Below are 110905 nucleotides of genomic sequence, written 5' to 3'. Positions count from 1 at the left end.
GCTGTGGTGGGCTCCACCCAGTTTGAGCTTCCCGGCTGCTTTGTTTACCTAAGCAAGCCTGGGCAATGGCGGGCGCCCCTCCCCCAGCCTCGCAGTCGCCTTGCAGTTTGATCTCAGACTGCTGTGCTAGCAATCAGCGAGACTCCGTGGGCGTAGGACCCTCCGAGCCAGGTGCGGGATATAATCTCCTGGTGTGCCGTTTTTTAAACCCGTCGGAAAGCGCAGTATTACGGTGGGAGTGACCTGATTTTCCAGGTGCCGTCTGTCACCCCTTTGTTTGACTAGGAGAGGGAACTCCCTGACCCCTTGCGCTTCCTGAGTGAGGCAATGCCTTGCCCTGCTTCAGCTCGCGCACGGTGTGCTGCACCCGCTGTCCTGCGCCCACTGTCTGGCACTCCCTAGTGAGATGAACCCGGTACCACAGATGGAAATGCAGGAATCACCCATCTTCTGTGTCGCTCACGCTGGGAGCTGTAGATTGGAGCTGTTCCTATTCGGCCATCTTGGCTCCTCCCTCGCCTCTTACAGTCTTAACATGACTTTCAGTCATTACTGTGAACAAAAGTTCTGTCATAAGGAATTTGGAAGAAGAGACTTTATTCCAGTGAATAAACTGGCGGGGGGCAGAGGGTGGAGAGGAAACACAGCCTTCTAATAAATGGAGGGTCCAGGTTTTATAGCAAAACTTCCTGTTCAGGTTCTCAATGAGGTTCCTTTTATGCAAATGAAGGATTCAAATTTGATTAGTTCTCATTTGTCAACACAGCTGAGATCTGATTAGTTGATACAGATGAGCCCTGACTGGTTGCTACAGGTGAGCTCTGATTGGTTGCTTCAGGGGAGCTCTGAAAGTCCCAAAGTTAAACAGAAGTGTGGGTTTTCTGACCTCTAGTCAGCAGATGGCTACTTGATTCTATTAAAAATTTAGTCACTTGGGATCCATCTTGAGGGATTGGCTTTATATTTGTTGACAGTACTTTCTGATGTTGTTGCAATGGGCAATAGAGTGTCCAGTATAGCTCTCCTAACCACAAAAGAATGCTGGGGAGTTGGGGGCCAGTTCAAATGATCTCATGGATCAATAAGTATAGATATCATTCAGATAACACATTCATAATCAGCCTGGGAATGAAACTCCACACATGAATCACGTTTATTTGAAGGGTGCCTACTGCTAGAGGCCAGGCTATTTAGTCTGTAATTAGGAGGGGATTTCTGGAATTTTCTGTGAGCCTTCCAGGCTTCCTGAACCTCATCCCTCTCGTTAGGTAAAAGGAATAGAAAAAGTAAATGCTTGTTTGGGACAGAACAGTGTGTAATGGGGAAATCAGCACGTGAGAAGGCATTTTGTAGTAGTTACTCTAAAGGTAAGCATTTCGCTAATTATGGAATGGGTTTATGGAAGGAAACAATGTCCTTGCTCTAAATGTTTATATCAAATTCTTCATTACTCCTAAAATCCCAGAGGAGGTTCTGGTTTGCACGTGGTAGGGTCTGGATGGACACCTGGCAGGGATATTGTGGAGGGAATTTGGGTATGAGACACAAGTCTGGGCTGGAGAAGCCACTTCTTCAAGCCTGAGATTCTGTGAAAACTAGAGGTGCCAATCTATTTTCTTAAAGAAACTGTACCTTTTAAAGTACAAAATCATAGAGTTAGAGAACAAATCAATGGTTATCAGAGGTTAGGGATGGTGGGGGGCAGGGGTGTGACTATAAAGGGGTACATGGAAGAGATCTTTGTGGTGATGGAAGTGTTTTGCATCTTGAGTGCAATAGTGGTGCCACGAATACATACATGTAATAAAATGGCATATAGAAGGAAGAGTTAGTACAAAACAAAAACCAAACAAACAAAAATGGCATAGAACCCCCCCACACACATTGTACCTATGTCAAATTTTCTGGCCTTTATATTGTACTATAATTATGTGAGATGTAATCATTGGGGGATACTAGCTGAAGGGCAACTTCCTATGAATCTAAAGAGTTAAACCTTCAAGCACAATCCTGCATTTCTTTCTTTCTTTTTTTTTTTTTTTTTTTTTTTAGATGGAGTTTCACTCTTATTGCCCAGACTGGAGTCCAGTGGTGCCATCTCGGCTCACTGCAACCTCCACCTCCCGGGTTTAAGTGATTCTCCCACCTTAGCCTCCCAAGTAGCTGGGATTACAGGCATGTGCCACCACGCCCAGCTAATTTTGTATTTTTAGTAGAGATGGGGTTTTACTATGTTGGTCACGCTGGTCTCAAACTCCTCACCTCAGGTGATCCACCACCTCGGCCTCCCAAAGTGCTGGGATTACAAGCATGAGCCACCATGCCTGAGCAATCCGGCATTTCTTTTAAGGGCCCTACAAAATCCTTCATTTATCCAATTTTTCTTTCAAGAGAAGCCCATCCCACCCCTACCCCATATACCATAACTCTTTGACTCTTGAGAACTAGGACTACAGACTTAGAAACAAACTTTTCCATCTTAATTTCTCCACTGGGAGAAAAAAAAAGTCAGAGAACATATGTGCACTTCTTTTATTTTATCTATGGATCCGATATTTCCGATGGAGCTATTCCACTAGTAATGGCTTGAGCAGACTGGAAAGCTTCTATAGCCAGCTAAGCCAGCTCTTCTTACTGCCACGGAATAAAAGCAGAAACATGTTAAATTCCTTTCATCCCTTCGATGTGAATAGAAGCATAAGGGTAGGCAGGAAGGAGGGGTAGGCCAGGAAACTGAGGGGTCTTGTGGTTCTGAAATGAGAAGCACCAGGCCACCACACAAAGCAGAGGGGCTTCTCTCAGCTCAGGAGGAGCTGTGTTTTTGGGGTTGAGACACACAGAGAAATTGGCCCAGGACATCAGGCAATTGAAAGCTAGCCTCAGAGAGGGTAGCAGTTTGAGTTGAATGTAGAAATCTGAACCAGCTTTCCCTCCCAGCCTCCCTAACTACACCAGAAGAGGAGATGAACAAAGCCTGAGCCCTTCGATGGGAACAGGTGGTTGTAACGGGCACAGGTCATAAAGGGATTTGGGATGGGAGCATCTGCTGCAGGCTGCCCCATTCCTGACACACCCTATCTCCCAGAGGCCCCATCTTGGCCTTCCTACATTTATTCCATTGCATCTTCTCTGGCCCATGCAACCTAGCACTTGACAATAAGTCATCTCACAGTATTCTCTTATTTTGAGTTAGAGGAGCGTAGGGTCAAATCCCAGTTCTACCACTTACTAGCTATTTGATCTTGGGCAAGTTGTCTAAATGTTTTTGCCCCTTAGTTTGCTTACCTGTTAAATGGGGGCAAAACTTGCTTTAGAGGGTTCGTAAGGTGGCGCCTAACAGGTGCTCAGCAGATACTAGCTTTCTCCTTTCTCTGCTCATTGTTTCCTATGTGAATGGCACATTACTCACTAGATTGTAAGCTCCTTCATGGAGCTTCCCTCCCTTCTTTCTCCCCCAGTACCTAGCCTAGGGTTGGGCACACAAGAACTTGTTAATGACTCCTCATTGGCTAGGCTAAATGGACTTTTCCTGGCTGCCTCAGTAATGCTGATGGGGACCTCAAATGAACATAAGGGAATGCCAACATTCCATTTTAGTGATATGAGGGTAACATGCTGAATTTTTTTTTTTTGAGATGGAGTCTCGCTCTGTTGCCCAGGCTGGAGTGCAATGGCGCGATCTTGGCTTACTGCAACCTCTGCCTCCCAGGTTCAAGCGATTCTCTTGCCTCAGCCTCCCAAGTATCTGGGATTACAGGCACCCACCACCATGCCCAGCTAATTTTTTGTATTATTTAGTAGAGATGGGGTTTCACCATGTTGGCCAGGCTGGTCTTGAACTCCTGACCTCATGTGATCCACCCACCTCGGCCTCCCAAAGTGCTGGGATTACAGGCATGAGCCACCATGCCCGGCCAACATGCTGAATTCTTTACTTCCTTGATACATTGTTATAGCAAAACTCATGTGCTAAGTCCTGCCTTTAGTGCAAACATAATTTTAGACACCAGTTATGCAGCTCAAGTAAAATTAGAAGCCAATGGTTTAAGTATCTTGACAAAATCACTTCTTGATCTGTTGCAGATGTGAAGTAGGAACAAGAAGCAATTACAGACTGACATGGTTATTGCCACAGAATTCAGAAGGTTATCAATTCTAACATAAGAATCTGAAATTGACCCTGTTACATCCATACCTAATCACTGTCTTGGGACCATACCTCAGTCAGTAGTCATTTGTGAGGTCCAGTGGAAAGAGTAATGGATCAGGAAATGAAGACCAGAGCTGGAGTCCCGGATTCACTCATTCAGCCAAAAAACATTTACTGAATGCCTAACATGGGGCTAGGCTCTATGCGTAACAGACCTGATCCTGCCCCACATGGAATTTACTACGTTTGTAGCTGTGTGACCTGCAGGAATCACTTCGTCTCTCTGGGTCTCATGCTCCCCATCTGCCAAACAGCGACAGATATATTTATATCATAAAGTAATTATTAGAATTATATGAGGGAATGCAGGGGCAAGAGCTCTGCAGACTGTGCTTGCTCTCTGTTATTGTCCTCTATGTAATGGTTACATGAATAGCTTGTGATCACTTGAAAATTATGTCCTAAGTCTATTTCAAGGGGGCTGAACATGTTCTGCCTGTCTCATTTTCCTTCCTTACATGTTGTCAAGCCAACCAAAACCAGAGTGAGCAGGAGAAACAAAGAGAGTTATGCTGTGCTGGGCTACGCGTTACAGAGAATAGCACTCCACTTTGTGTTCTCAAGTGGGTTGGATTTCAGATAAGGTCCCATTATGAAATGAACCACGTTCCTACAAATATAATGTTGAAGTCCTAACCTCCAGTACCTGTGAATTTGACCACATTTGGAAATAGGGTTTTTGCCGATGTAATCCAGTTAAGATAAGATCATAAGGGTCATCCCTAGCCTGATATGACTTGTGTCCTTACAACAGGTAAATTTGGACACAGACACAGATAAAGGAGAATGCCATATGAAGACACACACAGACACACAGAGGAGGCGGCCACGTGAAGATGGAGTCAGAGACTTGTGCAGCCACAAGTCAAGGAATGCTTGGGGCTATCAGAAACTGAAACAAGCAAGGAAGGATCCTCCTCTACAAGCTTCAGAGGGAGTACGGCCCTGCCAACACCTTGATTTCATACTACTAGCTTCTGGACCTGTGAGAGAATAGATTTCTGTGTTGTAAGCCCCCCAGTTTGTGGCACTGTGTTATGGCAGCCCCAGAAAACCAGTACAACTCCAAAACAGCCACAGCCCTTCCCTCTGTTCTCCAGGTGGTCAGACACCCCTTCCTTTTCTGTACTTGAATCCACATAGTAAACCATGCCTTGATACAAGAGCCTCAAAATGTGGCTCTCCAGAATGGCAGAAGAGCTTGCATGGAATTCTGAATTTCATTCATTGTACATTTTTCTTTTTTTTTAAACGGAGTCTCACTCTGTTGCCCAGGCTAATCTCAGCTCACTGCAACTTCTGCCTCCCGGATTCAAGCATTTCTCCTGTCTCAGCCTCCCGAGTAGCTGGGATTACAGGTGCCTGCCACCACGCCCAGCTAATTTTGTATTTTTAGTAGAGACGAGGTTGCACCATATTGGTCAGGCTGGTCTTGAACTCCTGACCTCACGTGATCCACCCGCCTTGGCCTCCCAAAGTGCTGGGATTACAGGCGTGGGCCACCGTGCCCGGCTATTGCACATTTTTCAAATAAGTCAAGGTGGAAGCCAAGGTTGCCCTCCTTTACCCTTTCTGTTCTCAAGTTTGATGGAAAATAGCCAGAGCAGGCAGGCATGAGACCCACAGGCATGGGAACTACTGAGTAAACAGCTGCTGCTGCTAGCTCTCAGCATGGAGACTATCTTGGGAAATCCAGGGGGTCCATTCTGGGCCCTGATAAAGGCCAGGGGCTTGCAGGAGAACCGGCCTCATTTAAGGTTTCCAAGAACTATACTGCAAGCTAGTCCAACCTGTGGCCCGCAGGCCACATATGGTCTAGGACAGCTTTGTGGCCCAACACAAATTGAGCAAACTTTCTTAAAACATTATGAGCTATCATTAGTGTTAATGTATTGTATGTGTGGCCCAAGACAATTCTTCTTCCAATGTGGCCCAGGGAAGCCAAAAGATTGAATACCGCTGTGATATGGTTTGGCTGTGTGCCCCCCTACAAATCTCATCTTGAATTGTAGTTCCCATAATCCCCCACGTGTTGTGAGAGGGACCTGGTGGGAGGTAATTACCCCCATGCTGCTGTTTTCGTGATAGTGAGTGAGTTCTCATGAGAGCTGATGGCTTTATAAGGGGCTTTCCCCACTTTTTCTCATTCTTCTTCCTGCCACCATGTGAAGAAGGGCATGTTTGCTTCCCCTTCTGCCATATTATAAGTTTCCTGAGGCCTCCCCAGCCATGCTGAACTGTGAGTCAATTAAACCTCTTTCCTTTATAAATTACCCAGTCTCGGGTATGTATGTCTTTATTAGCAGCATGAGAATGGACTAATATACCCAGCTATACTGTATCATGTGCTTCAGAGCCAGACTGACAGCTTGTCTCTGCCTAGACTCCTCTACTCTTGCAACCAACCAGAGGCTGCCATCCTAGCAAAGGAGGTATCCCTTCTGTAGGACAGACAGGTGATTCATTTAATCAGTGCATATGTCTTATTTTGAAAAATGACTATTTGGCAACCACCAAAATAATAACTGATTCAGGCAAGAGTCATCAACAGATCCTTAAACTAGAGAGTGAAATTTTTATGAGAAACATGATATTTACATAGTCTCAAAGTATCTCCCCATATGTTAGTTATTAAGCATAAAAACAAAATAGTATCTTTACAGTGGAAAAAACTGGTGGACATCATCTTAACCAAGGAATCAAGGTTAACATCACCAACCATCACATGCCTTTTTATGTTTCACTCCCACCAAAAATGTGTAACCTAGCTCTCATGAGGACACATCAGGCAAACCCAAGTTGAGGGACATTCTACAAAATAATTGGCCTGTACTCTTCCAAAGTGTTAATGTCACAAAAGACAAAGAAATGTTGAAGACTGTTCCAGATTTAAGAAGACTTAAGAGATTAAGAGACATAAAAACTAAATACAATGTGTGATCCTAGACTGGATCATGGATGAAAGAAAAGCTATGCAGGACATTATTGGGCCAATTAAAATTTGAATATGGACGGCAGATTATATATTAAGACACTGCAATAATGCTATATTTCCTGAATTTGATAACTCTACTGTGTTTATATAACAGATTGTCTTTTTTCGTAGGAAACACAGTTTGAAGTATTAAGAAGAGGAACATGACGTCTGCAATTTATTCTCAAGTGTTTTAGAAAAAATATGTGTGTCTGTGTGCGTATGAGTAGAAAGAGAATGATAAAGCAGTTGTAACAAGATGCTTACAAGAGATGCATCTTGATAAAGGGTATGTGAAAGTTATTTTTACTGTTTTTGCATACTATTTTCTGTAAGTTGAAAGTACTTCAAATTAAAAATTTTAAAATATATTATTTTCAGCATTTAACTATGTGCCTGATGCTGTGCTAGGTGTGAGGTATTCAAGGGAGAACAAGACATGATCTTTACCTTTAGCTCACAGTCTGAAGCAGGGAGACAAAGTGGCAAGCACAATTCCGTGTGATGAAGGATGCTGTGAGCACACAGAGGAGGTACGCTAAACCCAGACTTCTCAAGCAAGGGAGTCAGTGGGGCTCTCTACAGAGGAGGGAAAGAGGAGGCTTAGAGTTGGGATAACTTATTTAGCTTGGGGAGCCAGTGAGACATGGAAGAAGTTGGGGGGAAGAAGCCAAGCCTGGACCTCTAAGCAGCAAGAGGAAGCCACCTGCCTCCTGAGGACAGACAACAAGGCACAGATTAGCAGGTGTCAGAGGCCAGGCTGAGGTTGTTATAGCCTCTAAGGTAACATAAGAAGTGCAGACATCGGCAAAACAGCTTGGGGCTGAAAGGTTGAACACAAGTGTGTTTACTGATGACCTTTGCGGTGATGTATAATGGATGCCTGAGAGGTAGCAGGCCCCAGATTGATAAATACAAGTAACCTGGATAAGGGCATGACCCCAAATTAGTTTAAGTTGCTAATAATAAACGTCACAGCAGGAAGAGAATGTCAAGCGATCATAAGGAACTAAAGAAGTGATTTTTTGAGAACAGGATGAGCTTTACCAGCAATAAGGATAAGGTAGTAGCCAATTAACACACAACAGGATGGGGAGAGATTGTTGTTAATAGAAAAAATCCTGAGGACAGTACCAGGTCCCGTAATAAAGGGAAATCTGGGAGGCAGTACTGCTGTTTCAGAAGTTGATGTGGGAATGGGAATTTCCATTCAATTATGAGATACAAGAGCCAGGATGAGAAAGTACACCGATGTTCTTAGCAAGGACCTAGTGGGAGTTTTATTTTCTTTTTAAACTTTTGTGCTATGAAAACTTTACAAAAATAATGACAACAGCATTAGTTTAAGCCACATGAAATTGCCAAAATTTGACCATTTTTGATCTACAAACATGGCAATTTTATGTTTTAAGTGAAAACAAACCCCCATATACCCATCACCCAGCTTCAGCAATTATTGACACATGGTCAATTTCATTTCCTCCAAATCCCCACCCATTATTCCGATAAACTGTCTGATATAAAGGAAATCTCTGGTGGAAGTTTTTGTTGTGCTTTTGTTTTAATGATTTAATATCTATAAAAGAGATTCAAATTACATATGTACACATAATATTAAAACTAAGAGATTCAAATTATGTGTATATATGTTTTTAGTTAATTATTTTCTCAGTAAGTAATACATTCAGATGGTTTACAATTCAAAAGGTACAAAAAAACAGGATACGTGAAAATTCCCTTCCAACCCTTGCTCACTTGCCAACAGCTCTCTCTCCTCAGGGGCAATGAATAGTAACAGTTTTATTATTTTGTTTAAAAACAGGGTCTTGCTCTGTTGCTCAGCCTGGAGTGCAGTGGTATGATCATAGCTCACTAGATCCTTGAACTCCTGGGCTCAAGAGATCCTCCCGCCTCAGCCTCTCAAGTAGCTGGGATTACAAGCATCCACCCCTATGTCCAGCTATTTAACAAATTTTATTTTGGTAGAAATGAAGTCTTATTATGTTTTCCAGGCTGGTCTTGAACTCCTGGTCTCAAGCAATCCTCCCACCTCAGCCTCCCGGTGCCCTTGGATTACAGGCATGAGCCACTGCACCCAGCAACAGTTTTTTTATGGATCCTTCCAGAGATGTTTTATGCATATGCTAGTAAAGAGATTATAAACTACTCACAGTGTTCTGCACCTTGCTTCTTCCATTTAACAATATATTCTGGAGATCATTCCATATCAATACATAAAGATCTACCTCCTTTTTTTTTTTTTTTGAGACGGAGTCTCGCTCTGTCGCCCAGGCTGGAGTGCAGTGGCGCAATCTCGGCTCACTGCAAGCTCCGCCTCCCGGGTTCACGCCATTCTCCTGCCTCAGCCTCTCCGAGTAGCTGGGACTACAGGCGCCCGCCACCACGCCCGGCTAATTTTTTTTTTTTGTATTTTTTAGTAGAGACGGGGTTTCACCGTGGTCTCGATCTCCTGACCTCATGATCCGCCCGCCTCGGCCTCCCAAAGTGCTGGGATTACAAGCATGAGCCACCGCGCCTGGCCGATCTACCTCCTTTTTAACAGCTACCTAGCATTCCATTTTATGAAGCATAATTTATTTAACTAATCAAATTGCTACTGATGGACTTTTAGGCAGTTTCCGACCTGTTGCCATTACAGACAATACTGCAGTGATTTGCCTTATACATTCATCTTGCACCAAAGCAAGTAAGTATATCTGTAGGAAAAATTCCTCAGAATGGAATTGCTGGATAGAAGGGGGTATGCATTTGTAATTATGATAGCAGTTGCCCAATGGCCTCCAAAAGGTAAGAGCTGTTTGAATGCTGTCTACACCCTTTCATCAGTTTCCTTGCTGCTCCTTTCCTCTTACTCCAAGGGTCAAGGGACCACTTCCACATCTCAAATTTAGAAAAGCCCCTCCGAACTTAGCCTCCTATTGGTCTCCCTCAACCACATTTTGGGCCCCACACCCACCAGCCTATCCTTCCTCCTCTCTTCTTTTCCAGAGACCATCAGCATCCTCCTGGCTTCCTCTCCTCTTTCCAAGTCAGCCCCACCATCGGCCATTTTAGCTTTGCTATCGTTGATTCCCCTGGACTCACTCTCCCCGTGACCTTCGGCAGCACCTGCTCTGCCAATCCCTGGCCCTGTGAAAGCCCCACCATACATTCTCTCCATTGCCTGCTCCCAGGCAGCTAGCTATTGCTGGAGAAGGTCATGAAGTTGGCTCCACTACAAAGCCAGGCCAGCCAGCCTCAGCTGGGCCCCAAGGGCTGCAAGGCAGTCCTTTTATATATCAAATTTCTCTCAGCAATTGTTCCAACTCCTCTCCCTCTCCTCATATCCCCTACCCCATCCTTGTGTCAGCCCCCTTGGTACTGGGCCTGGCTTTGGATTTCAATGACAGGACATAGGTTATCAAGCAGGAACTCCTTCAATGTCCCCCTCTTCACCTCACCTTCCCTACTTCTCTGCACATTCACCCATGCCTGTTCATCCACCCACACCACCTTCATGAGAAGGAGGTACTTCCTCCTCAAGGTTACCCCTTCCAGCTGTGTCCTTGGCACTATATTCTCTTGTTTTCTCCTACACTTGGCCCCAGAAGCCATCCTCTTTCCCTTTGGGCAAGCTCTTCCACCTCACTAGTTTTTTCCTCTCAGCCTAAAAACACTTCCCTCATATCTGTGTCATTGTTCCACATCACCACCAGACTTTTTTTTTTGAGACGGAGTTTCGCTCTTGTTGCCCAGGCTGGAGTGCAATGGCGTGATCTCAGCTCACCACAACCTCTGCCTCCTGGGTTCAAGTGATTCTCCTTCCTCAGCCTCCTGAGTAGCTGGGATTACAGACATGCACCACCACGCCCGGCTAATTTTGTATTTTTAGTAGAGACAGGGTTTCTCCATGTTGGTCAGGCTGGTCTTGAACTCCCAACCTCAGGTGATCCACCCGCCTCAGCCTCCCAAAGTGCTGGGATTACAGGCGTGAGCCACCGCACCTGGCCTGGACTTTTAAAATTTAGCAATTCATGTGCCTCCTGGCTTCCCTTCCTCCTTCCATGTTGGCCTCCAAATTTAATAGAAAAATCTGAAATACTGACAAGTGAAAGGGAGAAAATAAAAATTATTCACAATGCCACCATCCAACTATTGACATATTCATGTATTTCTTTTCAATCTTTTTATATGCATATATATATACATTTACGTATTTTTTACAAAATTGGACCATAGTATAAATACTGGTTAAGTAAATGCACTTCTTTGAGTGATTCCATTTCCTCCTGTGTAAAGTGAGGACTATTATAGTAACTACCTCACAGGGTTGTTATGAGGATTACTCAAGATAAAAATATAGAAAAACACTTATCACAGTGACACATAGCAAGTTGAATTAACGTTAGCTGTTACGATCTTCCCACGTCAACAAATATAGCTCTACATGAGAATGTAATGAGTTCTGTCACTGCAGTGCCTAATAGGAGTGACTAAAGCACTGCAGTGACTCACCAACACACATTCATTTGGCACGAGAGCAAGTATATCTGTGGGATAAACTCCTAAAAGCAGAATTTCTGGGCCAAAGGCTATGTGCATTTGTAATTTTGATAGATATGGTCAAACTGCCTCCATCAAGTGCAAGTTACCATGATTTCTTTAACTTATAAAGACGTAATGAGGCTGTTTCACATTTTTAACTGATACAAACCCAGACCGTGAAGAACATTCTTATAACTGGATCTTTGCATAGATCCACGATTATTTATCCAGGAGAGAGGAAAGAGTATGAGTAAGGGCACAGAGGTGGAGGCTCAAATGATGTGCATGGGAAACTGCTAGTATTGATGTCTAACAGAGGTGAGAATGGCAAGAGTTGAGGAAAATATAGTGGGACCAAATCATGAAGGACCGTGAATGTCACTGTCATTCAGTCAGTCACCAAATCTTTATTGACCACCTACTACAGACCAGGTACCGTTTTAGATACTTTGTTCACTTACTGAACAAAAACGGAAGATTCCTACCCTGGGGGAGCTGACGTTCTGGCAGAGAGTGGCAAACAATATATGGAATGTTAGAAGGTGATAAGTTCTACAGAGAAAAGGAAAAGTACAGCAGGCCAAAGGGGATCAGGAGTGCTGAGAGTTGCGATATGAATACAGTGGCTACCCCATTGTGGACTTTGAACATACTCTACAATGAAGAAGTAGGCGTCACTTATATTTATCACCAACTTGCCACATCCACATACCTGATAACCTAATTATTCTCTTTAAATCAGCTTACCTCCCCTACTTAGATTTATTTCAAAGGAAACTTCACAACACTAGCATAAATGGAAACCCAGGATTGCTGTCACAAAGGTCTAGAAAGGGAAGACCTTTCTAGAGGGGGCCGAGGCAAGAGGATCACTTGAGCCCAGAAATTCAAGACCAGCCTGGGCAACATAGGGAGACCCCATCTCTACACACACAATTTTTCTTTTTAATTAGCCAGGCATGGTGGCATGAACCAGGCATGGTAGCTACTTGGGAGGCTGAGGTGAGAGGGTTACTTGAGCCCAGGAAGTCAAGGCTGCAGTGAGCTGTGATTGTGCCACTGCACTCCAGCCTGGGCGGCAGAGTGAGACCGGGTGCAGTGGCTCATGCCTGTAATCCCAGCACTTTGGGAGGCTGAGGCAGGTGGATCACTTGAGGTCAGGACTTCAAGACCAGCCTGGCCAGCATGGCGAAAACCCATCTCTACTTAAAAAAATACAAAAATTAGCTGGGCGTGGTGGCATGCTCCTGTAATTCCAGCTACTCACGAGGATGAGGCAGGAGAATTGCTTGAACCCAGGAGGCAGAGGTTACAGTGAGCCGAGATCATGCCACTGCACTCCAGCCTGGGTGACAGAGCAAGACTCCATCTCAAAAAATAAAACAATAAAAAATAAATAAATACATAGAAAGGGAAACTGGAGAGTACCTAGCGCTGGCTTCTTCCCTTCCTTTTGTAGGTCAGTTATTAAATATCAGCAAAAACAAGCACTTACTAAATTATGTACTTATTTTCCAGGTAGCTTAGGCTTTTACATGCAGCAGATAATTTCATCTTCACAATGACCCTATGAGGTAGGTACCATTATTGTCTCCGCTGGTTTAGGAAGAAACTTCGATAAAGTGACTAACCTTCCCAAACTTCAGTTTCCTCCTAAATAAATGGGGACAATAATGGGAATACAGGAGAGAAGAGCCCATTAGCTTCTCCCCACTCCATGTCATGCTTAGGGGAGACTTGGAGAGGGGACAGGAAGGGGACAGAGGCTCCCAGCTGCAGCATTCCCTGACTGCCTTCCCAATGCCAACAATTGAGATTAGAACTAAATTACTGCTTTAAAACACCTCTCCCCAGAGTTAAATTTATTAGTCACTTTAATTTTCCTATGAAGAACTTTAATCAGAATGTCCAAATTGATTTCAGCCTTGCTAGGATGGGAGGTTTTGATTAGAAGAGGGGAAGATGATGTGCCTTGGGAGCATAGGCCCTTTTTTGGAAGAGGTCAGAGCAGGGTAGATTCTGAGCGGTTGGGGGTGGGGAGCTGGAGGGAAAGAAGCAGCAGAAAGCAAGGTGGAAAGAAACTAAAGACGAACTCTATCAGCTTCAGCTGTCTCTAATTCAAGTCCTTTTAGGGAGGAAGCAGAATCTAACTGACAATAAATAATACATCATTAGGGAGACAGCACCTTGGTCCTGTTAACCTGCTTAGTTTCTCAAAGTATACTACTGCTATTCGACTTCCTGAGAAGTCATCTTTGTATCTTAAAAAAAAAGTCATTTTCATTCATAGGAAATAATATTGGATTCTAAACTACTCGATCAAAGACCTTGAGCCAGGCCAGGTGCAGTGGCTCACACTGGTTAATGCTACCACTTTGGGAGGCCGAGGGATCACTTGAGCTCAGAAGTTCAAGACCAGCCTGGGCAACACGGTGAAACCCCATCTCTACAAAAAGGAACAAATTAGCCAGGAGTGGTGGCGTGCACCTGTAGTCCCAGCTACTTTGGAGGCTGAGGTGGGAGGATCACCTGAACCTAGGAGGTTGAGGCAGCAGTGAGCCAAGATCCCACTACTGTATTCCAGCCTGGGTGACAAAGTGAGATCCTGTCTCAAAAAAAACGAAAAGAAAAAAAAAAGACTTTGAACCAGAGATATGTCTTTCTCTGGTTTTAGTTCTCATTGAATAATGAGAATTCCACAGTCACACAGACGAACCCACGTTCCCTGAAAGGCTTACCTACAGTCAAGAAAAAGTCAATATAATGTAGTAACCCTGGAATGTGAGCATTGGAGTAGATGAACCCATGTGTAGAATAAATATTTTTAAATCACTTAGAGGGAATTGGAGAGTAAGGAAAAGCTTCTCATGGAAACTAAAAAGCTAAGAGTAGAAGGGGTTAGATCGATGGTGCAGGGCTGGCATTGCCTAATGACCCCCTCATAGCCCACAGATGTGATGGGTTATGTAGGCTCTGTGACACAAAGGAAAATAATGTTGGATCTGTTCAGTGTGGACCATCTAGGAGAGGACAGAAATCCCCAAAGGCAAGCACACTACCCCTGATTTCACGGTTCAGGAACGGAAACATCAGATTCCTTTCGTTGACACCCTGTTGAATGGGGGACTACATTATCTACTACACAAATGCCTTCCTTCTCCTGCCCACATCTGGGGAGCCACAGACAAGATTCAGACAACCCTGGCCCTTATGCTGGAGTTTCAGTTTGGTAAAGTGGGATTAGCGAAAAGCTTGTTGCTTGGTAACAATGTGCTCTTATAAACCCTTAGATCTTGGTATGATGAAATAGACCAAGTACATCTATTGTTTTATTTTGCTTTGCTTTTTTATTCATTTCTTGTCACCAAGATCCAAAGGATGATACCATGCTTTGTGGCTTTCCAGATATCCACTGCCCCTAACCAACAGGACATTGGCAAGTATCTATGAAATCGGATTCTCTTCCTGTCAGTAAGTGGGGGAGTTCAGGAGGCCACTTAGACATATAGTATGTCACTGATCACTGGAACTTTAGCAAGTTGCAGCCTTTCTTTAATTGAATATGCTTTTTCATGAGTTTCTAAGTTAAATAAAAGAAGAAGAACGTCATATGAAGCTATTCCTAAGAATTTTAGGAGACTAGAGAAAGGTCAGTTTATTAGATTTTCTTTTGAAGGAAGTATGCCATTTAGCTGATCATTTTAAATAGTAATGAATAATCGTGACTGGTTAAATACCAAGGCCCAAGATCTATAAATTAAATTCTTTAAAAACAAAAATAATCTGATTGGTCAGGAGCAGTGACTCACGCCTGTAATCCCAGCACTTTGGGAGGTCGAGGCGGGTGGATCACCTGAGGTCAGGAGTTGGAGACCAGCCTGGCCAACATGGTGAAACCCTGTCTGTGCTAAAAATACAAAAATCAGCCAGGTGTGGTGGCATGCACCTGTAATCCCAGCTACTTGGGAGGCTGAGGCAGGAGAATCACTTGAACCCAGTAAGTGGAAGTTGCAGTGAGCCAAGATTGTGCCACTGCACTCCAGCCTGGGCGACAGAACAAGACTCCGTTGCAAAAAAAAAAAAAAAAAAAAAAAAAAAATCCAGAATCTACAATGAACTCAAACAAATTTACAAGAAAAAAACAAACAACCCCATCAAAAAGTGGGCAGAGGACATGAACAGACACTTCTCAAAAGAAGACATTTATGCAGCCAGAAAACACATGAAGAAATGCTCATCATCACTGGCCATCAGAGAAATGCAAATCAAAACCACAGTGAGATACCATCTCACACCAGTTAGAATGGCCATCATTAAAAAATCAGGAAACAACAGGTGCTGGAGAGGATGTGGAGAAATAGGAACACTTTTACACTGTTGGTGGGACTGTAAACTAGTTCAACCATTGTGGAAGTCAGTGTGGCGATTCCTCAGGGATCTCGAACTAGAAATACCATTTGACCCAGCCATCCCATTACTGGGTATATACCCAAAGGACTATAAATCATGCTGCTATAAAGACACATGCACACGTATGTTTATTGCGGCACTATTCACAATAGCAAAGAGTTGGAACCAACCCAAATGTCCAACAACGATAGACTGGATTAAGAAAATGTGGCACATATACACCATGGAATACTATGCAGCCATAAAAAATGATGAGTTCGTGTCCTTTGTAGGGACATGGATGAAACTGGAAAACATCATTCTCAGTAAACTATCGCAAGGACAAAAAACCAAACACCGCATGTTCTCTCTCATAGGTGGGAATTGAACAATGAGAACTCATGGACACAGGAAGGGGAACATCACACTCCGGGGACTGTTGTGGGGTGGGGGGAGGGGGGAGGGACAGCATTAGGAGATACACCTAATGCTAAATGACGAGTTAATGGGTGCAGGAAATCAACATGGCACATGGATACATATGTAACAAACCTGCACATTGTGCACATGTACCCTAAAACCCTAAAGTATAATAAAAAAAAAAATTAGATCAACGTTTTAAATAAAATAGACATATTTAAACAGATTCCCTCACGCTCATTGATGTCTTTCTTTTGTCAAGCAACGTTTAACACAGCAAATTATTGTGAAAACCAGGATCTCAAAATCAGAACATTGTTTAAAAGAGCTACATATATGAACTACATAAATGAACATGCACTGCCGGTAGGGATATAAAATGGTAAAATCACTTGGGAAAACAGGCTGCTAATTTCTTATAAAGCTAAGCATGCATTCACTATATAATAAAGCAATTCTAGTAGGTACTTACTCAAGATAAATTAAAATATATGTTCACACAAAGGCTTAAACACAAATGTTGAGAGCAGCTTTATTAGTAACAACTCTCAAGTGGAAATAACCCAAATGTCCATCAACACATGAATGGATAAACAAATTGTACCATATATACAGTGAAATACGATTTGGCAATAAAAAGTAATGAACTACTGATGGAGGAAGCAACACAGATGGATCTCAAAGACATTATTCCAGGCAAAAATAACCAGACACAAAAGAGTACATATTGTATGATTACATATATATGAAGTTCTATAAAAAGAAAATCTAATCTACAGTGATGAAAAGTAGATCAGTGTAGCCTGGAGCCAGCAGTGAGTGTGGAGGAGGATTAACTGCAAAGGGGCAGTGGACATTTTCTGTGGCAAAGGAAATGGTCTGTATCTTAGTTGTAGGCTTACAATGGGTGCAATTTGTAATACGTAAATTATACCTCAATAAAATTGATTTTAAAAGCTGCATAAGGCCGGGTACAATGGCTCACTCCTGTAATCCCAGCACTTTGGGAGGGTAAGGCGGGAGGATCACCTGAGATCAGGAGTTCGAGACCAGCCTGGCCAACATGTGAAACCCTGTCTCTACTAAAAAATACAAAAATTAATCCCATCTACTTGGGAAGCTGAGGCAGGAGAATCACTTGAACCGAGGAGGCAGAAGTTGCAGTGAGCCGAGATCATGACAATGCACTCGAGCCTGGGCAACAAAGTGAGTGAGACTCTGTCTCAAAAATAAAAAATAAAAATAAAAATAAAATAAAAGCTGCATAAATACAAAACTTCAAAATTGAAGATTTAAAGTGATTTCTGCCTAGCAAGCATGAAATATAAAGCATCCTGTGTACGAAGATGCAGTACCTACAATTAAGCAAGTACTCTTTTGAAAAACTAAGCACACAGGCCCATATGCATGGTGGAAGTCGTTGGGCTCAATGTTATTTGGAGCTGGTGCATATATTTATCACACTTTAATAACAAGTGCCTACTATGTAGGAGGAATGGCAAAAAGAATAAAAAGCAAAGGACTCATTAGGCTGGTAAGAAGATCAGGGTGTACACTGGGTTTAGCAGGAGAGCTGAGAACATGCCAAGGACAAGAAATGATATTCTACACATCACCATGAACGCTGGCCTTCCACTATCATCTTGTGGGGTGCCTCTCAGTTGAGAGGCCAATCAGTGTGCATGCAGCTTGACCTTGTCTAACTCAGCTCTAATGTTGGTCAAAAGCCAGAAAAACTGGTACCAACGACTGGGACAAAGAGTAGAAAATGGTATAGGACAAAAGATTCTTCAAATTCCTTGTCCAAGCTACAGAGAATCCTTTGCCTTCCCCATCAGTAGACAAGCTCTCTCATGTGTTTTTTCAATGTTTGGTAAAAAGTTCTACTAATGTTTTAATAATTGCAGGAGGCTGGATGAGAAATTGATCTGGAAAGCTTTATCCATCTATATAACTTTAGAAATTAAAAGATGGAGGGATAGATAATTGAGTGTCTCTCATATAATCTTAATTTTTCATTATTATTTTTGTTTCTTTTTTATTATTTCAGTCCTCTCCTTCTGCATAATCATAGGATAGGATTCAGAGTACAGTCACACTGAATTGGGAAGTATTCCGAAATTACTTTTTAAGTCAGAGAACTCTAATACCACAATTTACAGAAACTGAGAATGAAATTTAGAAAAAGGGTGGAGTGTTGTGGTCATTTCTCAGTGCCACACTTTAAACATATGATAAACTGGAAAATGTCCAGAAGCCAATGGTCAGGATAGTATCAAGGTCTGGAAACTATCTCAAAGAAAAAAAGACTGGAATGGAAAATCTAGAGGAAGAAAGATTTGTGGAGACATGATAGCCATTGCCAAATATCTGAAAGTCCATCTATTGGAGAGGAGATGGGTTTTGCTTATTTTGTGGCATTCCCTAGGACAAATTAGGACCAAAGAATGGAAGGTAGATTTTGGTTCCATATCAGAAAGAATGTTTAAATGAGTAGAACTTTCCAACAGTTGAAAGACTGTTAGACTTTAGTTCAATAAAAGCTTAAATAGAGGCAGGATTCTGGATCTTCTCACCCCATCTCTTACAAAATTAATAACTGCATATGAGTTTCTAAAATATATTTAACTTCTATTGTTTCTTGATTATACAAGTAATAGACAGTCCATGTGGAAAAATCTGAAAGTACAGAAAGGCAAAGAGAAAAGCAAATAAAAATAAAAACCATCAACTTTCCTACCTCCTAGAAACTGTAAGTTTTTGGCATATAAGCTTACAGAATTTTTTTCTGTTATATATCTACATAACATATATAGATACATATACTTCTTAAAAACAAAAATGAGGCAGTGTGTGGTGGCTCAGGCCTGTAATCCCAGCACTTTGGGAGGCTGAGGTGGGTGGATCACCTGAAGTCAGGAGTTGGAGACCAGCCTGGCCAACATAGTGAAACCCTGTCTCTACTAAAAATACAAAAATTAGCCGGGTGTGGTGGCGGGCGCCTGTAGTCCAGCTACTTGGAAGGCTGAGGTAGGAGAATTGCTTGAACCCAGGAGGCAGAGGTTGCAGTGAGCTGAGATCATGCCATTGCACTACAGCCTGGGTGACAAGGGTGAAACTCTGTCTCAAAAAAAAAAAAAAAAAAAAACCAATAAAACAAAAAAACAAAAATGAGATCCCATTAATCACACTGCTTTTTAACTTTACAATCTAGTGTAAACATCTTTCCATGCCAAGTGATATATGACCATGCCATCATTCTTCATTGGTGCCAAGATTTCCATGGAATGAAATGTACTGCAATCTATTTTAACCCAATGTTTCCCAAAGGGTATTCTATATAACATCAATCCCACAAGCTGTCCCTTAACAAGAGAATGTGGGTTAAACAGTTTGAAAATGCTTCATACCACATCCTCTTTCTTGGGCTTTCAGAATGTTAAAGAAACAAGTCAACTGAATTTTCCAAACTCGCTTGACCATGGACTTCCCCTGGACTTCCTCTTCAATTCTTCAGGATATTTACTTATTCACATTTTCTTAGGTTGGTGCAAAAGTAATTGCGGTTTTTGCCTTTAAAAGCAAACCTTTACTTTTTTTTTTTTTTGAGGCGGAGTCTCACTGTGTTGCCCAGGCTGGAGTGCAATGGCGCTATCTCGGCTCACTGCAAGCTCCGCCTCCCGGGTTCATGCCATTCTCCTGCCTCAGCCTCCCAAGTAGCTGGGACTACAGGCACCCGCCACTGCACCTGGCTAATTTTTTTGTATTTTTTGTAGAGAACAAACCTTTAAAGGCAAAAACCGCAATTACTTTTGCACCAACTTAATAAAAAGCACCCTGAGAAATGCGAATTTAACTGATCTTAGTGTAAGTACACATTAGTTGTTGGTTTTTTAACATAAAACTTACTATTTTAACCATGTTTAGGTATACAATTCAGTAGCCTTAATTACATTCACAATGTTGTGCAGCCATCACTACTATTTCCGTTTTTTTTGTTTTTTTTTGTTTTTTTTGAAACAGGTTCTCGCTCTGTCTCCCAGGCTGGAGTGCAGTGGCGCCATCTCGGCTCACTGCAACCTTCACCTCCTGGGTTCAAGCGATTCTCCTGCCTCAGCCTCCTGAGTAGCTGGACTACAGGCACCCGACACCACACCCGGCTAATTTTTATATTTTTAATAGAGATAGGGTTTCACCATATTGGCCAGGCTGGTCTCCAATTCCTGACCTTGTGATCCGCCCACCTCAGCCTCCCAAAGTGCTGGGATTACAGGCGTGAGCCACCACGCCCGGCCCAAACCTTTTTTTATCACCCCAAACAGAAACTCTGTACCCGTTAATAACTCCCCATTCCTCCCTCCCTCTAGTCCCTGGTAACCTGTAATCTATTTTTTGTCCTTATGAATTTGTCTATTCTAAATATTTCATATAAGTGAAATAATATTTATCCTGTTTGTGTCAGACTTATTTCACTTAGGATAATGTTTCGTGCTTCATGCATGTTGCAGCATGTGTCAGGACTTCATTCCTTTTCATGACCCAATTTCATTATTTTACACGTGACTACTCAGTTGCCCCAGCACCACTTGTTGAAGACAGTTAAGTTTTTTTCATTATTGATTTTTTCACATATACAAATAACATTACAATAAATATCTTTTTCAACCTGTCCCGTATTTTTCCCTAAGAAAAATTCCTATAATTGGTATCCCCAAAGAGATGCACTTTTTGAAGGCTTTTGATACACACTACCAAACTTCCTCATTAAAGGACAATAGGACTCCACCACAGTAAATTCAAACACCACTTTCCCCACTCTCAACAGCCTTGTATATTATTTAAAATTTTAAAAATTTCTGCTAATCAATGCGGCATAGGTGTATTCCAAATCAAGTTGGAGGGTCCAGGTGCGGTGGCTCCCGCCTGTAATTCCAGTACTTTGGGAGGCCAAGGCAGGCAGATCACTTGAGGCCAGGAGTTTGAAACCAGCCTGGCTAACATGGAGAAACCCTGTCTCTACTAAAAATACAAAAGAATAAATGAGCTAGGTATGGTGGCATGTGTCTGTAGTCCCAGCTACTCAGAAGGCTGAAGCACAAGAATCGCTTGACTGGGAGGTGGAGGCTGCAGTGAGCTGAAACCACACCACTGCACCCCAGCCTGGGTGACAGAGCTAGACTCTGTTAAAAAAAAAAAAAAAATTGGAGTTTTAGCTGAACTTCCTTCTTCCTTCACAGCCCTACCATGCTGGCCTCAGTACTATCCTTTCCAAAGACCCCACTCTTAGAGTTTAATATAAGTCGAGTTAAGGAAGCAAACTAAACCCTTCCTCTCAGAAGAGGGAGACTAGAAATGGAAAGTATAATTAGGTACCTCTGCTGGATAATGTAATTTTAAAGTATTTCCTTTCTCAGAACAAAGTCACAAGCCAGCTACTTGCAACTCTCAAGTTTGTCCTTTTTTGTTGGTGTTCAATGCAGAGTTACCAAGCACAAGAGCCATGCCAAGAAATAAACCAACTTAACGTACCAACTTAACGTCAGAAGGCTTTTCTTATTGCCATATAATAATTATCAAGGAAAAAGAAAAACCTCTTTTACTGGTAGTCTGCTTTTTAGTGTGAATTGAGCACTTCTGAATTTGTATTGGGATGATGTTTTTATAGTTGATGTAGCTTTTGGCCATGTCTCTCTTGCTTCTCTGAAACGAACATACCAAGTATATCTTTGTTTTGTCTCAAGCTGTTGTTACAGTACAATGAAAATTTTATGGTGAGTGCTGTGTCAGTGGGAACTTGTTATTAATATGGAAATCCTGAGAGGATTATTTATTCACACAAAACAAGAAACCAGGGGGAAATTAGCTTTTCACATTTCATCATAAATCATGCATAATTCAGAAAAGAGAGGAAACTATTGATGAAGCTAAGTAAAATGAGTTTCTTGTTGCCAGAAAGAATAAAAATATTAGGTATAAAGCTCTCTAATTTCCTAAATATTTTAAATGCCACCATGACTTTTACTATCATACTAGCAAAGATGAAGGCAGATGTTTTCACAGAATCCATAAAATTTTTAGAGGCAGAAGGGACCTTATAAATAACTAGTCTGATCTGTTTTACATATTGGATTCCTGAAGCCCAGAGCTGTGAAGTGACCTGCCCAAAGACCCACATAGCTAGTGGCAGAACTGGAGCTACAAGTCAGATCTCCTGACTCCTATACTTATTAAGAATGTAGTTTGGTCACTCTCCCAAAAGGCTGACATGAGCATTTATGTTACTGATTTACTTTGCTGTCAGTAAAGCCACAATCTCCAATTGCACATATGTAGCTGTTGGTCAACTTATATGATTTAATGACTGCATTCATTTAATGCATTTCTTCAGAGAGACCATGGTCATCAAGTCTCCCTTTAGTAAGGGGGTTGAGCAAATTTCCGGGATTCCTATATGATGTATGATTCTCTCCACCTATACGTTATAGACACTTGTGGAAATCAATCTTGTTTATCCTTGGATTAAGAACTACATTGTAAGAAATCTGCGAGACATTATGGAATTTCAGGGAAACAAAGTTACGCATTTGCTGGGGTATTTATGGTTCCCTGACCTTTTCTAAATGCACAATTGTAACTATCCGACAGTGAAGTCTACCTATATGATAGATTTTTCAAGCTCGACTTTTAAGATCTAAAATATTTAAAAACACTTCAGGCAAATTGTAATTAGTTTTCCCCACAGATATCTAAGTATCATACATGCATTTTCATCTTAGATATTTATATATAGTTGCTTCTAGGTGAATTTTCAAAATTCATTTAGGAGATGAGATTAAATATATCCTGTAGTGGGAGTACTAATAATTCAAGGAGTAAGGACAAAGATTACTGCAGAATTAGAACCTTAACTCATGTGCTTTTAATAGCTCATTTGATTTGTCTCAATTCTAAACAGCCAATGAAACAGGTCACCTAAATACAAACTCTACACTCATCCCCCATTTTAACGTAAGAGACTTCTAAATATGAGAGCTGTCCAACAGTACAATGAACTGTCTTGTGACAGAGTCCGTTCATTCCTACAAGATTTCAAACTAAGGCTAAAAAATAATCTGTCTGGAATTCTTAAAAGGATTTCTGCATTGAGAGGTAGATTCAAAGACTTCTAAAATCCCTGAATACTAAGATTACATGATCTCAGTATTATCTTTATATCGTATTTTTACAGTAAAAGTGTCTTTTCTTATGTGTATCTATAGTCATGTTATCATAGACTATCTTGTATCATTATTTTTGTATTTAGTTATCCTGCTTGAAGACAGATAAGGTATCTCACTCATCCTCATAAATCATAAAAGTTTTAGTACAGTTTCCTGTACATAGAAAGTATTCATTAGATATTTATTGAATGTATTTAAAATTATAAATGTTATTGGTTGATTCAGTTATTATAAATTTTAAAAAGCATATATATATTTTCCTGATCTGAGGACCCAACTCATTACTACAGTGAGTTTTCATGTTGAGTATCAGTGAATCATTAGGGTAAATTTGGAGCACTGCTCTTTTATAAGATTGTAAGTAAAACAGGAATACTTGATTGAACACATATCTTAGGTTTAACAATGATGCTTTATAGTCACCTCTTGTTCTCACATTTTTAAGACCAGTTATAGGAGAGACGATTTTAAAAAACTAATTTAGGAAAAGTGAAACAAGCAAAATCAAAATTCTAAAATTATACCATTGTGTGTTAAATTGTGTCCTCAAAAAGATATCTTGAAATTCTAACCCCCAGGACCTGTGAATTTGACCTTATCTGGAAGCAGGGTCTTTGCAGATATAATCAAATTAAGATGAGGTCATATTGGATTAGGGTGGGCCTTAAATCCAATGACTGGTTATCTTTATAAGAAGGCCATATGATGACACAGGACACAGAGAGAATCCTGTGTGATTCTCTCTGAGGCAGAGATTGGAGTGATGTATCTGTAAGCCAAGGATTGCCAGCAACCACCAAAAGCAAGGAGAGAGGCATGGAACGGATTCTCTCTCAGAGCTTCCAGAGGCAACCAATCCAGCTGACTCCTTGATCTTAGGCTGGTAGCCTCCAGAACTGTGAAACAATAAATTTCCATTGTTTAAGCCACCCAGTTTGTGATGCTTTGTTATGGCAGCCCTGGGAAACTAATACATGTCCTTCACTATAGAAAACTGATATGATAATTCTTCGGCATGTTTAGGAAGACAAAATATAGCCTTACCATAATTTCTTTTTCTTTGAGACGGAGTCTCACTCTGTCGCCCAGGCTAGAGTGCAGTGGCGTGATCTCAGCTCACTGCAACCTCCGCCTCCCGGGTTCCAGCGATTCTCCTGCCTAAGCCTCCTGAGTAGCTGGGATTACAGGTGCCTGCCACCACGCTCAGCTAGTATCTTGTATTTTTAGTAGAGACAGGGTTTCGCCATGTTGGCCAGGCTGGTCTCGAACTCCTGACATCAGGTGACCCACCCATTTCGGCCTCCCAAAGTGCTAGGATTACAGGCGTGAGCCACTGTGCCCGGCCGCCTTACCATAATTTTAAAAAATCAAACACAGAATAGCAAGTAAAAGTTACAATCATTTTGGTCTTAAAATCAACAATAAATGGAAAATCGTTTTAGAAATGGATCCTCCCAATACACAAGCTCAAAAGGCAACAGAATGGAGAACCAACTACGGAATCCTTGAGTCTGAGCATATTACAGTGAGTTGTGGCATCCTAGTGTATAGCTAAATCAATAACAACTAACTGAATAGGGCTGGGTGGGGTGGCTCATGCCTGTAATCCCAGCACTTTGGGAGGCCGAGGTGGGTGGATCACCTGAGGCCGGGAGTTCGAGACCAGCCTGGGCAACATGGTGAAACCCCGTCTCCACTAAAAATACAAAAATTAGCCGGGCATGGTGGCATGCGCCTGTAATCCCAGCTACTCAGGAGGTTGAGGCAGGAGAATTGCTTGAACCTGGGAGGCGGAGGTTGCAGTGAGCCGAGATCATGCTACTGCACTCCAGCCTGGGCAACAGAGTGAGACTCCATCTCAAAAAAAAAAAAAAAATAACTGAATAGAGGGAAAGGAATTGTCTGAGTTGAGAAAAGTATATTGAGATAGTCAAGATTACCAAGATTTGCTGATAAAAGTTCCTTATACAACTGAGTGGTAGTCTTATCCCCATTAGTTACTTTCTGCATCCTTAGTCCTTGTGCTTGAACATTCTGCAAAACTCTCTTTGGCTAAGATGTCAATAGTACGTGTGAACCTTTGTCTGTCAATGATCTACAGTTTCAGCAAGAAACATCAATGCAACCACACCTCATTCCATGAGGGGCCCCTCTCACAACTGGTCCACTAAAGGGCTGGCAAGTAAAGAAGCAAGTAACATATTTATAGTTTCCTTGTTCTTAGCCAATTTATAGAATCCTGTCCCAGTTTCAAGAGACCATCATGATCCTAGTCATTTTATAAATAGTTGGCTTCATCTATTCATAATTGAATAGAATCTTCTCCCACTTGTATATCAATTCTGATCAGTTCCATCAGGGTCACTGTCAAAAAATCGTTAGTGCCACAGTCTTTTTCCCACATGGCAGCATACCCACATCAGATTTCTATCACTCTGATTCTTTCCGATGAAAAGAAAAAAAGTCTTTTATACATATTTGAGATAACTGTTCCTGTCTTATTATCTGAGGCAATTTAAACCATTCTCAGCTTCATTTCATGAGAATATGTTTCTATTTTTCAAAATGCTAATACTACCCCCAATTACTTAAAGCACATATTTTAAATTTAATTTTTTTTTTGAGACAGAGTCTTGCTCTGTTGCCCAGGCTGGAGTGCAGTGGCATGATCTTGGCTCACTGCGACCTCTGCCTCCCAGGTTCACGCCATTCTCCTGCCTCAGCCTCCCGAGTAGCTGGGATTACAGGCGCCCACCACCACGCCCGGCTAATTTTTTGTATTTTCAGTAGTGACGTGGTTTCACCGTGTTAGCCAGGATGGTCTCGATCTCCTGACCTTGTGATCCACCTGCCTCGGCCTCCCAAAGTGCTGGGTTTACAGGCATGAGCCCCCACGCCCAGCCTAAATTTAAATTTTTTAACACACAATTTTTCCTATTTAAAAAAAAAAAAACCCTTAAGATTTTCGAATAGAAAATCAGGGTTTAAACAAACATTTCTAGCCCTTAGGGAACAATTGGAAGCACATTATTTTCGCAGAAAAGCCCTGACATATTAAGCCTGTATTTAATTAAATCAGTAGTCATGATGATGAATAAAACGTAAATGATAAAAATATAAAAGACTACAATTTATCAACATTTTCCCACACTTAATTAGAATACAAAATTAATCAGGGTTAATCAGGTTGAGTACAAATTGAGTGAAGCCTCAATTACATATTATTTTCTTTCTATTCAATTAACTTTAATTCGTCTTGCTCTTCTCCTACCTACTGCTTCCCAACAAATTGAATATCTAAGGATTCATGTGCAAAATAAGCAATCCTTGGATCAATATAGTATAACTTAGTCGTAAAAATTGCCTTTGATATGTGACTTTTCTTTACCAAGTGGAAGCTAGTAGTTACTGAAAATAGCATTAAAGACTAGCATGGATCATTAAGTACATAATTGTCAAACATCATTTTACTTTGTTAATTGAACAACTATATTTTATCAGAATTATGTTTCATAAGATTATTTTAAAAAGTCAAGGTACAGCATTTTCTAGAAAATAGCAGCCTAACAATTTATGCTTGTATCTTCAACATGGTTCTTATTTGGAAAACATCTTTAACATATTATTACATTAAATTTAAGGACGCACACAAGAATTATACACGCAAGTTCTATAGCTAAATAGAATTTTAGGAAATTGAGGAAAAAAGATAAATAGGAGATAGTTTAAATTGTACAGTACAATTCTCATTGCTTTGACTTGGTTTGCTTGATGTGTGTGTTTCTCCATTGTGAGAAAGCCTTGGGATGGGTGAATCATTTAGTTGAAAGTTTGTCTACTGGAACGAATGAGAACCAGTATCAGAAGGTGACACAAGAGAGTTTGTGACAGTGCCGATTTCAGCTGACGAATTACCAGAAGATCCAGCATTGCTGTTGTTTCCATCAAAAGTAGCTGGAAGTAGACTAGGAGAAGAAAATGCCACTCACTGATAGCAGAACTCGAGATCTCTCTGTATACTCTGCTTTGTCTACACAAGAATGCAAAATACGTGACTAACAACTGGCACTTGTCACAAGCAAAGTGTTTTAAGAGTCATACAATAAAACCACCAGTAACAATAAATAGAAATCCATGGCCAGGTGTGGTGGCTCATGCCTGTAATCCAAGCACTTTGCGAGGCCAAGGCAGGTGGATCACGAGGTCAGGAGTTCAGGATCGGCCTGACCAATATGGTGAAACCCCATCTCTACTAAAAATACAAAAATTAGCCAGGTGTGGTGGCACACACCTGTAGTCCCAGCTACTCAGGAGGCTGAGGCAGGAGAATCGCTTGAACCCAGGAGGTAGAGGTTGCAGTAAGCCAAGATGGTTCCACTGCACTCCAGCCTGGGAGACAGAGCGAGACTCCGTCTAAAACAAAACAAAACAAAAAAAAAAGAAAGAAATCCATTCTGGTATTTCCTATTTTTATCATTAAAACATGCTTTCTTAGGCACGCTTTTCAATAATACTCTCAACCCAACAAGGTAGACAAAAATCCAAGGGAGAAAAGATGGGCAGAAGATGACTTTTTCCAAGGATGCATTTTTATGTATTTCTCTAATATCTCTTAATCTAATGCCAAAATCTCACTTCTAAAAATGTATCCACCACATATTAGTGTCACACACATCTCATAAGAAAAACACTCCGCCAGGTGACGTGACTCACGCCTATAATCTCAGCACTTTAGGAGGCCAGGGCAGGCGGATTGCTTGAGCTCAGGAGTTTGAGACCAGCCTGGGCAACATGGAAAAACCCCATCTCTACAAAAAATACAAAAATTAGCCAGGCGCGGTGGTGCACACCTGTGGTCCCAGCTACTGAGGAGGCTGAGGTGGGAGGACTGCTTGAGCCTGGGAGGTGGAGGTTGCAGTGAGCTAAGATTGTGCCACTGCACTCCCAGCCTGGGTGACAGAGTGAGACCCTGTCTCAGAAAAAGAAAAAAAAGAAAATAGGCCGGGCGCGGTGGCTCACGCTTGTAATCCCAGCACTTTGGGAGGCTGAGGCGGGCGGATCACGAGGTCAGGAGATCGAGACCACGGTGAAACCCCGTCTCTACTAAAAATACAAAAAAAATTAGCCGGGCGTGGTGGCGGGTGCCTGTAGCTACTCGGAGAGGCTGAGGCAGGAGGATGGCGTGAACCCAGGAGGCGGAGCTTGCAGTGAGCCGAGATCGCGCCACTGCACTCCAGCCTGGGCGACAGAGCGAGACTCCGTCTCAAAAAAAAAAAAAGAAAAAAGAAAAAAAAGAAAATAAAATAACTCAAGTTTATAGTATCCATTTGGAATATTAGTTTTAAAACTTCTAAGAACAGTTAATAATGTACCATACTTCTGAATATGTACAATAGCCAAAGTAGACTTAAAAACGAAGCAAAAATGATCAATGAATGTTTAAAATCTCATGCTAATACTCACCACATATTATTTTCTGACAGTTGGGAAGTATCAGAAGAAAGCATGTTGGTTGTGCCTTGGAAAATCTTTTTTGGTTGATATTGAAATGCCATTTCACCTATGACAATACAGCAGATCAAGGTAGATATGTTTTATTTAACATGTTTATTATGATTTTAATTGCAAAAGTAATACCTATTCACTGCAATTAATTTATAAAATACAGAAAAGCACAACGAAAACAATTTTAAGTAACCATCATCCAGACATAACCATTCTTTAGTAATTTCTGAATATGTTGTATACACGATTGTTTTTTAAATAAAATTGGGTTTGTACCGTATATGTTTTTAGATTTACTTTTTGTTTTCAATGATTATAATTTTCTTATATTATTAACTAAATTCTGTAAGATGATATTATTATTATTATTATTATTATTATTATTTTGAGAGGAAGTCACTCTGTCACCCAGGCTGGAGTGCAGTGGCATGATCTGGGCTCACTTCAACCTCCGCCTCCCAGGTTCCAGCGATCCTCGTGCCTCAGCCTCCAGAGTAGCTGAGATTACAGGTGCAAACCACCACGCCCAGCTATTTTTCATATTTTTAGTAGAGACGGGGTTTCACCATGTTGGCCAGGCTGGTCTCAAATTCCTGGCCTCAGGTGATCCACCCACCTTGGCCTCCCAAAATGCTGGGATTACAGGCGTGAGCCACTGTGCCCGGCCATACAAGATGACTTGATATAGCTATGTAGTAAGGCTGTTTAATGAGTTTAATGTCATTCCTTATTTTAAAACTTTAGGTTGTTGCTATCTTTATTTTGCTAAATGTACACAACGAACTAAATAGGTAAGTTCTTTTACAGCACACAATAAACAAAATAATTGTATCTTTAGAGATTAAGGTAGAACATCTAATCTCAAAAAAAAAAAGACAACTGCATTTCTGTAATCTTTGCCTTGAAGTAAATGTTAAAATCTGCACAGTGTTTCACATTCATATGATAATCATTTCTGGACCTGAGCAAAACTGATATTCAAGCCCATAACTTCCATTTGAATGATAAAACCCTAAAGTCACCATTAAGATATTGCATAGACCTTCCACAGAAGTGTAATCATGGCTCATAAAGTTTAAAAGAAGTCTGGTGTCCCATGCCTTGCCAGATTGCACTTATGTCACTATAGAAAAACTACTCAGCTCTCCTTTTTGGTTTAACATTGAAACCATGACAAATCAAAACAAATTCCTTATAAAAGAAAATTAGATCTCTCTTTGCTAAAACCAGCATTACTCGTCAAATGGTATTTATAGCTGCCCAATTTCTGCAGTATTCCGATGTGAAGGCTTATTTGCTCTCGCTTATTCCTTTTTTTTTTTTTTTCCAGACAGAGTCTTACTCTAATGTCCAGGCTGGAGTGCAGTGGTGTGATCTCGGCTCACTGCAACTTCTGCCTCCTCGATTCAGGCGATTCTCTTGCCTCAGTCTCCTGAGTAGCTGGGATTACAGGCACACACCACCACCTTCGGCTAATTTTTGTATTTTTAGTAGAGACAGGGTTTTGTCATGTTGGCCAGGCTGGTCTTGAATTCCTGACCTCAAGTCATCCGCCCTCCTCGGCCTCCCAAAGTGCTGGGATTACAGGCATGAGCCACTGTGCCCGGCCCATGCTCTCGCTTATTCCTAATGGAAGTCACTGCTGCTTCTCACCATAAAATATGACTTCATATGCTTTGGAGACTCTAATCTTGATCTCACTTCACATAATCCTCATTCTTTTTAGTTCCTCCCGCCCCCTGCCTCAGGACCTCTCTTTTATTTTTATGCTACCTTTCTCCCACATTTCATTTGTATTAATGGGGTCCAAATAGGACATAGTTCGTTGTTTCCCAAATGAATATGCATATTCCAAAATATATGAATAAATTTCAATTTCTGTTTATCTGTTATTGTATCTGGCCAAAAATGGCCAAATGAATTTTCAGCATATTTGTATAGGGCATGCTTTGGAGGGTGGGGTATGACTTAAAATATGGACTAGGTGGTATACACAGAATTCGCTTTGGAGTTCCCTCAGGGACACCTCAAAGAAATAAGGCAGTCGTCTTTCAGAGCAGCTGAAAACCAAGTGTGAGACAGGTCACATCTCCGAAGACACTGGGCAGAAACTACATCTTTTATGTTAAAATTGATCTATAAAAATTTTAAATCATAAATTCTAAGAAAACTCCAGATACTTTTCATGTGATAACGTATTTATGTATACATGTCTCAAAAGGAGAACTATTTTAATCTGGTAAAACACTCCTCAATTTAAGCATACTTTATTTTAAATACTCAATTGACCCTCGACTTCTAACAGCTCTTAAACTGCTGATATATTTGAATATTTTTTCAACACTAGCCCGAATTTCACAGCACAGGTAAAAGACCCTTAAGCTTAGTGACTGAAGCATCTTCATAAAACAATGTGCTTACTTTGGAAAATAGTATTTTCCAGAATTTATCTAGCCCTTAATCTTAGAATACAAAAAGTACATGCTGAGTTAGTTATGTTGTTAGGAAGACTGCCATTAATTAATCCAAAATATACAAAGAACATTAAAGCATATTTCAGTTTCTCTCCTCTTCTTGTTCTTCTTACTCCTCTTTCTTATCTTAATAGATATTTCACAATACACATTTTTAAGTTTAATCTCCTTTCCTATTCACCCATTTCCCCTCCCCACTGTAGTTAAAAATTGTACTAAATATACAGGCTTATGCTTGCAATCTCAGCACTTCGGGAGGCCGAGGTGGGCAGATCACCTGAGGTCAGGAGTTCCATAACAGCCTGGCCAACATGGTGAAACCCTGTCTCTATTAAAAATACAAAAAAAAATAGCCGGGCATGGTGGCAGGCACCTGTAATCCCAGCTACTGATGAGGCTGAGGCAGGAGAATCACTTGAACCCGGGAGGAGGGGGTTGCAGTGAGCCAAGATTGCGCCACTGCACTCCAGCCTGGGTGACAGAGCAAGACTCTGTCTCAAGAAAATTAAAAAAAAAAAAAAAAAAAAGGAAGAAGAGCATAATTTAGTGAGGTACCATTGAGAAGTGGGATCCAGGATTGTAGGAGTTTTTAAAAAACACATCTGTTCTTTCCACTGCCCTTTTATTACTGAGTAGGTGGGTCACTTTCCATATATTTAACCAAAAATAACTCCCATAAAGAAACTAAACACCAAAGAACATACACCTTCATATATATTTTTAGTGTTGTAAGTGGATCTAATTTGTGTCAACTTATTCATATGATAGCAATGTGTGTGTGTGGCAGTGAGGCAGGGGTTGACATTCAGCAAAATACTTGATGACTGACTCACTCTATTTGTTCATTCATTCATTTATTCTCTACATTGTTTTAGAAAGTAATGAAGATAGCTAGCGTGGTGAATTATATTGAAAATCATAATAGCCAACTAAATTGGAATTACATTTCTCAATTCACATTTATATAGCATTTTAGAGTTTTCAAAATGTCCTTATACATATTTCTAGTTGCATAAAATGAAAGGCCTCTAATAGCTTATTAAATATATTTTAAATAAATAAAGCCTTTAAAAATACATTTTTGCATAACATTTGATTTTAGATATTTTATAAAATAACTTAAAGTTATATTTATTTCTACTGGTAGATAAAAGTACCTTTTCTTTTTAATGGTCCAAGGATACTTGGTCTAATAATGTTGGTAGGATTTTGACTTCTTCTAAAATAAAATCATCATGATCATTATAAGAAATATTTTTATATTTTTATATTTTAAATCAGCAATGACTATTTCATTATAACAGATCTAAGGACATACACAAAAACGAGACTCTGTGTAGGACATGGCATTACATCATTTTACTGCTTTTCTTTGTTTTTATTTTTATTTTTTTTCTGAGACGGAGTTTGGCTCTTGTCACCCAGGCTGGAGTGCAGTGGCACGATTTAAGCTCACTGCAGCCTCCGCCTCCTGGGTTCAAGTGATTCTCCTGCCTCAGCCTCCCAAGTAGCTGGGATCACAGGCATGCACCACCGCACTCGGCTAATTTTGTATTTTTTTAGTAGAGACAGGGTTTCACCATGTTGGCCAGGCTGGTCTCAAACTCCTGACCTTAGGTGATCTGCCCACCTTGGCCTCCAAAAGTATTGGGATTACAGGTGTGAGCCACCATGCTTGGCCATTTTACTGCTTTTCTTTACATATGGGTAAAAACTGGAATGCCTTAGGAGCAAACTATCTTCTAATTCTCAAAGATTCAGGATTTTGAATCCTAGAGTCCACAAAAACCTACATCCCTGGCTGGGATTTGCCTTGAATGAAGGTGAGAATCACGGATTAAGTTGTTTAAAGTTCTAGAGATAGCTCTGATCCTTATTAACAAACTTGGTTAGAGAAAGATTATGTATTAGCAGGGTGAAGGAATTACTAAATTATTCTTATGTTCTTAGTCACCTGACTTTTTCAATATACAAAATGATAAACTGAAACAGTGACTTTTTTTTTTTTTTTTGAGATGGAGTTTTGCTCTTGTTGCCCAGGCTGGAGTGCAATGGCGCGATCTCGGCTCACCGCAACCTCCACCTCCTGGGTTCAAGCGATTCTCCTGCCTCAGCCTCCCGAGTAGCTGGGATTACAGACATGCGCCACCATGCCCGGCTATTTTTGTATTTTTAGTAGACACGGGGTTTCTCCATGTTGCTCAGGCTGGTCTTGAACTTCCTACCTCAGGTGATCCACCCGCCTTGGCCTCCCAAAGTGCTGGGATTACAGGCATGAGCCACCATGCCCGGCCGAAACAATGACATTTTAATTTCCGTAAAAAGAAGTCACTTCTTTGGTTAGCACAAAACTTGGAGCTATAGTTTCTTTTAAGTTTCTATAATTCTTATTTTATAAGCAATTTGGTATTTTCATATAACATAAACTTACATGATGCATTGTTGCATAGGACTGGGAATAGGACTTGAAGGCGAACCAGTACAACTCACACAAGTTTGTAATGATGGAGAGAAACACTGTTAAAATCAAATTGGAACAGAGGTTTTAAAACCGCCACTTTTCTCAGAAAGCAGATCACTGGTTTCCTAGGGAGGGGCAGGGATGGTAGGGAGGGAGACTGGGGTACAAAAGATCATTAGGAAATTGTTTTGAGTGTGGGAACTGTTCAATATCTTGATTATGGTTGTGGCTACAGGATTGTACACAATTACCAAAATTAATCTAACCCTATGCTTTAAAGTTGGTGAATTTTATTACATGTAAGTAATACTTGAAGAAATGAAAAAGAAGGGGAAAATGTTAGTTAGAAGCGGATGTACTGTGACAAAATATATCCCCCAAAAGATTTGTGTTGGTGACCATTAATGTTCCTAAATATTTCCTAAATATTTCAAGAGACATAGACTTTTAGGTACTCCTTTCTTACCTTCTCAGTCTTCTTGATGGAAGAAGCCATTGAGGATACTGGAGTTAAATCAATGCACTTTAGAGAGGATGATTTCTGTAAGCCGTTGTCATTCTGTGTAAGCAGAAAGCGGTGTACAATTGTAGCACCAATTGCTTATTAACCAAACACTTGAGATACCGGTTACACAGGGAAGTGAGTCCTTACTACTGAGTCACTGGCTGCACAATGGTGAAGAGCTCTCGTCATCCTAAAGCAATCAGGGAACCCAAAATTCACTTCAATAAGCAAAGGCACCCTTTTCCCTTTTGGGGATGAGGGCTATATGGTGATTGAGGGGCTTCCCAACATGCCAGAAAGTCCTAGAATGTGAGTACTCAATACTATAAACACAAATCCTGAATTTAAGCTCTTCTCTTTGGCTTTGACCTGTGCTTTGTTATTGAAAACTATAATGCTACATCCAGGAAAGGATCAAAAAGGTTTTGGCTAGAACTTAGAAGCAAATGAGACATCAGGAATAACTACATTTATGGAAATTGTCTCTAGATTTTACATAGACAAAATCAGTACTTCATAATTCAGGATTTTAAAATCTGCCCTTTTCTTTCTAAAACAAGCCAAGTGTATATTACATGTGCCCTTCCTCTTCCTAACACACTTACGATTCTCTTACTCATCCATGTCAATACCTAAAGTAATTATAAAGGACTCCAGCAGTATCGATCAATTGCATTAGCACCAAAACATGAAAAGTGACAGGCTCCAGAGATTATCTACTCATTCTCTCGGACCTACTCCAGAATCAGGGATAACTGCTCATGTAAGGTACTCAGGGCTCAAAGGAAAATAAGATGCCATTGCTTCTATTGATGATCCATTTCCATATCGAATAACCCCCAAATCTGAAGATTGACATTAGTCAGAATCTCTCCTATTCAATTTTCAGCTCAGTACTTGTTTTGTCACTATCTGGGATGTCCATAGAAAAGAACACTGCATATCATTCAGCTACCACAACTAGGTAACCACGGTGTGCACACAGACATTTAAAAATGTTAACAAGAGATGAAACTAAATTCTAAGTATATTTAAATTAAAAGTTTTATATTAAAATGTTAGTGGGAGTATGTGTTACAGGCTGATATGGTGTGGCTGTGTCCCCATTCAAATCTCATCTTGAACTGTAATCCCCATAATCCCCACGTGTTGTGGGAGGAACCTGGTGGGTGGTAATTGAATCATGGGGGCAAATTCCCCAGTGCTGTTCTTGTGATAGTGAGTGAGTTCTCACGAGATTTGACGGCTTTATAAGCATCTGGAATTTCCCCTGCTGGCACTCATTCTGTCGCCTGCCACCCTGTGAAGAGGTGCCTTCTCCCATAATCGTAAGTTTGCTGAGGCCTCCCCAGCCATGCGGAACTGTGAGTCAATTAAACCTCTTTCCTTTAATTACCCAGTCTTGGGTATTTCCTTATAGCAATGTGAGAATGGACTAATACACAGGCATAAAAATGCAATATTTTTCTAGTAAGTCTATTGTCTGTGGTTTAAGACTCCTAATATATAGTTCATAAATTATGGAGAAAGGAGTGAAATCATTTATTGTTTTGTTATCTAAGCACTTTAACTAGTGCAACTGAACTCTTTTTATGCCTACTAGGACAGAGAAGAAACTGGTCCACAACAGCTATGGTTTTGTGTCACAAAACTCTTTACTTTGAACCCCACTTTCAAATAATGATAGCTATTTTTATGAGTAAATCATGAAGTATTTCTCAAGAACAATCAAGGACTAGGCGCAATGGCTCAAGCCTGTAATCCTAGCATTTTGGGAGGCTGAGGCAGGAGGATCCATTGAGCTCAGGAGTTCAAGACCAGCCTGGACAACATAGTGAGACCTTGTCTCAAAAAAAAAAATTAAAAAGAGCACTCAAAAATTATTTACGCAACAGATACAATTTTTGTTTCAAACTAGAGCTTAGATTTCTAGAAATTACAGCAAAACTAGATATGCCAACACTGCAAGTCAGTAAAAATTTGAAATTTCCTACAAAACTGAAGTTATAGTATCATACCAGTTTCAAGCCTTCTTCCCAAGATTGACTTATTTGTATCGCAGTTTGTAGCTTCCTACAAAAGAAAAGAAATCAAAACTGCAGTTTGCCTATCTGAAAGAAAAGATGTAATTAAATATACAAATTATCAGAATAGTAATTCAAAGTACAGTACTCACCATTCATACATTGTTTCTCTATTTATTAAATCCATGGCTTCTTCCTATAAAGGTAGGAAAATGAGAATAAACTGAATACCCAGTTCCTATGGTTTTATAAAATTTGATTTCATTTGGATGCACCATTATTTTTATTCACTAGGCTATAGAAGAACTAGAGAATAAATAAATCTCTAAACAAGTATCTGGTTCTCTACCCTTTATTGCTTCACAAATTATCACACCAAAGATCTATTACTTATGCATTATAGTACATCAGATATGCAGGAACTGATTAGATGAAAAACTTTGTACTTTTCTTTATTCAAAAGCAAAAACATTAAGCATTCAAAATTATACAGTTTTCCCTGAACTTTTTAAAGGTCTACTAGGACAGAGAAGAAACTAGTCCACAATAGCTATGGATGGCCATTAATACTATGATATTAATAAAAATTACTCACAGTACACAGACAACAAATTAAATGTCTATCAGGATAAGTTTGCTTAAGTAAATGATGAGACAAACATAATTTAAATCTAGTCATTGACATCAAAAAACAACTATTACATATTAAATGGGAGACAAATGGATCCTATTTATGTAAAATTGTAAAAGAGGTGCTCAGAAAGATGTTCACCAGAATCTTAACTGTGGTTATCAATGAGTAGTGAGATCTGGAGTAATGTGTTCTTTCTTTATTATTTGACTTTTTATTAATATGCAAGTATCATTTTCACATAGGTAGTTTTTTTTTTAATAACCCACCTACAGAAAGACATTCATGTTCATGGATTGGGACAATATTTAGATGACAATTCTACCCAAAGTGATCAACAGATGCAATGCGCCCCTTACCAAAGTCCCAATAACATTTTTTACAGAAACAGAAAAGCTCATCTGAAAATTCATATGGAATATCAAAGGACCCCAAATAGCCAAGGCAGTCTTTGAAAAGACGAACAAAGCTGGAGGATTCATACTTTCTGATTTCAAAACTTCCTACAAAACTATATAGTCAAAACAGTGTAGTTCTGGCATAAGAACAGATGCATACCAACACTTTGTGAGGCCGAGGCAGGCGGATCACCTGAGGTTGGGAGTTCGAGACCAGCCTGGCCAACATGGTGAAACCTTGTCTCTACCAAAAATACAAAATGTAGCCAGGTGTGGTGGCACACGCCTGTAATCCCAGCTACTCAGGAGGCTGAGGCACAAGAATTGCTTGAACCCTGGAGGCAAAGGTTGCAGTGAGCTGAAATTGCACTACTGTACTCCAGCCTGAATGACAGAGCAACATTCTGTCTCAAAAAAAAAAAAAAAAAAGAATATGTATATAGCAATGGAACAGAATAGAGCGCACAGAAATAAGCCTTCACATAATATATGGTCAAATGGTTTTCAACAGTGATGTCAGGACCATTCAATGGGGAAAGGACAATCTTTTCAACAAATGATGTTGAGAAAACCGGAGCTCTACATGCAAAAGAATGAAGTTGAACCCTTTTTCTTTTACCCTATGTAAAAATTCACTCAAAATGAATTAAAGACTTTAACTTACAAGATAAAACTCTAAATCTCTTAGAAGATAACATAAGGTTACATCTTCATGACACTGGATTTCACAGTGATTTCTTGGATATGATACCAAAGGCACAGGCAACAAGAGAAAAAAAAAACAGATAAACTGGTCTTCATCAAAATTAAAAAAACTTTTTTTTTTTTTTTTTTTGAGATGGAGTCTCACTCTGTTGGCCAGGCTGGAGTGCAATGGCGTGATCTCGGCTCCTGCAACCTCTGCCTCCCGGGTTCAAGCTATTCTCCTGTCTCAGCCTCCTGAGTAGCTGGGATTACAGGCGCATGCCACCAGGCCCGGCTAATTTTTGTATTTTTAGTAGAGACAGGGTTTCACGTGTTGGTCAGGCTGGTCTCGAACTCCTGACCTTATGATCCACCCGTCTCGGCCTCCCAAAGTGCTGGGATTACAGGTGTGAGCCACCGCATCCAGAGAAATTAAAAAAACTTTTGTGCATCAAATGACACTATCAAGAGAGTGAAAAGACAACTGGATAATTGGAGAAGATATCTGCAAATCATATATCTGAAAAGGAATGAATATCCAAAATATATACAGAACTCCTACAACACAGCGACAACAAAAACCAACCCAATTAAAATATGAGTAAAGAGACTGAATGTTTCAAATGACCAAAAAGCACATGAAAAGATGCTCAACATCATTTGTCATTATGGAAATGCAAACCAAAACCACAATGAGATGCCACTTTACCCCCATTAGTATAGTTATTTTTTTGTTGTTTTTATATATTTTTTGAGACAGGATCTCACTCTGTCATGCAGGCTGGAGTGCAGTGGTGCAATCTCAGCTCACTGAAACCTCTGCCTCCCAGGTTTAAGTGATTCTCATGTCTCAGCTTCCTAAGTAACTGGGATTTTTGTGTGTGTGTGTGACAGAGTCTCACTCTGTTGCCCAGGCTGGAGAGCAGTGACACAATCTCGGCTCAGTACAACCTCTGCCTCCCAGGTTCAAGCGATTCTCTTGCCTCAGCTTCCCGAGTAGCTGGAATTACAGGTACATGCCACCACACCCAGTTAATTTTTGTATTTTTAGTAGAGATGGGGTTTCACCATGTTGGCCAGCTGGTCTCAAACTCTTGACCTCAGATGATCCACCCACCTCAGCCTCCCAAAGTGCTGGGATTACAGGCATGAGCCACTGCATCCGGCTAAATTTTTTAATTTTCTAAAAACATCATTTCATCCTTATCTCATCCTTTTTTATATTTCTACTTTATATATATTCTATGATTCACATGATATAATAGCACAGTGGTATATGTCCAAAATGTATAAGTAAATGCAGTGTACCTATGTTGGAGGCATGTACTCAAACATTTTCTCCTGATGTGATGTGTGATCAAGAGTTTAAAGATTTTTGTCTATAGTATAAATAATACATGTTTGGGGTAGTCCATAATAGAAGAGTGGTGTGAGTTGTGTGAAAGAATTAAAATTTGGCCACACACAGTGGCTCATGCCTGTAATCCCAGCACTTTGGGAAGCCAAGGCAGGAGGAATCCTTGAGCTCACGAGTTCGAGATCAGCCTGGGTTACATAACAAGACCTCATCTCTACTAAAAGAAAAAAAAAATTAGCCGGACACATGTGGTACACATGTCAGTAGACCTAGCTACTCAGGAGGCTGAAGTGGGAGGATCTCTTGAGCCTGGCAGATTGAGGCTGCAGTGAGCCACAATTGTGTCACTGCACTCCAGCCTGGCAACAATATAAGACTCTGTCTCAATAAATAAATAAGTAAATACATAAATAAATATTTGACCTAGTCCTTCAAAGATGTATAAAATATGAACAAGCAGTGAGTAGAGGGAAGGGTATTCCAAGCAGAAGAACCCATATGAACAAAAGTTTAGGAGAGGGAAAAAATACAACAGATTTGGAGATAGTGAGACTACCTTGGCTGAAACTGAGTTTGTGCTACAAAGTAATGAGAGAGAAAACAGGAGAGGTAAGACAGGGCCAGATTTACAGGTTCTTAAATAATCAAAGAGTTTGATTTTAAAGAATTTGGGCAAAATCACATCGTTGTCAGGACCACAGGCTTTGGAGACAAACAGAACTGAGTCAAATCCCAGCTCTATAACCTACTACCTGTGCAAACTTAGGCAGGTAACGTCACCTGAGCGTCAGTTTCGTCATCCATATGAAGATGACAGTAAGAATGAGGATGATGAGGTGGCTGTACAGTTCTCATCACACTGCCTGGAAAACAGCTCAGTGCTTAACACAAATTAGCTATTTTTATTATTATTCAATAGGTAATGGGAAGCCATTGTGACATTTTGTATGGGGGGAAGAAAGTGAAAATGATGTTTTTTTAAAAAAAAAGTTGGCCAGGCGCAGTGGCTCATGCCTGTAATCCCAGCACTTTGGGAGGCCGAGGTGGGTGGATCATGAGGTCAGGAGATCAAGACCATCCTGACTAACACGGTGAAACCCCGTCTCTACTAAAATTAGCCGGATGTGGTGGCGGGTGCCTGTAGTCCCAGCTACATGGGAGGCTGAGGCAGGAGAATGGTATGAACCCGGAAGGCAGAGGTTGCAGTGAGCCGAGATCGCGCCACTGCACTCCAGCCTGGGTGACAGAGCGAGACTCTGTCTCAAAAAAAAAAAAAATTATCTTGGTCTTGATTGTGGAAGTTGGATTAAACTGGGAGAGACAGAAAATCTATTGGGATATTATTTCAGTAATCTAGACCCATGGGACAGAAGAAGGAAGCAGCAGTGACAACAAAGAGGATATTGTCAAGGAAGAATTAGTAGGATTAGAAGCCTAATTGGATACAGTAGAAAAATAAGGAAGAACTGAAGATAAATCAAGAGCTTTGAGTCTTAAAACTGTGACTATTTTGATACCATACAATGAGGTACAGAAAATGAGGGAATTGGAGAAGATAATTTAAGAAGATAATTAGTCTTTTAAAAACAATGGAATAACAGTAAATTCAGCAAAATGTAATTGTTAGTATAGTTCTTCGATTTAATATTATATAGATATTCTCCTCTAGTGTGAAACTCAAAAGTATTTTGTAGTTCATTTGGTCAACAAGTAAAGAGCAGGTAGTTTTCTGAAATTGAGATAGAATTCTGCTTAATATTCCTCCCACTGAAAGTTGGAGCATTAGCTAAAATCAGCTATTGAAGGTTGTTAGGAGAAGAGTGTTGACTCTTTTTCATTTATGTCTTGCCTATTTCCAAAATGGATTTGAGATGGCTTATAATAAAATAAGACTGTTAAAATAAGTATAAAAGGTCAAGAGCCATGTATTATAACTGTAAGAAGCAGAGTACAGTATACTAGAAACCTAGTTTAAGGAGAGTTGCTATACTTGGATGTTAAAGTTAGCTTTCCATTTTTCAGGATACATGGTAAAAATGGGAACTGTAAGTTACCAACTTTTGCTCTCCGAGCAGACTACATCTGAAAGATTTTAGTTACTGAGTGCTTGCACAGTACCCAATAAAGGCTTGTTGAAAGAACGAAACAATCTGTAAACTAAGATTAAATTTAATTTTTTTTTTTTGAGAAGGAGTCTTACTTTGTCACCCAAGCTGGAGTGAGTGCAGTGGCACAATCTCAGCTCACTGCAACCTCTGGCTCCGGGGTTCAAGCGATTCTCCTGCCTCAGCCTCCCGAGTAGCTGGGATTACAGGCGTGCCTCACCAGGCCTGGATAATTTTTATATTTTTAGTAGAGATGGGGTTTCTTCATGTTGGTCAGGCTGGTCTCGAACTCCCGACCTCAGGTGATCCGCCCGCCTCGGCCTTCCAAAGTGCTGGGATTACAGGCGTGAGCCACTGTGCCCGGCCAGCAAATTAAAAAAAAAATTTTTTTAAAGACGGAGTCTTCTTATGTTGCCCAGGCTGGTCTTGAACTCCTGGCCTCAAGTGATCCTCCTGCTTTGGCCTCTCAAGTCACTGGCATTACAGGCACAAGCCACCACGCCCAGCTCAATTTCTTTTTATTGATTTTTACTTAAGACACTACAGAGAAAGTTAAGTTGTTACTGGGTGCCAATGACTCATATCCTGTTTAACAAATCAGGAATTAAATATAAAGCTATATAACAAAAAACTGTGAGCAGACTGTTATGGGTTGAATTGTGTCCCCCCAAATTCCTGTGTTGAAGTCCTAATCCCCAGTGCCTCAGGATGTGACCTTATTTAGAGACAGAATATTTTCAGAAGCAAGCAGGTTAGGATGAGGTCATTAGGGTGGGCCCTAATCCAATATGACTGCTGTCCTTCATGAAAAGGAGAAACTTAGCAACAAACACATGTACAGGGAGAACACTATGTGAACATGAAGATAGCCATCAACAAGCCAAGGGCAGAGGCCTGGAGCAGATCCTCCCTCACAGTCCTCAGAAGGAATCAACCCTACTGACACCTTTATCTCAGACTTCTAGCCCTAAGAAATGTGAAACAATGTATTTCTGTTGTTTAAGCCGCCCAGTTTGTGATACTTTGCAATGGCAGCCTGAGCAAACTAATATACAAACTGTTTCTGCATGGCACTTATTTATGTTTAGAGCTTTGGGAAACAGGGAACTACAGACTGAATGCATTCAGATCTTTTGGAATACAAGCTCAATTTTTATTAGGGGCCACACATGGTGGCTCATGCCTGTAATGCCAGTACTTTGGGAGACTGAGGCAGGAGTACCACTTGAGGCCAGGATTTCAGGAGCAGCCTGGGCACCACAGGGAGACGTCATCTCTCCAAAAATTTAAAAAATTGGCCAGGCGTGGTGGCTCATGCCTGTAATCCCAGCACTTTGGGATGCCAAGGTGGGTGGATCACCTGAGGTCAGGAGTTCTAGACCAGTTGGACCAATATGGTGAAAACCCGTCTCTACTAAAAATACAAAAGTTAGCCAGGTGTGGTGGTGGGTGCCTGTAGTCCAGCTACTCGGGAGGCTGAGACAGGAGAATTGCTTGAACCCGGGAGGCGAAGGTTGCAGTGAGCCGAGATCATGCCACTGCACTCCAGCCTAGGCAACAGAGCGAGACTCTGTCTCAAAAATAAATAAATAAAATAAAATAAAATAAAAAATTATCCAGGCATGGTGGTGTGCACCTGTAGTCCTAGCTAGTTGGGAGGCTGAGGCAAGAGGATCACTTTAGCCCAGGAGGTTGAGGCTGCAGTGAGCTATGATCATGCCACTACACTCCAGCCTGGGCAACAGAGCAAGAACCTGTCTCAAAAATAAATAAATAAAATAAAATTTTTATTAGAAAGGAAAATTACACAAAATAATTCCTATTTAGGAATAATAACTGTGTTTAGAAAATTAACTTCTAGCTTGATGTCTCAATCTCTTTAATACTTAAAAAACAGCTAACAACAACAGTTGAGAAGAAATTGTCCATTAACTGCTTAATAGGAAAGGTGTAACATAAACTAAATATTGGCCCAGAACCTAACATTGACTTGGGGCTGTGTGCCCATTTAAAATTAAAAGCAAATTTCATCATACTATTTTACAGGAGGCCAGGCGTGGTGGCTCATGCCTGTAATCCCAGCCCTTTGAGAGGCCAAGATGGGCGGATCACCTGAGGTCAGGAGTTTGAGACTAGCCTGGCCAACATGGTGAAACCCCCTCTCTACTTAAAAAAAAAAAATTAGCTGGGTGGGGTGGTGGGCGCCTGTAATCCCAGCTACTCAGGAGGCTGAGGCTACAGAATCACTTGAACCAGGGAGGCAGACGTTGCAGTGAGCTGAGATCGCGCCACTCACTCCAGCCTGGGCGAGAGAGTAAGACTCTGTCTAAGAAAACAAACAAACAAACAAACAAACAAAAACTATTTTACAGGAAATAGAGGATAAAACAATATATTAACACCACATGGAAGCAAAATCAGAATGTGGGACATTTTACAGGACAAATGGCCTCCCTGGTTTCTTCAGTAAATAAGAGGCATGGAACAAAAAACTGGCAGAAAATGCTGTTTTACAGCATGGTGCTGGTACCAAAACAGACATATAGACCAATGGAACAGAACAGAGACCTCAGAAATAACACCACACATATACAACCATCTGCTCTTCAACAAACCTGACAAAAACAAGCAATGGGGAAAGGATTTCCTATTCAATAAATGGTGCTGGGAAAACTGGCTAGCCATATGCAGAAAACTGAAACTGGACCCCTTCCTTACACTTTATACAGAAATTAACTCAAGATGGATTAAAGATTTAAATGTAAAACCCAAAACCATAAAAACGCTAGAAGAAAACCTAGGCAATACCATTCAGGACATAGGCATGGGCAAAGACTTCATGAGGAAAATGCCAAAAGCAATTCTAACAAAAGCAAAAATTGACAAATAGGATCTAATTAAACTAAAGAACTTCTGCACAGCAAAAGAAATTATCATCAGCGTGAACAGGCAACCTACAGCATAGGAGATAAGTTTTGCAATCTACCCATCTGACAAAGGTCTAATATCCAGAATCTACAAGGAACTGAAACAAGAAAAAACAAACAACCCCATCAAAAAGTGGGCAAAAGATATGAACAGACACTTCTCAAAAGAAGACATTTATGTGGCCAACAAACATAAGAAAAAAAGCTCAACATCACTGATTCATTAGAGAAATGCAAATCAAAACCACAATGACATACCATCTCATGCCAGTCAGAATGGCAATGACTAAAAACTCAAGAAACAATAGATGCTGGCAAGGCTGTGGAGAAATAGGAACGCTTTTACATTGTTGGTGGGAATGTAAATTAGTTCAACCACTGTGGAAGACAGTGTGGCGATTCCTCAAGGATCTAGAACCAGAAATATCATTTGACCCAGAAATCCCATTACTGAGTATATACCCAAAGGAATATAAATCATTTTACTATAAAGACACATGCACACGCATGTTTACTGCAGTACTATTTACAATAGCAAAGACATGGAACCAACCTGAACGCCCATCAATGATAGACTGGATAAAGAAAATTTGGTACATATACACCATGGAATACTATGCAGTCCTAAAAAGGAATGAGATCATGTCCTTTGCAGGGACATGAATGAAGCTAGAAGCCATCATCCTCAGCAAACTAACACAGGAACAGAAAACCAAACAATGCATGTCCTCACTCATAGGTGGGAGTTGAACAATGAGAACGCATGGACACAGGGAGGGGAACAACACACATCAGGGCCTGTTGGGGGGTGGGTGGTGAGGGGAGGGAACCTAGATGACATATCAATAGGTGCAGCAAACCACCATGGAACACGTATACCTATGTGACAAACCTGCACATTTTGTCCATGTATCCTGGAACATAAATAAAATAAAATAAAATAAAATAAAAATGCTGTTTTAAATAAAAGAGATCTAAGAGATATATATCAACTAAATGTCATATTTGGATTGTGTTTGGATCAGTTAAAAATGCATTTGTGAGAATTAGGAAAAATATAACATGGATTTAGATGACATTAAGGAATAAGGTAATTTGTTATGCATAACGATGGCATTGTGATTATGGAGAAAAAAAGTCCTTCTCATACCCATAAACTTGGGTAAAAAGATATGTCAGAAATTTACTTTAAAGCACTCTCTCCCACCCCTAAAAGAGAAGCAGATAGATGAAAAAGGATGTACAAAATGTGGATAATCGTTAAAGCTGGGTGTTAGGTACATGGAGATTCTATATTCCATGTTTTAAATTTTCCATTTAAAAAGATTTTTTTAATGCAGTACTCTTGGCACTATGCATAATTACAGTTGTCCCTTGGTATATGTGGGGAAATGGTTCCAGCACCCCCCGACTGCAATACCAAAATCCACACATCCTCAAGTCCACAGTGGGCCTTCTGGAACCCGAGGATACAAAAAGTCAGCCATACATATAGGAGGGTTTCACATCACAACAATACTGTATTTTTGATCTCCATTATCTGTGTATAAGTGCACCCACGCCATTCAAATCCATGTTGTTCAAGTTTGGAGGTTCCTCAAAAAATGAAAAATAGAGTTACCATATGATCCAGCAATCTCACTCCAAGGTATATCACCCACCAAAAAGGAAATCAGTATATAGAAGAGATAGCTACATTCCCATGTTTATTGCAGCACTGTTTACAATACCTAAGATTTGGAAGCAGCCTACGTGTTCATCAACAGATGAATGGATAAAGAAAATGTGATACATATAAACAGTGGAGTACTATTCAGCCATAAAAAGAATGAGATCCAGGATGGCACGGTGGCTCACGCCTGTAATCCCAGAACTTTGGGAGGCCGAGGCAGGCAGGATCACCTGAGGTCAGGAGTTCGAGACCAGCCTGGGCAACATGGCGAAACCCTGTCTCTATAAAAAATACAAAAATTAGCTTGTTGCGGTGGCGTGGGCCTATAAACCTAGCTACTCAGGAGGCTGAGGCAGGAAAATCACTTGAACCTGGGAGGCAGAGGTTGCAGTGAGCTGAGATGGCGCCACTGTACTCCAGCCTGGGTGATAGAGCAAGATTGTCTCACAAAAAAAAAAAAAAAGAATGAGATCCAGTCGTTTGTAGCAACATGGATGAAACTGGAGGTCATTATGTTAAGTGAAATAAGCCAGGCACAGAAAGACAAACATTGCATGTTCTAACTTATCTTCTTTTTTCTTTTTTTTTGAGATGGAGTCTCGCTCTGTCACCCAGGCTGGAGTGCAGTGGCGCGATCTCGGCTCACTGCAACCTCTGCCTCCCAGGTTCAAGTGATTCTTTAGTCTCAGCCTCCTGAGTAGCTGAGATTACAGGCACCCACCACCACGCATGGCTACTTTTTGTATTTTTAGTAGAGACGGGGTTTCACCACTTTGGCCAGGCTGGTCTCGAACTCCTGACCTCAAGTGATCTGCCCACCTCAGCCTCCCAAAGTGCTGGGATTACAGGTGTGAGCCACTGCGCCCAGCCTCATGTTTTCGCTTATTTGTGGCAGGTAAAAATTAAAACACTTGAACTCACGGAGATAGAGATTAGAAGGATGGTTACCAGAGGCTGGGAAGGGTAAATGAGGGGTGACGAGGAAGTGGGATGGTTAATGGGTACAAAAATATAGTTAGAAAGAACAAATAAGACTCAGTATTTGCTAGCACAACAGGGTGACAATAGTCAATAATAATTTAATTGTGCATTTAAAAATAACTAAAAGGATAATTGAATTGTTTGTAACACAAAGGATAAATGCTTGAAGGGATGGATACTCCATTTACCCTGATGTGATTATTACATGTTGCATACCTATATCAAAGTACCTCATGTACCCCATGGCACCCGTAAAAATTAAATTAATTACTTTTTAAAAACCCAGGTTGTTGAAGGGTCAGTTGTAATTCTTTTCATCCTCAAAACGATTCTATGAGATAGCCAATATTATTCCCCCCATTTTGATAAAATCAATGCCCTTATTGATGTTGTTAAAGTGTAATTTCAGAAGGTAATGGGGAGAGAACCAGACATTTCTGTTTTGCACTTAAAAGGTTAAGTTTAATAGGGACAAAGAAGTCAGTCAAAGAATGCACGTAAAGAAATATGCAACTTATGCCAGGCACAGTGGCTCACCCCTGTAATCCCAGCACTTTGGGAGGCTGAGGTGAGCAGATCACTTGAGGTCAGGAGTTCGAGACCAGCCTGACAAACGTGGTGAAACCCCATCTCTACTAAAAATACAAAAAAAATTAGCCGGGTGTGGTGGCACGCACCTGTGATCCCAGCTACTCGGGAGGCTGAGGCAGGAGAATCCCTTGAACTCAGGAGATGGAGGTTGTAGTGAGCTGAGACAACACCACTGCACTCCTTCCTGGGTGACAGAGTGAGACTCCGTCTCAAAAACAAAGAAAAAAAAAAGAAATATGCAACTTAAGATATCTATCAGACCATTAAACTGCTGAAAATAAGTCTTAATTTTCCATTCAATCAGTATCCAGACTGAAAATTAATGTTTTTCTCTTTTCCCATCTCATTCATTTTCTACTTATATTTCATTTTTAAATATTTATAATATAAATTATGTTACATGGAAATAAACTGCATTAAACTTATATTCCTAACCAGTGTAAATTAGTATTTATATCAAACTTCGCCAGCAAATAGCAACATGTAATCCATTTTCAAATATTTGGTTTAATTTAGGAGAAGCAAAGAAACATACTGCACAGATAAACACGAGGTCACTTTTACCCCTTTGAACTTGTTTCATTCCTTAAGAATTTCAAAAAATAGCTACATACAAAGACAGGAGTAAAAGCAAGTTTTACCTACTAAAAAGTAAAAAAACAGCCTGGCGCAGTGGCTCACGCCTGTAATCCCTGCAATTTGGGAGGCCGAGGTGGGCAGATCACCTGAGGTCAGGAGTTCAAGACCAGCCTGGCCAACATGATGAAACCCCGTCTCTACTAAAAATACAAAAATTAGCCGGGCATGGTGGCAGGCGCCTGTAATCCCAGCTACCCGGGAGGCTTAGGCAGGAGAATCGCTTGAACCTGGGAGATGGAGGTTGCAGTGAGCCAAGATGGAGCCACTGCACTCCAGTCTGGGCAACAGAGCGAAACTCTGTCTCAAAAAAAAAAAAAAAAAAAAAAAGGAAAAAAACCGTTTTTAGCATACTTTCTTGCTAGCAGATAAGCTGACCTTAGGAAAGCCATGCCACAGGGGTGAAAGGGAGAGAGGGAAAGGAAGCAAGAGTTGGAGGACTAATAACTAGGATTACAAGATGGTATTATGGGCTTTGTACACTGAAACAGGGAAAGGGGAGCTGGAAGATAATCCAGTAATCTGGGGCCAAATCTTGGCTCTGACATTCACCAACTCTGGAGATTGGGTAAATTGCTAAATTTCTCCCCTTTTTAGTTTCCGACCTTATAAAGTTGTTGTAAGAGAAAATGAGACCATAAATGTAAAGTACCTATTAGTGCTAAGTGAATAATAAGTTAAGCCTCTCTTAGGGGGAAAAAACATCTGCTTGTAGCTGGGTCAAAAAAAAAAAATACCACCTGTGGCGTAGTGGTGATTTGATCTTTTGAGTTCTGTGGCTAATCCTTGGATAATTAAAAGGTTGAATTCTGTATTATGCTTGTGCTATTAAGCATGCATGTGCACATGAGTGCACACCCACCCACATACACCCTCCCAACCACACACACAAACACAAACACACAAACACAGAGACTGCATGCGTGCACATGGGCACAAAATATAAACCAGTGAGGTACAATGTGTCCCTGAACTCAGATCACTAAGAACAAAACAATAGCATGAAGGCCATTTTATCTGTCAAAAAAACTCATCTGAGGGTTAAAAAAATAATAACTACAGTTATTATGAAGCTGAAAATTAATTTTTATGTATAGCATTCCACTTTCAGATCCTGGAAGAAAGAAGCTAGACTCAAGGTATAAGAGTATGCAGTATTTCTAGAAATTATTAATTAATTAAAATAGTTAATAAGCCAAATAAAGTGCTTCTTCGTTTTGTTTTTTTTTTGAAGAAATCATTCCTAGAAATAAAAACTTAATATTACACGTGACCTCACTTAGAATTACTGAAACATAGGTATTTTCACAAAGAAAAATAAAATTTACTTTTTTATTTTTATTTATTTTTTTTTTTGAGACGGAGTCTCGCTCTGTCGCCCAGGCTGGAGTGCAGTGACGCAATCTCGTCTCGCTACAAGCTCTGCCTCCTGGGTTCAGGCCATTCTCCTGCCTCAGCCTCTCCGAGTAGCTGGGACTACAGGCGCCCACCACCACGCCCGGCTAATTTTTTTGTATTTTTAGTAGAGACGGGGTTTCACCGTGGTCTCGATCTCCTGACCTCGTGATCTGCCCGCCTCGGCCCCCCAAAGTGCTGGGATTACAAGCGTGAGCCGCCGCGCCCAGCCAAAATTTACTTTTTTAAATGAACAGCTGTCAGTTTGGAAAGTCTTCTTACCTGTTTGATTTGATGAAGGCGGCTGATGGAACCATGAAAGGGAGGTGGCAACAACTGAAATTTAAAATGTAGAAGTCAAGCTTGCTTTAATGTTTCTGATTAATTACATCTAAACATTAAGTCAATGTTGAATTACCTAAAATATTTATTTAGTGTCTTATGCATGCCAGCAACAGTTATCAGTTAGGTTCAAAGTTAAAAAAAGATCCAACTGGATCTTGACTGAAAATTATACTAATCAAAAATCAACACTTCCAAAACAGAACAAAATAACTGTTATCATAATAAATACAGAGCAGAACATCAGTAGAGGATTTTGTTTGTCTCTACCTTTTCTTTCCTAAGGCACTAGATCTTAAAATTGCCTCATTTTTCTTGCCAGTTTTAGCCCATCATTAAAGCTTAGTGAGAGGTATTACCCAGAACAAAAAGCTGAAACAGTCATTGAATCAGTAGCTAGCTTGCCAAGCATACTGCCCAAAAATCATAAACAGAATAACTACATCAAATATCCTGGAATCTAGCTGGGAAACCAAACTTTCATAATATGAAATGACTTTAAGGTAATCACTTTCAAGTCATTTAGCACATTTTACTCTTGGTTGCTAAGATACTTCTTGTCTAGGTCCTTTCTCTTTTTCGGGGCTACTTTTTCCTTTTCAGTCTTTTCTCAAAGCTTATGAGGACCCACACAAGAGGGGAATGAAAGAATGGAGGGATTTAAAGCTAAGTGTGAAAATGAGGCTTGAAAATTACCTTCAGAATTCATTTGTAAACTCTTTCTGTACCGTGGTTATTTCTTAAAATGCCAGATAATGTGTTTACCATATCTTAGTTTCAAATTCTATCTTAAGAGCACATTGAGTTGTACATTCAAAATATTGAATGAGGCCAGGCACGGTAGCTCATGCCTGCATTCCCAGCACTTTGGGAGGCTGAGGCAGGCAGATCACTTGAGGCCAGGAGTTCAAGACCAGCCTGGCCAACATGGTGAAACCCCGTCTCTACTAAAAATACAAAAATTAGCCGTGCGTGGTGGCACGCGCCTCTGATCCCAGCTACTTGGGATTTTTAAGAAAAAGAAAAGACCTGGAGGCCAGGCACGGGAGGCTCATGCCAATTATCCCGGCACTTTGAGAGGATCACTTGAGGCTAGGAGTTCAAGACCAGCTTAAGCAAGATGGCAAAAACCCACCTCTACAAATATATATATATATATGGAGAGAGAGAGAGAGCACTGAGCTAGGCCCTGAAGATCCAAAGATAAATAAGACATTTTCCTGTCCTTGAGCAAGTCAAAGTCTAGTTAGCGGAAACTAGGTCACAGCCAAATGGCAGAACAGAGTTATGATTTGGGTTTAAAGGACAGAGTTCAAAGGACAGAGAACTCTGTGTGGGTCTTGGAGAAGTCTTCATAGAGGAGTAGCAACTCATTAGAGAAGAGGAGGGAGGACATTTCAAGGAGTGAGAGGAAACATTCAGGCAGAGAGGAATGTTCAGGGAACAGAAAGGTTCAGGGTGGCTGAAACTTAGTACCTGCGAGGGTGCAACAGGAAACAAATTTAGGGAAATTAGGCTAAAACCGGATTGTAGTTTTTGGACTTCAGCCTTTGAGCACAATAGGAAACCCAGAGCATAGAGTCCTCTGAGTTCTTAAACCTCAAAGGTTGTTTAAACAAGATCATATCTGCTTTAGAAAGGTAACCCTGGCAGGCCGGGCGCGGTGGCTCACGCTTGTAATCCCAGCACTTTGGGAGGCCGAGGCGGGTAGATCACAAGGTCAGAAGATCGAGACCACGGTGAAACCCCGTCTCTACTAAAAATATAAAAAATTAGCCGAGGGTGGTGGCGGGCGCCTGTAGTCCCAGCTACTCGGAGAGGCTGAGGCAGGAGAATGGCGTGAACCCGGGAGGCGGAGCTTGCAGCGAGCCGAGATTGCGCCACTGCACTCCTGCCTGTGTGAGAGAGCGAGACTCAGTCTCAAAAAAAATAAAATAAAAAGAAAGGTAACCCTAGCAACATCATGCAGAACACAATGATGGTGGATGGAAGAGGGACTAGACGCAAGGTCACAGGCCAGGTCACAGATGGTGAGGGTCTAAATGAAAAAGGGAGAGTGAAGAGAAGGAGGTAGGCTGGAGAAATGACCAGAAGGCTGAAAAAGAGGTTGCTAAGGTTCCCAGTAGAAACCAATAGATGGAGTGTGGCCATGACAGGCAGTAAGAGGAGTGAGTTAGTGAGTGGAGGGAAAATGAGTGTTCAAAAAGTATGTGTTGGGCGAGGTGTGGTGGCTCATGCCTGTAATCCCAGCACTTCGGGAGGGGGAGGCGGAGGCGGAGGCAGAGGTGGAGGCGGGTGGATCACTTGAGGTCAGGAGTTGGAGACCAGCCTGGACAACATAGTGAAACCTTGTCTCTCCTAAAAATACAAAAATTAGCCAGACATGGTGGCGGGTGCCTGTAACCCCAGCTACTCAGGAGGCCGAGGCAGAAGAATCGCTTGAACCCGGGAGGCAGAGCTTACAGCGAGCTGAGATTGTGCCACTGCACTCCAGCCTGGGCAACAGAGCAAGACACCATCTCTAAATAAATAAATAAATAAATAAATAAATAAATAAAATAAAGTACGTGTTGGATAAATAAGTGTTTCTATGAAGCAGATAGTCTGAATTTTTGTTGGGTTTTAAAATGTATCATATTGCTGCTTAAGGAATATATTACCTCACTAATTATATGTTGCTCAAAGTATTAAAATCAGTTTGTTTCTTTCAAATCATTTGCTAGAAAGTAGAAGAAACAGCCAAGGTTGTAAAAATAACAATAGAAAATTGGTATGTGGGTAACTGAAAATTTACTACATATAAATTTTATTTGACAATTAGCAACAACTACTTCACCACAATAATTCGCTATTGTCAAAATATAGCTAGCTGTTAAGTATTTCACTATTTTTTGAATACTTGCTATGTTTAATGAGCTATTTTTCTGCTCAGAGGGGAATGAGAGAATTTTTTTCTTTAAAAAAAAAAGACAGCTAATAAGCTGTTGTTATTACCCTCAGTTATTACTCAGAGACCTTACAATCCACTGAAGAAACCAGTCTTGGAAGCAGATTTTATATAAGAGACAAGGAAGTGCACGTCAAATGAAAGCAAAGTGGGGTGGGAATAAAAAGCAAAGATGAAGTGGGTGTGTGTAGGGGGTGGGAGGTGGAAGACAAATAAGAAAGGCATAAGGTGGTATTTCAGTTGGACCTTCAGAACAAGGAGTTTGCCAGCATAAGCAACAGAAAAGTGAAAGTGCTTGGTATGTTTTAAGACAGGATATTGGCCCTATGTGAGTGCAACGCCAAGTTCGTGGAGGGAGAAAGGACTCTGAGGCCAAAAGTGTGAAGATACTAGAAAGCTTTAAATGTCATGCTCAAAGAGATTGAACTGTGGGAAAATGATCTACTCTGTTATACATAGGAGAAGAGCAGGTTACACCTAATGGCACCATCTATTTAACTTTGGAATAGACATACTCAGATACATATCATCAGCCCTGAGCCTGGTTCTATTGCTATCCAGAGAATGGATATAAACATGTCACGCTGGATGTGGTGGCTCACGCCTGTAATCCTAGCACTTTGGCAGGCCAAGGCGGGCAGATCACTTGAGGTCAGGAGTTCAAGACCAGCCTGGCCAACATGGTGAAACCCCATCTCTACTAAAGACAAAAAAAAAAAAAAAAAGAGCCGGGCATGGTAGCAGGCGCCTATAATCTCAGCTACTCTGGAGGCTGCCACAGGAGAATCACTTGAACCTGGGAGGCGGAGGTTGCAGTGAACCAAGATCACATCACTGCACCCCAGCCTGGATGACAGAGCAAGACTGACTCAAAAAGCAATAATAATAAAAATAATCTGACAGTTGTGGACTCTTGACTGGGGCATAACTCAGACTGGCCTGTACTAATCATGTTCCAGGGTTGATATCTTAAGGAAATTTGTAATTCAAATCAATAATGCTACTAGCTGACCCTTCTAACAAAAGTCAGAAATCTTTTCTGGATAAAACTTATATTAAAGGGATACATTGGATATATAATTTGTTGCTATAGGCAATAGTGTTATGAACAACATGCTAGAGTTGCTGTTTTAAGTATCTATTTATATTAAATGTGATAATGGTGATAATGCATGTAATGTGTTTAGCACAGCACCTGGCACACAGTTTGTGCTAAATAAATGGTAACTATTACTACTACCACCATTATTACTACCATCATCAAACACTCTAGAATACATCATTTAATGATACATAAACAATTTGGATTATATGCTGAGTATTTATAAAACTAGGCTATCTGTCCCCTATTACCCAGCAGTTTCCAGTCTTTTCCTATTTGATCTTTTATTTATTTATTTTTAATAGATTTTATTTTTTAGAGCACTCTTCGGTTCACGGTGAAATTGAACAGAAATTATAAAGGGTTCCCACATACCCCCGGCCCTCACACAAGTGCAGCCTCTCTCACTATCAACATACCTCACCAGAATGGTGCATTTTTTACAACCAATGAACCTACATTGGCACATCATTACCACCCAAAGTTCATAGTTTACATTTAGGTTCACTCCTGGTGTTGGACATGCTAAGGGTTTTGTATGACATGCATCCATCATTACAGTATGGTACAGAATAGTTTCACTGCCCTAAAATTCCTCTATGCTCTGCCTGTTTGTCCTGATCTTTTGTTTTTTTTTTCTTTTCTTCTTCTTCTTTTTTTTTTTGAGAAGGAATCTCAGTCTGTCACCCAGGCTAAAGTGCAGTGGCCAGTGGCCCAATTTTGGCTCAGTGCAACCTCCACCTCCTGGGTTAAAGCAATTCTCCTGCCTCAGCCTCCTGAGTAGCTGGGATTACAGGCGTGTGCCACCACGCCCGGCTAATTTTTATATTTTTAATAGAGACAGGGTTTCTCCATGTTGGCCAGGCGGGTCTCGAACTCCTGGCTTCAAGTGATCCACCCTCCTTGGCCTCTCAAAGTTCTGGGATTACAGGCATGAGCCACCGGGCCTGGCCCTGATCTTTTTGTTTTTAACAGAAATTGGCTCACATTTTTTCTCATTATAAAGCATATTTACTCAATATATATAATTTAATACATTCTGAGTCTTTCCATGTTAAAATTCATCTGCAACACCATTTTAAGTGCTGAATATTATACTGTAAGGACGTACCATAATAATAAGCAGCACCTTTATTATGTGCCACACATGTTTTATCTCACTGAATTCTCACAGCAACCCCATGAGGTAGGCATTATTATCACCTTCATTTTGCCTCAGAAAAACTGAGGGCTACAGTGATTAAGCAACTTGTCCAAGGGGTTATGCAGTCATTGCTAGAACTGGAATTCAAATACAGGTAATGAAGGCTCTTTCAATTGACCTATTCCCTATTGTTAGACATTCAGGCTGTTGCCACATTTTTTGCTAGCTCTTATAAATAATGTTGTAATAATATCTTTTAAGCTAATGTTTGTGCATATCCTTAATTAATTCTTTAGGATCAATTCATAGAGCTGGAATTTCTGGGTTGCATGGTTGTTGATACATATCACCAAGCTGCCCTCCAGAAAACTTATACAAATTTACTTCCCAGTAGTGTATTAGAATACCTATTTCCTCGTACCCTCTCAACATTAGATACTGTGACTTTTTTTTCTTTTTTACCTTGAACCCCAAATATTGCTAATTTAAAAAATATTTACATGCCCATTCTTAAGGCATACTATAAAAATAACCAAACTTTCAAAGCAAGCAGAAAACATTGTGATTTATGCAGTTTTGGAGATTCTTCCTCAGTGTTCCCCTTTAGTAACACTAATTGAGAAGTTGTGCAGTGGCATGAACAGAATCTGAAAAATTTAGGTTTTCCTGAAAAAATCTCATATACACATGGATATATATGTGTACATGTATACATTTTGCGTGTATATGCATATATATGTATACGTGTATGTATATATGTATACATGTACATAGAATACACGTATACAAATATACATATATATACACATATATACAGATACACAAACACACACACCTTTGAAGAGGCAGAATTTTAATACGTTTAATTCATGCTACTAAGGTTCACATCTTCATCAATCAAATGCCCAGAAAATTCACAATATATAACATGAAACACTATGGTTTATAAAGTTTATAATCTAATGAAAAAGATATATAACCTGAACTTAAATGTATACATATACTTTCTATAGAAATTATGACACTTTGGCTGTATTATAATGACATGTCATAAATAAGACAATTACTTTCTATTTTTTACTTTTTTATTTATTTAACTTTTATTTTAGGTTTGGGGGTACATGTGAAGGTTTGTTACATAGGTAAACATGTGTCACCAGGATTTGTTATACATATTATTTCTTTTCTTTTTTTCTTTCTTTTTTTTTTTTTTTGAGACAGAGTCTCGCTCTGTCACCCAGGCTGGAGTGCAGTGGTGCAATCTCGGCTCACTGCAACCTCCATCTCCCAGGTTCAAGCAATTCTCCTGTCTCAGCCTCCTGAGTAGTTGGGACTACAGGCACGTACCATCATACCCGGCTAATTTTTTGTATTTTTAGTAGAGATGGGGTTTCACTATGTTGACCAGGCTGATCTCAAACTCCTGACCTCAGGTGATCTGCCCGCCTTGGCCTCCCAAAGTGCTGGGATTACAGGTGTGAGCCACCGTGCCTGGCCTGTTGTACATACTATTTCATCACCCAGGTAGTAAGCCCAGTACCTAATAGTTATCTTTTCTGCTTCCCTCCTCACATCCTCCCTGCTCAAGTAGACCCCAGTGTCTGTTGTTTCCTTGTGTTCATAAATTCTTATTATTTAGCTCCCACTTATAAGTGAGAAAACATGGTATGGCAAATTTGTTTCATAAAATAATGATGAAAGACTTCCCTAGAAGAGATTATTTTTAATTTATACCTAAGGGATGGGAAAGAACCAGTTTAGGTTCAGGCAAAGGCTTAGGATTTCCCACTGAAAAACTTCATCCAGGAAATCATGAGAAGATGGACTGAAATTGATGACACCAGCAGGGAGATAGTGTGAAATGTCTGAGGTAGGTAGGATTTGAACTTGAGCTACAGAATCATAAGCTACAAGAATTTTTTAATTGGACAAAATGTGGATCAAATATTGTATTAGCTGATTCTTTTAGTAATAATGTGAGAAATTAATTGCAGAAAACAAGGCTTCTGGAAGAGAATTCTCCCCAAATTAAGTACTACAAGTGGCGTTTGCAAAGGAATTACCTTAGATAATTTTTCCACATGAAACAAAGTATTAAAATAGAAATAATGAGTTTACTGAGATGTAATAAACATCACTGGTATCTTTTGTGTAAATTTCCCACTGTGCCTTTTTCTCATACTCCAGGAAAAAAGAAAAGTCCTTGGAAGGAACCAAGAGCATCAGCACCAAGGAATGATGTCATGGTGTGAAGGTGGCTGGGAGTAGAAGTAGCGGGAGGTTAGGGAGGGTGCTGGGTGAAGCTAATTCCTAAGAATTATCTCCAGTGAAGGGATTAAGATAGGAGGAAAAACCAAGCTTAGTTCCATTTAAGAGAGATCACAGAAAATTAATATTGTAAAGACATTAAGATTTTTAAAAATTATTTTTCATTTTCCTAGGTTTGCTGTTTTTAAGCCATTTCCTACTATAGTAACTAGAGATAAAATGCTCAGAAAATCCTAAACAAAGGGTTGTACACTATGTTTATAAATGTCTCTGCCTAGTTTCAGAAATGATTTAAGATGGTTTATAATGCTACTTAACATGAACTGAACATGGGCTAGATGCACAGGGCATAAAGCAGGACCAGGAATGTATTACATGCCTGCAACTTTGTGGGCCATACACTAGATTTGGGGTTTGTGGTTGCCAATATGAAAAGCAAAACCTAATGAGACAGATGTCAGTAGGCCTAAAATTAGAACAGATGAATTGCTCAAGAAAAGCACAACCTTTTCTCTTAGGAAGATGAGACATTTCCCCTGCTTCCTTTGGAAGAGGAGGGGGTGGGGATGGAGAAGTGACGCAGTGACACCCAGATTGAGCAGAAGTGCCAGAATTCCTGGTGGGAGAGAAAGGAACAGGCATGTCAACTTCAGAGTTCTTAGGAGATAAAGCAAAGGGGCGATTTGGGAGAGGGCATAGTCTCAAGGTCAGAAGAGGTCTTTGGGCTTCTGTTCAACAGAAGTGGGTGAAGTGATTTCCTGAAAGAAGTGAAGAAAATATTTGCACTTAATTAAACAAAATAATTGTGAGGGAACAGTTTTTTTTTTTTTACAATGCTTGGAAAATATGCATCTTTATTTTTGTGTTGAGTGAAACCCATGGCTCTTCAATGCCCTCTGTCACAGCGATTTGTTTCTAAAACACTGTTTTACCTATATATGTATGTATACACACACACACCCATATATATATATACACACACACAATGTAAAAATATATATATACACATATATGTGTATACACACATATACATATATATACACATATATATATGTGTGTATACACATATATGTGTATATATATTTTTTTTTCATATGGATTTTGTCTCTGTCTCTGTCGCCCAGGCTGGAGTGCAGTGGCGGGATCTTGGCTCACTGCAAGCTTCACCCCCCGGGTTCAAGAGATTCTCCTGCCTCAGCCTGCCAAGTAACTGGGATTACAGGCACGTGCCACCACACCTGGGTAATTTTTCGTATTTTTAGTAGAGACGGGGTTCCACTATGTTGGCCAGGCTGGTCTCAAATTCCTGAACTCAAGTAATCCGCCCGCCTCGGCCTCTGAAAGTGCTGGGATTACAGGCGTGAGCTACTGCGCCCAACCTGTTTTACCTATATTTAAATACATGAAAAGTAGCACCAATTTTTAAAATTGTGGTAAAATACACTAACATGAAACTTACCATCTTAACCATTTTGAAGTATACAGTTCAGCAGTGTTAAGTACATTCCCATTGTTGTGCAGCCAATCTCCAGAACTCTTTTCATCGTGCAAAACTGAAACCCTTTAAAATTGTACCCTTGTAGGCCGGGCGCGGTGGCTCACGCTTGTAATCCCAGCACTTTGGGAGGCCGAGGCGGGCGGATCATGAGGTCAGGAGATCGAGACCACGGTGAAACCCTGTCTCTACTAAAAATACAAAAAAATTAGCCGGGCGTGGTGGCGGGCGCCTGTAGTCCCAGCTACTCGGAGAGGCTGAGGCAGGAGAATGGCGTGAACCCAGGAGGCGGAGCTTGCAGTGAGCCGAGATGGCGCCACTGCACTCCATCCAGCCTGGGCGACAGAGCGAGACTCCGTCTCAAAAAAAAAAAAAATAAATAAAAATAAATAATAAAAAAATAAAATTGTACCCTTGCAAAACCGTATCCTTTAAACAACAACTCCCCATTCCTTCCTCCTCCCAGCCCCTAGCAACCCCCATTCTATCTTCTGTGTCTATGAATTTGGCTACTTTAGATGCCTGTGGCACCAATTTTAAGGATAGACCAGTATAGGACATAACCATTAAACTTATAATTTATGATATCATTCAATAATATTTATATTTTTTCAAGAATAATGTTTCTATTTTATAATATAATATCTACTAGAAATGAAAACACCTGTATTGCTCATGCTTTGTGAAAAACATCCAACTAGTATAGAAATGCATAAAGTAAAAATAAAATTCTGCCTATGATGTCATGCTCCAGAGATATCTACTAAAGATAGGTTGATAGATATCCTTCTCGACATCTGTAAATATATGTAAGAGCTTGCTATCCATTGATTTTGAACCCTGGGTCTAATTACTAGGCACATAATTAACTGTGGCTGCTGAAGATGGTAGGGTGGAGAAATAGAAGGAACCTGGGTCTCTGATGACATCACTGGGCCACTGAACTAACCTGGCCTAGAAACTCCTTTTCTTGGGGCTTCTTATTATTTGAGATAATAATGCTCCTTATTGCTCCTTATTGTTTAAGTCTCTCTGTTTTTTGTTTGTTTGTTTGTTTTTGTTTTTGAGACAGAGTCTTACTCTGTCACCCAGGTTGGAGTGCAGTGGCGTGATCTCGGCTCACTGCAAACTCCACTTCCCGGGTTCAAGCGATTTTCCTGTCTCAGCCTCCTGAGTAGCTGGGATTACAGGCGCATGCCACCATGCCCGGCTAATTTTTGTATTTTTAGGAGAGACATGGTTTCACCATGTTGGCCAGGCCGGTCTTGAACTCCCGACCTCAGGTGATCCGCCCACCTTGGCCTCCCAAAGTGCTGAGATTACAGGCATGAGCCACCTCGCCCAGACTGTTTAAGTCTCTTCTAATTGGATTTTACCGCTTTTGCCAAAAGTATTCTAATTCATCATGTCATTCTCCTAGATAATTCAGCAGTTCTATACTAAAGGTAAGTATATACTTACATATGTCTTATAATAATAATGAAGTGATACTTTGACACAATAAAAGCATATGCATAGTATTGTTATAGCAAGCTAAACCAACAAGCCTTGAAATCCCCATCATCCAATAAGTTAAAATGACTTCAATTCTGCCAAACACAACCTGTTATATAAGATGGTTTATTTTAAATATACATTAAACTGAACGTTATGCAAATTAAGAGCCTAGAATTCCTAAGGAATGTTATGCATTTTTAAAATGCCAAGAATCGCCGGGCACAGTGGCTTACGCCTGTAATTCCAGTACTTTGGGAGGCCGAGGCAGGCGGATCACGAGGTCAGGAGTTTGAGACCAGCCTGGCCAATATGGTGAAACCCCATCTCTACTAAAAATACGAACATTAGCCAGGCGTGGTGGCGCATGCCTATAGTCCCAGCTACTCAGGAGGCTGAAGCAGAAGAATCGCTTGAACCTGGGAGGCGGAGGTTGCAGTGAGCTGAGATCACGTCACTGCATTCCAGCCTGGGCAAGAGATCTGTCTCAAAAAAAAAAAAAGAAAAAAGAAAGAAAGAAAAAATATCCTTAAACTGTTTGGTACTAGAAAAAAAGATTTTAAAATCATAATTTTTAAAAAGCCAGGTACACTGGTTGCTGACTATATGTACTATTACTGATTTAAAAAACCACATATTTATTGAGCATTTAATATGTGCCAGTGCTGTGCTGAGTGCTTTATACTGATCAAGGTAATCCACGACAAACCTACAAAGCAGTTACTTTTACATTCCCATTTTACAGATGAGGAATTTGCCCCCCAAATAACTGAGCTTGGATGTACAGTGCCATTTATAGGTCCTTGGCTCTCAGTTATTCTTCAAAATCAAATCTGGCTTAATCTCATCCCACTCCTCCTTCTACTGAAAGTGCTTTCAAATATAAGAATTCATGAGTAATATCTGTTTTGTTAATTCAAAGGACACTTTTCAGTCTGTTTGACGGCTTGACAGCATATGACTTACTACTTTTCCTTGTTTTTTCATGGTACTACTCTCTTCTGAAGCCTCCTCCTGCCTCTCTACTTAGTCCATCACTCTTCTTCTGACTGATTTTTAAGTGTTGGTGATTTTTAAAGTTTTGTCCTGCAACTTCTTCTTTGCTCTTTCTATACTCTCTTTGTAGGTCATATCATTAATTCCCATAGCTTTGAATAACAATCTACCAATGATTCCCAAATGGTTATCTCTAGTCCAGATCTCACCCCTGAGCTTCAAACTAGTACATCGAACATCACTAGTTTACAGGTCCAAGAGAACCTCAAATGTAACATGTACAAAGTTAAACTCATCCTCCTTTGTAAATCTACTCTTCTTGCAATGGTCCCTTCTTATTCTGTGGCACCACCATCCCATCAGCTGCCCAAGCTAGAGACCTAGGAGTCAGGTTTGCCTCCACTGTTTCCCACCGTCCATTGATTCCATCTTTGAAATTTCTCTTGAATCTGGAACTTTTATCCATTTCCACTACCATCACACTAGTCCAAGCTACCATTAGCTCTTTGCCAGGGTGATTGCAGTAGCCTATCTGATCTTCTTGCATATACGTTTGCCCTCTTCCAATCCACTTTCCACTCTGCAGCCAGGGTAATCTTTTAACAAATCTGATCATGTCAATCATTGGCTCAAAACTCTTCAATGGCTTCTCATTGACCCTAGGATAAAGTGCAAAATACTTAACATGACTTGAAGGCCCTACAAGATATTGCACTAGTCTACTTCTTCAACCACATCTCTCACCACTGTATCTTTACTTTCACTGTAGCTAAAATGCACTTCCTTCAAATTTTATACACACTCTTTTATCTATATACCACACTTCCTTTTCCAGGACTTCAAGCATGCTGTTTTCTACCAGGAATATTGTCTACTCCTGCCACCAATGTCCCAAACTAGCTAACCCTCTCACATCAGTAAGATCTCAACTAAGATGTTATCTCCTCCCCAAACTCAGTTAGATCAACCCTGGCAACTAGATCAGGGCCTAATACATAGTGGGTCCTAAACCACTATGTTGGCTTCTCTGAGTAGAAGACTGGATAGGTATGGAAGGCTTTGAGAGGCAAGCAGGTGCTCAACAAATATCGTTGAATGAATGAGTAAATAAGTAGAAAGAAGAAATATTTATTTAATGAACAGTTATAATTTATCCCACTATAAAATTAATCCATTTGTGGGAACAATATTGAATATCATTCTATGAAGAAGAAAATGTCCAGTTTTAAGATTAGCAAGCAATATTTTTGTTTTGTTTTTTTTTGTTTGTTTGTTTGTTTTGAGAGAAAGTCTCACTCTGTCGCCAGGCTGGAGTGCAGTGGTGTGATCTTGGCTCACCACAGCCTCCAACTCCCGGGTTCAAGCGATTCTCCTGCCTCAGCCTCCCCAGTAGCTGGGATTACAGGCATGCACCACCACATCCGACTAATTTTGTATTTTTGGTAGAGATGGGGTTTCACCATGTTGGCCAGGCTGGTCTCAAACTCCTGACCTCAGGTGATCCTCCTGCCTTGGCCTCCCAAAGTGTTGGGATTACAGGTGTAAGCCACCACGCCTGGCCACAAGCAATATTTTTAAATTGGTATCAAGCTATAATATTTCACTAAAATGTATTCTATAGATTCTATCACATTAAAAATCATATTATAAGAGAAATCTATAATACATAACACATAACACATAAATTACCAAACTGATTCAAAAAGAAATAGAAAATCTCAACAAACCTATAACAAGAGATAGAGTCTGTAATCAAAAACTTCCCAACAAAGAAATGTCCGGGACCAGATGGTTTCAATGCTGAACTCTACCAAACATTTAAAGAATCAACACCAGGCCAGGCACAGTGGCTCACACCTGTAATCCCTGCACTTTGGGAGGCCAAGGCGGGTGGATCACCTGAGGTCAGGAGTTTGAGACTAGCCTGGCCAACATGATGAAACCCCGTCTCTACTAAAAATACAAAAAATTAGCTGGGTGTGGTGGCGGGTGCCTGTAATCCCAGCTACTCAGGAGGCTGAGGCAGGAGAATCGTCTGAACCTGGGAGGCAGAGATTGCAGTGAGCCAAGATCGTGCCACTGCACTCCAGCCTGGGCAACAAGAGCAAAACTCCATCTCAAAAAGACAAAAACAAAAACAAACAAACAAAAAACAAGAATCAACTTAAAATCCTACTCAAGCTCTTACAAAAGTAGAAGACAAAGGAGCACCTCCTAATACATTCAGCATTACCCTGATACCAAAGCTAGCAAAAGATAACACAGGAAAACAACAGGTCAATATCTCTTATGAATACAGATGCAAAAAGATTTATCCCAGGAATGCAAGGGTAGTTCAACATGGAAAAAATCAATGTAATATACCATATTAATCGAACAAGGTGGGGAAACACGTGATCATCCCAAGAGATGCAGAAAAAGCACTTGAAACAATTCAACACACTTTCATGATAAAAATACTCAGCAAGGCCGGGTTCGGTGGCTCACACCTGTAATCCCAGCACTTTGGGATGCCGAGGTGGGCAGATCACTTGAGGTCAAGAGTTCGAGACCAGCCTGGCCAACATGGTGAAATCCTGTCTCTACTAAAAATACAAAAAAATTAGCTGGGCATGGTGGTGCGTGCCTGTAATCCCAGCTGAGGCTGAGGCAGAAGAATAGCTTGAACCCAGGAGGTGGAGGTTGCAGTGAGCTGAGATCATGTCACTGCACTCCAGCCTGGGCGACAAAGTGAGACTCTGTCTCAAAAAAAAAAAGAAAAGAAAAAGAAAAATACTCAGCAAGTAGGAGTAGAAGGACATTTCCTTAACATGATAAAGGACATTTACCAAAAACTCACAGCTAAAATCATATTCAATGATGAGGAACAAGACAAGGATATGTATGCACTTTAGAAACTAGAGAGAGGTACTGGTTGAACAACATTGTGAATGCACTAAATGCCATTGAGTTGTATACTTTAAAACAGTTAATTGAATGTTATGTGAATTTCATCTCAATTAAAACAATCATATAATGAATCACGTATTCACCTTAGCTTACTGATCTACAAGTATATTCCCTATGTTTACAGGATAATTAGTAGAAAAGAGTTATAATTTAGAGATTGCGTGATAATACCATGAAAAGCAAATCTTATTTACAATTCAAGATAAATGTGAGATAAAAGTCTAAAAGCCTGAAAATTACTTTTAGGAGAGTCTGCAAATTTTCCTCTCAAAGTTAGAATTTTCTTTAAAAAAAATGGGAAACCAGATGGTCTTATACATAAAATCTCAATGTTAAATCCATTAATTCTGTTGCAGCTGCAGCAATCGTAACTGTAGTCAATGTGTTTATTTTTCCTTCAGTAATGTTTACAGCAGTGTTTCTCAAAGTGGGAACTTGTTAGAAATGCAAATTCTCATGCTCCACCCCCATCTACTTAATCAGAAATCCTAGGGGTGAGACTCCCGCTGGCCATCTGTGTTTTAATAAGCCCTCCCTGTGAATGCTCAAGTTTGAAGACCATTGGTTAAGACCAATAAGCAAAGTCTTGGACAGGGAAGCCACTATAAGCATTTTCTTACCAGAGAGCGTTGATTCCTAAACGTTGTTCTGTTTGTTCTAATTCTTAACTTGTTGGCTTGCAACACCTGTGAATTAAAACTAAAAAGAAAAACAAAAACATTTGTTTTATAAAATCCATTACAAAATTCTTTTTTTTTTTTTTTTTTTTGAGACGGAGTCTCACTATGTTCTGTTGCCCAGGCTGGAGTGCAGTGGCACGATCTTAGCTCACTACAACCTCTGCCTCCCAGGTTCAAGCAATCCTCCTACCTCAGCCCCTCCTAGTAGCTGGGATTACAGGCATGCACCACCATGCCCAGTTAATTTTTGTATTTTTAGTAGAGACCAGGTTTCACCATGTTGGCCAGGCTGGTCTCGAACTCCTGACCTCAGGTGATCCACCGTGCCCGGCCACGAAATTCTTTTAAAGAAGATTTCAAATACCTAAACAGCAAAGGTAAAGGCAAGCTGTGCAAAGGTAGAAATTAAAACACATACACACATACAGCCTTGGTTGGCTGGGCCTAAACAAGTCTCCATATAAGGTAAGGAATTCTCAAGCACACTACTTTACTCCTAATCATGCTATGGAGAATGAATATAATTTATTGTGAACTTGGAAATACATCATTTTCAGTGTAAACCTGTAAATGATTTAAATTTATGATCAGAGATACAATGTGCAAATACCAATTCCCTCTCAACTCCCAAAGTTCCACATGAATAAGAGGAATAACCAATAGCAGGGGTTGATGGAACTCAGATTTTTCACAGATGTGTTTGGTTTGGCCTACACAGTGTTAAAAATGTTTTTGAATTTGTTTTGTACACTGTGAGATTTCACATTAAAAAAAAAAACAAACCCAGATTCCAATGTTCTGGCTTCTATTGAAAAGTTGCAAGATTTTGCAACACTGGGCCACATTCCCATGATAACAATGGACTGAAGTTGTGCAGTTGCTGCCCACTGAAGACAGGTCTGTGTCCTCAGCTTTGATGGTTGCCCACCCAAGTGAACTCGTCCTATTTGACCTTGTAATCCTGAAGAAATCATCATTTCATTGTTTTTTCAGAGACGTGGTCCCGCTATATATTGCCTAGGCTGCCCTCAAACTCCTAGGCTCAACGATGCTCCTGCCTCATCCTCTCAAGTAGCTAGGACTACAGATCCCAGCTGTGCCTGGCATCTTTTCCTTTTTATTATAACTTTTTATTTTGAAACGGTTTAAGACTCACAAGAAGTCGCAAAAAGAATACAGATGGTTCACATGTACCCTTCATCCAGGTTCCTCCAATGTGAGAAATCATCTGTAATACTTTTGGTTTAGCTGCCTATATCCAATCAACTGCCAGTATTTTAGATTTTACCTCTATACTCTCTCTCTGATATCCACCTGATTCTTGTCAGGCTCCTTGCCAAAAACCAATTCAAGGTCTTTTTCCTTTTCCACAGACTGCATAGTCTAATTGGGCTCCTCGCCTCTCTTCTTTCCCTTCTCTAGGCTAACAGACTACCAGGGGCACCTTCCTAAAGAACAGTTTGCTCACAACTTTCAGTGACTCTCTTCAGTGCCTGTCAAATTCAGTTACGTTCTTTACTATGACATTCAAAGCCGTCCACGGTTTGGCTCCAGACTCTTCAATTTCAAGGACTAGGACAATTTCAAAACAAAATCTAGGCAGAAACATACAGTTGCCACCTTTTTCTTTTGCCAAGTCATTTTTTTTTAAATCCCACCATTGACCAACACCATCGTTTCATTTGTAAAATGACCCTTTGGTATTAAGAAAATAAGAGAATAACAATCTCAGCGTACAGTACAGTCCTGCCCAGGAAGGATAATTAACAACTACATTATGACATCTTTAATTATGCTGTACTTAACTTTTATAAAAGCACGGATTGGTAAAAACTTCACCTGAGATCAGCACTGATCAGCAGATAAACATTTGGGAGTCAGGGGTTCAGGCAAAGTGGACCATTCAGTTCTCTGGAACACATCTATGCTTTTCTGCCTTCAAGTGTGTTCTATATATAATACTTAAAATACTATCCCAACCATTGTTCCCCCTCTTTTCCAGGGTGTATCCTATCAATCCATGAAGGCCCATCTCAAATGCCACCTTCTTCATAAACTTTTCCTTCTCTCTCACCAGTCCCGCTGTAATTTCTCCCTTCCTTCTTTGAATTCCCCTAGCACTTTCTTTAGCTCCCTACGCACTTCTTACTCTACCATATATTTAAGTCCTTCGAGTATTTATATTCCCTATTAAAGCTTATTGAGCTAAGATACATCTTTGCAACATCATAATTTGCATATAACAGGCAGTAACTTAATATTTTGTGAATCGAAGGTATATGGATGTATCTAATTCTACTTCCTGTCCCAGTCATTTTCTTTGTGAGAATAGGAATATGTTCTGGCAGTCACTCATAAGAAAATTGGAGGGACACTAATGGGCTATTTCTTTCCACTCTTTTTTGTGTACATGTGTGTAGGGGGCTTAATACTTAGGACTGGCAATGATACATTCTACCCTAAATTTGTTTGCCAATTTCAGTAAGACTATAACTGAAAGAAAGAATTCAGGCAATATATACTTCAACTGGTATGCATCATTCAACATGAATTTATAAAACCCTAGCTGATATCTGAACTAAGTGCTACTTTTAACTCGGAAAAAGCAGAAGTAGTATAACTGGATAGATGTTCAATGTTCCACATCAAATGATCAACAAACAGCTCTGTCTAAACTATAATAGATTTATGTCACTTATATTCCCAAAGCAATCATTTTTCATGGCTGCTATTCTTCCACATTCGTAAAAGTTCAATAAACCAGAGGATAGGCAAACTTTTTCTGCGAAGGGCCAGAGAGTAAATATTTTAGATTTGTGGGCCATACAGTATCTGTTGCAACTCCTCAGTTCTGCCACTGCGGTGGGAAAGTGGCCATAGATAATAACTAAACAAATGGGGATGGTTCCATTCCAATAAAATTTTATTTGCAAATCCAGGTGGTGGGCTGCATTTGGCTCTGGGGCAGTAATTTGCCTTTCAAATAGAATTGAGGGTCAGGAGCGGTGGCTCAGGCCTGTAATCCCAGCACCAGCACTTCTGAAGGCCAAGGTGGGTGGATCACGAGGTCAGGGGTTCAAGATCAGCCTGGCCAACATAGTGAAACCCGTCTCTACCAAAAATACAAAAATTAGCCTGGCGTGGTGGTGTATGCCTGTAGTCCCAGCTACTTGGGAGGCTGAGGCAGGAGAATCGCTTGAGCCCAGGAGGCAGAGGTTGCAGTGAGCCGAGATTGAACCACTGCACTCCAGCCTCAAGACTCCATCTCAGGAAAAAAAAAAAAAAAGAATTGAGGCAGTAACAGTTTAAATGCAGGGTCAAGGTAGAGGTTTTTAAGGTAGGGAGGCACTGGCAGGAATACAAGAACCTAATCTCTAAGTCTTTGAATAAGGGTCAGAGAAAGAGAAGAAAAAACTCCTAGCTTTAAATATAGTTATTGACACCAGTAATAAAGTCAGCCAACTACAGGGATAAAGAGTATAAAGAACCAAGAGGTTCAAAACTTTTGATGTTGGAATTTTTATTAGTTCAAGATATACATAAAACAGTGCAGATACTTCTTTAAAACAGTAATACTGTATTAAAGAGTTGATATGAAAGAAACAAATGTAAGGAATTTAATTCTGCAAATGCTGGTGCAAGAGGGTCTTTATATAGAAGAAACATCAAGCAAAGTTCAAAAATTACTTGAAAGAGGTGCAACAATGTTTAGCAAGCTAAATATTTTCTACAACAGCACAAAACATCCCCTCAGATCATTTGGGCAAGTTCCCTGACCTCAGGCATGTCACACATCATTCCTATGTTACTTCTTTCTGATGGACTGGAGTCCCTGAACTCTGTCCACTTTGTGGCTTCTATATCTTTAACTCCTACTAAAGAAATATGCTAGTGACTTTCACCTTTCTGAAAAGAATGCTCTACTGCCAGGTATAGTTTAGAAAGAGGAAGTACACAAGTATTAGAGGGCCAAGGAAGGAAAAAAAAAAAAGGGAGAAAAGTGAGCAGTATACATATGCAAATGAGAAGTGAGGTGAAAATGAATTCAACTAAGGCTCAGTGTAATCCTACTCTAAATTTTTCTTGCTTCAGAATAACTTCTCTGACTATGCCCTACATTTTCTACAACAGCACAAAATATGCCCTCAGATCATCTGGGCAAGTCCCCTAATCTCAGGGATGTCACACATCATTCCTATGTTACTTCTTTCTGACAGACTAGAGTCCCTGGACTCCGTCCACTTTGTGGTTTCTATGTCTTTAAACTCCTACTAGAGAAATACACTAGTGACCCTTATCTTTCTGTACAAATTTTACTTCATGCATCAGGATCTTAAGCTATGGAATTTAACACTGTAGCTATGCTCTAATATGATAAAAGCAAAAAACAAACAAAACCAAAAAATCCTTTGCAGAACAAAGCAAGGGATGAAAGAATAACTGAGATCTCTCTGTTTCCAGGGCTTTGAGGATTAGGGAAGGGTCCACTCCTTCTCTGGTGTATTTAATACATTAAAGAGGATCCACAGGTTCTTTCCAGTACACATCTTCCATCATCTATTTGCAGCCTATTTCTTCTTTTTATATTGTCTTCAATAAACCCAACATTCTCCCTACTGCTCTCTTCTACTAGTAGAGTGGGTCCCGTAATTCCTTCATTCCCACAACAGGATTAGAGCAAAATCCTGAGTGAATAAAATGTTCTTGTTCTCAGCACAACATGCAGAGTCCCCCTTCTATGTTTTTCTACCTGCCTATTTTAAAAAGGTAATGTTTTTTTTTTTTTGGTCAATCTTAGTTTGCTTTTCATTTTGTGAACAATATATTCTCTCCTACCTCAAATGACCCAAAATCTGCATTTATTTAGAGTTAATCAGTTTAGGTATTGGTTAGTAGTGGCCAGAACAGTAGTTTAGGAGTCAGGAAACAGAGGTTCCTAGTACTGGCTCTGCCACTAAACATGTCATTTTGGAGATTTATGGGCCTCAGTTTCCTCATATGTTAAACAAGGAGGGTAAAGCTGGTCTCTGAATCCCTTCCTGATAGTCTATGGTACTGTGAATTACAACTATCAATTAGTATGATGCCACAAAAGGTGAAGAGCAAAGTTAGTAACGTATGTAGTGAATGCATTTTTCAGACATTTTTACGGTATCTAGAAAACCTTATAATACTGAAATATGAGACCCAAAATCTCATTTTAAAAGTCTAGTTTAAGAAGTAAGATTTAGGCCAGGCGCGGTGGCTCATGCCTGTAATTCCAACACTTTGGGAGGCCAAGGCGGGCGGATCACAAGGTCAGGAGATCGAGACCATCCTGGCTAACACAGTGAAACCCCGTCTCCACTAAAAATACAAAAATTAGGTGGGCGTGGTGGCGGGTGCCTGAAGTCCCAGCTACTCGGGAGTCTGAGGCAGGAGAATCGCTTGAACCCGGGAGGCAGAGGTTGCAGTGAGCCGAGATCACACCACTGCACTCCAGCCTGGGCGACACAGAGAGACTCCGTCTTAAAAAAAAAAGGAAACAAGATTTAGTCATCCCAGATCTTCAGAAATACAGTTAATCATCATTTAGTGCAGTGTTTCTAAATCCTTTTTTCATTATTGACCCTCTAAAAAGCCTTTTTAGACAGTTTTTCCCCTAATTGCTCCCCCTCCGTGAAATTTTAATAACACATATATACTATATATCTGTGTACATACTGTATGTATATTTGTGCTTTATACATAAAAAGAGTAAAAATTTTTCACACTCCCCCAAGAACTATTTTCTCCTCCCCTTAGGGGAAGTATCACCCAGTAAGAATGTGTAATTTAGGAGATCAAGCTTCTGTGGTATCAAAACTTTTTGCTCCAATAAAAAATAGGTGTAGGCCAGGAGCAGTGGCTCACGTCTGTAATACCAGCACTTTGGGAGGCTGAGGGAGGCGGATCCCCTGAGGCCAGGAGTTCGAGACCAGCCTGATCAACATGGTGAAACCCTGTCTCTACTAAAAATACGAAAAATTAGTCCGGGCACGGTGGCTTACGCCTGTAATCTCAGCACTTTGGGAGGCCGAGGCGGGCGGATCACGAGGTCGGGAGATCAAGACCATCCTGGCTAACACGGTGAAACCCCTTCTCTACTAAAAATACAAAAAATTAGCCGGGCGTGTTGGCGGGCGCCTGTAGTCCCAGCTACTTGGGAGGCTGAGTCAGGAGAATGGCGTGAACCCGGGAGGCGGAGCTTGCAGTGAGCTGAGATCGCGCCACTGCACTCCAGCCTGGGCAACAGAGGGAGGCTCCGTCTCAAAATAAATAAATAAATAAATAAATACATACATACATACATACAATAAAAATAAAAATACAAAAAATTACCGGGTGTGGTGGCGGGCGCCTGTAATCCTAGCTACTAGGGAGGTTGAGGCACGAGAATTGCTTGAACCCAGGAGGCGGAGGTTACAGTAAGCTGAGATCGTGCCACTGCACTCCAGCCTGGGCGACAGAGCAAGACTCCGTCTCAAAAAAAAAAAAGACAAAAAAAAAAAAAGATGTGAAAAAGTCCAAAGCTTATTTGCTTGACAACCATTTCCATTCAAGCGGCTGGAGGTGAAGGTCAGAGGTGACAAAGCAGCTGAAATGACAAATATTACAGTCATGGCAGAAGATCTGGAGGTGAGTGGGGGAGGATGCTAAGTTTCTTCAAAGGAGTGGGTAAGAAATGGGGTGAAGTTGGAAAAAAGCCGTGCTCCACACCAACTGGCTGCTGCTTTCGGGTCCGGGTGGGCTATCAGGGGAGGATGTTCAGATTCAGATGTTTGTCAGCCTCAGGGTGGGTGCGCGCTCCCCTCAGGTCAGCCCGTCCCACTACCCCCACCCAAGGTTGAGGGTGGGATCTCCGGACACCAGGAACAAGGGAGTTACCTGCAGAACCTCAACAAATAAAGGGACGGGAATTCTATAGGAAATCACTTTCCCGAACACCTCCTCCCCACCCGCTTGCCTCCTCCAGTATGTCAACCCGGCTCACCCAAGTCCATTGATCAAAGGGGCACTGTTGACTCTTCTCAGAATGTTCCCGTCTGCGGTAGTGGAACTCGGCAGCGACTTGAAACCTAGTTCCATTTTCTCCTGTGCCATGTCCGGGTCGAGGCATAAGTTCTCAAGGCTTTCCGGCTCCCGTTCACACAAGGACAAGTCTACTTAGTGGGCAGGTGATGTAAGGAGAGAGGCAAAGGGGAAAAACAGAAGAGAGGAGAAAGCTCTTAGACGAGTAGGGGTGCCCACCTTTGCAGCCCTAACATCAGTGAACACAAAGTTAGGCAGGACTGGCTCCGAACCGCCTATCTCCCATGATCGGGGCCTCTGACGATGAGAAGATCCCCCACCTCCAAGTCTATAATGTAACTGGGGAATTTAATCTGTCACCGCCGAGAATCCTTCTCCATCTCTCTCAGCCCTGGCAACTCATGGTAAGCCTTTCCGGCCAAAACAAAAACTACAATCTGCCGCCTTTGACAATCAGTTAGGTCCCGCCCCTTAGAGCCTGAGATAAGCTGTCAGCCCGACGACGCGTGTTTTGACGCAGGCAATGACGTCACTTCACGCGCCTTAGTCTGCTTTGCCTGGGGCGCACGCGCAGTTAAGAAGCCGCTTTATCCCCATGTCTTGCCCTCCTTCCTCTTTCCCCAATGCCCACTTACCGTGGTTGTGCCTCTACTCTTTTACTAACCCTGGAATGGTTTCCTTAAGCATTATTTAGAAATGAAAGCGTTGGGAGGAGTGAGGTCCTTTCTGCCCTATGCCTAATTCTCATTTTTCTTATCCCTTTATGACTGAGGCCAACAAGCTTCTAACCTCCTATGATGCATTTTTCCATCCTGTAATAGCAGGCACACTACACCTTTGTAATTTTAGAAAAGCAAAAGTCTGAAAAAAAAAAAGATACTGCTACCTAAGTGCTTACAGGCCACTTGGTCCCAAAGGGTCTTGCTAAGGTGCTAACCTAACTGAGCTCATTTGGCAAACGAATTACTGTTTTCAGTGTGGTTTCTTTCTTTCTTTTTTAAACCATAATTGTACAGTTTTTTTTTTTTTTTTGAGATGAAATTTCGCTCTTGTTGCTGAGGCTGGAGTGCAGTGGCCACGATCTCGGCTCACTGCAACCTCCACCTCCCAGGTTCAAGCGATTCTCCCGCCTCAACCTCCCGAGTAGCTGGGATTACAGGTGCTCGCCACCAGGCCTGGCTAATTTTTGTATTTTAGTAGAGACGGGGTTTCACCATGTTGGCCAGGCTGGTCTCGAACTCCTGGACCTCAGGTGATCCGCCCGCCTCGTCCTCCTAAAGTGCTGGGATTACAGGCGTGAGCCACCGTGCCTGCCTCAGTGTGTATTTTTACATTATATATAATCTGGCTCCTCACAGCTATTCATATAAAAAACAAAGACCTCAGCTAATTTACAAAGATTTGAGCTAAAGCAGTGAGGCTTTTTTAAAAACAAATATCTCAGAATTTAGTATCAATGCAAATCAGTGTTTTCATTTCAGGTAGTATTAGAAGCTACATACATTCTAAGAATGCTGCCATGGCTCATATCATTTTAAGAAGTACCCTTTTAGGAATTTTCACCATCACTTAATGAGCCACACTGAGTACTGAAATCTCAACTCCATGCTAATAATTTTGTAAAACCACACATTTTAGTAACCATATAGAGAACTGGCAGAGAAGGCAAATAAACCTAGTGAAATGAGAGTTATTAATTAAAATAGTCATAACACTGGTATAGCACTTTACAGATAACAATTTTTTTTTTTTTTTTTTTTTGAGACGGAGTCTCGCTCTGTCGCCCAGGCTGGAGTGCAGTGGCGCAATCTCGGCTCACTGCAAGCTCCGCCTCCCGGGTTCACGCCATTCTCCTGCCTCAGCCTCTCTGAGTAGCTGGGACTACAGGGGTCCGCCACCACGCCCGGCTAATTTTTTGTATTTTTTAGTAGAGACGGGGTTTCACCGTAGTCTCGATCTCCTGACCTCGTGATCTGCCCGCCTCGGCCTCCCAAAGTGCTGGGATTACAAGCTTGAGCCACCGCGCCTGGCCTACAATTTTTTTTTTTTTGAGACGGAGTTTCGCTCTTGTTGCCCAGGCTGGAGTGCAATGGCGCAATCTTGGCTCACCGCAACCTCCACCTCCCGGGTTCAAGCGATTCTCCTGACTCAGCCTCCAGAGTAGCTGGGATTACAGGCATGTGCCACCACTCCCAGCTAATTTTGTATTTTTAGTAGAGTTGGGGTTTCTCCATGTTGGTCAGGCTGGTCTTGAACTCCCGACCTCAGGTGATCCACCCGCCTCGGCCTCCCAAAGTGCTGGGATTACAGGTATGAGCCTCCACACCTGGCCTACAAAATGTTTTCACATACTTATCTGGATTGGTTCAATCATCAACCCTGCTCAGCTACCCAGCGGTGAACTTAAAATAATGGGACAGTCTTGAGATAGTTCGTGACAAGTTATGACATGTAAGGTAATAAATATGTATTCTTTGTTCATTCTGGGAATAGAATAAGACAAACTTGAGTATATTAGGCAGAATTAGATTACTTAAATCCCAAACATGAGGATGATGTGGAGTCTCCATTCCTGATACAAGACAGATTAGTAATAGCTACCATTTGTTGGGCACTTACTATGTGCCAGGTACTGTCCTAATCACTTTAAATAGGTGATTGCATTTAAAGTTTACAATAATTCTTTGAGGTAGGCACAATCACAATGCCCATTTTTCACAGGAGGAAACCAAAGCCCAGAGGGGTTACTCAAGTTACAACTACTAAGTGGCAAAGCCAAGATTCCTCTGCCCTGCTGTTTAAGTAAAAAAAAAAAAAAAATGAGATGCCTCAGAATATCTCCTTGAATTTCTGTACTCATAAGCACTTGATAAATACTTCTGTAATTATTATATGAATAAATACAGGTTTAAATAGCCTATCTTTCATAGTTATCTTGTAAAGTAGGTAAATCATTTCTATTTTACAGTTGGATAAAATTCCAAAGAGATTAATGGTACATAATTAGATAGCAGCAGAATTCAGGCTAGTATCGAGATGTCCTAAAAGCCACTGTTAAAATTCCCAGGGTACCTGAAAGTTTATAAAAGATGGTGGTTAAAGCTGAGTAAATTCAGGATGAATGCAGAAGGCAGTGATTAAAGACAGAACAGAGTCAAAAAACAAATTGTCTGAATAACAGAAAAATAAGAAGCAGGCCAGTGAACAGGGAATCTTACCTCCATTGTGTTCATTTTAATTTCCAACTTTTGCTAGTATTCTTGGCAGGTAATAAGGTTTCATACGTATATTTTGAATAAATAGACAAAATTTCATCCTGCCTAAGCATTACAAGTATCTAATTTTTAAATAAGTACAAAAACACTAAGAAAATAGGTATAATAAAATGACAAGGGAAGAGTGACTAAGGGACTATGTTTCTAAGAAAAGGAGTAATATGAAATAACCAAATATATGAGATGGTAATAAGTTTACGCTATTATCAAAGAGAAGGAGCTCACTTTTACAAAAGAACAACTACATGTCAGGAACCCCAAACCTGTAAAGATATAAACAGGACTCATAGTACATACACAAATTGGAATATCAAAAGGAATAAGTAACACAAAAACAGCAAGAATTCTATATGCTACAACAGCAAACACATTAAAGAAATTGTTTTTACTTCTCCCCATTTCTACGCACACATTATTATACCAACCTAGCTGTGTTTCTTGATCAGTTCTTCCAGTTTCAGGGAAATATGCCATGATCTTGGGACACTGCTTTTGTTAGATCTAGACTTGACAATTAGGCTACTCTTCTCTTTGCATATCCCAGTCTGCTGCCGTCTGTCCCAGGCCCTCACCTATAAAAGGGAACCAACAAACATGTGATAATCAGCTCTTTATTTTACCAGTTGTCATGACAACCTTGAAGCTACGTTGTAACCTTTAGTTACCACAAGAGCAAGTCAAATACAAGTCGAACCCAAATCTACAAACCACAAACACCCTAAACCTTCCCAAAAGATTTACATGAAAGGTAAAAAAAAAACAAAAAACTAGCAGGCAAGAGTGATGTGAATAAAACCTAGAAATGATCGCCAAAGTAGCATTATTCTCCTCGCGTTCTCCTAAATTGTTAAGCTCCTGAGGTCAGTGCATGCATGTGGCCAACAAATGATTGTTTAGTAGCTATTGTGAACAAAAGAATGTATTATAATTTCTTTTGAGCAGGGAGTAGGAGGTGGGGCTGGCCTTAAGGGTTGCTGAGACCTTGAGATAAAAAGATACCTAAATTGCTCAAAAACAGAGGTTGTTGTTTCTAATCTAGCTGGGAGAAAAATACAGGCAATTTAAAGGAAACTATCTAAAAGTACTTACAAATCCCTCATACTGCAGGCAGAAAGCATAAACAGTGAGGAATAAAATGACAATTGGCCTTGGCAAGTTTAGTATGGGATAATTGAAAAGAGGCAGGCAAAATTATTATTTCTGGCTGAATTTTGAAAGCAATTTCAGAACTATTACATTTCAATGCAATGGCCTTCTCTTCCCCAGGGCCATTCAAGTGGTGAAGATTAAAAGAGTTTGTGGAGTCCTGATAAGATAAGTAAGAAACAATGAGAAAGGGGCCCCAGGTGGGGAAGAACAATGAAAAATTGTTCTGAGAGACCTAGGGCACAACGACCTCCTTCCACGTGTGGCCCCAGCAGCATGACTTGTTTCCACATGCAGCCCCCTCCAGCTCCCTCCAGCCCCTGCCTCTTTGCAGAAAGCTCCTCCTCTGCAGTGCTGCCCTTTGCCTCCTTTCAACATATTTTCATACCTTCTCTAATAATCTGCCTTTCTTTACCTACAACTGTCTTGGTCAATTCCTCTACCACCTGCGCCACTGGCCAGCTGCACCTGCAACATTTTGGTGGCCCGTATGGGCCTCTCCCCTACTTTCTCCCTTTCCTCCAATTCCAACCTCTCGTTGGACAGCGTCAAAACCCTGAGATAATTTTAAGTCCCTGGCCGGGGCTGTTGCCCAGGGAACCAGAAGGTCCTGGTGGAAAGACACCAGACTGCTGTCCCATGATTCTGTGAGAGTTCAGAATTTGCTTTACTTTTCAGTCTTCCAGAGGACAAATTCTAGTATCCCTCTGGCAATTGATGGCAACTGGTCAGGGCCATTTCCTGGTGTGGCCTCAAGGCCAGCGGATGTGAACAGGTTTGGCCGCCTTGCCTAGAAGGGAAGAAGGCCCTCTCCTATCTCTTCTGGCGAAAAGGTCTGCAATCCCTATGTAATGCAATTGGCACACGTTTTAGGGAGCTCAGAGCTCCTCTTTCTTACTCTAAATAGTCCTGCAAAAACAGCCAGATCTCCTGCTCTGGACGTTCCCAAATTAGGCGATCGCAAGCAGCCTCAGAGCAGTGAGTCTCCCCATTCTGGTCCTCTCTCCTGAGATGGGACCAGGCTGAGTTCTTCCTTTACCCTTTTTCCTCGTACCTGGGCTAACCATCCAGCGTAGGGCCCCAGCGCTGAGATATCCTTTCCAATAGGTGGGATGCCCCTTTAGAGAATGCACTTGAGGCCGGGCGCGGTGGCTCACGCCTGTAATCCCAGAACTTTGGGAGGCCGAGGTGGGTGGATCACCTGAGGTCAGGAGTTCAAGACCAGCCTGGCAAACATGGCGAAACCCCATCTCTACTAAAAATACAAAAAATTAGCCGGACGTAGTGGTGCATGCCTGTAATCCCAGCTACTTGGGAGGCTGACACAGGAGAATCGCTTGAACCTGGGAGGCAGAGGTTGCAGTGAGCCGAGATCCCACCACTGCACTCCAGCCTGGGCAACAAAGCGAGATTCCATCTCAAAAGAAAAGAAAAGAAAGTGCACTGGAATCCGTTAGTAGATGTGAGTTGAGCCCTCTTCCTGGTGGGGCAGGGGGGTGGGGGCGGCGAGAGTGTGTGGTTCATGTCTGCAGCAGATATTAGCCCCCAGCAGCTCATCGTTTTCCAGTCCCACCATGGGACAAACTTCCTCTATTCCGTCAGACTCACCTATGGGTTGCATCCCAAAATGTTGAGACAAATGTAACCCTCAGATTCAAAAAAAAAAAAAAAAAAAAAAAAAAAAGTCGAATTTTCTTTTGCAATACAGCATGGCCCCTATGCAGAAAACCTCAAATTAGTCTCCTCAGTCTTTTATAACTGAGAGCAGGATAAGGACAGGGCTAAGGAGAAAGAAAAACGCAGGGAGAAGAAGCAGGCTCAACTGTTGGCTGCTTTGCAAGCCCCCAGCCTCCATTCCAGGCTGCCCTAAGGATACTCCTCCAGATAACTGCCATCAGTGCAGAAGCCCAGGCCACTGGAAGGCAAACTGGCCCTATGGCATGAATGACGAAAAACCCCCGCATGGCTTGCCCCCTCTGCCACAAGCTCAGCCACTGGAAATGGGACTGCCCTGGAGGGCCAAAGGGTCCCTGGGACATAATCCCAACCCCTGATGATCATCAGGCCTTAAGCTGAAGGGGGGCTTTCTGCTTTGGCTAGCTTCCAGATCAAACATGAGTCATCAACAAAACAAAGCCAAGGGCAACTCTGGAGGTGGCAAGTATTATAAACTTCCCTTTTGAGTTAAAAAGCTGCCTATCATGGAGATGCCCCCTCTACCCCTTTCTGGAAATACCTTTTGCTTATGTGGTAAAAACCTGGAAAATTACTATCTGGACTTTAACAGGCTTTTATTTAGATAGAGTCACTATTGGAATTGAGTGCACCATGAAAAGAAAATGGTTAAATTAAAAGAAGGATGCATAATAGTAACATGGCTAGTCTTAGAAAATTCTCTTGAGCAGTTAAAACATTTTGCAAGCTTGAAAATGCTCTAAACTCCTGGTAAAACAACAGTAGTCACCTCGTGCTGTAGGTCAGTTGCTAAGGCTTTGCCCTATCACAATGGCGCCTGGGTTCAATTCCTGGCTTTGAAAGTCAGTCTTTTGTGGTTTAATACTTGTGGTACTTTTGCCATGTATTGATTATTTTTCCCTCCATGGACAGCTTCTGATTTCCTGTCTTGAAATTTTCTTTTCTCTGAGTTACCTTTTGGGCAGTTCTAGATCTTATAAATTGCTTGCCATCTCTTTGGAGACACCTCATGTGTCCATGTTTAAATCATCCCCTCAGTTAAGGCTTCCTTTTTATTTTTTTTGAGGCGGAGTCTCGCTCTGTTGCAAGGCTGGAGTACAGTGGTGTGATCTTGGCTCACTACAACCTCCGCCTCCCGGGTTCAAGCGATTCTCCGGCCTCAGCCCCCCGAGTAGCTGGGACTACAAGCACCTGCCACCATGCCCAGCTAATTCTTTTATGTTTTTAGTATAGACAGGGCTTCACCATGTTGGCCAGGCTGGTCTTGAACTCCTGACCTCGTGATCCGCCCACCTCAGCCTCCCAAAGTGCTGGAATTACAGGCGTGAGCCACTGCGTCCGGCCGGTAAGGAAGGTTTTAAATAAAAATTTTATATGAGAAAGGATTTTTTTTTTTTTGACATCAAGTCTGCCTAGGCTGGAGTGCAGTGGTGTGATCTCAGCTCACTGCAACCTCCGCCTCCCAGGTTCAAGTGATTCTCCTGCCTCAGCCCCCGGAGTAGCTGGGATTACAGGTGCCAACCACCACACCAAGCTAATTTTTGTATTTTTAGTAGAGACAGGGTTTCACCATGTTATGTTGGCCAGGCTGGTCTTGAACTCCTGACCTCAAGTCATCCGCCTGCCTCGGCCTCCCAAACTGCTGGGATTACAGGCATGAGCCACCACGCCCAGCCAAGAAAGGATCTTGTATGACAAATTTTTGTCCTAAAGTAAAATGACCTGTTTAAGAAAGGGGTGTTTAGGACAAGTCAGAAAGCCCTGATGTCCAAGTCAGAAAGTCCATGTCATAAATGGTCTGTGCAAGTAGTGAGAAGGTTCGCAAAGGAGAAGTTATTAAAGGAATTTTCTATGTGTTTAAGTTGATTATAACTGAAAGGGAATTATTTAGGATAGTCTAACATTGGTCCCCTATGTTAAAAACAAGATTTTCTTAAGATATTAATCTGGTCTTAATAAAACTGTAAGAAGTTAAAGCTTCACAGAATAATAGCTCAGTTCAACTTTTGCTGTGCCGTGCTGCTTTCAGCTTTTTCTCCCTGGAGAATGCCAAAAATAATAACTCTCTCCTTCATTTTTTGTCAGCTCCTGTAACTTTTTCCTCCAATTCTGTTATTATGGCCTAATGCTAAAATATTTCATCTTGAAAATCAAAAAAATTAAGCAATGTTTTCCTCTAATATAACTTAATTCTGTACCCTTGGCTTTTAAAAAATATGTCTAAATTCTCAGCGTAAAAAAAAAAACAACTTTTCATGCTTTTCCTAAGAGTCATGTATTCACCTCCTATACTCATAACCCTGAATACACTCTTCTTGTGTCTAATTACATTTAAACACTTTTTCATTGAGTTTAACTTCCAGGCTATCCAAATGGGCTTCCAATAAGGAAAAACAGTCACACTGCAAATAGTTGTGGGGTTGGTTTGTTTGTTTGTTTGCCTTTTCAGTAACTGGCTTAAGAAACAAACTTTTATCTTCTAGAATTCAGCAGTTTCACTTTCAAGTAATGCTGTGAATGGGATATCAGTCTTTCCCCAATGATGCCTGCTACCTTTATGAGTCTCCCCTGGATTCGGCTAGTCACCAGTTTTGCCTTGACATACTCCCACTCTGTGATGAGTCCCTTCCTCCAGCAAGATTCAATATCCTAGATCCCACAATCTGGGACAATGACCCACAGGGTCTCCTGACAGACCAACAACCATAGGTAGGGTCAACTCTACACCCCTGATCAGCAGGAAGCAGTTGGAAGATGAGACCTCAGCCCCAATGTCAAAGATTTGTCATTGGTGTTCTGAGGGGTGTTACGGGGGGTGGGATGTGGAGTCCTGAGAAGTAAGCAAAGAGAAAGGGGCCAGGCGGGCCCCAGGTGGGGAAGAACAATGAACACAAACGACCAGAGGGCACACCTTCCACACAGTGGCCCCAGCAGCATGACCTCTTTCTGCACCTACCCGTCTCTAGCATGACCCTATAAAACTTCCCTCCAGCCCCTGCCTTTGCAGACAGCTCCTCTGCAGTGCTGCCCATTGCATCCTTGCAACATATTTTCATATCTTCTCTAATAAATCTGCCTTTCGTTGTTACCTATGACTGTCTCCGTAAATTTCTTTTTTTTTTTTTTTTGAGACGGAGTTTCGCTGTTGTCCAGGCTGGAGTGCAGTGGCGCGATCTCCGCTCACTGCAGGCTCCGCCCCCCGGAGTTCATGCCATTCTCCTTCCTCAGCCTCCCGAGTAGCTGGGACTACAGGCGCCCGCCACCACGCCCGGCTAATTTTTTTGTATTTTTTAGTAGAGACGGGGTTTCACTGTGTTATCCAGGATGGTCTCGATCTCCTGAACTCGTGATCCGCCCGCCTCAGCCTCCCAAAGTGCTGGGATTACAGGCGTGAGCCACCGCGCCCGGCCATATCCGTAAATTTCTTTAGCACCTGCACCACTGGCCAGTTACACCCATGACAGAGTTAATATTTCTTTTTTTTTTTTTTTTTTTTGGAGACGGAGTCTTTCTCTGTCCCCCAGGCTGGAGTGCACTGGCGCGATCTCAGCTCACTGCAAGCTCCGCCTCCCAGGTTCACGCCATTCTCCTGCCTCAGCCTCCCGAGTAGCTGGGATTACAGGCGCCCGCCACCACGCCTGGCTAATTTTTTGTATTTTTAGTAGAGACGGGGTTTCACCGTGTTAGCCAGGATGGTCTCGATCTCCTGACCTCATGATCCACCCGCCTTGGCCTCCCAAAGTGCTGGGATTACAGGCTTGAGCCACCGCGCCCGGCCCAGAGTTAATATTTCTAAAACTCTTAGAATAGTGCCTAGCACATAACAAGTGTTATGTAGGTGTTTGTTAAATAAAAAATCCAAATCTTGGCCGGGTGCGGTGGCTCGTGCCTGTAATCCCAGCACTTTGGGAGGCCAAGGCGGGTGGATCACCTGAGGTCAGGAGTTCGAGACCAGCCTAGCCAACATGGCGAAACCCCGTGTCTACTAAAAATACAAAAAATTAGCCAGGCGTGGTGGCAGGCGCCTGTAATCCCAGCTACTTGGGAGGCTGAGGCAAGAGAATCGCTTGAACACGGGTGGGGGGGCAGAGCCAAGATCGTGCCACTGCCCTCCAGCCTGGGCGACAGAACGAGACTCTGTTTAAAAAAAAAAAAAAAAAAATCCAGATCTCACACACGCTGAGTCATGATTGTTAGGGACTCCGTAATTCCTAGTAAGAAAAAACATTTGGTTCTGCTTGCTACCCGTTCTTCAGGACTTTTCCTAGTTTTGTTGAATCTAAATAAAGGTGCTTGCAAAATGGAGCTGAGTTTCTCATTAGCTATACGAACTGTCATGATATTCGCTTTATTTTTACCTATTGCGTTTGTTTTCCCACTTCTCTTTTGTCTAGTGCATCCCAATGGATGATCTGAAAAAGAAATCAGCCCCTCCAGACAAAGACCAACAAAATCGAGGGATTTAAGGCATGAGTGGGGATCACAGAGGTCGGAGCGTACAAATTAGGAGTGAAATAACGTGGAAATCCCATGTTTTTCTCTATTTCCCATGAGTATTTGCCCAAACTCCTCCTGAAAGCTGATGCTCCAGCATTTCCAAACTATTGGTTCTTTTCAAAATTGGGCGCCAGGGTCCACAGGCCAATGCCATCGAGGAAGGCGCCGGGCCCCCTGGAAACGCTCCTCCCCTTTGGAGGCGGATTTCGAGGCGGGGCTCCCACGCACGCTCCGTGCCCGCGGGCCCATTGGAGTGGCCGCTGGACGCGTGCGCAGGACCCGATGGGTGCCCGGACGCGGAAGAACTGGCCCCGCGGAGGTTCCCGCTTCTGAAGCGTGGGAGGCGGAAGAGACTGCAGGTTGTAGATTTTGGTCTTGGCCCCAACGGGTTCCCCCAGACCATTAGAACCCGAGAGAGGAAGAGGAGGCACCGCGGCGGCGGCTGAGAGGCCGAACCCCCAACCTGTCCTCGAGGCGGGAGGGGGGCAGGGAGGGGAGAAGCACCGATCCCAGGGCTGAGGAGCCTCTGGGACCGGGTCCGGGAGCATGGGGGGCTGGACCGGGTCCCCGAGCATGGGGAGCTGGAGCCGGAGCCGCCAAGGCCGCCCGGCCGGGTCCTACCCTACTGTCAGGTCCTCGGTGCTAGCGCTGCCCGGGCAGCCGCAGCATCTGTAGCCCGGCCCCGCTTGTGGTCCTCAGCCGGAAAGATAGCAGCATGAGTTCCGCCGCTGCCTAGTTTCCTCCCCCTCCTCTTCTCCCTCCTCTCTCCTCTTCCCCAGACCACCTCCTTCTTTCCCGCCCCTGCGCTTCTCTTTTCCCTTACCCTCTGTCCTCGTCCTTCCCCTCTGCCCTCTCCCTTCTCCTCCCTCCTCCGCCCCCTTCCTCTCCCTTTCCCCCCTGCCCTCCTCCTCTTATCCTCTCTGTCCTGCTTTTCCATCTATCCTTTTCCCTCCCTCTTCCCTCCTCCCTCCATCCTTGTTTTCCCTCCATCCTTCTTCTTTCCTCCATCCTTTTCCTTCATTCTGTCACCTTCCACCACTACCTCTTCATCCTCCTCTCCTGCCTCACCATCATCCTCCCTCATCATCATCCTCCTTCCCTCCTCCTCTCCTACTTTTCTCCGCCCCCAGCCCCCGCCCCCGTCCCCAAGCCTCCGCCCCTTAGCCCCCGCCCCCAGCTGCCAGTCCCCAGCAGCTCAGTCCTGCAGTGAGAGTCTTGGGAGTCCATAGCTAAGCACCAGGAGCTGAGCACTGCCCGCTGTGCCTGCCTGCAAGTCTGACATGGCTCAGGAGAAAATGGAGCTGGACCTTGAGCCTGACACATCTTATGGGGGAACCCTGAGGAGATCCAGCAGCGCTCCCCTAATCCATGGGCTCAGGTGAGCAGGGTTGGGGAGGATGGAGTACAGGATTCAGGGGCTCCTTGCCCCCATGCAAGCAATCTTCCTTCCTTAAAGTGCACATTTGAGCTCATTTGGGCTCTTCAACCTGGGGGTGGCGACTTGTTTGCTTGACAGTGACTTGGGTCCCAAGGTGGAGTGAAAGTTTAATCTCCAACTTTGGGCAGTGTGGAGGAAACGGCCCCCCCCCACCTGGGGCCATGTTGTCCCACTGTAAAAGGAACTGCAGAAAGCTTCTGGCTCTTCTGACAGGTTGCTTGCCCCGACTAACTTACACCAGGGAATGTCAGATCGAATGAAGCCCCTGGAACTAGATGTGCAACTTGACACCTGTCTCTCAGAGCTGCTATTTCTAAGCTTAGTTTAGGAATCCTGGCATTAACAGACGTTTACTTTAATAAATCACAATTTATCTAATAACTTGTAATTAAGTGGTATGTTCACATCGTAGTACGTGATTTGGATTTGCCCTAATGTTTCCAGGTTCTAAAGCTGCTTGAAATGCATTGCAGTGAATGAAAAAGAAGGGTGGTCTGTAGCTTAGGGTTAGTGAAAAGGCAGGTTTTAGAAAACGGTGGAGAGAATCGACTCTTCACTTTCAGTGGTAGGGTCTTGTGTTTTCATGTCAATAAGTCATCGAGGGTCTATTTTAAGGTAGCATCTTGTTATAGTACTAGAAGGTTAGGTTGGCTCACCTCCTGAGCCTATTGTATTTCACTTTTATAGGAAGACAATTCATCTTAGGTAGAGAGCCGATTTGCGAGACCCTGTAGAAATGGCATTAGTCCAAAAAAGGAGATGAGAGTACAATTAGCCAAAAACATATTAATCAAGCACAGTGAAGGCAAAGAAAGAGATAATCCTTGCTGTTGAACCGATTATAACATCCATATTTTGGGGAAAAAAACAGGTTGACTTTTTCATTTATTAAATATAATTTTGAAACTGAGGGAATGTAGGAGTGACTTTTTGCTTTCCTGTTGCTGTCCTTGGCCCTGCATTTATTTTGGTTACTATAACAATAAACTGGTTTTTTTCTGATTGTCTTTTGAAATCTCGTAAGCAAGCAATTGCTAGGGACTTCAGCAATTCTATTGACCTGTATTTAGACTATTGTAGCAAAAACCTACTGTTTTTTGAATCATGATTTAAGTAATCACTGAAAACATAGCATGATGTGACACAAGAAGGGGCAAGGAGACCAGGCCTGGTCCCAGTTTTCACTAACTAGCTATGATCACGAATGAGTCATTTAACCTTTCTGAGTCCGTTTTCTCATTTGAAAATTAAGAGAGCTGAATTAGGTGATCTCAGTGGTCCCTGAAAGCCCAGTGCAATTCAATTCTGAAAATCCTTCTGGAATTCTCATCCTTATTGTGGGCATTGCCCTCTGCTAGGCACTGCAGGGATATTATACAAAGATTAATAAAACACCTCTCTACCAATGGGTTTAAGACACATCCACATTTCTCTTTAATTAAGAGACAAAGTAGGTGTCTCAAGAAGCATCTCATCTCCCAGTGTACTCTTTGGGTTCAAAGGAGAGAGTGATTGCATTCCGTTTGTGGATTGAAGAGAGGTTTGTGCCGTGCTTTCACTGAAGGGTATGGCATTCAAGATGGATGTGGAAGGACAGGAAGGATTTTAATAGATGGTGGCAGGAGGGAGAGCATTTGAGGCAGAAGGGGCAACAATCTCAGCTATGTTTATTCCATCGAACAGCAGGGTTCAAAGGTAGGACACATGTTTAGGGTGAGGGGGGAGATGTCTTGATCCAGCTCGTATTGTAGAACAATGCCCCTCACCCCTTTTTGCATCATGGCAAACACAAAAAACAGTACTCATTGGTTCTCTGGGGTAAACAGATGAGGCTGCTCAGGTCTGGTGGTAACCGGTTTGGGGGCGTAGCTCTGACCAGAAGCAGCTAGAGTCAACCAGTCTGGAGCTCCGCCTGCATCACCTCTCCCAGCTGCCCCCCGACCACTGAGATCAGTATCTCTGCAAACCTGTAATCTACAGCATACCACTTGGGAAGCTCTGCAGAGAGGACGGTGAGGAGTTCATTTTCTGTATGAAATGAGGAGCCATGGAAGATTTCGTTGTTAACTAGAGAACTGATGCTAATGTATTTGAAAGAGATCTTCCATTAGAAAACATTACTAATTTTGTTTTTTTGTTTGTTTGTTTTTGTTTTTTTAGTGACCTTTCACAGGTTTTTCAACCTTACACACTTAGAACTCGGAGGAATAGTACAACAATTATGAGCCGTCACAGCCTGGTAAGTATAGAAGTAAGTATCTGAAGTGATTTAGATTGGGGAAAATACTTTGAAATGGAGTTCTGTCTCAAAATGATGTGCTGTGCACAATTGTTTAAGAAAGAAAAGATTGATTTTACTTACGTTGTTTACTGCTTATGCTGTGGCCATTCAGCTTTTGGTACCAAAAGGATACATGGTTAAAAATTTTTCTTTGCTGTGTGACTTTGTATTTTTTAAAATTGTTCATTATTATTTGTCACTACTTGCATCAGGCTTGTGAGGTAAGTCAGGATTAACTCCTAATTATAGCTGAGAACAGTGGTCTTCATTTGTCGTAGGATGCACAAATCACTTAAAGGTAGCAGAGTGTTTGTTTCTGACACTTACCTGTTAAACAATGCTGGTTTTCCAAAATGAAGACTCCTTTAAAATGCTTGTATTTATATTCTCTGAAGAGTTACTGATTGTGACTGATCTCTATAGCCAGAGCTGTCAGGGATTGCTTTATTAGTTGGTCGCATTGGGAGAAATTATGATGAGGTTTTTTATATAGTAGCAGTTCACATGTAGAACTCACTTATCCAGCAGCTTCAATTCTCTGGAAGACATCTGAGATGAAAGAAGATACATCCCTAAATGGCAGAACTAGATTTCCATAGTCTGTGCACAGAGGTTCATCAGTTTATTTATAGGAGAGCCTCTGACCTCTGAATCATCTAAAATATATGCACAATTATAATAAGCTTCCAATCCAATAGTGTGTAAGAAGCAGCAAATTAGAAGAGATGCATTTTGGTTAAAAGTATACTAATAGCTGCTAGCAAGGGAGGAGAGGGAAAAACTGAAAAACAGACGTTTTTAAAAAATTAGTTTGTGGCTAATTAGTATAAGGGCTAAGAGCCTGTTAGTACACCCCAAGCATGTCACTGGTGTAGAATCATATAATAATTTATGTTCTTAAGGATACCTGGGTCATTAACTTATTCATAAATTCTAGTAATACCTACACTTGTATAGTATTTTACATATTACAAAGTACTTTCACACATTTAATTGTCATAACAGCCCCTATGAAATAGGGAGGGCAAAGATATTTTTCTCAATTAAAAGAAGCAGCAGCTAAAACTCAAGACGTTAAAAGTCACTTGCTCAGAATTGCACAATTAGTAAGTGGTAGAACTGGGATTAGAGTAGAGATCTCCCAGTGCAATTCTGTTTGGTATAATTTGTTTAAGAAAGGGAAAAATAGAACACATTGTAGAAAGATTCCCAAATGAAATGGCTGAAAATACTTACAGGGGGAAATGTTAGCTATCTGGAGGTTTGATTCATTTCACCTCCTTCTCTGAGGACACTGGAAAATACTACTTATTTTTGCTGGATATATGAAAAATGTTTATACATGTTATACAGCCATGCTCCTGATAACAGTAGCATAGAAAAAAGGGAAAGTGAATTTGCCTCTCTACACTTCACTTACCTCTTTTGTAAGATGAGAAGATTCTTATCAACCGTGGTCTAGGTTCATCTCTCACTGAAATACCTGGTTTTCTGAAAGGGCCATGGTGACTCACTGCTCTTTGTTGATCCTGATGCATCTTTTCATTCCTACCCCTCTCCTTTCTAGCTTTTTGGTCTTCCAAAACTCAGTTTAATCCTTATATCTCCTTTGGGTAGGCTTCCACGACTATCATAATATTCATTACACTATATACACTCTATCACAGGATGTGCTGTAAATCTTAATACGTTTATCTGTGTCCCATGGTAACCTGTGATGAGTAAGGTGTTGACAAATGAAATAGACTGGATATGCAGATGTAGGATCTTCATGGCTCACCAGCTGATTAGATATAAGGACTAAGAGAAGGAAGACTCCAAGTGATGGAAATTTTGTATGTTGGTGACCGGGGGTTGGCGCTGCCTTTAGTAGGAGTAGAGATTGGTAGTTTGAAGGGGAAGAAGATGAATTCTTTGGGACATAGTTGGATTTAAGGTGCCTCTGGCCCCATGATATTCTTCAAAGCAGCATTCTCACTTTTTTAAAAGATTCTGTCCGCTTCCAGTGTAACCACTTTTTACTTTGAGCAGATGACCCTTCTTACTTTACAAAGAAGACAGACACCTATCTTGTGTAAATGTCAGCTTTCTTTGCCTTGAAATGCCTTTAGCTTCACATATGGCATTTCTCCCCAGTGGTTCATATGCTTTTGACTCTCCTGTTGCTTTGCTGGGTCTATCATCTCCTCTCTATCTTACATCTTTTCCCTATTCCTCACAGGCTCTCTTCTTTCCACCTTCTCCAGACTCACGCATCTGATGGGGGAAAACAAACTTTTCTTTTTCATAGGTCTCTCCTTCCCTTTTCCTTCCCCTCTCCAAGCTCTTTCAAAGCATAATCTACACTCCACTGCCTCTAATTCCTTGTCTCCTCATTTCTGGCCAGTTTGTAATCATGCTGCTTCTAGCACAACTCCATTAAAACACTGTTCTTGCAAAAGTCACCAGGACCCACTTAACCGCCAATGTCGGGCCTCGCTTCTTATCCCCCTTGACCTCTTTGCTTTATTTAACCCCATTAGCCAGCACCTCCTTGGAGTTCTGGCTTTTTCTTTTTTTTTTTCTTTAAGCCGATACATTGCCCTGTTGTTTCTGGTACTACACACAGCTTTGCTCTGTTCTTCTTTCTGGTCTACTTTCCAGTTTTGTCTAAAATTGTCAAGTTGTATATTATGTAAATGTAGCATGTAAATTTCTGACTTTCTCCCCAGTTAGTTTTTGGCCATCCTCATGTCAGCTTTCCTGATCATTTCACTGCTTCTTCAGTTTCTTGGGTTTCCCTAACTGACACATCTGTGCTCTCTTCCACAGTCTTCTGTTGGAGAGTCTTCCTGCTATATTTGCTTGCCTTGTAGCTTAGTGTTTTCTAAATGATCTTATTAAGAGTTCACCAGTGGCCGGGCGCAGTGGCTCACGCCTGTAATCCCAGCACTTTGGAGGGCCAAGGCGGGCGGATCACAAGGTCAGGAGATCGAGATCATCCTAGCCAACATGGTGAAACCCCGTCTCTACTGAAATACGTTTATCTTATACTCCAGTCTCCCTTAATGGTTGTAAAAATTCGCTGGGCGTGGTGGCGTGTACCTGTAGTCCCAGCTACTCGGGAGGCTGAGGTAGGGGAATCACTTGAACCCGGGAGGCGGAGGTTGCAGTGAGCAGAGATCATGCCATTGCACTTCTAGCCTGGGCAACAAGAGCGAAACTCTGTCTCAAAAAAAATAAAAAGAAACTTAGAGCATTTTATCACTATTTTATACTGGTCACTACATTAGTATTCAAATAAGTTTTAATAGCATAGGGCCTCTTAAACAGGATAGTTGTTATTTGGTTTTATAGTATTACAAGTTCACTTGCATTTCGTTATAGAGTAAATAGTAGTTGTTTATATTATGACTACTAGAACTCTCTAAGACCTGTTGATATGAATTGTGTCTTACAGTTTGTGACCAGCTTGTAATTATTGTCAAGGAACCTAATTTGGCGTCCAAATCATTTCTGCTTTGTGTTATTAAAAAATGATGATCTAAGGGAAAGCATCAGTTATTTTAAAGATACACCTTGTCTTTCCAAATTGTTTTTTGTTAACTAGTAAGATTTGTAGTGATAGCATATGATGAGATTTTAGAATGGATTTGGATCGTGAAAGCAAAACCTCCTTATTGCAGTTCTAAAGTGTTTTTGAAAATCATCAATCATAGACAAAATATTATATACTAGACTTATTAGCCTGTCTTCCCCCATTGCTGCATTGATAACAAAAATTAATAGCATTGGTGTTTTTTTTTCTTTCCCTTCTCATATTGTTCTTTATTTTAGATAAATGGGATAATAGATATTTCTAAGGCCCATAGTCTTTATTTCTCTAAATTTACATAGCTTCACATTCATTTGGGAAAAGTGCTGAAGTCAGTGTCTGTCTAGCAACAGATGGCGCTTTGAGGTTGGACACCTGGTGTACTTTTTGAAGACTAAATGTACTGCTTTTAGTGCATTAATGTTCAGTGATCTAAAGAGCTAAATTTTGAAGAAGAATATGAAAACTTACCTAGGAAGAGGTTGTACGCCAGTACTGACAGCAGACTGCTGCTTTGTGATTCAGAAAATAGTAAATGTTTACTTTTTCTTTCCAGTTGCTGTCATCCTCACCTAATCGTATTCCTAGTAGCAGACTGCATCAGATCAAAAGGGTAAATTTTACTTACTAGCTCAGATTGGAAATTTTTTGAATTTTACATTTTTATTTTAAAGATTTAGATATTGAAATGAGTTAGGATGCAACTCTGGTTAGTTGGAGACAGATCATAATTCTTCTGGAGCGTGCAGATAAAATATACAAGCGGCATGAATGTTCCACTCTACTGTGATTATGTCAATGAGGTAGAAAAAGTCTTTTTATTTTATTTGAAGCAGAGAACTATGTGGATAAAAATTACAGTGTGTGGAAGAGTTAATATTTTGTCAGTGATCCTGCCTTTTTAGCATATATGTTTGTCTTTGCAGGAAGAAGGCCTGGATATGGTGAACAGAGAAACTGCACATGAGAGGTTAGTGCTTTGCAAGAGCAGGGCCTAGCCTAATAGGTGTCTTGTTTGTAAACACTGACGGCCCTTCCCTTTGTTTGTTTTAGGGAAATGCAAACGGCAATGCAGATAAGCCAATCATGGGATGAGAGCTTGAGCCTGGTAAAGTTTGCTCATGTCTGTTTGGTTTTCATTTTCTAGAAAGTTTTATGTTGTTCACTGGCTTCATTAATTTTTTCGCACACTTCTTTCCCCTTCTACTTCCAAAGTGATACTTGTTTTTTGATCTCTGCTTTTCCAGCAGAATATTAGAGTCTATACCTTTCTCCTTGGAAAATCTGGGTGTGTTATAGTAGTAAATAAGAGCTGTGATGTGCTGAATTTATTATGAGGAGATGACACTTTATGTTTACAGAGTGATAGTGATTTTGACAAGCCGGAGAAATTATATTCTCCTAAGAGAATTGACTTCACTCCAGTTTCTCCAGCACCTTCGCCCACCAGGGGATTCGGAAAGGTAGGATAATTGACAAGATATTAAGTCTATTTCACAAACTGAGCTGTTTACTCTAAAACACATACAAATCACCCCACTTTTAAAGTATCCAATGCCTTGAAGGAAAATCAATGAAAATCTACAGCAGTAATTTGGAAAATATACATATATATGTGTCATTTAGTTATGAGACACACAGCCAAGCAATTCTAAAGATACTGTTTCTGTCATTTTGAAAAGAACCTTTTGAAAATGATTGTGGGCCTGGTATGGTGGTTCATACCTGTAATCCCAACTCTTTGGGAGGCCAAGGTGGGAGGATCACTTGAGCCCAGGAGGTCGAGAGCAGCCTGGGCAACATGGTGAGACTCCATCTCTACATTAAAAAAAAAAATAGATACAAAAAAATTAGTCGGGCATGGTGGCACACACCTATAGTCCTAGCTCATCAAGAAGGTGGGGCAGGAAGATGGCTTGAGCCCAGGAGTTCGAGGCTACAGTAAGCTATGATCGCATCACTGCACTCCAGCTTGAGCAAAAGAGAGACCCTGTCTTAAAAAAAAAAAAAGAAAGAAAACTGTAGTGCTAGAACTATTTTAATATTGAATGTGTTTTTTCTAGTAATGTTTCTCACCATTCTTACAGATGTTTGTGAGCAGCAGTGGATTGCCACCAAGTCCAGTTCCCAGTCCAAGACGATTTTCAAGGTAAGCAAACTTGAATTTTAAATGTGGTTGAAGTGCCATTCATTGCATTTATCTCTCAGATTAGCTTTTTGTGGCTGGGCGCGGTGGCTCACGCCTGTAATCCTAGCACTTTGGAAGGCCAAGGCTGGTGGATCACCTGAGGTCAAGAGTTCAAGACCAGCTTGGCCAACATGGTGAAACCTCGTCTCTACTAAAAATAGAAAAATTAGCTGGGCCTGGTGGCAGGCGCCTGTAATCCCACTTACTCGGGAGGCTGAGGCAGGGGAATGCTTGAACCAAGCAGGCGGAGGTTGCAGTGAGCTGAGATCGCACCATTATACTCCAGCCTCGGCAACAGAGCAAAAACTCTGTCTCGAAAAAAAAAAGAAGATTAACTCTTTTTCCCAATATTTCACTGTGAAATTTTCAGACATCAAAAGTGAAAGAATTTCACGGTGAACAACCATATACCCACTGCCTATAATCTACCATTAACATTTTACCAGAGTTTTTTCTTTTTTTTTTTTTTGTATTTGAGATGGAGTCTCACTCTGTCGCCAGGCTAGAGTGCAGTAGTGTAATCTCAGCTCACTGAAACCTCTGCCTCCCAGGTTCAAGCAATTCTCTTGCCTCAGCCTCCCAAGTAGCTGGGATTACGGGCATGTGCCACCACCCTCGGCTAATTTTTGTATTTTTAGTAGAGATGGGGTTTCACCATGTTGGCCAGGATGGTCTCGATCTCTTGACCTTGTGCCCTCCTCGGCCTCCCAAAGTACTGGGATTACAGGCGTGAACCACAGCGCCCGGCCCCAGAGTTTTTTAGAGGGAATTTAATGCTGATTTATATTTAGTGGGGAAACACACACAGCCCCCACAATAATACATCCTTTTTAAGAATAAGGAAAAAATGTTAAAGTTCATAGACCAGTCAAATCCAAATTACTTTATTTATTTATTTATTTATTTATTTTTGAGACAGAGTTTCGCTCCTTTTGCTCAGGCTGGAGTGCAATGGTGCGATCTCAGCTCACTGCAACCTCTGCCTCCCGGGTTCAAGTGATTCTTCTGTCTCAGCCTCCTGGGTAGCTGGGATTACAGGCATGTACCACCACGCCTGGCTAATTTTTTGTGTTTTTAGTAGAGATAGGGTTTCACCATGTTGGTCAGGCTGGTCTCGAACTCCTGACCTCAGATGAGCCGCTTACCTTGACCTCTCAAAGTGCTGGGATTACAGGCGTGAGTCACTGCGGCCCAGCCCCAAAATACTTTTTAAATAAGGTATCTTTTTTTCTTTAAACTGTTGGGGGTATTTTGTCATATAGAATATTTTTTAAATGACTTAAAATGCTGTGTTATTCCAGGTTGCCATATGCTGGGTCAAATCATGTATTGGCATTTCAGTTACTCAATTACAGAAGAATTTTCCATTTCAGTTATTGATATGATTGTCCATTTTATTTATGTATTTGTTGGGCTGGACTGCTGTTTTATCTTGCATCTTGGATGTTCTTCACATTATCCTGTTTGTTTTTTCGTCAAAGCAGGAGAAGTCAGAGTCCAGTCAAGTGCATTAGACCCAGTGTTCTTGGTCCTCTTAAAAGAAAAGGTATGTAGCAGCATGGTGACTATAGTTAATGCTACTGTGTCACATACTTGAAATTTGCTAAGAAAGTAGATCTTAAGTGTTCTTACCACACACATACAAAAGGTAACTAGGTGAAGCAAAAGGTGTTAAAAACTTGACTGTGGGCTGGGCACGGTGGCTCACGCCTGTAATCCCAATACTTTGGGAGGCCGAGGCAGGTGGATCACCTCAGGTCAGGAGTTTGAGACCAGCCTGGCCAATATGACAAAACCCCATCTCTACTAAAAATACAAAAATTAGCTGGGCGTGGTGGCAGGTACCTGTAATCCCAGCTACTTGGGAGGCTGAGGCAGGAGAATCGCTTGAACCTGGGAGATGGAGGTTATGGTGAGCTGAGATCACACCACTGCACTCCAGCCTGGGCAACAGAGTGAGACTCCATCTCAAAAAAAAAAAAAAAAAAACTTGACTGTGATCATCATTTCACAGTATGTACATACATCAGATCATCACATTGTATACCTTAAATATATATAAATTTATTTGTCATTTATACTTCAGTAAAGCTGGGGGGAAAAAGAAAAAGATAAGCATCACGCTTCTGGTCTTATATCTAGCCAAGCTTGAATTAAAAACTAAAACTCCTGTCTGAAATGAGCTAGCAGCATTGCTCTCTTGTGTTCTAGGGAAACTCAAAAGTATCCTTCCAAATGTTTGCTCTGCTGATTCTCAATTTTGTAAATGAGTTATTTGATACATCTATATTTTCTTATACTGCATAACAGTTTTATTCATATATTCATATTATCATTATATATTCAAAAAATTGCCTCTCGGTTATCTAAATATGAAAGAGATGCATAGTTTATAAACTGCAGAAATATATGCTAATGCCATAGCAAACATATCCATAAATGTGCTGTGTACTCAAATATAAGGTGAGGTTTACCCCCTCATCAAATTATGCCTCATCAAAGCAAGAATTGCCTTATACTCAATTCTATAGGGTTTTTTATATAACAGGGTGCTCTCAGTTACCTTATTTTGAACCACAAAGCAGTAGGCTAAAATAGTTTAGTTTAGTATCAGTCAACACTAGTGTTAGATGCTTATAAAGGGCACCTGATGGCATCTCTTTAAAAAGGCAACACAGGTCTGTAATACCAGCACTTTGGGAGGCCGAGACGGGAGAATTGCTTTGAGCTAAGGAGTTTGAGACCAGCCTGGGCAACATGGCAAAACTACGTCTCTACAAAAAATACAAAAATTAAGCAGGCGTTGGTGGCTTGTGCTGTTGTCACAGCTACTTGGGAGGCTGAGGCTGGAGAATTCCTTGAGCCCAGGAAGCAGAGGTTGCAGTGAGCCGAGATCGCAGCCTGGGCCACAGAGTGAGACCCTGTCTCAAAAAAAAAAAAAAAAAAAAGCAACACAGGTGTTTGTTTTGTTTTTTGAGACGGAATTTCGCTCTTGTTGCCCAGACTGGAGTGTAGTGGCGTGATCTTGGCTCACTGCAACCTCCACCTCCTGGGCTCAGCAATTCTCCTGCCTCAGTCTTCCGAGTAGCTGGGATTAGAAGCACCCACCACCACCATGCCTGGCTAATTTTCTGTATTTTTAATAGAGACAGAGTTTCAGCATATTGGTCTTGAACTCCTGACCTCAGGTGATCCACCTGCCTCGGCCTCCCAAAGTGCTGGGATTACAGGTGTGAGCCACCATGCCTGGCTGGCAACACAGGTTTATTCATTATTCCTGGGGATATGACTACATGATTGCAAGTGTCAACTGTCATTTTAAACGAGTCTTAACAATAACTTTTTTTTTTTTTTTTTTTTTGAGGCAAGGTCTTGTTCTGTCACCCATGCTGGAGTGCAGTGGTGCAATCTCAGCTCACTGCAACCTCTGCCTCCTGGGCTCCTGGGTTCAAGTGATTCTCCTGGCTCAGCCTCCCAAGTACCTGGGATTACAGGAGTGCACCACCATGCCCAGCTAATTTTTGTATTTTTAGTAGAGACAGGGTTTCACCATGTTGGCAACACTGTCCTTGAACTCCTGTCCTCAAGTGATCCACCTACCTCGGCCTCCCAAATTGCAGGGATTACACAGGTATGAGCCACCGTGCCCAGCCATTAACAATAACTTTTTTTTTAATTGAGACCAGTCATTAACAATAACTTTTTTAAAATTGAGATGGAGTCTTGCTCTGTCACCCAGGCTGGAGTGCAGTGGTGTGATCTTGGCTCACTGCAACCTCCGCCTCCTGGATTCAAGTTATTCTTCTGCCTCAGCCTCCCAAATAGTTGGGATTACAGGTGCGCACCACCACGCCCGGATAATTTTGTATTTTTAGTAGAGATGGGGTTTTGCCATGTTGGCCAGGCTGGTCTCAAACTCCTGACTTCAGGTGATCGCCCGCCTCGGCCTCCCAAAGTGCTGGGATTACAGGCGTGAGCCACCGCGCCCGGCCAACCGTACTTTTAAAAGCAATTCAGCAAGTGGTTTCTTTGTGTGGATCACCTTCAGGGCCAATAAATAGACCAACTTTTCTAATGTTAGGGGAACAGGTATTTGTGGCTTTGAAAACTTTCCAGTCATAGGATCATACACAGATTCCAAAAGTGCCATATTTCAAACAACTTAAAGATGGTGTGCTCTGGAAAATAGTTCCTGATATGGTGACAATATTTGTATTTAATGTATAAGTTTTATTTTATAAACAGTCTTTCCTTAATCTTGTAGGGAGTTATTTGTAGTCCTAGGAATGTTCTCAGTAGCCAGTAAGTGAAAATAACAGTTGGAAATAAAACTATTATTGTTATTATTACTAACTTAAAATTTGTTGCAGGAAGTTGAAGGAATTAGTATGGTTGTTTAGTTTTACAGCTATTCCGAAATACACCAGCAGATGGAGGAATTCTTTGCTCAAAAGAGCTAAAGTCTTTTGCTAGTGAGGCGAACTCAAAAGCCCAGCAGCAACTTTTAAAAGCTGCATATTAAAGCATGAAAAAAAAAAACTTTTGCAGATTTTCAGCAATTTTCAGAATAGTCCCAGAGGAAAGATAATATGAATTAATTGATAACATGGACAAAATGAATGTTGCGTTTGTTCTTGCTTGATCTTTTTTCATTCTAATTGTACAGTTTTAAGTTCAAAGTTACTAATTTTCTACTGGAGTATAGACAGGCTCATGAATTAAATCGTCTTGAACATTCCGTTTTCAAGCTCAGATGAAGAGCTTCAGAACCAAGGAATGTGTATGTTTTAAATAAAATCAGAGCCTGATTTTAAAGGAGATTATTCTAACTTAGGGTTTTACTCTTTGTACTCCTGGTAGCAAAATGTTAAGCATTATCCCTGTTGGTGCAAAGTTTTTCTATTAGCAATTCTGAGAAAATCTGTATGATTGAGGTGGTCAGTACAATACCAGTTTTGTGAATTGAGTAAGATTTGCTTTTGATTACAGATGTGTTTTCAAACTTATCTTTTTAATCTTCATTTTCATTAAATAGTGTGAAAGCAACTTTTTACTTATACACTACTTATCAGACTACACATTTTTTAACCAGTTTGACACCATCTCAGGAAGTGTTCAGGTATCAAAATATATAAAACCAATAGGCCTTGCTAACCATGTAGCATACAATATTGACTGTGAGTTTCAGTTATTTGGGAATTCTTTATCTCTACTGTGGTCAGCCTTGCTTCATTTTGCCTGATGCAGTCAGTGTTCTACTTTCCTATTAATGTGACTATGTCCATAGCACGCTGTGGATAATGAGTGAGAAGTTTTTTAGGGCTGCCGACTTTTTGATTGAGTTTATGTGGAAGCATATTTCTTCCATGTTAAAGCACATGGGAAAATAGTTTTAAGCAGTGGTTTGAAGACGTATTCTGAGCTTTGGTTAAACAAAGGTCATCCTATGTTAGCACCACGCCTGTATTTGTAAAATTGTTTTATAGTAGCATCATCTCTTTCTGTTTTAGGTGAAATGGAGACAGAAAGTCAGCCCAAGAGACTCTTCCAAGGCACTACCAATATGTTATCCCCAGATGCCGCGCAATTGTCTGATCTCAGTTCATGGTAAAAAATGAAATAAAATGAAAAGTATATTAGAGTATAATCCATTTTAAAAGAGCCACATTGAAAGTATATTGGGATAATTTAAAATATATTTTTTTAATTTTGTTAATATTTATTTTTTATATCATTATTTTGGGGATGTGACAATATTATAAAACAGATACCTGACAAAACTCAAAACACCGTTGCAAAGAGATTAGAAAGAGTTGATACAGGTGCTTCGTTAATAGCAAATGAATCCGAATAGCAGTTGACTTAGATTTTTGTCAAGTCATAGTAAATGGCATTCTCTAGGAATCCAGAAATGTGGTCCTAAAACATGGTGACTTGGTAACTAACAGATTTTTAAAAATTATTACAGTGAATGAAGAAGCTTCTCTTAAGTTTTAAAATTTTTTCATCACCTCAAGTCTGAAGAAGCTTCACTTGAGGTGTTTAGCTCAATAAAATTATGCTTTCTGCCCCCCAACTCCTTACCATCAAAATTGTCCAGAGATTCTAGTTTAAAATATTTTCAACTCCATGCTCCCATGAAGGGGAAATCTCTATGGAGGATGTGAAAAAAACAGATTATTTCAAAGTCAACAGTATGTCGTTTGGAAATGTATATGTCTTTCTGACACCTTCACTTTCGTTCCCAGCTCCTGTTAGGTCAGCCTGTCATTAGTTGCCAATGGTGTGGCAGTGCCAGCTGCTGGCTGGTGTGAGAAAGAGTCTCTGGGTGGCTGTGGGTAATGTGTATTGATTGTAGCTGCTCTGCCTGCATTTTGTATCCAGTCCTTTTAACTTAGCAGTGGATACCAGGATTCTCTTAAGCATAGTATTCTCTGATTAGCATTATCTATTTGTTTTTTTGTTTTTTGTTTTTTTTTTTTTTGAGACGGAGTCTTGCTCTGTCGCCCAGGCTGGAGTGCAGTGGCGCAATCTCGGCTCACTGCAAGCTCCGCCTCCTGGGTTCACGCCATTCTCCTGCCTCAGCCTCCCAAGTAGCTGGGACTACAGGTGCCTGCCACCGCACCCGGCTAATTTTTTATATTTTTAGTAGAGACAGGGTTTCACCGTGTTAGCCAGGATGATCTCAATCTCCTGACCTCGTGATCCGCCCGCCTCTGCCTCCCAAAGTGCTGGGATTACAGGCGTGAGCCACTGCGCCTGGCCTAATTGTTATCTTTTAGAAAATTATGAAATATTTCATAACAATGCTAAGGTTTCATTTTTATAGTAACATTTCCTGATTCTTACGGTCTAGTCACACACATGTTTTTTTAATCTTACTCATCCTAGTTTAGGTCTTTAAGGGCCTTCAGTGTTTTCATGAGAACGTTAACTTCTTTTCCTATACCTGAAGTTGAGCACTTGAGTGCTTATGTACACATTGGAAGGAAGGGAAAGGGATAAGTAGCAGTGACCAGGTAATATTTTGAAATATTTCAGTATGTTCTGATCAACTCACTGAACACTTGTGTAATCAATTGTGTACTGTTTTTCAGAATTTTTTTTGTTCCCTGAGTTTTACAGCTGAGGATTTTTTTTTTTTTTGAGATAGGCTCGCTCTGTTGCCCAGTCTGGAGTGCAGTGGTGTGATCTCAGCTCACAGCAGCCTCTGCCTCCCGGGTTCAAGAGATTCTCCTGCCTCAGCCTCCCGAGTAGCTGGGACTACAGGCATGGGCCACCACGCCTAGCTATTTTTTTTTATATTTGTAGTGGAGATGGGGTTTTGCCATGTTGGCCAGGCTGGTCTTGAACTCCTGACCTCAGGTGATCCGCCCACCTTAGCCTCCCAAAGTGCTGGGATTACAGGTGTGAGCCACCGTGCCTGGCCTGAAGTTCTTTTTAAAAAGCCCATGAGGGCACTCACTTTAAAAATAGCAAGATCATACCCCTTAAACGGAAGGAGTGTTTAAGCCACTTATAAGCTATAAGGATGGGTGATCCCTTCTTCCCAAATCACTTATTCATTGTTTCGTGTGAAATAACCTGTACTTCTAGTTGACTAAGAAGTCACAGATTATTCTAGTTTGTTAGTCTTGTTGATCAGTACTATTCTAACCTTGAAACAGATAGATGCCTTTTAGATTGTTCTGGCTATTTTCAGCCCCATGGTCTCTTTTCCTCTCATCTCTGTCTGTCCTTGCTAGTTCAGTGTGCTAATTTTGGTACAGAGTGCCTTTCCAGGTATGTAGATGATGGCAAAGAGAAAACTTCTGAAGCTTGTCAAGAGGACTATTGGATGAAACTCTATCCTTAGTGGAAAGTGCATATCACCTTTATGGTAAAGTGTGTTTTAATAGGCACATGACTATAAATAGGTTTGCTTACCTAGTTACTAACCAAGTGACCAAGTTAAGTAAAAGATATGACAGCATTTTACCAAGCTAAAAACATACAGGGTGAGGTGACTTATTTTTTTATTGTCTTTGGCTGACAGTGCAGGATGCTGTAAAACAGGTTCATGCAAATAAGTAAGAAAGGAAAGAGAAGGTGCGGTATTTACGAAGGGTCTTCTCTCATTGTCCACTTACTCCTCCAAGCAGCACAACCTAAACCATCTCTAGCAGTGACTATTGTGAGGCTTCTATTTCCTTGTCACTACTCCCCTACCCTGTAGACCCATGAATGGCTAGGAGAGCCCTGGGAACGTCAACATTGGTGATGAAGGAAACTTTTGATTTTATTTTATTTTTTTGAGACAGAGTCTCGCTCTGTCGCCCAGGGTGGAGTGCAGCAGTGCAATCTCAACTCACTGCAACCTCTGCCTCCTGGGTTCAAGCTATTCTTCTGTCAGCCTCCTGAGTAGCTTGGATTACAAGCACGTGCCACCACACCTGGCTAATTTTTGTATTTTTAGTAGATATGGAGTCTCGCCATGTTCTCCAAGTTGGTCTTGAATTCCTGACCTCAGGTGATCCACCCACCTTGGCCTCCCAAAGTGTTGGGATTATAGGCATGAGCCACTGTGCCTGGCCAACTTTTGATTCTTAAACATAAAAAGCTGTTGCGGCTGGGCGCAGTGGCTCACGCCTGTAATCCCAGCACTTTGGGAGGCTGAGGCGGGTGGATCACGAGGTCAGGAGATCGAGACCATCTTGGCTAACACGGTGAAACCTCGTCTCTACTAAAATTACAAAAAAATTAGCCGGGCATGGTGGCGGGCTCCTGTAGTCCCAGCTACTCGGGAGGCTGAGGCAGGAAGAATGGCGTGAACCCGGGAGGCAGAGCTTGCAGTGAGCTGAGATCGTGCCACTGCACTCCAGCCTGGGCGACAGAGCGAGACTGTCTCAAAAAAAAAAAAAAGGTTGTTGCCTCACGCAAGAGACATTTGCTTTATTCACAGCCACTCATAGAGTGTCAACAAGCCAAGTATGGTTCAAATAATCTGAAAAAGAAATATGTTACTCAAAATTCACAAAACTAAGTGTCAAAGATAGTTAAGTCATTAATTATAAACTTCCAGATGATGTTTTTAGTCAGTTTGCAGCAACTGTACTTCTGAGGTTATTAAAGCTTAAAATTGTGCTAAGACTTTGGGGACACCTTATATACTAATGATGCTGACATTTTTGCCTATAATTAAGAGATTTTTAAATATGATTTATTTCTTTGATATAAAAACTGGATCCTGGCCAAGCATGGTGGCTCACGCCTGTAATCCCAACACTTTGGGAGGCCGAGGTGGGTGGATCACTTGAGGTCGGGAGTTTCAAGACCAGCCTGGACAACATTGTGAAACCCCGTCTCTACTAAAAGTACAAAAACTAGCCGGGCGTGGTGTGCATGCCTGTAATCCCAGCTACTCGGGAGGCTGAGGCAGGAGAATTGCTTGAACCTGGGAGGCAGAGGTAGCAGTGAGCCAGGATCACACCACTGCACTCCATCCAGCCTGGGCAACAGAGCCAGACTCTGTCTCAAAAAAAAAAAAACAAAAAACCAACCAAACAAACAAAAACTGGATTCTGCTTTTGCAGAAACTTTTTTTTTGAGATGGAGTCTCGCTTTTGTTGCCCAGGCTGGAGTGCAATGGTGCAATCTCGGCTCACTGCAACCTCCGCCTCCCGGGTTTAAATGATTCTCCTGCCTCAGCCTCCAGAGCAGCTGGGATTACAGGCATGTGCCACCACACCCGGCTAATTTTGTATTTTTAGTAGAGATGGGGTTTCTTCATGTTGGTCAGGCTGGTCTCGAACTCCCAAAGTCAGGTGATCCACGCTCCTCGGCCTCCCAAAGTGCTGGGATTACAGGCGTGAGCCACTGTGCCTGGCCTTTTTTTTTTTTTTTTTTTTTTGAGACAAGATCTGGTCTATTGCTCAGACTAGAGTACAGTAGTGTGATCATGGCTCACTGCAACCTCTGCTTCCCAGGCTCAAGCCATCCACCCACCTCAGCCTCCCGAATAGCTGGGACTACAGGTGTGCACCATCACGCCCAGCTGCTTTTTCTGTTTTTGTAGAGACCGGGTTTTGCCATGTTGCCCAGGCTGGTCTTGAACTCCTGCACTCAAGTGATCTGCGTGCCTTGGCCTCCCAAAGTGTTGGGATTACAGGCATGAGCCACCGCACCCAGCCTCTTTTATCTCTTTAATGTAGTTTCATTAATCAGAATCAGATGTTCATATTCTTAGAAATGGGGATAGAGATAGGAATCAGCTGTGTTCTGGTTTCTGCTACCAAGGTTGGCAACCTACTTGATAACAAAACTAAGGAATCTGTGCTAGCTTGATAGGGCTGTGGCTAATTTTTTGTTTATTTACCTACCTGCTGTTAATCTGATAGAACCCAGCTTATTGACTGAACAAGGCACAAAGTGGTTCAGCCAGATGGGGTGATAGCATGAATCAAACCGGATATCTTAGTTTTGTGATTACTTTTATCATTGGATGGTTTTAATGATTTGCTATTTTAATGAAACTACAGAAACAACTGCCCTCTATCTTTTAGAGAGCAGAAAAAGGATCAGATCATTAGATGTTATCTTGTCATTTAAATATTTATAGTCTATTCCCTGCCCCACCCAACAAAAGGAGAGATGGCTTTTACAGCCTTTAGATTAAAGTTTATATACTAGATAACAATCTTTAAAATCTGACATCTTTTGAAGCATAAATTAAGTTTGAAATCTGAGTGTGGACCCATTTGGAGTTTGTGTCCAGTTAGGCATACTTTTTTCTTTTTTTTTCTTTTCTTTTCTTTTACTAAATAAAAATTCCCAAATCTTTGCCAACCAAATCTGGAGGACATTATCACCACAAGGCAGGAATTATGTCATTCTGCATTTAGTCCTTATGGACATCAAAATTTGAGCATAACTCAGAAGTCTACCTTTGATTCTTTCTGCATGTTGGGAGCTCTTAATCTGCTCTTCATTCTGTTGGGAGTGAGACCGTGTGTGTCTGCAGCATACTATATAAAATAAAGGAGTTTTCAGGGCTGCTGGCCATACGGTGATGATTAAATGATAGTCTCTTTCTTTTTTATGAAAGGAAAACATGAATTTTCTTACCCCGTGCTTCAGTGTTAATGTGATAGTTTTAACACATTTTTTGTTAAATTTGTCTTAGTGGTTCTAACACTGTTTTTAATGTTATATGTGTCATGTCAAAATTTCATGAATATGTGACAAGTACAAAAAATAAGTTTTAATCATTAATTAATAGGAATGTGTATGTCTGTAGTAGAGACCAGAGAACATGCCATATATATCAGTTTAACTCACAGCAAGCGGTGTGGGGATGCTCTATAGTCATACCTTATACCAAAATTTGTGCTAGGCTTGATAGGGCTGTGACTAATTTCTAGTGCATTTACCTGCCTGTCATTAATCTCATAGGACCCAGCTTATTGACTAGACAAGGCACAAAGTGGCTCAGCCAGATGGGGTGATAGCATGAATCACACTGGACATCCTACCTTTGTTATTACTTTATCATTGGACTGTTTTAATGAGTCGCTCATACTTCATCCTTAGTTTTTCTAGACAGAGGGCACTACTTTAAGTCATAAGTACTTTTTTTTTTTTGAGACGGAGTCTCACTCTTTCACCCAGGCTGGAGTGCAGTGGCGCAATCTCGGCTCACTGCAGGCTCCGCCCCCCGGGGTTCACGCCATTCTCCTGCCTCAGCCTCCCGCGTAGCTGGGACTACAGGCGCCTGCCACCTCGCCCGGCTAATTTTTTTGTATTTTTAGTAGAGACGGGGTTTCACCGTGTTAGCTAGGATGGTCTCGATCTCCTGACCTCGTGATCCGCCCGCCTCGGCCTCCCAAAGTGCTGGGATTACAGGCGTGAGCCACTGCGCCCGGCCTTTTTTTTTTTTTTTTTTTTTTTTGAGATGGAGTCTTGCTCTGTCGCCCAGGCTGGAGTGCAGTGGTGCGATCTCAGCTCACTGCAAGCTCCGCCTCCCAGGTTCACGCCATTCTCCTGCCTCAGCCTCTCTGAGTAGCTGGGACTACAGGCGCCCGCCACCACGCCTGGCTAATTTTTTATATTTTTAGTAGAGACGGGGTTTCACCGTGGTCTCGATCTCCTGACCTCGTGATCCGCCCACCTCGGCCTCCCAAAGTGCTGGGATTACAAGCATGAGCCACCGCGCCCAGCCAAGTCATAAGTACTTTTGGTTGTGTGGTTCAAATATTGCCTCAATATGTATATTCAGTGGCTGGAACGAATTCGTTCAGTTTTGATTCAGGGATTCCTATGTCCAATTTGAATTGTCTAGATCCTTTTTTACTGTTGTCTGGCTTTCGGCCATTAGTCTAAGTAAGGCTCATTAGCACTTCCATCAGAGCTTAAGCTAGGAAAGAAAGAAGAGATAAACTCAAATTAGACCAGACCTCGTTGCTTTTAGAAGCTCTGGTGGAAGATTTAATAGTAGGCTGTGAAAATTACTTTTGTGCAGTGATGTTGCTGTGGGTTAAAAAATCATGTAAGTCTTACTTGACATGGATAGAATAACAATGAGTGATTTGTGACGTGAAGTCTCTGCTTCCATGACCATGAATAATTGTACCAGATTAATTCAAACAGAAACTAGATTTTAGTTAAGTGAAAATATCTGATTAAAGATTTACCAAGTTCTGAATCTAAATTGCAGTGGAGACTAAAGTAAGTGTGCTATTTTCTGTTAATGAACAAAATTATATATATTTATATTTTAATAATAGGGAAGACATTCTGAAATAAAATGTTCAGGGCTTTTTTTTTCTGCTCCTCAATTAGCTTATTTCTCTTAAGGTAATCAGCAGTGTTAGAAGTCAAATTTCACTGCATGAGTCATGTTTTGTGTTTTTGAATGAATACAGGATTCACCCAAGCAAGTAGGCCTTATTACAAATGGAATCTTTTAACCCAGGCTCACCGTAAGTCTGGTGATTGGAATAAAGAATTCTTTATTTATATTCAGATTATCTGCTTGGTGGCCAAGTTTTAATCTAAGCCCATTTCTTCCTGCCAAGTAGCAAAGAGCGTGTCCTTCGTTTGCCCGGCCAATATGTGCTTTAGGAAAGTAAATTCATTTTAATATTAGTCTAGGCAAAAAGCTGCAGGAGGAAAAATCACATATGTTCCAAAGGCAAATAGAAAGGTCTTTTGATTTTCCAATGTCTTGGATTATCTGTGCAACTTTCTTTCAGTAGTTTGAGTAATTCATGTTTTAGATCCATTTTGCCATTTGGTTGAAAAAATATTGGAGCCAGCTAAAATTTCCAAACTTCTTACTTAAAAGTGGTATTATTAATGATGCATTTGACAGCAGTGAGCGTAGAGTAGGAGTAGTGCAGAATATACTGTTTCCATTTTTACTTTTACTTTTCTGAAGCCTATTTGTAGTCTGTCTCCATCTAAAAACAATCCACAAGCAATAGAATGAAATGACATTTTAAAGAAAAGTAGAAGAGTAGAGAAGCAAGGGTGGGGGTGATACATTTCATTGAGGGTAGTACAGGGCCCAGAAACTTTCTAATGTACCATAGGTTACTTTTAACACTAGAAGTACATTAACTTGGACATTCAGAAAAATGATAATATTAAAGACTCCTAACATTTTGACTCAGAGCATGTTAGACTGGAATGGGCTTTTTCAAAGGAGCTAGTGACCAAACTTAAACTAGAACCCATGTTTCCTGATTCATAATTCCTTTTCCAATTGGATGCTTTTTTCCTTTTCAAAAATAAAAAGTGTCTGTGTAAATTCTAAAACTGCCCAATTACCTCTCCTGCTTTGTCTGTCACTGTGTTTCCTTCACTCTCTGTACCCCAGCCACAATAGTCTGCTTTTGTTTGATTCCTGGAACTACCCTTGCTTCCTCCCAAATCTTAACTAGTTAATGCCTGCTCATCCTTCAGATTATAGCAAATATCATCTCTGGGGAACCTTTTCTCGTTCCTCCGAATTAGATTAGGTTACCCATGTTATATATTCTCATAGCCCCTTGTATCTTTCCTTTATCACTTTTATTGCAAATTATAATTATATATTTATTAGCATGATTATTTAAACGTCTGTCTCCTGCACAATACTGTAAATTCAATGAGGGCTGGGACCACGTCTCTTTTAAACACCATTGTATTTCTAATATCTAGTATGCTTCCTGCACTTGGCAGGCACTCAGTAAATATTAGAATAAGTGAATGATTGAATTCAGGGCAAATATAAAGCATAGAGGTTATTGCTGGATTGATGGAAATCAAAGCCAGAAAGGCAGCTTGATGCCAGACTGTAAAGGCTCTCAGTTCCTTGCTGAAGTATGGAGCCAGATTCATGAGTCAGGCCAGGTTGATGGTTGGGAACAGTGAGCCCCTGGGCTGGATAGGGAAGGAATCCCTGGGCTGGGTTTAGAGGTTCTTGATGTCCAGATCTGGAGTTTTACTGGAAGGATAGGAACAGGAGCCAGTTGTCAGGATAAAGAGGCGATAGACAACGGGTATTGAGACCACGAGTGTAGATTATTCATTGTAGAAGCTTAACTGGAGAATAACTGAAGGGATCAAAGAAAGGGACTCTTCTAGAAATAGACCTTTGGGTTTTGAAAGCAAGAAGAAAGGAAACAGTGTAAGGAATTATAAATGGCATAGAATTGGAGGGGGAAATCATTTAAAAAATGTGTTTGAATTGAAGGCCCTTTGGGAATGGGGAAGCGATCAACTCTAGGGGAGTTGAAAGACTTTGTTTTAGAGTAGAGGAGCTATGAGGCAGTCCACCTCTGATAGTCCAAGTATGGTTACCTCAGTAAGTAACCACTCCTCTTGCTCCAAGCCTGATGGGAAGGTAAACATAGGGATAGAAATTTCTTGAGCTGAAGTGAAGTGAAGGAACTCCCTCCCGAAAACCATGGCATGTCACGAGGAACGTTTATTGTAGGTTGGGCGGTCTGGTGCCTCCAGGGGGGACAATCAAATGATACAGGACCTCGAAGAGTCTTACTTTGGATTTCTGTGGCTTTATAATGTAGTATATTATGTAGTTCATTGCTGTGGCTTTATGCTTTTTTATTATTTACAAGTGATTTACTGATTTGTGAGCTCTTGAAACTGTGTCATTGCATGTTACGTTTACCCTGATAGTTGCATTTGCTTATAATTCTTTTTGCTTTGTCTTCAGTTCAGATATTTTGGATGGCAGTAGTAGCAGCAGTGGCTTATCCTCAGACCCGCTGGCTAAAGGCAGCGCTACCGCAGAGTCTCCAGTAGCATGCTCCAATTCATGCTCTTCGTTCATCTTGATGGATGATCTCTCACCCAAGTGACTTAACCATTTCTGATTCAACGTTTTAACTGCTGTTTCCTACATAAAATGTTTAGTGGGGAACACAGAGAACTTTGATCCCTAATGAGGATTAAAGTTTTACAGATTTCGCCCATTCTGATGCTATTATTACTCTTTGGCATCTCTCTTCTCCAAAGTTCAATTTTGTGAGCCTAGTGACCTTACTAATATCTGGTTTTGCTGATCTCATTTTGGATTTAGTGATTAAATCTCAAATGCTCATTTTTGATTGCTTAGAGGAATTTTTTTTCTTAGTGCCTCAAAAAACACCTATTTTGAGTCTATACATTTAAGAAAGGCACTGATATGTATTGCCTTTAATGGTTCTTTTCCGCAGCAGTGATACGACAGATTTGATCAGAAATTCTCTTGCTTGAGAGATTTTTTTTGTCCTCTGTTGACTACATAGTTTCAAATCTCTCTTTATTTCATGATGATATATAAATTGCTTTTAATTATATTAAATTTTTATTTTTCTGCATCAGCTTAAAGTACATTATTTTGTTTCCCTTTCCTGTTTGAGCCGCTTATGCCATTTTCTCACAGAGGGGAAGAAATACGTAGTTGCTTTCATTACTCTTATTGCTTCTTTGCTGTTGGGGTGTGTGAAGTGAGCATTGATTTTAGTGCTGAGAATGTAAACGGACTTACAGGATGCTTGGATTAGTCACCACAGGTTCTTATGACCTTGCTACCACAGTTGATAGATTTCTCCTCAAACCTGTTGCCGTAAGGAATATATAAAATATTGTTGATATTTCTAGGTGGTGTTATCAAGGAGAAGAAATTCCTGCCTTGACCAGATGTGTGGAGCATCTACAAATGAATGAATAGTTATTTACACACAAACCACTGTGTACAAAAGCGTCCATGGAGCTGTCAGTGTCTCGGGTGGTATTATGAGGCCTCAGGTGCCTTGGGGTACATTGTCATGCTGTAAGGGATGTATATCATAAGGTATGGTGGAAGAGGGGCCTTATGTGTATGATTGCCACATACTGTTTCTGTTGCTGCTTTTTTTCCGATTCCTTTTTGTCATCGGATTTGTTTGTTTTGTCATGTGGTAAATGGTGTTTTAGTTATTGTGTTGCTGCCAGAATCAGAATCCAGTTATTGTTCTAACTGCCTTGTAGTGAGGGCAGTTTAATATCTACAAAGAAGCTTTTAGGAGCTGAAAAAGTCAATGTGATTGTGCATTCTGCTTTTAAGAAGCTGTTTCAGCTATGAACTGTGTATGTGCTATAAGTGTGAGGTACCATAAGTTATTTAATTTTTAAAAGAGGAAGCTCCTGAGTGAGCTGTTTAAGAAACTGAGTGTAATCTATTGTTATTTATGACTAGGTAAAATGTCTGTCGTGATAGATTTCTTTTAATGTTCAGATACTGTGGTTGGGTTGTCTATATTTAATATGCAGATTTGCCTGCTGGAATCATAATCCATTTTTAAGTGAATGTAAGAAATGAAAACTACTGCATTTGTGTCTTTTGAAGGCAAAGATCCTTGGATTTTAAAGGAAGATTATGTGCTTTGAAGGCACTCAAAGACTAGTAATAGCATATGACTTGAAGGGAAACCCATTCTCTTTCAATTACAAGAGAGCATCACTTAGCGTGCAGTAGTTCTGTTACAGCATCCGATGTGTCCTTTATTTTAAATTGTAACCATAACAGCCATTAATGGCTTTATTTCTTGTATTGCTCTCATCTGGGAAAAGTCTCTACTTCAAATGTTACATAAATCTATTATGAAGCTTGTCCCCTAGTATGCCATTATAAAGAAAAAATTCTTCGATGGTATGCAGTGTATCTATTCTGTTTGTAAAAGATCATGTCAAAATGTTCTGCCTCTATAATGATAATAGATGGTTTTGTCTTTCAGGAGATTTATCCACCTACTGTCTTCTTTGCCTTAAAGGGACACTTGGCCATCATTTTTAGGCTCGAACTTAACACTGTTAAGAAATAACTGAAATATGATGGTATTTACATTAATTTTTGAAATTCAGTGGTGGGATAGAATTAGGTCAGGAAATGGAATTTGTTCCAATGGTGTGAGAACTAGGAGACAAGATGATTCACTTTATTATTTAAACCAAGCTTCATTTTTAGTTTCTGTTGTTTAAATGGACTGGAAAGTTAAGTTTTTGCAGGGATTGTTTTTGAAATAAAGAGATATACTAACTCACAGATGAGAACTTTGTTAAGACCCCTTTATTTTTATATAAAGTCTAATATTTGAAAAGTGATTGTTACAAAGTAAAATTCTCTCTTCCTATTCTAATATATATCATATATTTCAGGCTTCTATTTGAAAACAGGTATAAGAGATGATATGATAAAACCCTATAGATAATGTTTTTTGCTTGATTGACTTATATAATCACTGTTTCATGATTACTGCTTTTGGAATAATAGGAAGTTTTGTGAAATGCTGGCCTTGTGTATATCTTAGAATGCAAATTTAATAAAGTGTGTATACGTGCATAAAATTTACTAATGTTTTAAAAGTCTGTCCTTTGTTCTTATTAATAATTATTTTCTGCCCCTATATCCCAATAGTTTATTCTCTGTGTCTAATTGCAGGTCAAGTTTGAATAAAAGGATATCAGAAACACAAAAGAACGAATAGCTATGTTGAAGTTGGGGCTGTTTGCCAAAACGAAGTGAAACCTCTCCACATAATCAAATTTTCAAGAGTATTTTGTAGAATTTGTAGAATTTGAACCCTGGTTCTTGCCAGGGTCATACATCTTTCCTCCTCGTTTTCAATTTAGTTTATCTTGTTAAAATTTTTACATATTGATAAGCCTCTATAAATTATTTTTAGAACAAGATGAGGGTAGATAAACAGGCAAAAGGGTCCGGGCACGGTGGCTCAC

The 110905-nt window shown here is 41.1% G+C and overlaps 2 protein-coding genes and 1 non-coding gene across 17 annotated transcripts; 2 read left to right on the top strand and 1 right to left on the bottom strand.

Annotated features, from left to right (window-relative positions):
* Positions 1-27228: 27228 nt before the first annotated feature.
* On the bottom strand, positions 27229-84261 carry FAM122C (family with sequence similarity 122C). 5 transcript variants are annotated; one of them, XM_030806926.1, is made up of 9 exons: positions 76272-76320; positions 72534-72702; positions 65462-65540; positions 50387-50440; positions 36880-36923; positions 36722-36776; positions 34665-34757; positions 34169-34254; positions 27534-27723 (listed from the first exon to the last, which is right to left on the bottom strand). In XM_030806926.1, exons 1-9 carry the CDS (start codon positions 76318-76320, stop codon positions 27594-27596), a joined length of 759 nt encoding a protein of 252 aa, XP_030662786.1. In that variant the 3' UTR covers positions 27534-27593. The 5 variants fall into 5 exon arrangements, with proteins under 5 accessions (XP_003272584.2, XP_030662786.1, XP_003272585.2 ...); XM_003272536.3 differs by lacking the exons at positions 34169-34254; positions 76272-76320 and having other exon boundaries at positions 27229-27723; positions 72534-73039; XM_003272537.2 differs by lacking the exons at positions 27534-27723; positions 34169-34254; positions 34665-34757; ... (1 more) ...; positions 36880-36923; positions 50387-50440 and adding exons at positions 57003-58665; positions 83806-83878; positions 84227-84261 and having other exon boundaries at positions 76272-76418.
* On the top strand, positions 83440-110519 carry FAM122B (family with sequence similarity 122B). Of its 11 annotated transcripts, none has more exons than XM_030806920.1 (11): positions 83440-83543; positions 84315-84562; positions 86783-86861; positions 91034-91090; positions 91404-91447; positions 91531-91585; positions 91839-91940; positions 92565-92626; positions 94150-94211; positions 98176-98272; positions 108791-110519. In XM_030806920.1, exons 2-11 carry the CDS (start codon positions 84465-84467, stop codon positions 108858-108860), a joined length of 726 nt encoding a protein of 241 aa, XP_030662780.1. In that variant the 5' UTR covers positions 83440-83543; positions 84315-84464; the 3' UTR covers positions 108861-110519. The 11 variants fall into 11 exon arrangements, with proteins under 11 accessions (XP_030662780.1, XP_003272586.2, XP_030662779.1 ...); XM_003272538.4 differs by having other exon boundaries at positions 107862-110519; XM_030806919.1 differs by having other exon boundaries at positions 94147-94211.
* Positions 103600-103745, top strand: LOC115833485. The gene has a single exon (XR_004028913.1). It is a non-coding gene; the product is annotated as a small nucleolar RNA U109 (small nucleolar RNA).
* Positions 110520-110905: the final 386 nt, after the last annotated feature.

The sequence above is a fragment of the Nomascus leucogenys genome, chromosome X (assembly GCF_006542625.1).
Source record: "Nomascus leucogenys isolate Asia chromosome X, Asia_NLE_v1, whole genome shotgun sequence".
NCBI lineage: Eukaryota > Metazoa > Chordata > Mammalia > Primates > Hylobatidae > Nomascus > Nomascus leucogenys.
This window is presented reverse-complemented; position numbering and strand designations above follow the sequence as displayed.

Excerpts from the sequence above, each read along its gene's own strand:
- FAM122C (XM_030806926.1), bottom strand. The coding sequence starts at position 76,320 with ATGGCATATTTCCCTGAAACTGGAAGAACTGATCAAGAAACACAGCTA. Across the intron at positions 50,441-65,461 it reads TTAGGAATCAACGCTCTCTG|TTGTTGCCACCTCCCTTTCA; the intron begins GTAAGAAAATGC and ends TTTAAATTTCAG. Across the intron at positions 36,924-50,386 it reads GCCTTCATCAAATCAAACAG|GAAGAAGCCATGGATTTAAT; the intron begins GTAAGAAGACTT and ends CTACCTTTATAG.
- FAM122B (XM_030806915.1), top strand. The coding sequence starts at position 84,465 with ATGGCTCAGGAGAAAATGGAGCTGGACCTTGAGCCTGACACATCTTAT. Across the intron at positions 91,941-92,564 it reads CCACCAGGGGATTCGGAAAG|ATGTTTGTGAGCAGCAGTGG; the intron begins GTAGGATAATTG and ends CCATTCTTACAG. Across the intron at positions 92,627-94,146 it reads AGTCCAAGACGATTTTCAAG|CAGGAGAAGTCAGAGTCCAG; the intron begins GTAAGCAAACTT and ends TTTTCGTCAAAG.